The 137160-nt window shown below is 34.5% G+C and overlaps 1 protein-coding gene across 1 annotated transcript; it reads left to right on the top strand.

The window, feature by feature from the left end:
• Window positions 1-15523: 15523 nt before the first annotated feature.
• LOC142354045 (E3 ubiquitin-protein ligase TRIP12-like) lies at window positions 15524-120160 on the top strand. Its single transcript, XM_075406315.1, has 21 exons — window positions 15524-15646; window positions 15715-16376; window positions 23091-23440; window positions 23862-24083; window positions 37455-37633; window positions 41472-42816; window positions 43073-43225; window positions 43911-44122; window positions 52063-52946; window positions 56552-57029; window positions 57617-57956; window positions 71024-71701; window positions 72036-72345; window positions 72918-73138; window positions 90440-90608; window positions 93512-93842; window positions 94052-94452; window positions 96230-96452; window positions 110910-111066; window positions 118249-118352; window positions 118487-120160. Exons 1-21 carry the CDS (start codon window positions 15601-15603, stop codon window positions 118774-118776), a joined length of 7755 nt encoding a protein of 2584 aa, XP_075262430.1. The 5' UTR covers window positions 15524-15600; the 3' UTR covers window positions 118777-120160.
• Window positions 120161-137160: the final 17000 nt, after the last annotated feature.

Below are 137160 nucleotides of genomic sequence, written 5' to 3'. Positions count from 1 at the left end.
ATATATATATATATATATATATTTATATATTTATATATATATATATATATATATATAATATATATATATATATATATTTATATATATATATATATATATATATATATATATAAATATAATATAATATATATATATATATATAAAATATATATATATATATATATATATATTTATATATATATATATATATATATTTATATATTTATATATATATATATATATATATATATATATATATAAATATATATATATATATATATATATATATATATATAAATATATAAATATATATATATATATATATATAAATATATATATATATATATATATATTTATATATTTATATATATATATATATATATATATATATATATATTTATATATATATATATATATATATATATATATATCTAAATATAAATATACACGTGGCACATATGTGGCGTTGACAATGGAAAATATGTGGAACAAGGAGATCTGCGACTGTTGTCCACCGAGCTTCACTCTTGCCCAGATACAGGATCAACAGTAAATAGGTTTAAAAATTTTGTTTTGTAATTTTTCCTATGTTTCGTGTAGCTAATATGTTTTCATGGTTTTTAGCTGTTCTAGTGTTTGGTCCTTATTCAGTGTCTTCCTTCTTCCACAATATGTCTGCTTTCCGTTTAGAAATTTGTGAAAGATGGGATCGGGGACAAATGATCAGTGACCTTCGCTTCAGTGATTCGGTTCTGAAACAAACGACTCCAAGATCGAATCCACTGATGTTCTTGGAAGGAAACTTATCACTAGAGAGCGCTTAAACTGTACGCAAACGAAATGATTTTAGTTAATCGAATTGTTTGTTTAAATCCATTTTAATCCAATTAAATGTATTTAAATATTCCGTTTTCATAAACACATAATCGATTTAAACAGATTATAGCTAATTTCGTTGTCTAAAAGTGCAAAATTAATCGATTTTATTTTAAAAAAATTCGTGAATATAATCCATTTAAATCGAACAGTTTTACCACGTTGTCAATACGGGAGGTTTAAAGATTGCTTCCTCGATTTCAAGAAAATTTGCTCTAACTCATCCAAATTCACCCAGCAATTCTCCAAAAATATCACCAAAAACTTACGCAACTGGTACCAAATTTTGAACTATTTCAAGCTATAGCCTACAATTTTTACACAATTTTTCCAGACAAAAACAGAATTGTAGCCCAATTCTATTCCAATGTTACCAAAATTAGGACATTTCTATCGCAAATCAAAATGTGCTACCCCATCTCAGACAAATTAATCCATTCTTGTTTTTAGTTTTTCGCACATCTTTGACAAAGATTCTTTAGATAAGACAAATATTGTCCTTATTTTATAAAAAATAAAAAAGTTTTATCAACAAAAAAATAAAAAGTTCCAAGTTTTCACCAATTTTCCAATTTTAATCAAAGAAAGTAGCCCAATTTTTCTCAAATTAACACAAAGTTTTTGGGACATTGTACGCAGCCCAATTGCTGAACAATTAAACAAAAATTCCTAACAATTAAGATTAGGTACAGGCTACTGAAAAAAGTGCCGGAACAGTAGATCTCTCGAATTACAGAAAGCAAGAACAATAGAGCTCTCAAACTAAATTAACTGCTTGAGCGAAACCATTCCATTTGCATTAACAGAAGTTTTACTCATCATGCTATGATATGAAACCCACTACTTTAAAAAATGTGTTTTTATTTTTTTAAAAAGTAATTTCTTCAATTTCTTTTGGAACTCTGTTTCTGTTGATTTTTTGAAAACCATTTTTTTCTCAATTAGTGTTTGGATGAAATTTTTTTTTTGCGTTGTTTTATATATAAAACAAAACATTTACAATTTTCAATTTAGTTTTCTTGCAGTTTGTTCATCCGAGAGTGGTTGAAAACAACCAACTCATTTATCTACTTCTACTCTATTTTCGTTTAGTAAAACTTTTTTTATAGAAAATACAATTTTCGAATAATTTTTCTTTCGAAGTGTCAATTTTACATATGTTTTGCAACAGAAAAAATTATTTTGATTTTTAAACTTTTACATTTTTATAACAGTTCTCAAATTCTTTTGTTTTCTGTAGCCGAATGTCGGTTTGATTAGTTTTGTTGGACAGAATTTGTTGTATTTTACGTAATCTTTAGTTGAAAGATGTAGTACTTTTTAATGACACAAAACCAAACAATGTATGAAGTCTGATTTGAAATGAGTTGAAACTGCGAAAGTTTTGTGTTTCTCTGTTGCTTTTGTGTTTTGTTTCAGTTGAACATACGTGAACTCGAAAAAGGCAAAATCTCGAATTCTTTCACCATTTGATCCAAATTTTGATTATTTTTTGAACAGTGATACATTGACAAATAAAATAAAAATAAAACAATAAAAAAATAAAATGTGCTGTTAGGTGGATTCCATTAGATTAACCAATATTCAAGTCATCGTAAGATTTTGAAAACCAACTGTTTTACCCACTGATAGACAAAGACTACTTAAATCACGTTTTTTATCTCACCCATATCAGTGCGGTGTTGTCGGGTGGACGGCATAATTTCTAAACAAGCTGAAGCAGTAACCAAAGAGCTGCGAATTTTCACAATTTTACAGTTTGTTCATCTGAGAGTGTTTTAAAACAATCAGCTCATTTGTTTGTCTACTTCTTCTCTAGTTTCGTTTATTAAAATGTTTTGAGAGAAAAAATAATTTCGAATTACTTTTCATTCAAAGTGTCAAGTTTACATATTTCTTCCATCAAAAAACTTATTTTGATTTTTAAACTTTTACCTTTTTGCTTAAAAATAGTTTTCAAATTCTGTAGTTTTCTGAGAGCAAAATATCGGTTTGATTATTTGTTTGGACCAATAGTGTTGTATTTTACTTAACATTTATGTGAAAGGTGTAGTATTTTTTATATCATACAACCAAATAATGTTTGAGGTCTGATTTTGAGATGTATCAGAAGTACGAAAGTTTCTCTGCTGATTTTGTGTTTGGTTTCAGTTGGAAATACGTTGTGTCCAAAAAAGCAAAGTCTCGAACTCTTTCAACATTTGATCAAAATTTGGATTATTTCTTGAACAGTGATGAAATGACAGAAAAACTGAAAATGAAACAATAAAAGCAAAGAAATGTGCTGTTAGGTGGATTGCATGAGACTAACCTATATTCAAGTCATCGTAGGAATTATCAAACCAACGGTTTTGCCAACTGATAGACAAAAACTACTATAATCACGTTTTTTTTTCGCTCATATCAGTGCGGTGATGTCGAGTGGACGTTGTAATTTCTAAACAAGCTGAAGCATTGTCCTAAAACTCAGTAACCAGTGAGCTGTCAAATTTCCACCACCTTATTCTTCCTCCGATCCGGGAAAATTCAGAAGACACTGATTGCAGCCAATTTAATTAAAAATTTATCCGTTTTTTGAAATTTATCCAATTTTTGTTCTCCAATTAAACTCTGAGACTAACACAGTAAATTGACTGACTCACGTGACTCTACTTATCGTAGAAAACAGAGCCTTGATTGGTTTGTTCGCAATTTTTAACTTTTTGACAGAAAAAAGACATCTGAACAAAACGTCTGTTTGGTTATATATAGTTTTAAAAAATAGTTTCATACATCAACTGATTTTTTTATGAAAAAAAACATCTTTGCTTTTCGTGCTTCAAAAGTTTGCTGCGTTCCTTTCAAGTTAAAAAATATTTTTTGAACTGTCAAATTTTGATTGAAGACTTTAACAAACAGCCAATTGTTGTATTATTGAATTTCAGACACATCAGACAAATTTTTTTAGATCAAAATTCTCTCCATTCAGTTAGTATTTTGTTTCAGTTGCACCTAAGTTGTCTCATTAAATACAAAATACTGAAAATATTTTTTAAAATACGTCAACATGTTTTTTTTCATTATTTCCTCATTTAGCGTATTCTCCGAAGAAGGGAAAAGCAAATACTCCAATTCTTTGCTTACTTCTTCCAAAAACTTCTTTTTACAGAAGTTTTGATTATAAAACGTTGTAACCATTACCAACGTTGAATTGTTCTGAGAAGTGGAGTGTACAAGATTATCAAAAAAAACATCTCTAGGCTTGTCAATTTCACAGGAGTTCTGAAAATCTTTGGATGCAGACAGACATCGAAAAGAAATAAATTTTGAAAAATCTACTTGACAAAGCTTTCTCTTACGATTTTTTTTCAAGCCTTAGGGAGAGTTTGAAAAGAACAGCAGTTTTCACTGAGAAACAAGAAAATTTTTATTTTCACATACTCTTCAAATTGAATCATTGCGTTCTTTGGTGGCAGAAGAAATGTTCTCCAAAGATGCTTCTGTATTGCCTGAAAACCTTTGACCAGCCCAATTTCTGACACTTTATTCTTGCGATCTGGGATTATTCAAATGACATTGACGGAAGCCAATCAAGTTAACACAAATCTCCTTCCCGAACAACGTATAATCTCCAATATCAGTCCTAAGAGCCAAATTGGTTTATTCTTTGTTCATTACTTTTGCATCACATGACTTTACTTGTCATAAAAAATGCAGCTCTTTTTAGTTTTTGTCACAATTTGTTATCTTTTGTCACAAAATGATATTTATGGAAATTGTGTTAAAACAAGTTTTCTACATGCAAGTTTTTGCAAAAAAATGTTTCCCTCGATACATTTCAAGTAATGTTTTAGTTTGATTAAATATATAAAAACTGAAAATTTCTAAGTTTTTTAACTGATTTTTTTGTGCTTCAAAATTTTGCCTCCTGCAATTTCAGGTCATAAAAACTCTTTTGAATTGCCAAAAATTTGTTGAATATCTTAGCAAAGAGCGCAATTGTTATATTATTCCAATGTCAAACAATCAGACAAATTTGTGATCTAACCTCGGAACAAATAAGCAATGAAATATTTTCTCTTTTTGTTTGATCTTTTGTTTCAGTTGCACTTAAGAGGTCTCATTAAGTGCAAAAAAACTGCAACTATTCTATCAAATATTTCAACGTGTTTTTTTTCAATATGTCTTCCAGATTTAGAGTATGGTCCTAATAAAAGAAAAAAATCAACACTGAAAACAATATAAATAGACAAAAATATCAAAATGTCCTTTGGCATGGTTTGCACTTGTGTCTTTGTGTAAAAACACAAAACAACAAACTACTGGCTTGTCACCTCTCTAGGAATTTAGACATCAAAATTTCTACTCGCGAAAAAATCAACCTTGCAAGGTTTTATCACCAGACTTATTTTCAAGCAATCGGACGAATTTGAAAACAACCGGGGTCTCACCCACTGAAAAACAATAAAAATTTTACGATTACGTACATAATTAAATCAATCTGTTGTATATTAGGTGAAGGACATTTTTTCGAAGATATCGTGTTCCGCATGAACTTTTCAAACAAGAAATGTGTATGTTGAAATTTAGTTTTGTTTTGTTTTTTTTTTTTGATGGTGCTTGACAATAAATGAGATTATGTGAATGTTTTTTTCCATTTTGTTGAATTAAGAATATTAATCAAGTCTGATAACGTTTCATGACTCAAAAGTGTCGATTTTACATTTTTTGCTTTCCAATTTTGAATGATATTTGAAGTGCACAATTTTTCAATTTCAGGTGTGTAACAATTTCAGTGTCTTAAAAGCAGCTTGTTGGCTTGCCTATTAATTTTTTGGATATAAAAGCGTCGTATGTTACATAATCTTTTTGTCAAAATTTTTTTTTAGTTTCATGTTTTGCTTTTTTGCAATTTCTTGTTATGGAAAAGAAAGAAGTTTTTGTTGTACCATTCTTCAAAAAACTAAAAGGTTTTCTTTTACGCACAAACAGTTAATTTTTTAAATTTAGTCTTGCAATGATTTAGGACTATAAAAATTCCAGCGTTATTTTTCTGTCTGTTAAGAAAAGCAAGTACGACAATTCTTCCCTTACTTTTCTTTAAGCTTTATTTTTACGGATATAGATTGTGCTCCTAATATTGCTGTTTGGATATATAAAACAAACTTAACCAAGACCAACAAGCAATTCCAAAAGTTTGCTGGAAACGGTTCTTTTTAAATCTGCCCCTTTTGCGAATTTTGAACAGAGAGAGAGAAGTTCTGAAGTGGCTAATGCTGGCAGTTCTTTTCCAGGTAGAGTTTGTAGCTTTAATGGGTAGTTGTTTTTACTTATATTGCTATCATGACAAAGCGACAGCTTTATAAATTTCGGAATCAATCTTTATTGAATTATTTTCGTGCAATTTGTTTTTCGTAGAAAACGACTATAGATAAGAACCATTTATCTCCAATGGATCCACTGATTACTTGAATACAGGTCTCCGCATTGTTTCAAGGTCAGCAATACCATCTTTGGCTCTCCTCAGCTCGATTTCTGTAGTCCAAGCTATAATTATTTAAGAGCCTGTTCAAATAAAAAACATCCTTTTGAACAAAATTTTCAGCAAATCGAGAGTTGAGTCATTACTAACACAATTTTCTAGGAATTAATTTCTTGAGTTACAATTCTCACGGTTTTATAAATTTTGTACATTTTTCAAAATTAGTTTTGATTGGTCATTACTCCCATTGATAATGTGCTAGAGCCACCTGTTTGGTGTTGGCAGGACTACGTTCATATGTCACAAGTTTGTTTCCCGCGCAAAACTCTTCTGTCTCACTCTACCTTGGATCTTAATCGATTTCGGTTATATTCTTCCTTTGTTGAGCAGACTTTTCAATCTGTCTTTTTGTCACCAAAGTGTGTGTGTATGTGTGCGTGTGTGTGTGTGTGTGTGTGTGTGTGTGTGTGTGTGTGTGTGTGTGTGTGTGTGTGCAGTTTTCGATCTGCTTCCGATTAAATTCGTGGCACTGCTTTTAGGAAAAACGCAGATTTCTACTTCCCCCTATAGCTTATTTGCTTTGTCACCTGGAGGATCAATATGACTGAAGAGAGGAGAATTTTAAATATTTGGAATGTGTTTTCCCTCTGGCAGTACATAGCCGATTGAAACCAAAAACTATTTGCTGTCAATAACTCACAGAGGTTGTTATCGCTTCAGGATTTCAATCCCTATCTTTGTTTTTTTAGGGAGTTGTTGATTAAGTCGTGATAGAGTAAAAGTTCTCCTTTCCTGTATATTGAAATGCATGACTACACCAAATGTCGGAAATTTTTGATCAATTTAAAGCAAAAGGGTTTAAATTTATTCCTGATATTTTTAAAGTAGTGGGTAGCAGAATCAAGTTATTGCCGTAATTGAAGAAATCAAATGCATGGAAAAAGAAACTGGCCGCCATTTTTGTTGTGTTCAAAATATGACATATATTCAAAGAAACCCTTGATTTCTGCTTCTCTTGGGCTTCTAATATTTAGAAGCCCATGAGAATCAACAATTTGTTTTGACTGCACTAATTAGTTTTGAAAGAGCAAAACTAGTGAAAACGTATTTTTCATTTTGCTATATCTGTTTTTATAAGGTTTAGTGCAATTTAAGGTTCTTCTTTTTATAATTGAAACGATTTCATTTACAAGACAAAACTCATTAAAAAGAAATTGTTTGGAATATTAGTCAACGCCAGACATTAAGGTCAGCGACATAGACAAAACTGAATTTAATTTAAATGTTAGATTTGATTTCAAGAAAAAACGTTTTCGGATTTTTTGTTCATCGTCAGGCTGAAACTTTTTCACAAATTGTTAGGAGATAAAAAAATGAATTAAAACTTGTCTGAGACCACAATCTAAACAATTCTAGGAAATATCGAATAAATTTGAAAGTAATTAACAAACACAATCACATTGGCCTATTTACAATTTCATATTTAAACTTGTTATCAATTTGTTTAAAATTTCGCTCTCATTTTTTTCAATATTTGCCATTTTTAATTTCTAGGGGAATTCGGATTTTTGCCCAAAAACCGAAGCATACATATTTTGTGTTTTTTCAAATATTGTTTTACCGAGCATGAAATTTTTTTCACGCTGTAATTTTGTTAAAATCATGATTTGAATTATTATTGTTGCGCATAATTTGGGCCACGGAATTCTTCGCCATTGTCTAGCCCTGGCTTCAATTTGCTGATGTATGTAGCTTTGATGCTCTTGAATCCTAGTGATATCCTAGTGTTAACATGCCTGCCTGTCATCCCAACATAGATAGATTTGCAACAACTATAAATTATTTTTTACACCCCCTGAGTTTTCAGGTTTTTATCGGACGATGATTTTGGGGCTGGAAGCTATGAGAATATTTTTAAAATCTAAAAAGGTGATCCTACATTTTTGCGTTTTCCCCGTTATTCGGCATTTTGCATGATACCTGGTTTTTCATTTTTCACTTTCAAGTTACTTTCAACTTCTTTGCCTAGAAAGGTAACCCTCAAGTTGCAGTCTTTGCTATTCCCGTTTGGTTATAAGTAAAGAGATATCTTCATTGGGCTTTGGTTTTTGCGGTGCTTCCCCTAAGAATATCATCCACAAGTTTGCTAGTAATACAGGCTAGGATGCTCCCATATTTAGATCATCTCATTGTTCTAAGATTTAAGATTTCGTTATTACTAGTATGAACACCTTTAGCTGTTTTTTGTAGCCGCTAACTGTAAACTTTTTTTGTTTCAGATTTTGGGACCTTTGGAGTCCTATTTGCTCAAAATCAAATAAACTGACTCCACAGCTTTTCTAGCATCAATTGTTTATTTTTCAAAATTTGAGCCCAATTATTGGTGGAAATAATTGTGCCAAGAATCTGTCCACTGATAGTTTGTGATAATACCGTTCCCTGTTTTGTAAATTGTTAGGCTGTTTTTAGCTGTTTTCCAATTTCTATCGCATTTTCATCTGCTGCTGAGTTGATTTTTTGGGATTGATCAGAGTTTAGTACATCATCACATTTTGCTCTATACGTTGACTTCTTCATCACGCAGAATTTCAGCTTTTGTTGAAATGCACTGCAATCAAATTTCACAAATTTTCTCTATTCCTTGATGTTTATACATAATTCACGTAAGAGTTTGCAACGATTGCAAGGAAGAACAATTCATTGGATTTCCCTCACGGAAAGTTTAGACTCCACTTTCCCTAATAATTGTTCCTTGCTTGAATATGGGAGACCATCTGCTGCCTAGTGAACCACGCTGGTAGCTAAAATATGCACAATTTCGAAAAATCTAAATAGTTCGTTCCTGATAAAGCGCTAAAACAGTATTTCAAGATATCTTGCAGTTATACTTTTCACAGTTTGTATTTTTAATCAATCGGCAAAATAATTGATGTACGAGAAACTGATATGCCGAATAAAAACATTTCTTGATTTTGCAAAACAAAGGTTCGGAACTTTATTTTCATCGTCAGTTTTAAACTTTTTCACAAATTGTTATTGGATGTAGTGAAGACGTTTTTACACTTGTCTGAAGCTGCAACTTAAACAACTCTATAAAATATCTCAAGAAATATTCAAATTTTTTTGTCATTAACAAACAATTAGCCCACTTGAAAACTCATATATATGTATTTATATAAATATATATATATATATATATATCTCAGCTATCTCTTTTTTCGTTGAATCTAATATCAGTTGACAGTAGACGTGCTGCTTTATTTTGAAAAAAAATTTTAGCGTATTAAAGTATTAAAATTATAACAAAATGTTCAAAATGTTACCGAAAAGATAAAGTCGCAGAAAAAGTTTTAAAAGCTAAAGAACAATGTCATGAACAAAAAATTACATACAGTTTGAAGAGAAGGTTTTGGATGGCACGGGATGACACGCGATGAATTAAGATCACACGCGATGAACATAGGGGTGGGAACTCACGCTTAAATATTTGTCCAAATCATGAATTGGACTTCAGAAAAAAAAGTAGGGCAAAAATATTTGTGCGTGACAAAAGAAAATTTTTAAAACCCCACAAAATTTTTTCGGACAAATTCCTATGAGGGTTGCTAAGAGAATAGTGAAGAGTCTCGCCCCTGCCTATGACTTGAGAAACGTCAATATATGAGAGCCTTCCGTAATTCTATTGATTAGTAGATCATCAACAAAACAATGCTTCCATTAAAACCATTGCTCTTGGGTTGGCTACACCGGAAGATCAGAAGGTCAAAACTTCATGATTGATGTTGAGTAAAATTGTCGTTTTGTCCAAAAATTGTCGTGATGTTGAGTAAAAGTGTCGTGTGGAACACTGCTTTATGAAAATTTTATTCAACATCTGAAATACAAACACATATATTAAAATCATTATCTGGCAGATGTTTTTACGTTACAATGTAAGGTACTCAATTATCAATACCCGGGAACAAAATATTTTTTGCATTACAAAACGAAATGTTCAAAACCCCCACAGGAAAGATATTTAGGGTTGGGGCAAATTTGGATTTACATAAAAATACAAAAACATAGCCAAAAATCTGGACTATGAGTGTTTTTAGAGAAACTGATTACAGATGTAAATATGATTTGTAAATAGGCTCAAAATCGCATATATGGAAAATTTTCGTTTAATTTTTTAAGAGTTTTACTAGAATTTTTTCAATTGTGGTGTCAGACAAATGTAAGTAAACATTAATTTTATCATTTAACAATTTTTGAAACAGTTTTGAACTGACGAGAAGCGTACAGTGGAAAAACGTTTGCTATGAATATGAGAATAAGTTTTGATGAGATAAATTTTTTTCTACAGTAACAAGTAAATTTCCGAACATTGGTATATTCAAAAGTCACCTAGAAATTGAACAGAAGAAAAAAATTTTTTTCATAAAAACTGAGAACGAAAACGAGTAGCAAATCTTTGATCCTGAAAAACGTTCAAAACGGAAAATTTGCTCTCTTCAATAAAAATTTCAACTATAAAACTTGTTTTACAAATGTTTAAACCCAATTTTCGCTAGATTAGCACAGTAAAATACCGGCTAGCTGAGAATAAGGAGCATTGAAATCCTTATTTAGCAAAGCTCAAACAGCCTTAATTTTTTATGAAAACAAAACTTATAATGTGATTACTTTTAATTGGACCTCGGAAAGAAAAATAGTGCGTAAAATATTTTGTGCATGACAAAAGAAAATTTTCAAAACCCGACAAAACATTTTAGGACAAATTCTTAAGAGTTGATCCTGAGAGAACAGTGAAGAGTCCCGCCCTGCCTATGATTTGAGAAATGTCAATTTATGAGAGTCTTCCGTAATTCTATTGATGGTTAGATCATCAACAAATTATTGCTTCCACTAAGACCATTGCTCTTGGGTTGTCTCCGCCGCAAGATCAGAAGGTCAAAACTTCATGGTAGATGTTGATTAAATTTTTGTATTTGAACTAGTACTTCAATGTCAATTCCCTCCCCCGATAATCATCGCGCGTATTTAATTGCGGTTTCAGCTCTTTGATGTAGATCGCTTCTATCGTCATTAGTTTTTGAACCCCGCGACTTGCATCAAGAATCTCCCCCATTTTACGTTATGCATTGTACCACAAAATTCAACAAGGTGTTGTCCAACAGGGGAATGCTTCTTTTGATGCTCTGAAATTCTAGTGGTAACATGTCGGCTGGTTTGGCCAACATAGATCGAACTGCATCCATTACATGTAAATTTATATACCACATGGGATTTTAGATTCTTATCAAAAGGTGATTTTAGGGTGGGCAAGCAAGTTCTTAGCTTTCTTGTTGTGAAAATGATTTGAATATCACACAATTTTTTCTGTCTACTTGCAAAATTTTGCGTGATATTTCCCTTGTATTGAACAAAAAACCTAGGTTTAGGCTCCCTATTGTTAAGACTCTTAACTTTTTTAAGATGGTGCTCATTTTGGGGTGGTTTTGCTGTGACGTTTTCCTTCGTGACTATTTTATCCAACGTCTCATTAACAATACTGGAGGACCACTCCGTTGGGTATTGATTTTCAGTCCAGATCTCTTGATTTTTCTTAAGAGCTACATCAAAGGATTAATAGTCACTGGTCGCATTAAAAATCCTATGCACAGTCCTTTGAATCACAATTCTCTTATGGTGTAACGGTGCACAGCTACGAAAATTTAGGATTTTGCCGGTATCAGTTGATTTTTGATACCAATGAGAGCTGATTTGGTATCAGCTGTCATTGGTATAAAAAAAATGGTTGTCATTGGACGAAAATTCGAACGCTAAAAGCGTTAAATTTTTTCCTTCAGTTTTATTATTTGTGTTCAATAGAATAACCGCTCTTATTAAGCGAATACTGAAATTCTAGCTTAAAAATAACCACGTATTTCAAGATGTGCTCAGCAGAGTAATTGAAATGATTTGCTTCCAACATTAATCTTTTCAGTCGATATGATTAAACAATTTGCTGTAGCTATGTAACTGATTAGAAGCTGTGTCCGTATGATGAAAGCCAGTCTCATTATTCCTAAAATCTCATCAAGCCATTGAAGTACTAGTTAAATTGAAGTACTAATTCAAATACAAAAATTTGACTTATGAAATTCAAAAAATATTCTGTTACATGTTAATTCGAAATTTTTTCAACCCCAATAAGTAAAAAAATGAAAACAGATAGGAATGAAAGTAAAAACCCCTTTTCAGGAATAGATAGCATTATACACGGAATTTTCATAAAATCCGGAAAATAAAATGAATTGATTTTAGTGTAATAAGTGTAATTAAAATGTTGTAAATGTGATTTTAACTGTAAATAATCTCAAAATTTCGATGTAATTTTAGCTCACTTCTTAGAATTATAGTCAAAGACAAATTTATATACTTTGTAAATGATTTCATTTAATTTTTAAACCTGGCGATGAACGCAATGTTCAAAAACGTTCGTTTTGGTTAATCAATTTAAGTTTTAATTGACAATTACTTCTCTGCATGTTGATTAAAATTGTCGTGTTGTCCATGGGGAACACTGCTTAATGAATGTTTTTATTCAACATCTGAAATGCAAACACATACATGTAAAACATTATTTGGCAGAAGTTTTTACGATACAATTTTAAGGTACTGAATTATCATTACAAGGGCAAAAAATTTTTGTGCATGACAAAACGAAGTTTTATAAACCCCGACAGGAAAGCTACTTTGGGTTAGGGCAAATTTGGAATTACCCTAAAAATACAAAAAACATAGCCAAAGTACATAAATTTGGTTTAGGAGTGTTTTTAAAGAAACTGATGACAGATGTAAATATGATTTTCAATTGGGCTCAAAATCGTATGTGTGGAAAATTTTTGGTTTAATTTTTTAAGAATTTTTCTAGAATTGTTTTAATTGTGGTCTCAGACAAATATTAATAAATATTAATTTTATCCTTTAACAATTTTTGAAACAGTTTTAACCTGACGAGAAGCGTACAGCTCAAAAATGTTTGTTATGAATATGAGAATTAGTTTTAATGGGGCAAATTTTTTTTTCTACAGTAACAAGTAAATTTCCGAACATCGGTATATTCAATAGTCACCTAAAAATTGAACAGAATAGGAAAATTTTTTCATATTAACTGAGAACGAAAACGAGTAACAAATTTTTGGTCCTGAAAAGCTTTCAAAACGGAAAAGATGCATTCTTCAAAAAAACTTTTCAACTATAAAGTTTGTTTTACAAATGTTTAAACCCAATTTTCGCTAGGTTAGCACGATAAAATACCCACTAGCTGAGAAATAGAAGCCTTGAAATCCTTATTTAGCAATGAGCTCTAACAGCCGTTTTTTTTCGAAAACAATACTTATACTGTGATTATTTTTACTGTTTGGTATTGTGGTGCAATGTTTTGCGGCACAAATGGAAGAAAATTCGAACAGCCAAAGTGTTAAATTTTTTAATTAAATTTTTTTTGTGTTCAATAGAATAACCGCTCCTTTAACGAATGATGAAATTCTAGCGTAAAAATAAATAACCACGTATATCAAGATGTGCTCAGCAGAGTAATTTTTTGAAATGATTTGCTTCCAACATTAATCTTTTCAGTCAAAATGATTCAACAATTTGCTGTAGCTATGTAACTCATTGGAAGCTGTGTCCGTATGATGAAAGCCAGTCTCATTATACCTAAAATCTCATCAAGCCATTGAAGTACTAGTTAAATTGAAGTACGAATTCAAATACAAAAATTTGACTTTTGAAATTCAAAAAATATTCTGTTACATGTTAATTCGAAATTTTTTCAACCCCAAAAAGTACAAAAGTGAAAACAGATAGGAATGAAAGTAAAAACCCCTTTTCAGGAATAGATAGCATTATACACGGAATTTTCATAAAATCCGGAAAATAAAATGAATTGATTTTAGTGTAATAAGTGTAATTAAAATGTTGTAAATGTGATTTTAACTGTAAATAATCTCAAAAATTCGATGTAATTTTAGCTCACTTCTTAGAATTATAGTCAAAGACAAACTTATATACTTTGTAAATGATTTCATTTAATTTTTAAACCTGGCGATGAACGCAATGTTCAAAAACGTTCGTTTTGGTTAATCAATTTAAGTTTTAATTGACAATTACTTCTCTGCATGTTGATTAAAATTGTCGTGTTGTCCATGGGGAACACTGCTTATTGAATGTTTTTATTCAACATCTGAAATGCAAACACATACATGTAAAACATTATTTGGCAGAAGTTTTTACGATACAATTTTAAGGTACTGAATTATCATTACAAGGGCAAAAAAATTTTGTGCATGACAAAAAGAAGTTTTATAAACCCCCACAGGAAAGCTACTTTGGGTTAGGGCAAATTTGGAATTACCCTAAAAATACAAAAACATAGCCAAAGTACATAAATCTGGTTTAGTGTTTTTAAAGAAACTGATGACAGATGTAAATATGATTTTCAATTGGGCTCAAAATCGTATGTTTGGAAAATTTTTGGTTTAATTTTTTAAGAATTTTTCTAGAATTGTTTTAATTGTGGTCTCAGACAAATATAAATAAATATTAATTTTATTCTTTAACAATTTTTGAAACAGTGTTAACCTGACGAGAAGCGTACAGCTCAAAAAGGTTTGTTATGAATATGAGAATTAGTTTTAATGGGGCAAATTTTTTTTCTACAGTAACAAGTAAATTTCCGAACATTGGTATATTCAATAGTCACCTAAAAGTTGAACAGAATAGGAAAATTTTTTTCATAATAAAAAACCAAAACGAGTAACAAATTTTTGGTCCTGAAAAGCGTTCAAAACGGAAAATATGCATTCTTCAATAAAACTTTTCAACTATAAAACTTGTTTTACAAATGTTTAAACCCAATTTTCGCTAGATTAGCACGATAAAATACCCGCTAGCTGAGAAATAGAAGCCTTGAAATCCTTATTTAGCAATGAGCTCTAACAGCCGTTTTTTTTGAAAACAATACTTATACTGTGATTACTTTTACTGTTTGGTATTGTGGTGCAATGTTTTGCGACACAAATGGAAGAAAATTCGAACGGCCAAAGTGTTAAATTTTTTAATTCAGTTTTTTTTGTGTTCAATAGAATAACCGCTCTTATTAAGCGAATGATGAAATTCTAGCGTAAAAATAACCACGTATTTCAAGATGTGCTCAGCAGAGTAATTGAAATGATTTGCTTCCAACATTAATCTTTTCAGTCAATATGATTCAACAATTTGCTGTAGCTATGTAACTCATTAGAAGCTGTGTCCGTATGATGAAAGCCAGTCTCATTATACCTAAAATCTCATCAAGCCAAAGTAAGTCTTTTCACAGTTAGTTTGTGTTTTAATGATCCAATTAAATGCAATAACCGATAATGTTTCAGTGACGAAAGCTCAACAACTTCTTGAAGGCCTGCAATCGGCGGATGAAAGTGTTCAGCTACAGGCTGCTATTGAAATGTGTCAATTTTTGGTTATGGGAAATGAGGATACACTGACGGGCTTTCCCAGCAAACAAGCTGTTGTTGCGCTGATCGTTCTCCTCCGCAATGAAAGCAATTACGAGTTAATGAATCTGGCATGCCGGGCGTTGACATATATGATGGAGGTGATACCTCGATCTACTTCGATAGTAGTAGAGGCCGTTCCTGTTTTACTGGAGAAAGTCGAAAAGATTGAATGTATGGATGTCGCAGAACAGAGTTTAACTGCTCTTGAAATGCTTTCAAGAAGACACCACAGAGCTCTATTACAAGCTGGAGCTGTTCAAGCATCTCTACTTTACCTCGACTTCTTTTCAATGCAAGCTCAGCGGAGTGCTCTAGCTGTAATATCAAACTGCTGCCTCAGTGTGAACAATTCAAATCTCGATATTGTTGCTGGAAGTTTGCCCGATCTGAGCAACCGCCTGATTGGAATCAGTGACCAGAAGTGTATACAGAGCATAGTTGTATCGTTTTCAAGGCTGATTGAGAATTATCTGACTGATGAATCTCGACTGTCACAAATTGTGTCCAATGGATTGATCGAAAATCTTCAGCAATTGGTGCGCATATTTTGCTATATAATGTTGTGCGATTTTCTGTACGATAAACATGTTAATTGCTCTCAACCGAACTTTGTAGCAATTATAATAGTCCTACGGCCTTTTTCGACTCGAAAAGGAACATCAGCATTAAATAGGTTTTTACAAATCGAAGAGGAGTAGGTTTTTCTTTTTTACCGGAAGTTCTATTTCAAACGGCGTTTCGACATAAAAATGAATAAAATTCTCATGCGAGCTAATGGTTTTTTAAGCGAGAGGTGTTTAAACATGCGCTGCGTTCAATGAATGAGTTTTGCAAAGTTTTCTAGTGTTTCAAATCCTATTTTGATTTTTTTCATTCCTTCTGTTTTTTTATTTTATTTTTTTTTTTGCAATTTGTCTGTACTCTATTTCTACCGGGTATCATTCTAGCATTCTCCCAAGACCTATAAGCTTAATGGTTCTGATTTTTTTAGTCGATAAAAAGAAATTCAATTAGTTCTAGCGTTCGCCTAAGACCTATAAACTTAATGGTTCTGATTTTTTTACTTGATGAAAAATTTACTTAGTTTAGATTTTTCCATTTTTTGTTGGTTTGCAAAGTTTTCTAGTGTTTCGAATCCTATTTTGATTTTTTTCATTCGTTCTGGTTTTTTATTTTATTTTTTTTTGCAATTTGTCTGTACTCTATTTCTACCAGGTATCATTCTAGCATTCTCCCAAGACCTATAAGCTTAATGGTTCTGATTTTTTTAGTCGATAAAAAGAAGTTCAATTAGTTCTAGCGTTCGCCTAAGACCTATAAACTTAATGGTTCTGATTTTTTTACTTGATGAAAAATTTAATTAGTTTAGATTTTCCCATTTTTTGTTGGTTTGCAATTGATTTCGTTTAATAATGTAGCGCTCAGATTTTGCTGAAATGGTTTTAAAAGATTTTGAAACTCGAATGAGAAGCAATTATTGAAAACATGTGTCTTTTTTATGCAAATTTTTTGCTTGACCGTTTTGCGCGTTAGATTTATCTTTGACTTCCTAAGTGACTTTTTCACGCACTTCTTGATATTTGAGTGATTTCAATCGCTCTCACTCTGAAATAAAGTTTTTTGTTCCAACAAAATCAATTGTAAGAGAATCGACGACAAGTCATTGATAGCCGAGTGGTAAATACCTTCGTGGAGGTGAAGTGATCAGACTCAGGAGGTCGGGGTTCGAATCCTACCGTCGCCTGACGTTTTCGCACCCATCAAAAAAAATTTATCGAGACTATAGCTCCATAATTGAATATCGCCGCCTGTCATTCGAGAGCAATTTTCCGACGTTCGTCGGTTTGTGTTTTTTGATTATTTTTGGGGCTAGGTTTTGGTGGTAAACGTTTTTTTTTTCGATTTTAAGTATTATTGTTTCCTGCCTTCTTCATTAATTTAAGGTTTTCGTTAGTTAGAGTTCGTTTCTCTGTTAAATATCAGACAAGAGAGAATTGTATCTCATTTTTGTTCGACTGCTGTGGCGTCAAAACGAAAAACTTGGTGTTTTTTGAGTCCTTATTTTTGTTTGCTTGAATAATTCAGTGTTTATATTAATATTATCTGCCTTATGCTTTCCCAATGTCTTTTTGGCCGCAGACTTAAATTTTTCAGACACTTAGCATCAATGATTTATCGACAAGTTTTAGCCCGTTCATTTTTCTCACCCCTAATCAGTCCGTCCTCTGAATTTCGGCCCTTTTTCAACATATACAGATATGTTTCTAATAAGACTCAATTTTGCGTTATCATGATTTTAGATTTTTGGCTGCTGTTGGGTTGTCTGTAAAATTCTGACCTTCAATCGCTTCAGGATTTAATCCGGCTTGTAATCCGCCTAGTTTTTTAAATTAAAGTAAGATCGTTCTTGACGTCAACTGCGAACAGTTACCTCTTGAACGTTTCTATGTTTTCGAATCTTGGAGTTAAAGTAGTTTAGTTTGCAATATAACGTAATTAGGAACTGCGGACACTATTCAAGGCGAATTTTTGATCGTACGAATGTCCCCTCTACCTACCTACCAACCCCCCTCCGTTCTCTTAATACCTACCTCCCCCAACTACCTCCAAAACAAAAATAACCTCTACCCCAACAACACTTCCACGCCTATCGGACGCCCAGCACATTATCCCCTGCCTAACCCTTGTGAACCCAACTACCCCTTGCATACACCCCCACTACGTACGCCACCACACATCTAACCAGATTACTAATTAAAAATTGGTTGTTTTTACATATATATTGCTTTGTTTTTTTTAAAAAAGGTAGGGCTAGTTAAGAGTTGTTAATGCTTTTCTCTTCAAGTCTCGTCCGTTGTTCTACCGGCTATGTTTTAATGCGACTTTTCTGTTGGCTGATTCTGGGTCTGACTCTTCTAACTGTTCGTCCTCGAAAACCGGAAAATCAGGAAAAGCCCGGAGGGCATCAAGTGGCTGAGCAGCTTGCTGATATTCTGTTCTTACTACTCTCTGGGTATGCGGTTCCTCGAATTCGTTTCGAGGAAATAATTTCATACTATTGACGGCGGATGGTGCTCAGTCACTCACCCCAACTAACACTCCATCCCTCGTTCACATTCCTGCACTTGGCGATTTGAATCACTCTCATCTAGCCCTCAACCTTTTCCCCATACCATCAACCCCCTACCCCCTCGATTGATCCTGCCCACCTCCACTCAACCCCTCTAATGTTAGCATCCCTAAGCCCCAGCTGGCTACTGCCGAAACCAACCGCTCGCCATTGTTTTGAGAGCAATTCGTCCGACGTTAGTCTGTTTAATAGCCGCACAGCGATAGCTGGGGCTATCATTGGCCTTCTCTTGGTTTTTTTACGACTCGAAGAGGAGTATTGGTTTTCTCTCGGTTTTTTTACAGGAAGTAGATTTGTTCACGCTGCATTTTGACCTAAAATCGAAAGTGAGAAAAGCTGTCTTGGTGAACAAATTTTCGCTAAGCGAGAGAAGTTTCTGATCATGCGCTGCGATTAGTGAATGACGTTTTGATTTTGAAAAGTAGTTTTTGACTGAATTGCACATATAGATAACCGTTTTTAGCCGTTTTTTCGTCTAAGTGAGTGGTACAGTGTTTTTGCTTGTAGTTTGGTTTTTGTTAAAATGATGTTTAGACGATGCTATATTGAAATGTAAATCTCGAAAACTGATTCCACAGTGTTTTGCTGAGCTTGAAAATGCATTTCAAGTTTCAATTGGCACATAATTCTTGATTTTTTAGTTACTTTTTGGCTTTTTTTTAATTAATTTTTTCATTTTTAGATCTTTCAGCCCTCTTTTTGTCAAAAATCAGTCAATATGGCAACTTCTCTTTGATAATTCATATACTCAACGCCTCTTTCTACCTCGATGTATTTTTTTTATAAGTTTGTACATATGCTAATCCGATTTTGGTAGTTTTTTCCCATTTTTTTTTCCGATTTTCGTCAGTTTTTCGTTTGTATTTTGGTTGTAATTGCTAGAAATAATTTTCTGTGCAACATGATGGATTTTAATTTTGTTTCAATAAAAATTTTTTTGGCATTAAGTTTTGAAAAAACAGTTTAACAGAAAAAACTTTCATAAATGCAGTCTCAACTTGAAAGTTCTTTGACCTTTTTTTTGCAAAATGTTTCAATGTTTCGTATTTATGAATTCTGCTTCTTCCTATTTTTGTCCTCTTCAGGAGGATAGATCTTTGTATCGAATGACTAATTGTCTTTTCTATGTCTTGAATGCTGAACAATGAAATGTGTTCGTTTTTCTTGAATTTTTTAAATTGATTTTTAACTTTCAAAAATCAAATTGATTTTTAACTTTCGAAAATCAAGAATGTCTTTTTGATACGGTGTTCCTTACATTTTGCCCATATTTACATTCTAGTTAGTATCATTCTAGTTTTTGTGCTGGCACCTACATTTATTTTCGGTATATTGATTTTTCAGTTGTAAAAAGTGAATGATTTCTGCTTTTTCTTAGATTTTCGTCATTTCTTTGGTTTGCAATTGATTTATTTCAACATAGGGTAGTACTGAGGGTTTGATAGCAAGCTTGTTCCAACATTTCATTTATGACTATTTACTACAGCTTTCTTCCGGCCTTGGTATTAATTTAAACGATTTTTTGCCTTTGAATATTCTGCTGCTTATGTCTTTTTTTTGATCAATTTTGTTTTTGATTTGGTATAAAATCATTTTGTCTAGCTAATGTAAAACGAGGAACAGGTCTGTGTTGTTTTTGTCTTAATCGCAGTGATTTGAAGTCTAATTATAGGTGTTTTCTGATTCCTAACTTTGAGTTTTCTTTTTGAAAAGATTTAACTTAGTTTCTAAGATTATTATCTGCCGTTTGCTTTCGCGATCTTTTTCATATTAGAATCATGAATTATTTGAAGGCTATTGACAAACTTGTCAGCTTTTTCAGACTATCAGGTTTTTGAGCACTTTTAATATTTAGGATTTTTTAAAGTTAACAAGGGTTTTCAATAATATAAAATTTTGCTGCATTTTGTTTCTCTTGTTGACAGTGGTTTAAGTTTCACCAATTTTTAGAGCAGACCTGGAGAGGTAGTGAGTTAATCGTTTATTACAAAAAGTAGTGGCTCCCGTTGCAGTTACGGTTTTGTTAGTGAAGTTCTGACGCTTCGAGTCGCTTCCGGAATTCTTCCGGCTATGTTTTTTATTTCGTCGTCATGATTTTTGGTACGACCGTATGACGTCACAGCCACTTCTTCTTCATTCGTTCATGCAATTTCAACTGAATTGCATGTGTGACGTCATTTTTCGCTCTTAGTGGAGCGAGTTTTTTTGTTCATGCGCGTGATTAATTTTTTGGTCACACTTGACTTACCTCACTCTCAAAAATGACTTCCTCACTTTGAAATTGACTTTAATTTACTTTAATTCAAAGAGATAAGGTCAACTGGGTGTGTGTCACTCTAAATGAGGGTTATTTGAGATCACCTAATAGAGGCAGCAATAACTTTAATTTTTAATCCAGATTTTTAATCCAAATATAACAGATCAGCCTTCAATGAAGACGATTTTTTTTGGTCTGTCTTTTTTACTGTTTTTTTTAGACTGCCGATCTACGAATCTATTGCGGCTTTTTTCTGGCAGTCTGCCAGCTATGCTTTTGTCTATTTGTTGCTCGATCAAGCTTTAGGGGTTTTGTTGCTGAAACGGGTTGAAGAGTACACACATTGACAAAATTAATCGCACAAAAGCAATTATACATGGTAAACTGCTTGTTCTTGAAATCAAAATTTAATTATCAAAATTTATCCCGTTTCTTTTGATTTGTATATCAAAAGAATTATAATAATCCGAAGTTATGTTTGTCTAATTGAAGAAAAACTGACAGTTCTACTTAAAGAGATTATCCAGATATCACTTGGCCATTTTCCCAATTTAAAGAAAATGAATCTTGCGTCTTCAGTGAGAGCCCATGCAAAGTCATATAGCTTGCTTTTGAGATTTTTACTTGGTCAGTAAGTGTAAAACAAAATTTGAAACCAGGAAAAATGAAATTTATTTTTTTCAAATTCTCCCTATGTGCAGTTGACCCTGACACATTTGGTTTATTTGCTCTTTTGTTCGTGGTTCTGTTGACATACCTTCTTCAACATTTTCAGACTGAGTTCAAATAATGATTTTAGCATTTTTTAAGCTCCTGCTGCTTTTTTAAAACAATGTCTTGCTGGATTGTTTTTTTTCGTTTTGACGGTTTGTCCTCCTAAATAAGACCAATTGGTCACGCCTTCGGCCTGTAAGTTGCTCTGCAGTTCTCAGAGGTTTAATATGGTCTCTTGCACCGAAGCTGCTCAGTAGGCATCAATTCATGTGGCTTTGGGAAATTTTTTGGTTCTGGAGCCCCTCATTTTAAAGACTTGTTCATCAGACTGACTGTACTTCTGTTCATGCTAAGTTGTGCAACCTTGTGCCCTCGTACAGTAGATTTTCTGATGCAGCTTTAAACTTGAGGGTGTTTTCGTGGTGATTTGATATATTCGACTTTTTTCTGTTTTAACCATTTTCTAACGTTTATTTTGAATTTCCCTCTTTTCATGGACCAAAATTCTGATCATTTATGGATCGTATCTTAAATATAAAGATAATGAATGATGTTTTTTCTATAAGAGCCGCTTCTAATACAATTTTTGAGTGACTTGTTTTAAGGTATGTTTTTCAGTGTCTTCTATATATTAAGTTAAATTCGTTTTGTTCTCTATCCGTTGCTATCGTCTTACTGTTAAGGTAATGGATGCGGCATCCTGGAGGCATTGCGTTTAGACTTTTCAGAGTTTACATATTTTTGAAGAGATTGTGAGTCACCAGATCTGAGTTTTTTTATTTCTCGAAGCTTTTGTTTTCCAGATCCTCGTTTCGTTTTGGTTATTTATTGTGTATGAGTCCATGGTTCGGACATGGGAGAATGCGTGGGAATGATAGCATGATGAAGCATCGGAACTTTTAGTCAATATTTTAATAATTGTTTGAATTGAAAACGAGTACAACAATAGATATGTACAGATATCTACAATTTATAGGCAGCTTTATTAACATTCGTTAACACTTCAAGGGTACAGGTAAACCTAAATGTGTTGCCTGCCGGAGAGCCTGCCGGAAGAGATATGGAGAAGTTTATTGATTTTTGGGTCATAACTTGATCGACATTTTATATACTCGTCAAAGGGAACCTTTTTAAAATTTGATCTTTCAGTTGACTGCAACTCCTCCGGTGCTACCATCTCAAAGTGTGCGAGTGGTTGTAAGGATGCTTTCTTCTATTGCCGGTCGAAGTCCCTCCATGGCAGCCCAATTGCTGCGCAACCACATGCACACCACCATTTTGCACCTAATCTTAGGCCCCTCTGCAGCTATGTCTTTGATCGACTCTGTTTCATCACAGGCCAATTCGAATACTATTAATGATAACAGGAAAAGTGACGTTTTTGCCTCCAATACGGATGTTTCGGCGATCAGTAGTCATTCTTCGTCCAATCAATCGGAGGAATTGAAGATTCTACCAAAGAACACCCAAGAGCTGCTAGAAATTGCCTGCCTGATTCAGTAAGTTTTTGTTCCCACTCTCATAGTCGTGTTTATTAATTCGTGCTGCTAAAGATGAGCCTAAGGAAATAAGCCTAGAAAGAATTCTACATTTTCCATCATTTCTACCGCTGAACCTGTATCATTTTAACTCGCTATGTATTGATTGGCCATGAGTTCAGTCATCGTTTAAATACATCTTTCTATAATTGAAACAAAGTTTTCGGTGGTACTACCTTAAATCTATTTGTTAAATAAAAGTAACTTTGTATGCGCCAACTTAATAAGTAAGTTAAAATTAAATATGCAAAATTGATATTCGATCATGCATCTTACTTCGGTTCTCTATTTTCAACATTTTCACAATTTCTTTAACAAAAGTTACCTTGAATCAACAACATATCTCATTGCCTATGATAAATCGTTGTAACCTTGCTTCCAGCAATTTAATGCCCCCGGCTAGCGAGGTAGCAACTGGAGCCGGAATCCAAGAAATGGCGGGTGTGGAAGGAGGGGATGAAGTGTCTCCTCATATGTTAGACCGTGGAAGTCCAATGAGTGTGGATGGAAAAGACCTAGACGGAGATAGTCACGTGGATGACAGGGCTGGAAGCAAGTGGCTGTGGATGGATAAAAGTACAAACGCGTGGAAAAAATACAACAGGTCAGGCAAATTTCATCTCTGCTGCAAAATTATTGTTCCGACCCCACTTTTGGGGGAAGGAACTATATACTCAAATGGGTTTTTTTGCTCAGTCAATTTTGGCCGATCTATATATTCATCGTAGAGAAATGTGAGTGGTATCATTTAAAAGCTCGTCCAGCCTAGAATTTGAAATTAAAAAGATTTATGTGAACTTCGTATTTTTCCTGGAGTTACCGAGGATTGAATTTTTGTGTGAACACGTGATATTTGGTATGATTTCGTTGACTTTTAGTGTTTTTTTTTCAAATTATGATCCTTTCTTTAAAAATTTTTCATTCAAAATTACATTTCAGGTCACAAAATGAATCAACTTCGTATTCCTAATACACGAAAGGTGATAAAGACTAGTTCTGGTCTTATAGGGAAGTTTACTATAAAAAGAATTCAAATTCTATTTGAGAGCTGTTTTTTTTTTTTAGAAAACTTCATTTTTTTAGATCACCTAGAGGCTGGTCACTTTTCATATCGATGTTTGGTTAATGATAAACTTGATTTACAGTAAAATGACGCCTAATGAACAAAAAACACGTTTTCAAGGAATCACACATGTTTTTTATGGCTTCGACTCTGAGCTTTTGTAATTTTCAATGAAAATTTGATTTTCTTTTTGAGGTTTTACTGAATTTTTGGAGCCCTATGGCATAGAATCAATGACTAAAAGTGCAAGGGGTTTCCTAATGAGCATTAGAGAAGCTATTCAGTGCGTTGATTACACAGCTAATGGCTGTTAAGACTTTATACATAATTTTTCGAAATTTTTAATTATTAACCGATCATAAACTTATTTTTGTAAACAGTAAGTCAGCCTCAGTACTGACAGGATTCGCTTCCTTTCAACAGCACAAAACTAATCTGTAGAGCGGTTTTATCTTCTAACTATTGGTTTTATGACTTCGATGCCACAAGATTTCAAAAAACAGTTTTAAAATTTTTGGATATTGTCGAATTTTTGAATCCTTTTGAAATTATGTCACATTATCCTAATTGAGATAGCTCCCGTTGGTTTTGGGAAGACGTTCAATGGATCATAGATAAAATTTTCAGAGAAAAGCTTATGGTTTAAATGGCTTCGACACTTTCTCACACTTTTCTACTGATTTTTTGGTTTTTGCCTGTATTTGTTGGTGTTTTCATAAAGACTTATTGTGATATCTTATTGATTACCCATGCATGGCAAACATCTTTGTCTTTCTATCGAATCGTAATTTTTCGTGAACATTAACCAATCGTAAACTTCGTGAACTGTAAGAACGTCTCAGTAATTACCGGAACTCCTTCTTTCCTACTTCAACAAAAAATAATCTAATTTGCGGCTTTATCTTGTAACTATTGGTTTGATAAAATCGATGCGCAAGTTTTCATAAATTTTTTGGACATTTGGAAAGTTTTTGGATTTTTTTGGTTCTTCTGAAATCTTATCACATTATCCTATTAGTGTTAGTTCCAATTGGCTTAGAAAGGATGTTCAATGGATCAGAGATAGAGTTCTCAAAGAAAAGCGTATGATTTATATGGCTTAGACACTTTTTTCTCGCACGTTGCCAATGAGTTTTTGGTTTTTGCCTGTATTTGGTGTTTTTTTCGTAGTCAATGACTTATTTTAATGTCTTATCGTATCAATGACTTGTCAATGACAAACATCCTTGTCTTCCCATAGAAGCATAACCCTTATGATACCATCGAGCGCTTTTATTGCCTTTCGTTTTAAGCAATTGAGTTTAATGGCGTTGATAGCACCGGTTTTCTCAGAAATTTCTTGGTTTTAATGTTTTTTTTCTTCATATTTATTGATATTTTGAAGTCATATTGAAAAAAAGAATCCCATGCTGTTAAAAAATTAATGAATGATAGAAAATCCATTACCAAAAACTTGTTTTTTAATGGCTTAGACACTTTTCTCACTCAGTTTATTTTTTGAATTAGCGGTTTTTGCCTATTTTGTTAATCTTTAGGTAGGCGTAAAATGCTGACCGGTCTCAAAAACTTGTAATTGAGTATTCAAGGATTGATGTTGCTCGAGGCAGTCATTTTATAGCGAATAGTCTCAAATTTTTTATTATACTTTTTCAATGAGTTTTTAAACTTCTTAGTTTTTGTTGTTCTTTTCGTCAACTTGTAGCTTATTCTCATCATTGAGAGGTCTCATTCAATTTCTTGTATTCGAAAATTTTAAATGTCCGGTGATATCATGTCTTAACTGATGTTTTGTTTGTGGACAATATGCGTTAAAATAAAAGTTTTAGTGGTGTACTTGTGTTTCTTTTTCTCTGCTTTTAGCACATTCGAAATGTGACCCAAATGCATTTATTTTATCTTCCAGTTTATTTTAGTTGCATTGGTATGAATGAAAATGGAAGGAAGAATACATAGTATTCAGATAATAGCTATTGATTTTAATGGCTTCAATAATTTGTGTTTTCGCAAATTTTTTATTTTTTTGAGTTTTTCTGCTTCTGTAGTCGGTTCCTATGGCTTAGTCTAACCAACGACAGGTCCTGTTGGTTTTATATTGAATGTTTAGTAAATTTATTCTGAGTTATTTCGTTAAAAGCTAATGATTTTAAGACTTTAGAAATTATTTGTTTAAAAAATGTTGATTGATTTTTCAATTTCGCCTTATTATTTCCTTTTGTCGACTTTGTTACCTAGTCTCATTAAGGAAATTTGCCATCTGCTGTATAGCATGAACAAAGTAAATTTTTGCAGTTGAGGTTTTATACAATTGCATTTTGGCGTTGTTACTAGGTGCGTTCAAGTTTAGAAATTTTTTGCCGTGAAATTTTTGTTTTTGCTTCTTTTGTTGTTTGTTTTTTTTTCTCGTAGTTTTTTCAATGAAAGATATCGTCAGCGCTGTAATGAGGCATGGCATTATGTAATTCAATAAGTAGTTAGGTTTTTAAATGTTTTTTTTAGAACTCAAACATCTATTTTTATTATCTCTTCATTGGATTGACAATAAGTCAAAAGTGTAGATGAGCTCGGGTCGGAACATCATGTGCGAACGCACATTAACGAGCATCCTTGTATAATTATAATATTATTTGGTTCTTATTGGTCTTCGTTTGTTTGTGAACAAAACAGAAACGGGACAAATCTGTATATGAAAGAAATCTGAAGACAATCAGTTGAAGCACAATTTTAAATAGATCAATAACTATTCGTGTGTTTCTATTTTTTATGCAGAACTTTCACTGGACCGTTTTTGTTCTTGACAACTTTTATTTTAACTCAATTCTTTCGATTGACTTTTATAACTCCATTGGCAGCAGTTTACTAAAAACGTCAAAAAGTGCGCCGCAATTGGTTCCGTTTTTCCACTTAATTGTGGCCTGTAATGGGACTAGGACAGTTGATGGAAAGCCTAAAATTGGGCCAGTAAGTCGAAAGCGATATTTAATTATGGGTTGAAGTGGGTAATTATATTAAAGAATGCGCGATTGTTGTAGATTATCAAGACCCACGGGCCGCTGAGGCATGGGCATGGTCCGCGAATCATGGCCGAATTAGCCAATCTTATGTTTAGTAATTAGTGAATAACGATTGAACAATTGTTAATTGTAATATATTATCAGGTTTTTATTCACTTTTTCTGCTGTCCCAATTCTTGCAAAATTTATTATTTCCTGTGGCATCTAACTCTGGTGCTAGGATACCATAAGCAGGCCAATGGTGGATTCAGTGCCATTTTGATGCAAAAATTAGCTGAGTTTTCCCTAGTGCGTGGTTCGAGGCAAAACGTTCTGATTTCGCTGTTTTCTAAATTATTTGTAAGTCCTTTATGAACCAACTGGATAGTGGAATGGAAGTATTAACAACTGAATGTGTGAAATTTTACTGCATGATGCTGGAAGCTTGATACTTTCGACCTTGTGGTCTATCAATTTACTGTGCGGTCCTTGCCTGCAATAACCTCTAATTACGTCATTAGAGAGTAGAATTGCCAGAGTGTAATTTTTTTGTATAATAATTTTTATTTGATGCTGTATTAATAAGTAACCCTCTGAAATGCTACCACAGTGTTTTTGAAATTCCAATAAAGCGTTCCAAATTCAGCATATTTCTTAATTTTTCGTTGATGTTTGGGTTTTTATCTTTATCTTTATCTTTGAGTGAAATTATTTTCAAAAAAAGCAGTACATAAGCAGGTTCTCTTTGATAATTCATCATTGAATACATGCTAATCCGATTTGGGCAGTTTTTGCCCAATATTTCAGTTTTTGTTTGTAGTTGGGTATCAATTAATAAAAAAAATCTTTGCACCGTCATTGTTTCGATTAGTTTAATTAGTTAATGTTTTGCAATAATTTGAACTCATTTTGTCTATGATATCTCCAACAAGAAAGAAGTGTATCTTATTTTTGATCCAAAATAACAAGATTTCACTGATTTTTTTGTCAAAATTAGGTCTGTTTTAGATTTCTTCCGTTTTTTGTACTGTTACTGAATGATGCTGTGATTGTTTCTATTTTAACGTACACTTTTGGTTTCAATGCTTAAATCCTTTTCGTGGTCAGAGTCGTGCAAATTTGCACATCTTTGGTAAGCAAAACTGGCGAGGAATTAATGTTTTTTTTGACAAAAGATTTCAGCTGCTATTACGTTTTTTCTTTGTGAAGTTTCGACACTTTGAGCCGCATCCAGAAAATTTCACTTTTCATGTGACTCGACATTTGACTTCTTGCATTTTGCGTGAACTAATTTGCTTCTATTCAAAAGTTAAGTCAGTTGCTAAAACAAGCGATTGTACGTTAAGCAGTCACAAGGACCTGATAGCCGAGGGGTTAATGCTGCATTCTAGAACTCCTGAGGTCGCTGGGTCATTTTCCTGACTTCATTGATGGACATAATGGAATTCAATTATTTTTAACTGCAGTGGAACAAAGTTTGAAGCAATTATTGTTGTCGTGTCTGTCTTTCATTGCAAAGTTTTACCTGAAGCATTTTCACATTTCATTCATTTTTGGTCTTGACTTTCTGGGTGATACATGATCTAGGTTTTAGTTTAAGTCACTCCCATTTGCAAGAAGCTCCACTGCTTGCGGTTTTTCGCTTCGTAAAGTCAACTAAGAAGTGCGCTGCATTTGGTTCTTTTAGCTCATTTCAATACTATTACTGGTCTGGTCTATAATTATCCATGAACCCCGTTTGAAGCCTCACTCTGAAATCCCCGCGCCCGCATGACTATCATACTGCTACAATAAATAAATCAGTAGCAACTAGTCCGTTGTTTTGCAGCTATGTTTTTTAGTACTTGACCAATGCCCTTCTTCAGCATGACTTTTTACTGCCCTAAAAGATGCTTGATATTGCGTTTATTTACACAGATTAAAGCCATTTGGCAATTCAGATATTTAATTTGCCCTTTTCCTGTATTCAATGATTGAAAGAATTTGAGGCGTAACTTGTAAATTTTGATAATCATTAATGGTTAATCAATAATTTTGAGCTGTTTTTGACTATTAAAAACGGAGCGAGCTGAGAGCGAGAAATGTGCGGAGAAAGCTAAGCGAACAAAATTTTCGTTCAGGTGCGGTTTATCAAGCACTTTTATTCCGTTCTAGCCAAATTTTTTTAGCTGAAAAATTTTCAATAGACGAAAATGATAATATTGAGGCCTTTTTTGATTTCTTTTAAAATAATTATGGTTTGTAATTTTCTGTTGATTAGGCTATTTAGCGATCTATAGCCAATTTTATTATGTTTGCATTTGCATAGGGAATTGAATAGACTCCTAGGGGCCCTATGGTTTTTAAAATACCACTTGATTGTATACTTTTTGTAATAATGCAGTCTTTTAACTGAAAAAAATGTTAACAAAAAATTTAACTAATTTTCATCAATTATTGTTGTTTTGTCTTTCCCTCAAAACGGGAAAAGTCTTAGAGACTGCTAAGTATTGCAGTGTTTTCTGTGCAATTTAATGTACGCAATTGCATTAGAGTAAGAGCATCGGTATCGTTTGTATTTGGTTTGTACTGATTAATCAACTTGTTTTTCTATTTTTATTTCGAATTATTTTATTTTTTCATTAATGGCAAAATATCGCTTTTATTGTTGTCTTCAGTTAAGATTTTCCAAGTCTTGATAAGACTTTTTCGAAAAAAGCAGTACATACGCAGCTTCTCTTAGATAATTCATCATTGAATACATGCTAATCCGATTTGGGCAGTTTTTGTCCAATATTTCAGTTTTTTTTGTAGTTGGGTATCAATTAATAGAAAAAATCTTTGCACCGTCATGGTTTCGATTAGTTTAATTAGTTAAATTATGTGACTCGACGCTTGACTTCTTGCTTTTTGCGTGAACTTATTTGCTTCTATTCAAAAGTTAAGTCAGTTGCTAAAACAAGCGATTGTACGTTAAGCAGTCACAAGGACCTGATAGCCGAGGGGTTAATGCTGCATTCTAGAACTCCTGAGGTCGCTGGGTCATTTTCCTGACTTCATTGATGGACATAATGGAATTCAATTATTTTTAACTGCAGTGGAACAAAGTTTGAAGCAATTATTGTTGTGTCTGTCTTTTATTGCAAAGTTTTACCTGAAGCATTTTCACATTTCATTCATTTTTGGTCTTGACTTTCTGGGTGATACATGATCTAGGTTTTAGTTTGTCACTCCCATTTGCAAGAAGCTCCACTGCTTGCGGTTTTTCGCTTCGTAAAGTCAACTAAGAAGTGCGCTGCATTTGGTTCTTTTAGCTCATTTCAATACTATTACTGGTCTGGTCTATAATTATCCATGAACCCCGTTTGAAGCCTCACTCTGAAATCCCCGCGCCCGCATGACTATCATACTGCTACAATAAATAAATCAGTAGCAACTAGTCCGTTGTTTTGCAGCTATGTTTTTTAGTACTTGACCAATGCCCTTCTTCAGCATGACTTTTTACTGCCCTAAATGATGCTTGATATTGCGTTTATTTACACAGAATAAAGCTATTTGGCAATTCAGATACTTATTTTGCCCTTTTCCGGTATTCAATGATTGAAAGAATTTGAGGCGTTACTTGTAAATTTTGATAATCATTAATGGTTAATCAATAATTTTGAGCTGTTATTGACTATTAAAAACGGAGCGAGCTGAGAGCGAGAAATGTGCGGAGAAATCTAAGCGAACGAAATTTTAGTTCAGGTGCGGTTTATCAAGCAGTTTTATTCCGTTCTAGCAAAAGTTTTTAGTTGAAAAATTTTCAATAGACGAAAATGATAATATTGAGGCCTTTTTGATTTCTTTTAAAATAATTATGGTTTGTAATTTTCTGTTGATTAGGCTATTTAGCGATCTATAGCCAATTTTATTATGTTTGCATTTGCATAGGGAATTGAATAGACTCCTAGGGGCCCTATGGTTTTTAAAATACCACTTGATTGTATACTTTTTATAATAATGCAGTCTTTTAACTGAAAAAAATGTTAACAAAAAATTTAACTAATTTTCATCAATTATTGTTGTTTTGTCTTTCCCTCAAAACGGGAAAAGTCTTAGAGACTGCTAAGTATTGCAGTGTTTTCTGTGCAATTTAATGTACGCAATTGCATTAGAGTAAGAGCATCGGTATCGTTTGTATTTGGTTTGTACTAATTAATCAACTTGTTTTTCTATTTTTATTTCGAATTATTTTATTTTTTCATTAATGGCAAAATATCGCTTTTATTGTTGTCTTCAGTTAAGATTTTCCAAGTCTTGATAAGACTTTTTTCCGAAAAAAGCAGTACATACGCAGCTTCTCTTAGATAATTCATCATTGAATACATGCTAATCCGATTTGGGCAGTTTTTGTCCAATATTTCAGTTTTTTTTGTAGTTGGGTATCAATTAATAGAAAAAATCTTTGCACCGTCATGGTTTCGATTAGTTTAATTAGTTAAATTATGTGACTCGACGCTTGACTTCTTGCTTTTTGCGTGAACTAATTTGCTTCTATTCAAAAGTTAAGTCAGTTGCTAAAACAAGCGATTGTACGTTAAGCAGTCACAAGGACCTGATAGCCGAGGGGTTGATGCTGCATTCTAGAACTCCTGAGGTCGCTGGGTCATTTTCCTGACTTCATTGATGGACATAATGGAATTCAATTGTTTTTAATTGCAGTGGAACAAAGTTTGAAGCAATTATTGTAGTCGTGTCTGTCTTTTATTGCAAAGTTTTACCTGACGCATTTTCACATTTCATTCATTTTTGGTCTTGACTTTCTGGGTGATACATGATCTAGGTTTTCGTTTAAGTCACTCCCATTTGCAAGAAGCTCCACTGCTGGCTTTTTTTAGCTTCGTAAAGTCAACTAAGAAGTGCGCTGCATTTGGTTCTTTTAGCTCATTTCAATCCTATTACTGGTCTGGTCTATAATTATCCGTGAACCCCGTTTGAAATCTCCCTCTGAAATCCCCGCTTCCGCATGACTATCATACTGCTACAATAAATGAATCAATAACAACTAGTACGTTGTTTTGCAGCTATGTTTTTTGGTACTTGACCAATGCCCTTCTTCAGCATGACCTTTTACTGCCCTAAATGATGCTTGATATTGCGTTTATTTACACAGATTAAAGCCATTTGGCAATTCAGATATTTATTATGCCCTTTTCCTCTATTCAATGATTGAAAGCATTTGAGGCGGTACTTGTAAATTTTGATAATCATTAATGGTTAATCAATAATTTTGAGCGGTTATTGACTATTAAAAACGGAGCGAGCTGAGAGCGAGAAATGCGCGGAGAAATCTAAGCGAACGAAATTTTCGTTCAGGTGCGGTTTATCAAGCAGTTTTATTCCGTTCTAGCAAAAGTTTTTAGCTGAAAAATTTTCAATAGACGAAATTGATAATATTGAGGCCTTTTTGATTTCTTTTAAAATAATTATGGTTTGTAATTTTCTGTTGATTAGGCTATTTAGCGATCTATAGCCCATTTATTTTGTTTGCATTTGCATGGGGAATTGAATAGACTCCTAGGGGGGCCTATGGTTTTTTAAAATACCACTTGATTGTATACCTTTTGTAATAATGCAGTCTTTTAACTGAAAAAAGTGTTAACAGAAAATTTAACTAATTTTCATCAATTATTGTTGTTTTGTCTTTCCCTCAAAACGGGAAAAGTCTTGGAGACTGCTAAGTATGGCAGTGTTTTCTGTGCAATTTAATGTACGCAATTGCGTTAGAGTAAGAGCATCGGTATCGTTTGTATTTGGTTTGTACTAATCAACTTGTTTTTCTATTTTTATTTCGAATTATTTTATTTATTTTTTCATTAATGGCAAAAGATCGCTTTTATTGTTGTCTTCAGTTAAGATTTCCCAAGTCTTGAAAAGCAGTACATACGCAGCTTCTCTTTGATAATTCATCATTAAATACATGCCAATTCGATTTGGGCAGTTTTTTTCCAATATTTCAGTTTTTGTTTGTAGTTGGGTATCAATTAATAAAAAAAATCTTTGCACCGTCATGGTTCCGATTAGTTTAATTAGTTAATGTTTTGCAATAATTTGAACTCATTTTGTCTATGATATCTCCAACAAGAAAGAAGTGTATCTTATTTTTGATCCAAAATAACAAGACTTCACTGATTTTTTGTCAAAATTATGTCTGTTTTAAATTTCTTCGGTTTTTGAATTGTTACTAATGATGCTGTGATTGTTTCTATTTTAACGTACACTTTTGATATCAATGCTCAAATCCTTTTCGTGGTCAGAGCCGTGCAAATTTGCACATCTTTGGTAAGCAAAACTGGCGAGGAATTAATGTTTTTTTTTACAAAAGATTTCAGCTGCTATTACGTTCTTTCTTTGTGAAGTTTCGACACTTTGAGCCACATCCAGAAAATTTCACTTTTCATGTGACTCGACGCCTGACTTCTTGCTTTTTGCGTGAACTAATTTGCTTCTATTCAAAAGTTAAGTCAGTTGCTAAAACAAGCGATTGTACGTTAAGCAGTCACAAGGACCTGATAGCCGAGGGGTTAAAGCTGCATTCTAGAACTCCTGAGGTCGCTTGGTCATTTTCCTGACTTCATTGATGGACATAATGGAATTCAATTGTTTTTAATTGCAGTGGAACAAAGTTTGAAGCAATTAGTGTAGTCGTGTCTGTCTGGCGGATGTTCGCTTTGTAAAGTCAACTAAGAAGTGCAATTGGTTCTCTTATGCTAATTTCAATCCTATTACTGGCCTGGTCTATAATTATCCAGGAACCCCATTTGAAGCCTCCCTCTGAGCTCCCCGCGCTCGCATAACTATCGTACTGCTACATTAAATGAATCAGTAGCAACTAGTCCGTTGTTTTGCAGCTATATTTTTTAGTACATGACCAATGACCTTCTTCTGCATGACTTTTTACTGCCCTAAATGAGGCTTGATATTGCGTTTATTTACACACAGATTAAAGCCATTTGGCTATTCAGATATTTATTATGCCCTTTTTCTCTATTCAATGGTTGAAAGCATTTGAGGCGTTACTTTTTACAGAATTTTGATAATCATTAATGGTTAATCAATAATTTTGAGCTGTTATTGACTATTAAAAACGGAGCGGGCTGAGAGCGAGAAATGTGCGGAGAAATCTAAGCGAACGAAATTTTCGTTCAGGTGCGGTTTTTCAAGCAGTTTCGTTCCGTTTTAGCAAAAGTTTTTAGCTGAAAAATTTTCAATAGGCGAAAGTGATAATATTGAGGCTTTTTTGATTTCTTTTAAAATAATTATGGTTTGTAATTTTCTGTTGATTAGGCTATTTAGCGATCTATAGCCCATTTTATTATTTTTGCATTTGCATAGGGAATTGAATAGACTCCTAGGGGCCCTATGGTTTTTTAAAATACCACTTGATTCTATACCTTTTGTAATAATGCAGTCTTTTAACTGAAAAAAATGTTAACAAAAAATTTGACTAATTTTCATCAATTATTGTTGTTTTGTCTTTCCCTCAAAATGGGAAAAGTCTTGGAGACTGCTAAGCATGCAGTGTTTTCTGTGCAATTTAATGTACGCAATTGCATAAGAGTAAAAGCATCGGTATCGTTTGTATTTGGTTTGTACTAATCAACTTATTTTTCTTTTTTTATTTCGATTTATTTTATTTATTTTTTCATTAATGGCAAAAGATCGCTTTTATTGTTGTCTTCAGTTAAGATTTTCCAAGTCTTGAAAAGACTTTTTTTTCGAAAAAAGCAGTACATGCGCAGCTTCTTTTTGATAATTCATCATTGAATACATGCTAATCCGATTTGGGCAGTTTTTGTCCAATATTTCAGTTTTTGTTTGTAGTTGGGTATCAATTTATAGAAAAATCTTTGCACCGTCATGGTTTCGATTAGTTTAATTAGTTAAATTAGTTAATGTTTTGCAATAATTTGAACTCATTTTGTCTATGATATCTCCAACAAGAAAGAAGTGTATCTTATTTTTGATCCAAAATAACAAGATTTCACTGATTTTTTTGTCAGAATTAGGTCTGTTTTAGATTTCTTCCGTTTTTTGTACTGTTACTGAATGATGCTGTGATTGTTTCTATTTTAACGTACACTTTTGGTTTCAATGCTTAAATCCTTTTCGTGGTCAGAGTCGTGCAAATTTGCACATCTTTGGTAAGCAAAACTGGCGAGAAATTAATGTTTTTTTTTTTACAAAAGACAGCGGTTTCAGCTACTATTACGTTTTTTTCTTCGTGACGTTTCAACACTTTGAGCCACTTCCAGAAAATTTCATTTTTCATGTGACTCGACGCTTGACTTCTTGCTTTTGCGTGCGTGAACTAATTTGCCTCTATTCAAAAAAGTAAGTCAGTTGCTAAAACAATCGATTGTACGTTAAGCAATCACAAGGACCTGATAGCCGAGGGGTTAATGCTTCATTCTAGAACTCCTGGGGTCGGTTGGTCATTTTCCTGACTTCATTGATGGAAATAATGGAATTCAATTGTTTTTAATTGCAGTGGAACAAAGTTTGAAGCAATTATTGTAGTCGTGTCTGTCAGGCGGATGTTCGCTTCGTAAAGTCAACTAAGAAGTGCAATTGGTTCTCTTATGCTCATTTCAATCCTATTACTGGTCTGGTCTATAATTTTCCAGGAACCCCGTTTGAAGCCTCCCTCTGAACTCCCCGCGCTCGCTTAACTATCATACTGCTACAATAAATGAATCAATAACAACTAGTCCGTTGTTTTGCAGCTATGTTTTTTGGTATTTGACCAATGCCCTTCTTCAGCATGACTTTTTACTACCTTAAATGATGCTTGATATTTACGCACAGAAGAATGAAGCCATTTGGCAGTTAAGTCGTCATTTTCTTGTAGTCAGTTTGGTATCTTTTATGCAATTTCATGTCTGAGATTGTCTTTTCATTAAACGTAATAAACCCAATAAAAGCGTGAATAAAAATTATCTATGCCGCATTTTCTTATAATTTAATCGGTATATGAACTTTCGTTAAAAACCAATTGCTATGGAAAAATAATTTTGATTTATCGCTGCTCGTGGAGGCTATTCTCTAACTGTTAGCAGATGGCTCTTATGAATTTTTGCTTGAATGATTTGGAATATTATTTTATTGCAAGTATACTTAACCGCATGGTTATAATTTAATTGTTGCAAAAAAAAATGGAAACCCAGAGTCCTGTGTTTCAGTAGTGTATATTTCATCCGATGTTAGACTAGTCTCAAACAAAGTCTGAAGTAACTAGTTTAATCTCATCTGTTTTTATGCCAAATTTTTAATTTCTGGTTTTGTTATAATGTTTTTTTGTTCGCAGGAGTTTCAAACATCAGTTAATGAATACTACTGGAACCCAAATTACCTGCCAAGGCCGTTTTAGCCTTCCGTGTGCTTGGTTGTTACTCATTTAGTTCACCAACTATCACTTTTGTCGAAAGAAACAGGATAAACGGGTGAACCCCGAGAGAATTAGGTTGATCAACTGTTCTCATGGATACTTTGCAGGGGGTAATTGTATTGTTCTTATTGAGCTGCTGAGGAGTGTTTGAGCCAGAAATTCAAGGTGTTAGTTGCTTTGGCGACCCATTCCACATCTTTCACCCTCGCCCATGGTCAAATTCTCCAATCTTTTGTTAGCTATAACCACAGTCAAAGCCGCCTGAAGTATGAGTGAAATTGGTGCGACAGTAGTCGGTTATGTCACTTTATTGTTACAGCCAAAGTAATTCGTGGTTCTAAAAGTTGACCTTTTGTGGTGCAGCGCGAATTATTCATTTTAGTCTACGCAGAAGGGGCAGTGAATGCAAGATGTCCATGCTAGGATAAAAGTCTATCAAAAAGTTTGCCCATGGGATTAATTGCATTGTCAATGAACAATTGGGTATCTGTGACCGCTGTAGTTCTTTATCAGGGCTGAAAGTGACATGCTGGAGCTGGCTTTCCAGAGAGGCGAAGACCAAATGTTGATGGCAGGAGGAAGTGATTCAGATGACGATGAGGTCTCCCGCACAGCTCCAATGGTGGTAGTCAATTTTGCATCTATGGTTCGAACCAACCAGATGACAGGAGAAGTCACTACGATAACTAGAGGTAATATGGCGAAGGGGATATATAAAGGTAGTTTTACTTAGGTCCTCAAAAGAACTGGGCTTTACTGCTACCGTTATTTAAAACGCCAAGTGTTTGTTAATAGCCTCACAGCGATAGCTGGGGCTATTATTGGCCTTCTCTTGGTTTTTTTACAATTCAAAGAATTTGAAATGTATTGGGGCGCTGTCTTTTTTTCAAGATCTGTTCACACATTTTCATGATTTTTGAAGTCAAATTGGAGTAGTGATTTTGGTCACGCCGAAACAGGAAGTGGAGCGAAAAAGCGAGTGGTTCTGCGGCGTGAAACTTTTTCGCTCTAAATTAAGAGTAGAGTGAGAAAACGGTATTTGAATTAAAATTCGCTTTCTCGCTACTGGTTTTGTTCACATGCGGCATTTTGACATTGATTTTTAGTTTTTTTTAAAAAAATTTTTGATCTGATTTTTTGGAACTGGTTTTTCCAATTCACTCATAGTCCGTTATAAGTCTAGTTGTTGTTTAGTCAAGAAAATTCTTTGAATTGTACGTCAAGACTTGTCCTGCTATGTTTTTTTTATTTCGTCGTCGCGATTTTTGTTACGACCCAATGACGTCACAACCACTTCAAATCTGCTTTTTGTTCACTCGTTCATACAGTTTTAACTTATCTTGAGTGCGTGTGTGACGTCATTTTTTGCTCTTAATTGGGCGAGTTTTTTGTTCATTTGCGTGAATAAATTTTTGGTCACAATTGACTTATAAAAATGACTTCCTCACTTTGAAATTGACTTTTATTTACTTTAATTCAAAGACATATGGTCAAATGGGTATGTGTCACTCTAAATGAAGGTTTTTAGAGAACAGCTAATAGAGGCAGCAAAAAATATAACATATCAGCCTTCAATGAAAATACGAATTTTTTTGGTCTGTCTTTTTACTTCTTTTTTGAGACTGCAGATCTACAAAGCTATTGCGGCTTTTTTCTGGCAATCTGCCAGGTATGTTTAAAAATACGTTTTTGCGTGGATCGTTTTTTCGCTGAAAAGCAAGACAAATTTTTTTGAAAACAACAGCTCATAAGAGTTTTTATAGTCTTCCGTTAATCGAGAAAAAATAGATTGTTTTTCAGAAAAGCAAGTGTTAACACCAAAGTCCACATTGCATGTTTTGTCTGACTAAATTAATTGCCTAAAATTATTTAACTAAGTCTTCAGTTTGCAACCAAGGCCGCTATTTAGGACAAACTTCGAACTGACAGTTTCACTTCTAAATCTAAGTTTCATTTACTTTTATCCGTCATAAAATAACTGACTGGTTAATAGCCGCGTCCTCAATTCTAGGTGGCTGTTATAGCGCTCCTAATTTTTTTATTTCGTCTAACAGATTTTTGTTTCGTCTTACCGTGACTTCTTGGAATTGACTTTTTCAATGACTTAACTCTCTCAAAAAACTGACTTCTGAGCTCACTAATGAAACTTTAAATTTTTCGAACATTTGCTTATTAAAGGTCAATAGTGTGATCTAAGTAATGCCAAACATATGCCCTATTTCTTGAATATTAGAGTCTTGAATTTTTGATTTCGAATATTAATATTGGGATCTTTTCCGTTTGTGCCCCCCCCCCCCCCCAAATATTGCACGTGCATCTGGGGGGTGCAAATAATATGCGCCCTTTAAGCTGAGAGGGCACAAACGGAAAAGATCCTAATTTGAAAAGCCCTATTAGGGCTTTCTCTTTATAGAGCTTATGTGTCTCATAAAAATGACAGTCCAAAGCTAACCCAAAAAGTCTTGTGGTCTATCTGTCTATTTTATTTCTATAGTTGTTTCAGTTCATTTAGCGCCACAAGTGTGTATCGCGGCTATTTTCTGGTAATCTGCCGGCTATGTTTGTTCTTACTTATAAATTTTACTACTGCTTTCTGATGAACAGTTCTAGTAATTGATATACTGTTTATAAAATTTCTTAAAGTCTCTGAACGAACTTCTTGAAAAACGTCTTAAAGAAGTTTCTTTTTGAACTATTACAAAGCACTTTTAGACACAACTTGAGCCTAATAAAGTCGCGGTAGCTTCGTCTCGTGTTTACGTATAAGACGAATATTCAGGAATGGTGCTATATTTTTTAGATATTCAGTAATAAGAATGAAGGAACGAATAAGTTTCTTTTGTTCGTTTGATACATAAGTAATAAAAAAATCAAGAACATTATTAAATGAACCAGAAGAAGGCAGATGTATGGGTTGTGTGGCCCTCACGAGCATCTGCACTGGCAAAACCTTGACTTACCAAAGTTCACAGAATACGAAAATTGATCAATTATTTAAACCAAATTTTAATTAAACCAACTCACCCCAAAAATGCGCTTCAAATTTCTAAGTTGACTTTCTACATTTAAACTATTAGGTATTCTGACAGCCTGAGGTTTTCGGGTAAATGATAGACCAAAGATTTTTTCAGAGTCTTACTGGTGATCAAACGCCGAAAAGTGGATTGAAATATCAACACGGTCCATCAAGGCCCTTCGTACTAAATTTCCGGGTTGATATTTCATTCACTCTTCTAATTTGATCGCCAGGTGAAGTACTGAGAACTATTTTGATACACTATTCAAATATCTTTTTTACTAGCTCCATGCTATTTAGAATGAACGTTTCTCTCAAAGAATGGTTTGTTTTTTTGATAAACAATAAATCCGTATTTTCTATGTCCTAATATTCCCCCTAACCTCAGCAAGTTGTATTATTTGGCTCCACGATATCGTATTGAGTTTTTATGAAACTTACTATTCGGCTTAATATGAAATAGCAAATTGATATAGTTCCTATGAGTGTTTGACATATTTTGGAAGACATGCATCTCATTTAATTATTTTTCAGAGTGCAAATTGTTTATCGATAGAATAAACTTCAGAAGCTCGTAAATATGAATTTCAAATACATTGAGCAGTCCATTTCTAGTAAAAAGCTTTTCACTCTTTTATCCAAATTTCCAAAATTGCATCAGTTTTGGAATTTTTTCTTAACAAATACTGGTGATAAGGTCGCAGGATGTCGTACTGGATAATTGAATTCACATTGCTTTTATATTAATGAACTAGTTGGTTTCTTGGAACAAAATGCCGTTACTTCGCCAATATTCCACACTGCTTTGCAAGACTAGATTTCATCCTTTCAACGTGTGACTTGAATGACAACTTATTATCGATTACTATTCCCAGGTACCTAAATTCTGGTTCATTTTTAATAGCCGCCCTCATTTTCTCAGCCGGCTATTATAGCGCTCCTATTTTTTTACTTCGTCGAACAAAAAAATGTTTCGCTTTACCTCATTTTGCCGCTTTTTCAACATCTTGCGTGATATCTTTTTGACTTCTCTAGGCTAGTTTCTCTCTTCTCTCATTCTGCTAAAAATGATTTTGAACATCAGATGCTCAGCAAAGCAATTCAAAATGAACAAAATCAGTATAAAAATTAAAGTCAGAAATAGAAACGGGATGAACCCATAAAGCCCAATTTTAGATGCCCGCTATTTGAACGTCGTTCCTATAAGTCTTAGTTACCACCTCTAATGCTTATTGGTATTGATAGTAGCCCCTGTGGCCTCTCTCTAAGAAACAGAAGTATGTTCAACTACGAAGAAATGCCATCAAAATAAATCGGACTTAAAAATGTTTTTGAACAAAAATCTTTTTTTTTCAATATCTTCTATTCTTTCAATCCCAATCATGCTTATTGGAATCAACGGCGGCTATTTTCCGGCAATCTGCCGGGTATGTTTGAAATTGAGTAATGTTTGTAAAATTTTGATTGTCAAGCTTGACTCATTAAAATAAAATATTCATGTTTCTCCTGTACAGATTCGACGCTCAAGCTGGAACAGGATGACAATTCTGGCCTCTCTATCATTCCTATGGATGCATCAGGTGCCAGTAGCAATAGAAGTTCCATCAACGCAGGCGATGGTGACCGATTCCCGGAACATAAACTGATTGTACCATTCACAGCAGCTGGTGAAGATCGTAAGAAAGGAAGTGTAGCTGTAGGAAAAAGTGAAAAAGACGAACGAGGGATAGTGTTTTCTTCAGATTCAGATCTCTGCCACGTTTTTGTAAAGTGTCTCTTTCCGTGTTTGTACCAAATGTTCAACTGCTCTTCAGCTGGTGGGGGATCTCAACTGAGGCACAAATTGCTTATTGCAATTCAGAGAATGTTGCACTTGTCCGATTCCCAATTGTTGAAGGAAGTTTTAGCTCAGCATGCCTTGTCAAGTAACATTGCACAACTCCTGGCCGGAGCTACTGAAGATTCACGAGTTGCGTCTTGTGCCATACAAATGTGCTTCGTGTTAATGAAGAAGTTGCCCTCAATTTTCTCTGTTTGTTTCACGAGGGAGGGAGTTATGCACGAAATGCAGAACATTGCCAATCTGCCTATCAATATGGAATTGGTCAACAAAGACACGGGAAGTATGTTGAAGCTGGGGATGACTGCACCAAACTCAGGAAGTGGTCAATCACGTCAAAGCGGAATGATGCCTAGTCTTCCCCCAGGGTTGCTGGAGTTAGCCCAGCCGCAAACGTCCTATACTTTACAAACGCCATTGAGTAGCACAATTGACCCTGCTTTGGATCCATTTGAAGACGCCGCCATGGTCAATCCATTCTACAGGGCGTACAAATCGCTGCAGTTAAACCCTCTTGATGCTGCGCAACATTCGATGAGTTTAAGTGGAGACCATCCGGGCAGTGATTCTTTTCTTATAAATTCGCTGCTACAGGGTGACTATACAGCCCCAATGCTTGGTCAGCTACCCCCGCCTCCACCGGACTACAGGTTGAGTCATGCTGGTTTGGCAAGCCTGCTGCCGATGGCGTCTATACCAGGAACTGCATTGGGTAACCGGGTTCCTCCAGGATCGATTGCATCATCAAGTGGCAGTGCCTCTGAAAACAACTCACCCGCAGAAAATACCAGAATTGCCAGTCTATATAACACTCTGGTATCGTCTGGAAAGAAAGATTCCAGCGGTGGGCTATCGTCCAGCAGTAGCAAGAAAAAGAAACCGGCCCCGATGCCGACAACAGCTGCGCCACCCACTTCCAGCAAAAGGTCCAGGCGAACCAAGTCTGAGAGCAATCCCCCCATTCCTGAACATCAAGTGACGCCTCAGGGCAATTATCTCACCGCGGGCATTCCTGGAAGGTATAGTTTACAATTAAATAATTTTACAATTTGTTTATACCCCACCCATGCTTAGTGCTATTTAACACCCAAGTTGAGTTTAAAATTTTTGCCAAATCAGTAATATAGGAGTGGCGATTGCATTCTCCGCTTGTATGAAGTGAGAAATTATCCGAATTGATATTAAGGGGCAGATGGATTTTGCTCTAGCTATTCCTAAGGAGAATCTTAGCGTCCTTTCTTTCTGTTAACTATGTCTTGATTGTTTCTTTTTCAGACCGGATCCGTTTTTGGCTACTGGCCCTGGCGGTGGACAAGTGTTGGTGCAACAGACCTCGTCGCCAGCATCTGTTGCTGCTGCTCACCAACAACAGCAACCCCCTTCTGCTGCATCAATTGCATCTCCCAATCTCCACTCACTCTTGTCCAGGTAATATAGACCCCAAAAGACCTCATTTTACTACTCTGTTTTCCTTTCGCCACCGATAAATTGTTTGCATTAGGGTACGGGAAGCAACTACAATGTATGTTGCACTGATAATGGTTTGTGTGGCCTAATAAATTTGGACGCATTAAAATAGATTTAAATGAAGGTCTAGAATCGTTAATTATACTTTGTTCGTTTTTACGAATAGGGTTGTTCTCACCATAAAGCTTTAGAGGTGGCGTGATGGACGGCTACTCTACCAAGGCCATCAATCCAGCTGTTGAGTTCTTATAAATAAAAAGCACTTCGAGATTTAAGATTATTGGCATATACAACAAAACATGTCAATGCATCTATGGACTTCATCACACTAAAGTTTTAATTCCTTGGAAGCTAAATATTAATTAATAGCTCGGACTGTACTCCAAGTCTTAATCAATACTGAATTGGTCAAATTGAGCGTTAGCAATCAGTACTGTATCAGAGCTCTGATCATCCCACTTTTTAGACTGGGCACGTCTTGAATAAAGTCTTAAATCCCGGTAAAACCTTACATGACAAAACAACAAATATGGTCGGAAAAACGCCAAAAAAGTTCCGGAAAGCTGTCTAAATTTAATTTATCACAGTTCTTTCATTCTTAATGTGAAAATTCTCTGGTGAAAATATATTTTTGACCTCTGTGCAGGAGCTTCTTTGCGGCAGCCAACCCATTCCATTCAAGAAACAGCAATTCATCATCACAGTCTAACAGTGTAAACAATAACTCGAGCAATCCAGACGTTCTGTCTGCAGCTGGATCTCCTTTTGGTGCTGGATCCTCCTTGTCCGTTGTTAATCATGGAGGAGTTGTACCAGTACCGGCACCAGAAAAACACGTTACATCATCATCTAAATCAGGTTAATATTTCGGGGGTTGTGATTTTATAACAGTTGGCAGTTTCGTGTACTGATTATTAGCAAGTTCACTTGTTAATAGGCAGATGTTAATAGCTGATGCGGACCAATGTCGACTATGATCCCACATTTTGCGACCTGCACGCGGTTATGTGATCTTATGTTTTTAAATCGGCAAGCTCTTCGGGCGTCACTGCAGATGTAACTCAGTTATTTGTTGAGCATATTTTACTTCTAAAAAGAAGGACTTTTTGTCTCTTGCTTTTTGTAAGAGAATTGGAAGCGGAAAGTTTTTCTCAAGATTGTCAATATATTGGTAACTCGTGCTCTCGCTGAACCCGTCCCCTGTATTGTAATAACGAGTTTAAGGCCGTTTTGAGTACGCTCAATTTTTACGGCATGTCATTATTCATAAATTTGGGCGTAAGATTCTATTGCAATGAATAGTCCGGTCAGGTAAAAAGGATAATAAGGAAAGGATTCTATGATCATTCAGTCTTCATCAAATTAAGGTTTGACGTCGATTACGTCGTTACTATCGAGCTCCATTTCACGAAAAATTTACGGGGCTCTGAGCAAGAGCGCTGTGGCTGTAACTGCAATGGTAATAATTGATACGTATTGATTAGGTCTGTTGATTGTAATAGAAAGTCCTTGAGCCATGTATCAGCTTTCGACTAGAATTGTGACTACTCTGGGTGTTGTTATAGCCGCGAAGCTGTAAGCTCAGTGTGCTTGTCTATGGTTGTCTTGGATATTATTTTGAAAAAGAAAAAAGTTATAAATAGTTTTTGTAGATTGTTAATAGCCGAGTCAGCAATTCCAGGCGGCTATTATTGCGCTCCTAATTTTTTTTTTACAATTCAAAGAATTTGAATTTTATTAGGGCGCTGTCTTTTAAGATCTGTTCACACATTTTTAATAGCCGCCCTCATCTTCTCAGCCGGCTATTATAGCGTTCCTATTTTTACGACCCGAAGAGGAGTATTGGAGAAGTCCTTTTTTTTAATTAATTTTATTGGAGTGATTTTTGAAGCGGGAAATGAAACGCGTGAAAAAATTTGGAGTGATTTTGGTGCTGAACAAAAGTGAAGAGTGTGGCGAAAAGAGAGTGGTTTTTGTTCATACCGCTGTTTTTGAGAGAGCGAAAAATTGATGTGTGAAAAAATTTTCTCTAAGCGGGCGAAATTTTTTTGTTCTCGTGCGGCATTTTGAAGCAGTTTTTTTTTATTTATTTTGGTTAAGAGGTTTGGTTATGATTTTGTTTTAATTTTCGGCTGGTTTCGGTAGTGGTTTGAAGGTTTCTGGAAATTCATATGAATTTTATGATAATTCGGAAGATTTTAATGTATTTTGCTGATTTTCGGGCTAATTTTTGCGTTTTTTGACGATTATTTTGTTTTACTGGCTCAAATGAGTATTGAAGAAACCCCTTCTACTTGAGAAATTTTTTGATTACAATTGGTTGCAGTTTTGTGGGTAAGAATCATTTTTTCGTAGAGAATCATTTTTCTTAATTTTTTTTGCAGTTTTTCTGTTTTTAGCTAAGTTTCTTTGCCTATTATGACTTTCTTATTGTTTTGCGAGCATTTGGATAACCTTTTGGCTGAAGGGAATTTTTCTTTGGATTTATATGTTTTTGAAATATTAAAAAAGTTAGTAACTTTTTCCGGTTTTTCAGTGAAAGTTGTTTTTAAGAGCTATGTGAAAGTCTAAAATTCACATAAGTAGTTTATGTAAGTACTAGTTGTTTTGATGAAGTTATTTTCGCAGAGATAGTTTTTTCTGGATCTCAATTTATAACAAAATTTGATCAGATTTTTTATCATATTTTAACAGATTTGATTTTATTGTTTTTACTTTTTTTTGTTTCATGACTTTGTTTCAAGATAATCATAAATCAGTGAAGGCACGTTTTGTTTGATGAGTAGTTTGATGGCGTTTAAATGGATTTTCACTTCGAGTAGTTTCCGGAATTCTTCCGGCTATTTTTTTTAAGATCTTCGCACACATTTTCATGATTTTTGAAGTCAAATTGGAGCGGTGATTTTGGTCACGCCGAAACAGGAAGTGGAGCGAAAAAGCGAGTGGTTTGGCGGCGTGAAATTTTGTCACTCTAATTTTAAAGTAGAGTGAGAAAACGGCGTATGAACAAAAATTCGCTTTCTCGCTAGTGGTTTTTTGTTCACATGCGGCAATTTCACTTTGGTTTTTACTGTTTTTTCGATTTTTTGGATCGGATTTTTTTCTAAATGGTTTTCCCAATCCATTCATAGTCCGTTCTAGGTCTGGTTTTCTGTTTAGTCAATGAAAATTCTTTGAATTGTTCGTCAGGACTTGTCCTGCTATGTTTTTATGCTTTGCAAGGACCTGATAGACGAATGGTTAAAGCTTTTGTTTAGTTAACCCGAGATTGGAGGTTGCAACATGCCCATTGTCAAATTTTTCTGAAGCAAAAATATCAACAGTACTAACCCTTCCAATCAACGTAGTTTGATTTGGAGACGGTCGCGATAAATATTTTTCGAATAATTTCTCTATCTGTTTCTGTCTGTAATTAACGACTCGCAATTCTTTCGGCAAATTGCTAGCTCTGTTAGTGAAGATAGTGAGGGAAGTAGATATGAAAGATGTAGTGCTCTGAGGTCACTAAACTGTGGCTAGCTGTTGACGAAGGCAACCGCTCGCCGGTCGTTTGAGAGCAATTCGCTCGACGTTAGCCGGTTATGTTTTAAAGTGTTAGTTTTTGGTTATATTTGAAGGTTTTTCAACTATTTCACCGATTTTTATGCTATTTTTGCTGTTTTTGGCGCATTCCTTTACGAATTCAGCTTTTCAGGTACAATTATGAACCGAAAACCTAAACCGAAATTGAGGAATTAAATAAAGTTTCAGAAAGGTGTGTTGGCAAACAACTTGTAATAATGTAGAAAATGTTTTGGTTTTTTTTGTTCATACCATTTGAAACAGAGCGAAAATTTAAGTTTTTGATGGATGAGCTAATTGTTTTATTCACGTGTTGCTTTTTAATGGCCGCCCTCATCTTCTCAGCAGGCTATTATAGCGCTCCTATTTTTTACTTCGTCGAATAAAAAAATGTTTCGCTTTACCTCATTTTGCCGCCTTTTCAACATTTTGCGTGAAATCTTTTTGACTTCTCTAGGCTAGTTTCTCTCTTCTCTCATTCTGCTAAAAGTGAATTTGAACATCAGCTGCTCAGCAAAGCAATTCAAAATGAACAAAGTCAGTATAAAAATTAAAGTCAGAAATAGAAACGGGATAAAGCCATAAAGCCCAATTTCAGATGCCCGCTATTTGAACGTCGTTCCTATAGGTATTAGTTACCTCTCTCTAATGCTTATTGGTATTGATAGTAGCCCCTGTATCCTCTCTCTAAGAAACAGAAGTATGTTCAACTACGAAATTCCATCAAAATAAATCGGACTTAGAAAATATTTTTGTACAAAAATCTTTTTTTTTTTTCAATATCTTCTATTCTTTCAATCCCAATCATGCTTATTGGAATCAACGGCGGCTATTTTCCGGCAATCTGCCGGGTATGTTCATGATTTTTGAATTCAAATTGGGGTAGTGATTTTGGTCACGGCGAAACAGGAAATGGAGCGAAAAAGCGAGTGGTTTTGCGGCGTGAAAATTTTTCGCTCTAATTTTAAAGTAGAGTGAGAAAAGGGTGTTCGAACAAAAATTCGCTTTCTCGCTATTGGATTTTTGTTCACATGCGGCAATTTCACTTTAATGTTTACGTTTTTTTTCTTCGATTTTTTTGGATCGGATTTTTTCTAAATGGTTTTCCCAATCCATTCATAGATCATTCTAGGCCTGGTTTTTTTGTTTGAACCAAATTTCCATTTCTGGCTAGTGGTTTTTTTGTTCACATGCATTTTGACATTGATTTTTTTTTGTTTTATCTAATTTTTTTTAAATATTGTTTTCCCAATTCACTCATAGTCCGTTCTAGGTCTATTTTTTTGTTTAGTCAGTGAAAATTCTTTGAATTGTATGTCAGAACTTGTCCTGCTATGTTTTTTATTTAGTCTAACATTTTTGTTTCGTCTTACCCTGCGTTCCGCATTTTTGTTTTTTTTTGGTCAATTACCTGACTTACCACACTCAATAAAATGACTTCTGAACTCAATAGTGTGCATCTATGTAGTGCGAAACATATATGCCCCAATTCTTGTTCTGGATTATTAGAGTCTTGAGTTTTTGATTTTGAATATTAATTTTCCAAAGCCTTATTAGGGCTTTCTCCTTATAGAGCTTATGTGTCTCATAAAAATATCAGTCCGAATCTAACCCAGAAGTCTAGTGGTCTATTAAAGGACTGGTGGTCATAGCCACAAGCCTCTGTCGCGGCTATTTTCTGGTTATGTTTTCGTCAACCTCATCAATTTAGTTTTGTGTCTTGCTATCTATAATCGACGGCAGGATGATTTTTATGCGTTTTTCATAAAATCCAAGGTTTATAAATTCTGTTTTTTTTTTTTCACAACAAATTGTGCATCAATAAGGAAGGCTATATTGGACTGATGTTTTTGATTTTGCAAATCTCGAGAGAGATTGGCTCCCAAAAGGCTACACAATGTTGACAATTTCCTGAACATTAAGAAATAACATAGTAGAGTGCTTTAAGTTGCTAGTTAATAGCCGTAAAGTGATAGCTGGGGATATTTTTGGCCTTCTCTTGTTTTTTTTTTCAAAAATCCCAAGGTTTGGAGCGTATTGGTGTGCTGTCTTTTTTGGAAGATCTGTTCTCATTTTTTTGACTTCTTGATGTCAATCGAAGTCAAATTAGAGCGGTGAACTTAGTGACGCTGGAGTAGTAAATGGAGCGAAAAATGATTAGGTTTGAGGCGTGGTTTTTCAAACTACTTTTCGAGTGGAGTGAGAAATTGGTGTTTGAACTGACTTTGGGAGCCATTTTTTCACGTGCGGCAATTTGACTTCTGTTTGCTGTGTTTTGTCTTGAGAATTTTTTTTCAAAAGAGATTTGGTTTTTAAATCCAAAAAATGATCGCATCACTATGGTACTATGAAGTTGCGGGCTCATAATGATTTTAAAAAAGTCAGAAACATCAAATATAACAGTATTTTGAGTTTAAATCAGTTTTTGTAGTAACGCGTCTGTCTTTTTCAACGTCCATCAGACGGTTTGTATAGTTCTTATGCGAGCTTCTGACGACATCCTAGTCCATTTGGTTCCAAATTTCAGAAAAAAATCCAATAAGTTTTCTGTTTCAAAATTGACCATAAATGTTCAATGGATTCAGTTCTGGACTACATGCTGGCCCCTTTTAGTACTTTGTACTATAATTCTTGAAAGCATTTGACGATCATCTTTGATTTTTTGATTTAAACTAAGGAGGATTATATTGCTGGGAAACGAGTTCTTGAAATTTTTTAAAATCCTGGTTTGTATTTCAGAAGTTCCAATGCCTAAACGTTCAGCTTTTTGGACAGCTAACAATGAATGGCCTTTTGCACTCCAAAATATAAGTAATCACTTGTCTGAACTCAATTTTTTTGTTTTTTTCCCCAAGAAATCGTCCTCCATTTCGGCGCACAATTCCGTCTCTGGATATGCCCCGAACCTGTTACTTTTTCGGAAACGTGTCTATGCGCATCTTAATGCTAGATGCACGTCTTATTGCATTTCTATGAACATCTGAACCTGATCTTGATAATTGCTTTTGTATTTAATTGCTCTAGAACGAAGTTTGAACCAATTATTAATAGCCACATAGCAATAGCTGGGGCTATTATTGGCCTCTTGGTTTGTTATTTCGTCGTCAAGATTTTTGTTACGACCATATGAGGTCACAATCACTTCAGATCAGCTTTTTGTTCATTCGTTCATGCAATTTCAACTGAATTTTGTTCGTAACGTCAATTTTCACCCTTGATGGAGCAAGCGTTTGTTCATTTGCGTGATTGTTTTTGGTCACGGGTGACTTACCTCACTCTCAAAAATGACTTCCTAACTCTGAAGCTGACTTTTCACTTTAATTCAAAGAGATAAGGTCAGGTGAGTGCTTGTCAGTCTAAATGAATGTTATTGGAAAGCAGCTAATAGAAGCAGCAATAATTTATACGGTTTCGTAATCAAAATATTTTATCTCAGAATTTAATAAAAAGAAATTTTTCTTTGGTCTGTTTCTGCTACTGTCTTTTTAAGACTGCAGATCTACGAAGCTATTGTGGCTTTTTTCTGGCAATCTGCCAGCTATTTTTGTAAAGTTGTATCTTTTTTCATGCATATTTTTCGCTTGGACGGTTTTTTCTAGAACATTATTAATAGCTGCCGTCAGCCTCTCAACTACTATTATTAAGGCGCTCTCCTTTTTACAATTCAAAGAATTTGAATTGTATTGGGGCGCTGCTTTTTTTAAGATCTGTTCACACATTTCATGATTTTTTAAGTCAAATTGGAGTAGTGATTTTGGTCAAAACGAAACAGGAATTGGAGCGAAAAAGCGAGTGGTTTTGCGGCGTAAAATTTTGTCGTTCTAATTTCAAAGTAGAGTGAGAACACGGTGTTTCAACAAAATTTTGCCCTCTCGCTAGTGGTTTTCTGTTCACATGCGGCAATTTCACTTTAATTTTTACTGTTTTTTCGATTTTGGGATCGGTTTTTTTCTAAATGGTTTTCCCAATCCATTCATGGTTCTTTCATAGCTTAGTTTTTTGTTTGAACGAAATTTCCTTTTCTCGTTAGTGGTTTTTTGTTCACATTGCGGCATTTTGATATTGATTTTCTGTTTTTTTATTCCGATTTTTTTGGAAATGGTTTTTCCAATTCACTCATTCCGTTCTGGGTCTAGTTTAGCCAATGAAAATTCTTCGAATTGTATTTCAAGACGTCCTGCTGTTTTTTAATTCGCTTTACCTTTTGATCACGTTTTTCGTTTTACTTAAGTCACAATTTTCATGCTTGAGTTCTGACTTACTTCACCCACTGTTTCAACTGAATGGATTTTAATTTCTTTCACGTATTGATTTACGCAATGAATACGGTTATAATCAAAAGAGCAATATCAAATGAAGCGGTATAAACATGTAAAGCCCGGCCATGAAGTCATAGTGCATTAGGTTATCAAAGTTCTTTAAAGCGATTGCTAGCTAGCATTAGTATTATGCTCAAGAGCCTTCAGTTTAGAAGCTGAATTAATTTTAATTTTGGAATCCAACGGAATATGGAGAATCTACACACCAAATGAGAACACTTGGACTCTTAGAAAAATTCTGTCAGTTTCTATCTCTCAAATTTCTTCATTTTCAATCCCAATGTGCGTCAAGCGGGTCAACGGTGGCTATTTTCCGGCAATTTGCTGGCTATGTTTTCGATTTCAATACTTGAGTGATTTTTTAGCGCTTGACTTCTTGATTTTTTTCTTGACCTGAATTGCTCTTATTGAGAAATTAATTTTGCGTTGCTAAAACAAAAGCGATTGTAAGCAAGGTGATACTGTGTAATTGCCGCAGTCTAGGACGCATGAGGTGGGCTCGAATCCTTCCCTTGTCGGATGTTTGTGCAGTTTATTTTGTCAATGAAAATTGGACATTTCGTATTGTAACAGCTGGAAAAACAAAAGAGCAAAGTGGTTGTTTTTTTCTGATCTAGCAGAGAAAATTAGAAATAACTCGCTTTTAAAACTTGGAAACTTTTCGATTTTTGGCCTTTGCGCTGATCAAAATTACTGAGCACAAATCACGCTTAAAGAGCAGCGCTATATAGCTCTTCGATACCAAAGTGTATGCTGTAGAGTAAGCGATATGTGCCATTATTTCTGTTATCGTTTTGCATTAAATTTTAATTTCATAAATTTTCGATTTTTTTCAACAATGTTTGGAATCAGGACTCATTAGGGGCTGGTCCACAATCGTTGAATCTGCGGTTTATCTATATTATGCTTTGATTATAGGCGGAGGATTCTTTTCACACCTTCGACCAATGAGATGGCACAGCGGAAGCAGCAGCTCAAAGTCCAGAAGTAATCAGCAAATTGATAAAACTGCATCTAGCAATATCTCATCAGCACCTGGTCAGCAATCGGCGCCAAACATTAGTTCGAGTAGCAAAAAATCAGGAAGTCGTGCACCGCCGCCTGTACCAGGTGGAAGCAATGTTCCTTCAGGTGGAACCAGTGGATTGGTTGTTGGAAGCAGCGGGCCAGAATTGATGTCGAGCATTTCTGTACCCGGTCCGTCGGTTCTGGCGCAATTGGAAGCTGTAAATGAGGAAAGGACGAAATTGTGGATGAAGGAAAAAGCAACACAATTCCTCAAAATGTATTCCACGCCTACTTTCCCCGTGCCTGTGGAAGTAAAGGCGGTAGACAGTGCTCTTGATCTTATGGAAACGTCATGCGATGGGTTCGAGATTTCTATTGGCATGAGAAGTGATAACACGCCTAGAAGCAGTTACGGCAGTAATACACTTGCGCAGCTAACATCCACTGCTAATAATATCAAGCGATTCGTCAGTTATATTAGCAATCCGAGAATAGCAAATGATAGTGCATTGATGGCCGACCATTCCTCTAATAAACAACCTGTAATTGAGCTTATTGGTACATTGAACAAAGTGTGTGAGCTATTAGGTAGTGGACAAGGTCAAGGTGACGCTTCGCCATTTGAAATCATGCAAAGTGGATTAGTGTCTGCTTTGTATCAGCTTCTGACTTTCAGTTGCCTCAATACGAAAGCAATTGCCGAACAAGGAGACCATGCCAGATCTGTAGCAGAATCTGGAATTGATCGCAGTGAACGATTGAAGGCTTTCTGTCACGTTTTCCTCAACTGCCCAGTAAGTTAATTGCTCTCAAACAAAGTTTGTAGCAATTATATTAATCATGTGGTCTTTTTTTAATGCGGTTTTTCGCGCTTGACCAATTTTTCGTCTGACCCATTTGACTTTTCGTCCTCAAAAAGGGGATAAACAGGTAGCGCCGAGCATTAGAGCCTTACTAGTCTCTAAGTATGTGATTCGCCGAAACTTTTGAGGATTTCACCGCCCTTCACAATTTCAGGGTGTGAAGGGCTGCTCTAAATCTCAAAAGTTTGAACCCCCCTCACTCTGACCCCTCAGCGACACCCCAAGCCCCTGTCCATCCTCCTCCAACGATTTGGACCCCCCTCTCGTCGAACTTGCAGCTTTCCACGACCCTACCAACCCCCCCCCCCCCCCCCCCCCCGAGCAATTCGCCTGACGTTAGTTGGTTATGTTTAATAGCTACGATAGCGAGCTATTATTGGCCCTATCTTGTTTTTTTTTACAATTCAAAGAATTTTAATTATATTGGGGCGCTATTGTTTTACGACCCGAAGAGGAGTCATGTTTAATAGCCGCAATGTGATAGCTGGGACTCTTTTCGGCCTTCGTTTTTTTAAATTTTATCAACATTTTTGTTACGATCATATGACGTCACCATCACTTCAGATCTACTTTTTGTTTATTCGTTCATGCAATTTCAACTGAATTGCGTGCGTGACGTCATTTTTGATTCTTGGTGGAGCTAATTTTTTGTTCTTTCTCGTGATAAAGTTTTTGGTCACACTTGATTTACATCACTCTGAAAAATGACTCCCTTTATCTGAAATTGACTTTACTTTAAATCAAAGAGATAAGGTGTAATCAGTGTGTGTCACCCTAATTGAATGTTATTTGAGTGCAGCTAATAGAAGCAGAGATAAGTTGTAGATTTTTAATCAAGATCTTACATCTCAGCATTTAAGAAAAAGAATTTTGTTTTGGTCTGTTTCTTACTTTTTTTTGAGAATGCAGATCTACGAAGCTATTGCGGCTATTTTCTGGCAATCTACCAGTTATGTTTTTAATAGCCGCCCTCATCTTCTCAGCCGGCTATTATAGCGCTCCTATTTTTTTTTTACTTCGTCGAATAAAAAAATGTTTCGCTTTACCTCATTTTGCCGCCTTTTCAACATTTTGCGTGAAATCTTTTTGACTTCTCTAGGCTAGTTTCTCTCTTCTCTCATTCTGCTAAAAGTGAACTTGAACATCAGCTGCTCAGCAAAGCAATTCAAAATGAACAGAGTCAGTATAAAAATTGAAGTCAGAAATAGAAACGGGATAAACCCATAAAGCCCAATTTTAGATGCCCGCTATTTGAACGTCGTTCCTATAAGTCTTATTCACCATCTCTAATGCTTATTGTTATTGATAGTAGCCCCTGTAGCCTCTCTCTAAGAAACAGAAGTATGTTCAACTACGAAATGCCATCAAATTAAATCGGACTTAAAAAATGTTTTTGTACAAAATTGTTTTTTTTTTTCAATATCTTCTGTTATTTCAATCCCAATCATGCTTATTGGAATCAGCGGCGGCTATTTTCCGGCAATCTGCCGGGTATGTTCTTAATTTCGCGCAACCTTTTTATCAATTTTTCGTTTACATTCGTCACAATTTTCACGTTTGACTCGTGAATTACCTCACTCACTGTTTCAACTGAGTGGATCCCGTGAGACCCGTGGTCTTTTTATGCGATTTTTTTGCTTGACTCATTTTATTGTCTGGCCCCTTTTGATTTTTCGTCCTCAAAAACGGGATATGCAGGTAACACCTGGAGGGCATTAAGTTCTCTAGGGCCTACGGTTTTCTAGTTTACAAGTTAACGAGTAACCGCAACTGTTTTGGAGACATTTATAGCATGAAATGAGATTGTTTACCCCCGCCCCCTCCCACATCGGCTTTTTCAAATCAGTTTTTTTTTGTTTTTGACTGATTTTTTCCGCGGCCTAAAGTGGATTTTATTTTCTCTATTATATTACCCAGGTTTTTTTTGTAGAATCATTTCTGCCCATTTGAAGTAAACCTTGAATTTTCATATGCAATAATCAGCTATTTTTAACGTTTTTCTGTTCTGAAAGCTCTTTGTGTTTGTGTATCCGTATCCAAATATTAATGGTATTGGGGTAAATTTGGAACTGACATTGGTTTTTCTAGAAGTCTTCTGCCTGTTTCTTCTGTTTGTGCTTTTTTGATTGGTCTTCCTTGTGTAATCGGTAATAAAGCGAGACTTGAAAAGAGACAGTTTTCAATGCTATGCTCAAAACACATGGTGGGACTGTCCAAAATCTAGAGAATATTTTATTTAAAAACTTACTGGATTGTCTCATTCTTTCCTTGGTTTTCAATGGTTACATGGTTTCTCCTTCCCTCGATCATGTGATAGTGGTTTGCTAATAAACTAAGTGTATCTAAAGATCTCTTGTGAGCAATCGTTTACGTGTCGCAACTTGTAAAGAAGTATATTAGTTTTGGCTTTATTCGTTTTCGTGTTTTTCTTCGTTATGTGTTCTCTAGGAGAGTAGTTGGCTGTTGGTCTAAGTAAAAGTTCACAATGATTCATTTCAGGAGTCCTCTGGCCATGTTTTGGTGACATCTGTTCACACATGGTTTTAAAAGTTATTTTGGAGTGATCATTTTGGTAACGCCGTTTCAAGAAGTGGAGCGATAAGGCGGCTGGTTTGCGGCGTTAAGTTTTTCTACTCCAGTTTTAAAGATGAGTGAGGAAATGGTGTTTCAACAAAAGTTCGCTTTCTCGATTGTGATTTTTGTTTATATGGTTTATGTGCAGTGGTTCTACATGTCTTTTTTACTTTTGCAAATTTCTTTTGGTTTTTTTCTGATCGACTTTTTTCCAAATCGGTTAGCATTCTAGCTTTTTGTTTAGTCAATGAAGAGTCTTTTAATTGTTGTTCAGGACTTGTCCTGCTTTTTTATTTCGTTGTCAAAAATGTTTTACGACCATATGACGTTACGATCACCTCAAATTTGCATTTTTTACATTCATGTAATTTCGACTGAATTGAATTCGGGACGTCATTTTTTGTGCTTGTTAGGGTTTTTGATCACACGTGACTTTTCTCAAAAACAATTTTTCGCACTTTCAAAATGAGTTCACTACTTTAGTTCAAGAAGATAAGAGCAACTGAATGTGTCACGCTAATTCAAGGTTATTTGAGATCAGCTGATAGAGGCAATTTTTCGCTTGATCATTTTTTGCCCTCTGGTTTTAAAATTTCGTCCTCAAAAACCGGCTAAAGAGGTAAAGCACGGAGGGCATTAAGTATCTGAGCAGCTGTCTTTGAGCTTTACTAGTCTCTATGTGTACAATTCATCGAAGCTGCTGAGAAGATATAAAATAATTGTGATAAGGGCAAATTTATCCGGTTCGGAGTCGCCTCCTCACTGCTTTAGCTATCGTTAAAACCTGGAATATTTGAAATTCGGATGTAGTTTAGCAGACGGATTTGCATTAACTTATAAAAACTATCTTAGCTGAGATTAAAGCGATTTTTTAATGTTCGATTCTTCTATCTGCACAGTATAGATGCGAAATTCTATTTATTGTACAGACACGTGGTAGCTACTGTTTAAATTGTTTATAGGAACCAGATAATGACTTCATGCCCGTTCAATTTGACGTTGGAACACCCCTGATTAAAGCTTCATCCCAGAAGAGCAACAATTACTCGCCACCAAGCTCAGTTGCGGCTCTTGCAGCTGACAACAACAACGACGGTGTCTGTGCTCTTAAAACTCTGGTCACTAAGTTGGTATCATGTGTGCAACAATTGGAACAGTTTGCAGTTAAATTGACGGACTTGCAGTCGATCATGGGACCAGATTTGTTCCCGTTTTCATCCCATCTTTCTCTCTCGCTTGCCCACGCGTCGCACCCGGCTGCAGCTTTAATGTATGGATCAGGTTCTAATTCCTCTCTGACGTCAATTGGGAGTGTGGGGGGAAGTAACGGGAATAGCAACTCGGCTTCTGCTGCAATTAAGTTCTTCAACACTCATCAGCTGAAGTGTATGTTGGAACGACACCCTCTGTGCTCAAAGAATGGTGCTAAACAATGGAAAGGTTAGTTGCAATAAGAATCTTTAGTTTTCAAGCACCATTGCCAAGTGTTTTGCCAAGAGATTGGGATTCTTAGTTATATTGTAACGACGCTTGTGATGCGCGTTTGAGAATGTTTAGTGGTCGAATTTCGGACTTGTCCATAATACTGAATCACATTTTTTTTTAGTTTGGAGGTCAATGTTGCACGATGAAAGCAACTTTATGATTGCAACTTCTGCTAAACGTCGTTGGTTAAAGCGGCGAGTTTGGTAAAGAACTATAAAAAGTAACAAAGGCTCTCAGCTTAAGATGTAACGCAGATTGAGATGGAGTTCTTTTTATGTACCCCCACGCACAATTTGCGGACAGGTTGAAAAGAGCTTACCTAGCGTACCGTCTAAGGTTGCTGAAATAATTTGTTCTAATTACTGCTAGAGAACAGAAAATTCCTTCACGTAGAGTTCGGTTCAGGACAAATTGATTTGAGACATTTCGACTCTTTGAATCTAATTATAACCTGGTAGTCCACTTCCCGAAATAATTGAATCTTCAGTTTCTCAATGATGCGGTACTATAAAATGGATTTTCTTCTAAGTATTTATTTTCAGGAGGTGCGGTGAAGATAGATCCTCTTGCCCAGATGCACTCGGTTGAGAAGTTCCTTATAGCCAAAGGTCTCCTGGGTGGTTCAAGCAGTAGCAGTCGCGACCGAGATCGAGGATCCAGCAATCGCCACTCGGCCTTGTCCTTCGATTCCTCGTCCGGAATCGGAGGAGGGGGTGATCAGGAGATGTTCGATTCCGAAGACGACGAAGAAGAGGAAGCTAATGATCTCTTGTTGGCAATGTTGACTGGTGGGAGTACTGCTGGTGGAAGTAGTAGAAGAGATACAGGTGGCGGCAGCCGATACGCTGGATCTTCCTCGCATATTTCTGGCGGCCAACACAGGTACTGAACCAAATATATAAGCTATCCCTTTCATATGTAGCTAGATTATCAATAGCCGCAATGCGATAGCGAGGCTATTAATGATCTCATCGTAAGTTTTTTTTACAACTCAAAAGAATTTTTAATTGCTCTCAAACGAAGTTTGTAGCAATTACATTAGTCCTGTCGTTCTTTTTTATGCGATTTTTCGCTTGAACGATTTTTCGTCGGACGCTTTTGACTTTTCGTCCTCAAAAACGGGATAAACAGGTAGCGCCCAGCGGGCATTAAGTGCTCTTAGAGCCTTTCAGCTCTATTTCAGCTCAAACTGTTTTGGAGACTTATACTTATGGTGTGAAGGGCGGTTCTTAGACATTGAGGCACCTCCCCCCTGTTGACCCCCACCCCCACTATTGCCTCCACCCCCCCGCGCTGTTGCCCCCCAACGCAGTGTTGGCCCCCCTCAGCCCTCGGTGCACCCCCCCCCCCCCCCCCCGTGGCTAGCTACTAACAAAGGCAACCGCTCGCCGGTCGTTTGAAAGCAATTCGCCCGACGTTTTGATTGGGTACTAAAACTTTTTATAGCTGCGAAGCTGTAAGCTGAGCGTAGCTATATTGCGGTGCTCTTGGTTTTTTTTGTTTCGTCGTCTGACGCTTTATTTTCGTTTTACATTTGTTCTAGAACATTCTGTCTCGTCACTGCTTAAATGGCTTTTTCGCGCTTGATTTCACGCTTTCTGCGTGACCTAAATTGCGGTTATTCAGAAACAGAATCTGTTCCTAAAACAAAGTTGATTGTAAGAAAACAGATTGTATGGGCCGACAGCCGAGTGGTTAAGGCGACTGGCTGTTAATCCGGAGATCGCCCGTTCGAGACGCGACAGGGAAAGTTTTTTTGCACCCAAAAACAACCTCCTTTAAAATAAACTTGTAAGTTTTATAGGCGGCGGCGATAACTTATCAACTCACTTCTGTATCTTTTTCCATCTGTATTTTACGGCACGCAAGTCTATTTCGCAGCTATTCCGGCAATCTGCCGGCTATGTTAAACTTGTTGATTCTTAAAGGGAGTTTTACGCTAGCTTGAAGAGTTTTCAACTATTTAGCTGGGTTTTTAGACTAATCTAGCAATATTTTGGGTATTTCATCTTTTCTTTGCATTTAGTGTAAACTGAACTGATGGCTAATGTTCCCAGATGGTTATATTACGAAATCAAATAGTTTCCTTTGGTATCAAGCATTTTTCTTTGAAGTTTGACGTTGAAGTTTGTTTTGTTTTTCTCCATATCTTTCAAAATTGCTAGATTATTATTAACTGCTTATTTTTGTGCGGTTCATTTAATGGTCTTGATTTCATGGAACTAAATTTTTTTTGTATACGTGCTTTTCTTATATGGAAAATAAATAAATTCTTCTAATTTTGTTGGCTAAACTAATGTTTTACTAATTTTTGTTTAGTTCATCATTTCTGTCTTTGCTTTTATACGTTCTGCCGGTAGTTAATTTTTATTTGATCTGCTAGTTGTTTTTGACGAAAATTATTCGAGTAGTTCATGGAATTATTCTCGTTTTTTCTAGTGAAAGAGCAAAGAACGGAATTTCAGTGAATGAGTAAAGTTTGAAAAAATTGTTGGTGGATAAACTCGAAGAGCTGAGAAAAGGGAGTTGGTTTCTTGTTCATATCTTTTCAAGCCGTGCGAGAAATGTCGTGAAACAATTTGCGCTAATCAAGATAATTTTTTTTAACGTGTGGAATTTTAAGCTCACTTTGGTTATATTTGAAGGATTTTAAACTGTTTTGCTGTTTTTTGTTATTTTGCGGTTTTGGGGCCCATTGTTGTTTGGTTGCTTTTATTGTTAATTGATCTGAAGTCGAACGCTGCTTTCATTTTCTTTTACGAATTGCGCTGTTTTTGGTACAAAACGTACAAATATGAACCGAAAAGTCTTAAATCGAAATTGAGTGAAGAATGTTTCAAAAAGTTGTTCTGGCGAACGAATTGGAACTGTAGAAAAGGGATTGGTTTTTGTTATTCATACCTTTCGAAACATAGCGAAAAATTGTTTTTTTTTTGTTTAGCGAGCTGTTTTCACGTGCTGCTTTTTAGTGTTTTTGTTGTTGTATTTTTGTCTGAAAAGTTTTTGTAGACTAAATTTGCAATTTTCAGGCTATTTTGATAGCGTTTAAAGTTTGTTTTTCGTGGGGAATTTTGCGCTAGTTTGAGGGTTTTTGATTATTTTACGGGTTTTTAATACATTTTAGCAATATATGAGACACTTAATTTTTCTTATTGCGTTTATTGTAAACTTAACTGAAGGCTTATGTACCCAGATGGTTTTATTGATAAATCGTCTAATTTCCTTTGGTATATAGCATTTCTTTTCTATGAAGGTAGAGAAAATTGAAATTGGTATGTTTTTCTCCATTTCTGTTAAAGTTGTGAGCCTGTTATCAATTACTTAATTCTGTGCTGTTCATTTAATAGTCGTGATTGTATGGAACCAAGTTTTTTTGTATTTTTATTTGTATATGAACGGTAATTGAATTTTTCAAGTTCGTTGGCTAAATTAGTTACAATATTTTTGCTGAGGATTTTTATTTTCTTTGCTTTGATGTGTTCCACCGTTAGATACTGGTTAATTGCTCTCAAACGAAGTTTGTAGCAATTATATTAGTCCTGTCGGTCTTTTTTTATGCGATTTTTCGCTTGACCGATTTTTCGTCTGACGCTTTTGACTTTTCGTCCTCAAAAACGAAATAAACAGGTAGCGCCCAGCGGGCATTAAGTGCTCTTAGAGCCTTCCAGCTCTGTTTCAGCTCACACTGTTTTGGAGTCTTATACTTATACTTATGGTGTGAAGGGCGGTTCTTAGAGGTTGAAGACACCCCCACTGTTGACCCCCCTATTGCCCCACCCCCACCGCGCTGTTGCCCCCCCTGCTCCCCCCATCCGTGGCTAGCTACTGAGGAACAACCGCTTGCTAAAAATGCAAATTTATACTTTTGCAATTTTTTTCAAGCTTTTTGAAAATTTTTGACATTTTTTGATTTTTATCAGCCCTAGTTGTCAAAGAACCTCCTCTGGGATTTGATAATAGGTTACTGCATGGTTTCTAGTGGTAATGGAATGGTTTCAACATTTTAGCATCACTGCATGGTTACTGCATGGTTTTGTAGTGGTAATGGAATGGTTTCAACATTTTAGCATCACGAATTTTAAGCAATGTTTTGACAAAACGTGCAATTTCAAATTTTTTGACAGTTTTTTTCCCTTAGTCAGGTCTTTCCAGACCCAGGGGCCAAAAACATTCCAAGGGGGTTGATAATAAGTTACTGACAAATTTTTAATGACCATGGAATATCTTTTCAACTTCTTAATGTCACAAATTTTAGCAATTTTTTTTGATAAATTTGCTTTTTTCAAGCTTTTGAATTTTTTTTCTAGTTTAGATTTTTTTCGGCCTCAAGAGCCAAGGAACCGCATTTTGACATTTATACTCATTATTCAGATTTTTTGAACCTTAAAGGTCAGAATGCCTCCGTTAGGGTTTGGTAATAAGGTACTGGAATATTTTTGTTGTCATGGATTAATTTTTATTTTAATATCACAAGTTATAGCAATTTTTTTAACAAAACTTTCAATTTTAGATTTTTTCGCAAATTTTTTATTCATTTCTTAAGTTTCTCTAGCCTCAACGGCCACGGAACTTCGTCTAAGCTTTGATAAAATATTACTGCATAGTTTAGAGATCTAATGAAATGTTCTTCAAGATTTTAAAATCACGAATTTAAGCAATTTTTTAAAATAATTGCAATTTTTCATGTTTGATTTTTTTCCGGCAACAAAGGTCCTCGAACCTCCTCCAAGGTTTGATAATAAGCTGCTGCATAGTTTCCAGAGTTATTGGGAAGTTGATAAACCTTTTTTATGACTCCAGTTTTAGTAATTTTTGGATAAAATTTAAACTTTTCAAATTTTTGGAAAAATTGTATGTTCCAAGTGTATGGATCTTTATGAGCCTGTGAATCTCTTTCTGGCTTGAAACAAGGATACCAGATAGTCTCTTGAGACATTGAATTGGTTCTTAAGATATTAATGTCTTGCGTAATGTCATCATCTTCTTTGCGTAATGACATCATCTCTGATCCTCATTATCAACGAGTTATAGTTGAAATGTTTTTTATCATAACCGATCAACAGGCAGTTTTTAGGAAACCATTGTTAATTGCTCTCAAAAGCAATTTGTTGCAAATTTATTGACCCTGTTTGCCTTTTATGCAATTTTTCGCTTGGCCGATTTTTCGTCTGACCCATTTGACTTTCGTCTTCAGAAACGGGATAAAGATGTAGTGCCCTGAGGTCACTAAACCCTGGCTAGCTGTTGACGAAGCCAACCGCTCGCCGGTCGTTTGAGAGCATTTCGCTCGATGTTAGTCAGTTATGTTTTGAAGTGTTAGTTTTTGGTCATATTTGCAGGTTTTTCAACTATTTCACCGATTTTTATGCTATTTTTGCGGTTTTTGGCGCATTTATTACGAATTCAGCCTTTTAGGTAAAATTATGAACCGAAATTATAAACCGAAATTGAGGGAGTAAATAAAGTTTCAGAAAGGTGTGTTGGCAAACAACTTGGAATATTTTAGAAAAGGTTTTGGTTTTTGTTGTTCATACCATTTGAAACAGAGCGAGAAATTAAGTTTTTGATGAATGAGCTAATTTTTTAATTCACGTGTTGCTTTTTAATATTTTTTGTTTGGTTTTGTCTTAATAGTTTTTGTAGACTAAATTTGCAATGTTCAGGCTGTTTTGATTGAGTTTTAAAGTTTTTTTGATCTTTTAGTTCTTTTTGATCCTTTTTTTTTCAACTATATTTACGGGTTTTTGATGCCTTTTTGTAATATTTGATCCATTTCCTTTTTCTTTTCGCATTTATTGTCAACTGAACTGAAGGCTAATGGTCCCTGGTGGTTTTATTGCAAAATCAACTAATTTCCTTTGGTATAAAGCATTTTTCTACGAAGTTTGGCAAAAATGAAAATTGTTGTTCTACATTTCTTGTGAGCTTATTATTAATTGCTGCATATTGTGCAATTCATTTGTTGGTCTTTATTGCATGTAACGAAGGTTTTTCGTATATGTACTTCTAAATGAAAAGTGAATTAATTTTTCTAAATGTGCTGTCTAAATTAATTTTTCAACCAATTTTTTCTTTGTTTTGATTCGTTCTATCGGTAGTTACTGGTTATTTCAAATGCTAGTTTTTTTTGCCAAAAATAGGTTCGAGTCGTTTCTGCAGTTCTTCCGGCTATTTTTTTGAGCAAGCAAAAAGACAATGAGGGAGTTAATAAAGTTTAAAAAAAATTGTGTTGGCGGATAATTTAAAAGCTGAGAAAAAGGTTTTGGTTTTTCTGTGCATACCTTTCTAAGCCGATTGAGAAATGTTTCACTAATCGAGCTATTTTTTATTATTAACATGGGGATTTTTCAAGCTCATTTTAAATGTTAAAAAACTAGCAGGTAATTGTAGAGTAAAATGATAGTATTCAGGTTGCTTTGATGGTGTTTTGATACTTTTGGTAATTGAATGGAGTTTTACGCTAATTTGAAGGTTTTTCAACTGTTTTGCGGATTCTTAATGCTGTTTTATCAATGTTTGGCCCACTGTTGCTTTGTTGTTTTTATGTCGGCGAACAGTTCCGAAGATTGCAGAAAAGGGTCTAGTTTGTTCGGACGTTTTGAAACAGAGTGAGAAATGAAATGGTAACTTGTTGATGAATGAGCTAATGTTTTTCTATTCACGTGCGGCTTTTTCATGCTTTTCTTTTAGGTTTTTAGGTTTTAGCGCGTTTCTTGGACTAGAGTAATAATATTTAGGTTGCTTTAATAGCGTCTTAATTCGGTTGGTAATTAAAGGCAGTTTTGCGCTAATCTGAAGACTTTTCAACTATTTTGCAATTTTTTTTGCTTTTTAATGTAATTAAACTGAAGTATAACGCTAGCATTCATTTGCTTTCAAAAATTGAGCAACTTTTTTTTGGTACAAAGCAGTTTTTTCTAAGTTTTGACAAAAAAAATTGAATGGTTTTCTTTATCAAAAGTTTTTCCATCTTGTTTCTGTTTTTTTTTGTAAGAACTTTGTCTGAGCTTTTGGTTTAAATTTTTTTCGATTAAGAGGTTTGAATAGGATATAGTAATAATTTTAGGCTCGTTTTTAATTGCTCTTGAACGTAGTTCATAGCAATTATTGTAAACGTGTGTCTTTTATGACAAATTTTCGCTTGACAATTTTGACTTTTCGAGTGACTTTTACACCCTTGACTTTTTGCATTTTGCGTGATCTAAAATTCTCTCTCAATCACAATTTCAAGCAGCTGAACTCAATTGGCGGCAATTTAATACTAAAAGTCAAATGAAAAGTGCGCCGAAACTGGTGTCATTTTTTACTTTAAATCTTAATAGTGGTATATGTTAACCTCTAATGTGGTTATTTGAAGCCCACTATAGAACTTCTTAGTCCCATTTAGGCTCCTCCTCCCCCCACCGACTGAAGCAGGCTGCAATTGAATAGAGCTCCCACTAGTCGTTCAAGAGTAGTTCTTCCGATGTTTAGTCGGTTATGTTTAATAGCCGCACAGCGATAGCTGGGGCTATTATTGGCCTTCTCTTGGTTTTATTTCGTCATGATGTTTGTTACGACCATATGACGTCACAGCCACTTTTTTTTCATTCGTTCATGCAATTTCAAATGAATTGCATGTGTGACGTCATTTTTCGCTCTTAGTGGAGCGTGTTTTTTTGTTCATGCGCGTGATTAAATTTTTGGTCACACTTGATTTACCTCACTCTCAAAAATGACTTCCTCAATTTGAAATTGACTTTTATTTACTTTAATTCAAAGAGATAAGGTCAAATTGGTGTGTGTCACTCTAAATGAAGGTTATTTGAGGTCAGCTAATAGAGGCAGCAATAACTTATACAGATTTTTAATCAAAATATAACAGATCAGCCTTCAATGAAAAGACGAATTTTTTGTGGTCTGTCTTTTTTACTGTTTTTTTAGACTGCCGATCTACGAATCTATTGCGGCTATCTTCTGGCAATCTGCCAGCTATGTTTATAGAATGTTGATTTTAAGCTATTCGGATCATGTTTTGGCCATGGTTTTGTAATCGCATTCAGTCGAGAAAGTGTTGATTCAGTTGAAAAATTTTGTAAGCGATCTGATTTTCTTGCTCAGAAATGGATGTTTCGAACAGTTATTTTGGTTTGATTTTTTTTCGGTTAAGAGGTTTGAATAAGATCTAGTAATAATTGTAGGCTCGTTTTTATAGAATTTTGAAGTTTATTGGGTAGTGAATGATTTCTGTTGTTATTAAGTTTTTCTACTGCTATGCGGTTTCTTAGCAATTTTTGCTCATTTTGTTCTACTTTTGACGGGAGTTCAATTAAGCCTTTGGCCTGAAGGAATTTTTTGTTACCGATTCATCGAAGTTCTGTTGAAATAAAAAAACAATCGAGAAATGTTCCTATCATTTTTGCCAATTTCCAGTTTTTTCCAAAATAGAGGAGTTTGTGAGCTTATGATCGCTTGCTGTTGTGTTTTTGATCACTTCAATTATTAATATTGCATAGAAGTGGTTCTTCTTTTTAGGTGCTCTTTTATATTTTATAAAGAAGTAATTGAACTTTTCTAGTTTTTTTTACTTCAGTTTGTATGGCTTTTCATTAGTTGACTTTATTTGTTATTTTACTTATTTGAATAGTTCTTATAGGTTCCATTGAAAGGTTAGTTTGGTGTCAGAGATGACTTTCGTTTCGGAATTCTTTCGGCTATTTTTTGGGCTAATTTTTTTGGGCAACTGAGATAGTAAAGAAACCGGAAGTTTTTCAAGTGCACAGGATGCAAAGGTTACTGGTTGCGCGTATTTTCAAGGTGAAAAGCTTTTTCCTTGAAATTGTTTTTAGCACAAAATTATGCAGTTTTTCACGTATTTCTTTGTTTTTGAAGTTTTGTTTAATGGATCTCCAATCCTTCCGTCAAAGTTCATGAAAGCTTTGTGCAAGATAGAATTTCTGTTAATTTCTGTTTTTGGAAGTATCTGTTTTGGTAATGCCAACAAAACAAAAATTATTGAATATTGCATAGGTTTTGATGCATGATAGTATCAATATATTTTAAGGACATTAGCTACAAGAACTTATGATGCAATCATTTTGCTTGTAGGTTGCATGTTGGCTGCTTTCTGGATGTTTGATAGACGAAATTTGTTTTTGAGGCCACAAGTATTGGGAAATTAAAGATTTCAAGTGCCTGTTGTCATTTATTTCAAGTTTTCGATTTTTTTGTCTTTTTCATACCTTCTGAGCTGAAGTTGTCAATCGACTTTGTTTGAACTAGAGGCTGCATTCGTGCGTTTAATTTAGCGAATCTTCAGTTTTTCAAATATCTCTTTTAATAGTATCAAACATTTATTTTACCTGTCTGATGCTCTTTTATAGGTCCAGCACGATTTGTCGTATTTGGCAGGTTTTCTAATTTTGTAATTAATAGCCGTCGTCAGCCTCTCAACGGCAATTATTTAGGCGCTCTCCTTCTTTTTAATTCGGTTTACCTTTTTATCACGTTTTTCGTTTTACATAAGTCACGACTTTCACGTTTAACTTCTGACTTCCCTCACTCACTGTTTCAACCGAATGGTTTTTAAACCCATTAACTCAATGAATTGCGCCAGATAGTTAGTACAGTCAAGGTCAAGAGTAAAATTAATCGAGATGGGTCATTAAGTCATTAGGAATTAGGTTATCAAAGTTCCTTAGAGTTTTTGCTAGCTGAAATTGGTATTAACTAAATAGCTTTCAGTTTAGAAGCTGAATTAAGTATAGTTTCAGAATCCAACTGAAACTGCACGCCGAGTTAGTACACTTTTTGACACTGAAAAAAAACGAAAAAAATTCGGTTAATTTATCTCCTTTTTTATGTTTCAATCCTGATGTGCATCAAGCGCCAACGGCGGTTATTTTCCGGCAATCTGCCGGCTATGTTCTTACATTTTATTAATATTTTTAAAAAGACTGGCAATATCCCAAATATACCTACAATTTTGAATGCTATTTTTAGATAAGTATAACGAAGTGTTTTCTGTCTGTTTGAATTGTCAGCATGTGGTCTGCTGGTCAGGTCAGAGTTTTTTTCTTTATTCAGTTTTTATATGTCCTGCTATGTTTTAAGATCTCTTCATCTTTTTTTCTACTTTTTTTATGAACGTGATATCAAATTTTAGTTGTGATTTTAGTTACATTAGAGTAGTAACAGGGGCGAAAGAGTGAGTGTTTTTATGGGCTCAATCTGGTTCAAAGAACCTTTAAAGTGGAGAGAGAATTTGGTGCTTGAAGAGATTTTTGTTTTTTTTTACAACGATTGGTTTCGACTTCTTGATTCGTTCTTTTTCTCTAAAATTTCTGCATGAACGATTTTAGGGGATACATGTCTTCTAATAATGCAAAGCTGCAGTTATTTATACGCCTCGAAAGGGAAATTGTAGTTTTAAAGTCATCTGTTGCAGGGAAATTCATTTTGTTTTGTAGGTTTTCACCATCACATAGTATTGCTAATGAGAAATCTCATTTGCTCCTTTATGAGTGTTTTTGTAAGCTTTTCATTTGTTTCTATTCTTATCTAACTGCTTTCAAATTTTGATGCGATTTGTTCCCAAAAAGGATTCTGATTTCTTGGGTTTTGCTGTTTTGTCAAATAGTGTCATCAATGACAGGTTTCATTGACTCTCTAATTAGTATTTTTGGAATCGATTTAGGTTGTTTTGTGATCTCACTTTTTAAAGTTAATTGATTGATTTGTTGGCTTGTTCTCATATTTGTAGTTCTTGTTTATCAGCCGTTAAGTCTAATTAATAGCTGATCTGATTTGTTTTCTAATGTTTCTTACTTTCTATTTATTGGTTTCAGTTGATTGTTGCAGCTTTTTGTTGGCCGTGTTACCATTATTTTTTAAAACAGTTTTGGGAATTTTGATCGTTGCGTGCTTTTGTTGTTACTTTTGGCAGGCGTCACCTCATATGATCTCTTCTATAAAATTTGATTTCTGAGAGGCTGGATTTATCCATTAATTGAAACATAAATATTAATGTAAGTATTTTGTTGACAAATAGAACAACATTTTAAACTTCTGTGATATTTGCTCTTCGTATGTATTTTTATATGATTGGTTTCAATCAAAAGGTCTTCTTTTAAGAAGAGCGATAATCTGACCTTCAGCTTGTTCAATTCTTTGAATTATAATTAAGTACTTGTATTGCTATGTTTTTTAAATTCGTAGTGTCCGTCAATTTTTCTTCCGACCATATGACGTATTCATTTTCAGTGAATTTTATTTGCAGGATGAAATTTTAGCGAGGGGCTTTTTACATGACCAATTTGACTAGACGTGCCTTTTTTAAATGTTCAGAATCTAAATTTGATTCGTTTTAAACTAACTATTCTTTTTATAGCTGTGAGGCTGTAAGCTGAGCGGAGCTATATTGGGATGCTCTTGGTTTTTACAATTCAAAGAATTTGAATTGTATTGGGGCGCTGTCTTTTTTTAAAGATCTGTACACATATTTTATGATTTTTGAAGTCAAATTGGAGTAGTGATTTTGGTCACGCCGAAACATGGAGCGGAGCGAAAAAGCAAGTGCGGCTTGAATTTTTTTTGCTCTAATTTTAAAGTAGAATGAGAAAACGGTGTTTGAACAAAAATTCGCTTTCTCGCTAGTGGTTTTTTGTTCACATGCGGCAATTTCACTTCGATATCTACAATTTTTTTTGAATTTTTTTTCGCTCGATTTTTCAAATGGCTTTCCCACTCAATTCACCGCTCCTTCTCGGCGTAGTTTTTTGTTTGAAGCAAATTTCTCGCTAGTGGTTTTTTTGTTGACATGCGGCTTTTTGACATTGATTTTGTTTTTTTTCTGATTTCTTTTATCTGATTTTTTAAAATGGTTTTCTCAATTCACTCATAGTCCATTATACGTCTAGTTTTTCTGTTTAGTCAATGAAAATTCCTTGCTTTGTACGTCAGGACTTGTCCTGCTATGTTTTTTTGTTTCATCGTCTGACGCTCTTTTTCGTTTTACATTTGTTCACACGGCAGAGCTGAAAAAGTCAAATTTTCTGAATTACTTCTCACTAACGGCGTTTGCGCGCGTCACATCATTTCTCATTCTCTCTCTAGCAAAGGTTTTGAGATCATTTGCGTGATTTGATTTTAATCATACGTTACTTACCTCACTCAATAAAATGACTTCTGCACTTAAGTTTAATTTGAATTAGTTTAAGGTCAAAGGAATTTAATATGCAGTAAAGGTCCCTAATAAAAGGCTTCTGCGGAATGAATGTTAACAAGCTTTATTAATTTGTCGCTGAATGTTTTTTAGTCTAGTTTTTTGAGCGGCGTCGATTTTGTTTTCAGTTTAGATCTGTATCTTTTTCTATCTCTATTATATGGCACGCAGGTCTATTCTTTCGCAGCTATTCCGGCAATCTGCCGGCAATGTTAATGCGGTTTTTCGCGCTCGACCAATTTTTCGTCTGACCCATTTGACTTTTGGTTCTCAAAAAGGGGACAAACAGGTAGCGCCGAGCATTAGAGCCTTACGCCTTACTAGTCTTTAAGTATGTGATTCACCGAATCTTTTGAGGATTTCACCGCCCTTCACAATTTCACGTCATATTTCATTCTCACTTGAGCGAGTTTTTTTATTCGTTCGCGTAAATTTTGGGCCAAACTTGACCTATCTCACTCTCAAAAACGACTTTTCTTTAATTCAAGGAGATTAGGTAAACTGAATGCGTGTCACTCTGAATCGAGGTTATTTGGGAGCAACAAAGAGAAGCATCGATGAGTTATACAGATTCCTGGTCAAAATTTAACATCTCAGCAATTAATAAAAGATATGATTTTTTTTGTTTTTATTATAGCTGCGAAGCTGTAAGCTGAGCGAAGCTATATTGCGGTGCTCTTGGTTTTTTACAATTCAAAGAATTTGAATTGTATTGGGGCGCTGTCTTTTTTTTTTAAGATCTTCACACATTTTCATGATTTTTGAAGTCAAATTGGAGTAGTGATTTTGGTCACGCCGAAACAGGAAATGGAGCGAAAAAGCGAGTGGTTTTGCGGCGTGAATGTTTTTCGCTCTAATTTTAAAGTAGAGTGAGAAAACGGTGTTTGAACAAAAATTCGCTTTCTCGCTAATGGTTTTTTGTTCACATGCGGCAATTTCACTTTGATTTTTACTGTTTTTTCGATTTTTTGGTTCGGATTTTTTTCTAAATGGTTTTTCCAATCCATTCATAGTCCGTTTTAAGTCTAGTTTTTTTAGTCAATGAAAATTCTTTGAATTGTACGTCAGGACCTGTCCTGCTATGTTTTTTGTTTCGTCGTCTGACGCTCTTCGTTTTACATTTGTTCACACAGCAAAGCTGAAAAAGTCAAATTTTCTGAATGAATTCTTCCTCTCACTAACGGCATTTGCGCGCGTGAAGTCATTTGTCACTCGCTTTTGCAAAAGTTTTTAGGTTATTTGCGTGATTAGATTTTGATCATACGTGACTTACCTCACTCAATAAAATGACTTTTGCACTTTAAAACTTAAGTTTAATTTGAATTTGTTTAAGGTCAAAGGAACTTATTTGTGCAGTAAAGGTCCCTAATAAGAGGCTTCTGTGGAATGAATTTTAACTAGCTTTTATAATTTATCGCTGAATGTTTTTTACCTCGTTTTTTTTGAGAGGCGTCGATTTTTTTTCAATTTAGATCTGTATCTGTTTCTATCTCTATTATACGACCAGTCTGTTCTTTCGCAGCTATTCCGGCAGTATGCCGGCTATGGTTTAATATCTTTTCTACTGATCGATAAGCGGCTGTGTCGATGTTAGCGTCTATGTTAGCGGCTGTTAGTCAGTTGAAATTCGGCATTGAAATATAGGAAAGTTACTTTGAGATCTATCCGAACTAGCTTGTTTGATTGGCCATGTATTCAGTTTCTTGTCACTTTGCATCTCATTAATGAATCATAGCTGTTGCTACAGATTAAAGCTGTTCATTGGAGACTTCGAGGTGCCATATGACTGGACAGTGTACCAGGCCATACATCAACTGCAATCAATCACAACACGAACAACAGCTAGTCCAATGAACTCAGCTTCCTCATCATCCAACACAGCCATTGCAATGGACTCATATCCTAAGCAACCTGTCCACAACCCACCTGCAACTGGTGATGCTTCTTCTGGGATTAAAGATCTATTTGGAATGGACGAAAAGGTTTCGAGACGCTCAGCTGAATCATTGACTGGCTCAAGTCATAATTCCTCAAATGTAAACAGACGTCGAAGCGATAACATGTGGCTGAAAACACACACAATCTATTACGCGCCTATTGACGATTGCAAAGAAATCATGGCTCAATCACAGTCTCAAATCTCAGGAGCTACCGGATCGTCGCTCTATTCAACGTCAGCGCCTCCGTTGCTCTTGGGATCCCAGTTCACCCGGCATATTCCTGGAACGAATCCAGATAATTCGACTCGACCAAATTCACACTCATCGGTAGATCTGGTATCGTCATGGTTTTTGGACACGATGGGAGGCAATTCAGGATCAAGTAGCAATAGCAAGTCTAGCAGTGGTCGCAAAAAGACTTCGAGTAAAGGGGGCAGCGCTGCCTCAAATATTTCATCCTCTTCAAAACATTCTAGTGGAAGCAGGTCAGTGCAATAATAATCCAGAAATCACGAGTTTAGAGCTGTTAATATAGATCATGTTTAAAACAGGCCGCATAAAAAAGTAAATATGTTTGATTCGGAATAGGTCAAAATTTAATTTTTTGCTGGCCGTCAGATTATCACGTATAATGAAAATAGAAGAATACAAAATTAAAAATAAAATGGTAAAATTTTTCTAGCGGATGAGTAGCGGATGAGTTTTATTCGTAATTAAACATATTTATTTTCATAGTTGAGTTGAGAAACTATGAGAATGAGCAATCTGTATGAATCGGAATTTTTCTGTCCTTTTTGTAGTGTATTGATGATGTTTCAGGTCAAGTCGCAATTCGAACGACGCGCTTTGGAATGAGGGTACTGTACCTAAACAGAGAAACCCTGTTCTTGACGACATTGATTACTGCTTGTTACTAAGTGGTGCTAATAGTAATAATAGAAACAACAGTAGTGGTATCGTCAATAGTGACAGCACAGTAACTATAACGACGACGTCTTCGAATGCAGTCACAACAGTCGCGAACAGTTCCTCGACATCGGGCAACAGTTCTTCGGATGGTTGCGCAGAAGTGTTGATGCTTCTCAGAGTGCTACATTCCCTAAACAGCTACTGGTTCACATTTTATCAGGTAGATTTAAGCTTGTACGTTTTATCTTCTTCTTTGTTAATTCTATGCAAGTGTAAAAATGATACGAGAATAACTGAATTGTATAAATATAGTACAAGTCCAATAAGATGGGTCTAACATTGTTAACCATATTTGCATTGTGGTTTGAGTTCCTTCGATTGTGCTATTAGTCCCCGCGTTTTTTAACGGGACGCCCGATTAAGTCAGTGAAATTGTTATAAAAGTATGAACTGATGGTGTGGGTTTTTGATTTGTGCGGGTCGATATGCAAAGCTGAAAATTATCTAATAGTTAGGAAACATTGAAATATCACCTCATTATCATTATCGTCAATCACTCATATCATTATTTAGCAGTCAAAAATGTCGCTTGGATCTACTCTTGCAACTCTTCAATGATCAATAGCCATTATGCTCAAATATAATTTTCTTTCGAGAATTTTAGCCCACATTATTCTAAATCTAATTAACAGAATACAAATTATTCCATACCTTTAAAAATCACCAAGGAAAACTGCGATGGTTAAGAGGGCTCGTCAGATATGACACGGTTTAACGTTAAAGAAATTTCAGCAAGCGCATCCCAGACCGGCCGTGTCTGGAGGATGCTTCCGTAGTGGAAAGATCCAGTCGAAAGTGTGGCGACAGCTGCAGGATCCACTGGGTGTCTTGACTGGAGACTTGCCTCGGTGGTTGCTTCGCTTGCCTCTGCTCTGTCCTTTCCTTGTGGACTTCGAAACTCGCTGTCTCCTGTTCCATGTCACCTCATTTGACAGAGATCGAGCTCTTCTCAGGTTTGATTATATAGATATCAAGTGCCATTTATTTGAAACTGAATATATAGTTCCCTATTTTGACAACCAGCAGTGAAGATACTATATTACTTTTATTCTGTATTTTGAAATTTCTTTAGAAAGCAGTGAGACTTAGTTATTGGTTGCTCTCAAATGAAGTTTGTAGCAATCAAATTAGTCCTGCTGGCCTTTTCTATGCAGTTTTAGGGACGAATAGTTGAATGCTCAGACGAAATCGCGAAACTGGTTGTACTTTTTGTGTGATCGTTTTCTTCGTCTGATCATTTGACTTTCGTACTAAAAACGGGATAAACTCGTGAAGCCCTTGAGTGTATTAAAGTTTCTTAGAGCCGTACGGCAGTAATTGTAAAATGTGGAACCCAGCGCAATTCGCATTCGCTCAATTTTTCGCTGTGTTACCACATTTTACAATTACTCTATACCTTTAAAAATCGATCGAATAGTTCAATTTTGAGTAATTTATATTTTTTGCTTTTTTCGCTTGTATGGCCCCATTTTCAAATTAATTTATATGGTTTAAAATTTGATAAAAATAGCGCATTTTTATTTCGAGTATTTTATGCTTTTCATTTCACTCTTTTCACTTTTTTATTTTTTTATTTTGCAATTATCTCTATTTTTATTTATTTACTATATTTTAAAAATAGATTGAATAGTTAATTTTTTGAGAAATTTATATTTTTACTTTTTTCAGTGGTGTATCCACATTTTAAAAATGATTTATGTGGTTTTTTATTTTTATAATTGCTAATTTTTTTATTTTGAGTATTCTTGCTCGTTATTTTCACTTTTTCACTTTTATTTTTATTTTCGCAATTATCTCTATTTTTTTTATTCATTCACTATATTTTTAAAATTGATCAAATAGTTCAATTTTGAGAAATTTATTTTTTTTTGGTATTTTGCATATACGACCTCATTTTTAAATTGGATTATATGGTTTTCCATTTTTTATAGTTGCTCATTTTTATTTCGAGTATTTCATGCTCACATTTTTTTTTACTTTTCACTTTTTTATTTTTATTTTGCATTTATCTTTATTTTTTTTATTTATTCATTACATTTTAAAATTCGAAAAATTTAAAAATTTTTTTTTGAGGAGTTTTAAAATATCGCAAAATATTGAATTTTAACTAACTTTAAAATATCGGCCAAAAATATAGGATTTTTAATTAATTTAAAAATATTTCTCAAATTGGGGAACCAACCTTTATTTTATTTTATAAGATGAAAAAATTATTTTTTTAAAATTTTCCCAATAAAAATGACGGATATATTTTGTGAAACTTGTAACAGAGAGTTTAAAACTAATAAATCACTTCAAAAACATTACTCAACTAAAATGCATAAAGATAAAGTGGAAAAACATCAAAATCAAGATATGGTGAATAAATTAGATGAATATATCAAGACACTACCCAATGATATTACTACTTGTTTTAATAATTCAGTTATACAAATAAAATCAATTCTTAATAAAGGTGATGGATATAAAGATAACTTTGAAGATATTCTTAATAACATAACTTCTATTATTCACAATCCAATAAAAATATATTTATCCGAAGAAATAAAATTTAAAAAAGGAGAAACAAAATTTATTATAGGACTTACTACTATTCCACAAGTTTATACAGCAGGTATTTATATAACACATTTGAATGAAATAGAAAAATTATTAAAAGAGGCAGAATTAAGAGAATCTGGTTGGATGATTCAAAGAAGAATATCTTGATCATTACATATTTCGTATTATAATTCTAACTGGTGGATCATATATTGAATTACCTTTTAAATCACCATATATTATTAATGTTAAGAATACTGATGATGATATGTGTATAATTTGGTCTATATTAGCATATAAGTTTCCAGTAGCAAAGGATAAACAAAGAATATCTAAATATGTAGATCATCTCAATTCAATTATTATTCCATCCTTTGATTTTCCATATAACTATAATAATATAAAAAAATTACATAAATTGAATAATGTAGATTTTGATATATTTGAAATAGATGAAGATAAAAGAATTAAAGAAATAATATTTAAGTCTCATAATAATTATAAGGGGTGCAATCGTTTATTATATAAAAATCACTATCTATTATGTACTAAAATATCCACCATTATTAGAAATTCAAATAGAATGTCATATCCATGTTTAAATTGTCTAACAAGCTACTCATCAGAACAAATATTAGAAAATCATAAATTAATGTGTGAAGAACATAAAGCAACAAAAATTGTTCCCTTTACAATTTATTGTGGTATTGAAAGTTTTAACACTGAATCAAGCACTCAAAAACCATTTTGTTATAATAATGTAATTAAATTAAGTTATCCCGATCTAATGGAAGAACATGAAGTTACCTATATGGGTAAAGATTGTGGTGAATATTTAGCTAACACAATAATATAATATGAAGACAAATTTAAAAAACTACTGAAAGAAAACATTATAATGGATGAAGAATCAGTTACTGGAGAACCTACTAATTGTTTCTATTGTAATAAAAAATTAGGTGAAGACATAGTAAGAGATCATGACCACTTTAATGGCAAATTTAGAGGATTTGCTCATAATATATGTAATTTAAATTCTAAGAAACTTAATTTTGTTCCGCTATACTTTTATAATGGATCTAAATATGACATACATCTTTTCTTTAAAGAATTAGCTATAACAAAGTTGAAGATGAAAGCGTTAGCTAAAACAGAAGAAGAGTTCTTTTCTTTAGATATAGGATGCATTAGAATATTAGATGCATTTAGATTTTTTACACCACACCACTAAGTTTAAATGTAGTAGCAAAAACATTAGGTGGAAACCAAAGAAAAGGAGTTTACCCTTATGATTGGGTTGATGAAAAATGGGAAGATAAAATGAAAACAACTGAGTTTCCTCCACAAGAAACATTCTATTCCAAACTAAAACAAGAGGGAATATCAGATGAAGATTATATTAAAGCAAAAGAAGTATTTGACAATAATTGTAAAACTTTTGCAGATTATACGATTATGTATCTAAAACAAGATGTAAAATTACTGTCAGATGTATTTGAAAAATTTGGAGATAAATGTATAAATGAATATAAAATAGATCCATGCTATAGATATTCATCACCAGGTTTATCATGGATATGTGGTTCAAAGTTTACAGAACAAAGATTAAAACATTACCAAAAAGATACATATGATATATTACTCATGATTGAAAAAGGAATAAGAGGAGGTATTGCTACAATACTTGGTGATAGATATGTTAAACCATGGAATATATATACACAACCAGAACATCACGAAATAAATAAATTATGTACATTATTACACAACTCAGTCTATAGCTCATTAACTAAAGAAAATGAAGCATATCAAGCACAAGATTATCTATTATATTATGATTTTAACTCATTATATCCATCATGTATGGTTGAAGATCTACCTATAGGTGAATTTATTAAATGTAATGACCTACTTTACGAAATAACTAAAGATGAGGACTTTGGTATAATATATGAAATAAATATTAAATATAACAATGACCTAAAACAGAAAACAGAAGTCTTCCCTTGTTTTCGAGAAAATTCAATACCATATACTGAAGAATTTACTAATTATCAAGAAGTAAACAAACCCAATAAATACAAACCATTAGAGAAATTAATGCTTACATTACACAATAAAAATAACTATGTTATAGAAGGAAGAATGCTTGATTGGTATTTAAACAATGGTGTTAATTTAGAAGATATAACAATTCTCAATAAAATCAAATATGAGAAAAGTAAATGGTTAAACCATATATAGAGTATAATGTAAAGAAAAGAGAAGAAGCTAAAGCAAATAATGATAAATTTGGTGAAATGTTTTATAAATTAATGAGTAACTCATTCTATGGTAAAACTATAGAAAATGTAAGAAATAGACTAGATGTAGAAATTGTAAATAAATTAGATAGATACAAACAACTAGCAGGTAAACCAACATATAAATCAACATCAATATTTAGTAATAATCTCGCAGCAGTACACAATTATAGAAGTGTTGTTAAACAAGATAATTTTAATTATATAGGATTTGTAATATTAGAGCTTAGTAAACTTAAGATTCATGAATTTGTGTATAATGTATTGGAACCAATATATAATAATAATTTCAGCTTATGTTACATGGACAAAGATAGCTTACATATACATCTAAAAGATGACCCAAACAAAATGAAAGAATACATTGGAAGTAAATTAGGACAAATGAAAGATGAGTTAAAAAACAAATACATAACAGAAGCTATATTTTTAGCACCAAAAGTATACTATTTTGAAACAACAAAAGAACAAACTCTTAAAGTAAAAGGTGTAACTAAATCTTCTCAAAAACATCAACTAAACAGAGATGATTATTATAATGCATTGTTTAACAATGAAAGCAAATATGTTGAACAATTTAGACTACGATCAATTAAACATTATATAAATATTGTAAATGAGAAAAAGCTTGCATTATCACCATTTGACGATAAAAGAATTGTTGATGGTGTAAAAACTAAACCATATGGTTTAAAAACCTAATACTATAATAATTTATAAATCTTTGTAAAACTATATGTAGAACTATATGTAAAACTATATGCAAATATAATATAAATATAAATAAACATAAACATAAATATAAACACAATTTAAAACTAATTAAAGAAGAGTGAAACTATTACTACTTTTTATAGGTAAATATTTAAAATATAAAATGATTGGTACAATGTGACTAGTAAATTATCTTCTAGTACTACTACAACCATTCTAGATCTAGAGTATGAAAGAGCAAAATCTAATCATTAACAAATTCTAGATCCATCCCTTAATGAAGATAGAAAGTTAATTCCTTCTACAATTACATTATATAATTGATCTGTGATTGAACTGAGTCCTTTTCACTCTTTTATTATAGTTCATGTAAAACATGTAATTTCGTGTAATACATCCGCTGGTTTATTAGTTAATATTTTATATATCATCATCTCAGCCATTCTTTTTTACCATGGGGTCAGGGCTATCGTTTAAACCCAAAGCATCTTCTAACATTCCAGCTTTAGCTAATATATTTTTTATTGTATTCTATAAAGTCTATTACTTTCTTAGGTTTATCCACATACTTGGAATAGGATGAAATAATTAATTTATTATGATTTGGGTTTTTTACATGATTATTGAATTCACCCATACTATAACATTGTTTTCTACAAGGTAAACATCTTTTTAATCCATTTGGAAATTCCATTTTATTTATTTTATAATATACCTTTTCAATACTATAAAAATGATTAGTACCAAATGCGATAAATGTAAAAATAAAGCTTGGTGTTGGAGTTGTGATGAATGTCAAAGTAAACCTTTATCATGTTTTGTATGTGATGAAATTATAACATATAGAGAAAGACATAATCATATGAGTAAAAATTATAATGATCCAGATCAATATCTAACATGTCATAAGTGTAAAGTAAATGAATTGAAGAACATGCAAAGAAATATAATATCCATGAAGCTGGTTCCCAGATCCACAAAGTGGTTTCACCAATCCATGAAGCTGGTTTCCAAATCAAAGTTTAGTCCATTTAAAATGTTACTTGCGTTCCCGTTATTATTGTGATACTTATTATTATAATTGTTTATTGGAATTATGATAAATATTCTGATTTAAGGAAGAGATTCAAAGGATATAGGAATATTGTACCAGAACCATTTGAAATTAAAAAACATAACTTCATTATTTATGGTCCATCTAATTCTGGTAAAACAACTTTTATAAAAGATTATTGTGGTTTGTATGACACAGTTAAATTATTCTGTATTGATGGTAGTGAGTGGAAAGGATATAATGTATATGGTGTTGATGATTTAAAATTATTAGATAATTTAGATAGTTTTGCTAATAGTCTTATTATATTTGATATGGCAGAAAACATTAGATTACCAGCTATAGACTCATTGTATTCTAAAGGTAGACATCACAATATTAATATAATATGTGTAGGTCATACTGTAACAGATTTAAATACAAAAGCAAGAGATAATACCCCAGCTATATATTACTTTAAATAGTTCACAACAATTCTTTGAAAGAGTACAAGAGAAGTTTAAAATTGATTCTAATCTATATAGATTTTAACATTATAACTATGGTGTGATAAATTATAATACTATTAGCGACTATTATTTTGTATTAGATAAAGATAAAAATGTTGTATATGATTCTAGAATAGGTGATCTTGATACTGAGAAGTATGTTGATTATACAGAGTTTAAGGAAAAGGAATATAATATACTAAGTAGTTATTTAACAGATAGAATGATAGAACCAACACATATTAAACCAAAAGAGTTAATGTTCTATTTTGAAGAATATTTAGAGTTTAAGGGAATACATAAATCAATTATTTTATTTAAAATATTTGCAAATATAAAAAATGTACTCAGTGAGATACATAGTGGCTATTATGCTATTGCTGGCATGGTTACTATGTTAGGATTTGGTTATTCTTACTTTCAAAAACATGGTAATAATAATGATAATAATTTTAATGGTATAGATATAATGAATATAGATAAAGCAAAAATTAAATTAAAAAATGGTAAGAATATAACAATAGGTTATTGTTTGATTGATAAAAGCAATTATAATCTCAATCATCCATTCAATATAGTATGTGTGTTAGCTAGTTGCCTTGTAAGTATTTATGCAACTCATAATCATATTAATTCTATATCTAAAAGTGAGAGTAATATGTAGAGAATGTAATAATGAAATTGATACTAGTAGTGGTTATCCAGAACATGAACTAATGAATCATTATAATATTTTTCATAAAAATTTAATGGTAAGATGCACGAAATGTATGCAAAGAATATATAGTGGTTATCACTTTAACGATAGATGTATAGATAATCGTACAGGCCTTATATCATCAGTACATAGTTATTATAATCATCAGTACACATCATTATAATATTTTTCATAAAAATTTAATGGTAAGATGCACGAAATGTATGCAAAGAATATATAGTGGTTATCACTTTAAGGATAGATGTATAGATAATCGTACAGGCCTTATATAATCAGTACATAGTTATATTGACTATATCAATATTTATGATAATGATAGTAATGATAATATTGATATCAATAAAGATGATAAAGATGATAAAAATTATGATCTAAATAATGTTTTAAATGAACTGAAAGATAATATTAAAGAAGATTTAAAAAAATATATTAGGACCAATTTAAAACAAGAGATCATTAATGAATTAAAACTAGAGATTAAAAATGAAATAAAAAAAGAAGTTAAAAATGAAATAGAAGGAGGTGCTATAAATAATTTAAAGAATGATGTTAATATTAAGAATCCATCTAAAGAAATTAAATCAACTAGGACTTGTTGTTTTTGCAAAATTGAAAAGAATAAAGATTGTTTTTATAAGACTGGAGCTTTATGTAAAGAGTGTTCCTCTGAAAAGGTTCAATGTCAATTGCGTAACATTTTTCTAAATAGGTCTTCCCTTAGAAAACATATGAAGAGACCACATATAAATTAGAAAGATAATTTTTAATGAAAAATTAATTATAAGCCATATATTTATGAGATAATTCTCTCAATTATACCTTTTAGTTTGTTAATTACAAAATTACACAGAATAACAAGGATAACTAGAATTATGGATTAAATTAGAATGTTAGTAATTCTGCACTCGTGCAGAATTACTAAGATTCTAATTTAATCCATAATTCTAGTTATCCTTGTTATTCGGTGTTATTCTGTGTAATTTTGTAATTAACAAACAAAGGTATAATTGAGAGAATTATCTCATAAATATATGGCTTATAATTAATTTTTCATTAAAAATTATCTTTCTAATTTATATGTGGTCTCTTCATATGTTTTCTAAGACCTATTTAAAAAAATGTTACACAATTGACATTGAATGTTTTCAGAGGAACACTCTTCACATAAACCTCCAGTCTTATAAAAACAATCTTTATTCTTTTCAATTTTGCAAGAACAACAAGTCCTAGTTGATTTAATTTCTCTAGATGGATTCTTAATATTAACATCAGTCTTTAAATTATTTATAGCACCTCCTTCTATTTCATTTTTAACTTCTTTTTTTATTTCATTTTTAATCTCTAGTTTTAATTCATTAATGGTCTCTTGTTTTAAATTGGTCCTAATATATTCTTTTAAATCTTCTTTAATATTATCTTTCAGTTCATTTAAAACATTATTTAAATCATAATTTTTATCATCTTTATCATCTTTATTGATATCAATATTATCATTACTATCATTAACATAAATATTGATATGGTCAATATAACTATGTACTGATGATATAAGGCCTGTACGATTATCTATACATCTATCCTTAAAGTGATAACCACTATATATTCTTTGCATACATTTCGTGCATCTTACCATTAAATTTTTATGAAATATATAATGATCCATTAGTTCATGTTCTGGATAACCACTACTAGTATCAATTTCATTATTACATTCTCTACATATTACTCTCATTTTTAGATATAGAATTAATATGATTATGAGTTGCATAAATACTTACAAGGCAACTAGCTAACACACATACTATATTGAATGGATGATTGAGATTATAATTGCTTTTATCAATCAAACCATAACCTATTGGCATATTCTTACCATTTTTTAATTTAATTTTTGCTTTATCTATATTCATTATATCTATACCATTAAAATTATTATCATTATTATTACCATGTTTTTGAAAGTAAGAATAACCAAATCCTACCATAGTAACCATGCCAGCAATAGCATAATAGCCACTGTAGCTCACTAAGTACCTTTTTTATATTTGCATATATTTTATATAAATTAATTGATTTATGTATTCCCTTAAACTCTAAATATTCTTCAAAATAGAACATTAACTCTTTTGGTTTAATACGTGTTGGTTCTATCATTCTATCTGTTAAATAACTACTTAGTATATTATATTCCTTTTCCTCAAATAATCAACATACTTCTCAATATCAAGATCACCTATTCTAGAATCATATACAACATTTTTATCTTTATCTAATACAAAATAATAGTCGCTAATAGTATTATAATTTATCACACCATAGTTATAATGTTAAAATCTATATAGATTAGAATCAATTTTAAACTTCTCTTGTACTCTTTCAAAGAATTGTTGTGAACTATTTAAAGTAATATATATAGCTGGGGTATTATCTCTTGCTTTTGTATTTAAATCTGTTACAGTATGACCTACACATATTATATTAATATTGTGATGTCTACCTTTAGAATACAATGAGTCTATAGCTGGTAATCTAATGTTTTCTCCCATATCATCAAATATAATAAGACTATTAGCAAAAACTATCTAAATTATCTAATAATTTTAAATCATCAACACCTTATACATTATATCCTTTCCACTCACTACCATCAATACAGAATAATTTAACTGTGTCATACAAACCACAATAATCTTTTATAAAAGTTGTTTTACCAGAATTAGATGGACCATAAATAATAAAGTTGTTTTTTAATTTCAAATGGTTCTGGTACAATATTCCTATATCCTTTGAATCTCTTCCTTAAATCAGAATATTTATCATAATTCCAATAAACAATTATAATAATAAGTATCAACATAATAAATAACGGGAACGCAAGTAACATTTTAAATGGACTAAACTTTGATTTGGGAACCAGCTTCATGGATTGGTGAAACCACTTTGTGGGTCTGGGAACCAGCTTCTTGGATATTATATTTCTTTGCATGTTCTTCAAATCTTTCTTTAGTGTGACCAAATCTATCTATTGAGATATAAGCATATCCTACAAGTGTAATGTTTGAATCTATAGTGAGAGATATGTTTATTTACTTTACACTTATGACATGTTAGATATTGATCTGGGTGGTCGCCCTTTGCATCATAAATACGGTAGGGTGGGGTCGGGGCCCCGGCCGGTCTAAAAACAAATACCTATATACCCTGAAAAAAATAAAAGTGGGTTTCTCAAAATTGTTTCAATAAAATTCTCCAAATTTTTGCATGCGACCCCGAATAGCCGAGAAAATGAAAAGTCCCTTAGTGAAGTTTTTGATTGAACTTCTCCTTCATGGGTTTTTGGGCAAATTTTGGGTTCAATTTTGCCCAAATTTTGGGTTTTTTTGCTCTAGTTTCTTTTGTGTTAATTTTTACGTCTTTTTTCATAAGGGTGAATTATGATCAATTTTAGTTGCAGTCTGGTCGACGTAAACAGTTTTCTGCTAACTTTCTCCAGTTTTTCAGAAAATTTACATTTTTGACCCATTTTTATGCGTTTTATAAAAATTTTGCAGTTTTCTCCCAAAATATTGATTTTTTCACTTTTTTCATTAAAGGGAACTTTGTCTGCCGTGAAAAATCATGTCGGTTGTCATAAAGGTGTTTTGGTGAAAAAATTTACAGATTTTGAAAAAAATTGAAAAAACAAAATTTTTCCAAAATTTTTTTTCATTTTTTCGACCGTTTTTCTAAAGCTGTACCTTTGAAACCATAACCTTTAGCAATATTCCGTCAAGGTCAATCTGAAGTCCTATGACCTATAGTTGGGCCTGCATTTAAACAAAAACGAGAGCTATCGGACTTTTGGAAAATTTTAATTTAAAAACTTCAGTTTTTGACTGAAAAGAGTAATTTTTTTTTGAAATTTTTCTAAGTGCAAAAAATTTTAAAAACTTGGAAATTTTTCTTTGATCAAGAAATATGTTGTCACGTGTTCCCTAGACCTAAGTACCTCGCTTTCAGTGCTTTTTGGCCTTATGAAAATGCAAAATTTTAGAAAAATGTTAAAATTTTCAAATTATGGCATTTTGATCAACATTTTTGTATACTTTCGCTAGAAAATTACACTGGGCATGCATGTGGGGCTTGCACCACATCATGCCCCTATTGAAGGTCAGAAACAAATTTCAAGCCTGATTTTCTGCCAACATTGAGAAAATGAGTCACTAAGATTTTTGCGTAGTTCAATGCGTACTTTTGTCCAAAGTGCAACAGCTTGTTAGCGCCCGAAGGGCGCTACCATCTTCTTTGCCAACCACTCACAACAAGATAATGAAAACGGCTAAAACGCTTGCGAGGACAATCAAACTAATGACTCTCAACTGACCGCCTGGGGCAAACACCTGATTCTAGATCATTATAATGCTGACTCATATGATTATGTCTTTCTCTATATGTTATAATTTCATCACATACAAAACATGATAAAGGTTTACTTTGGCATTCATCACAACTCCAACACCAAGCTTTATTTTTACATTTATCGCATTTGGTACTAATCATTTTTATAGTATTGAAAAGGTATATTATAAAATAAATAAAATGGAATTTCCAAATGGATTAAAAAGATGTTTAGCTTGTAGAAAACAATGTTATAGTATGGGTGAATTCATTAATCATGTAAAAAACCCAAATCATAATAAATTAATTTTTTCATCCTATTCCAAGTATGTGGATAAACCTAAGAAAGTAATAGACTTTATAGAATACAATAAAAATATATTAGCTAAAGCTGGAACGTTAGAAGAAGCTGCTTTGGGTTTAAACAATAGCCCTGACCCCATGTTAAAAATAATGGCTGAGATGATGATATATAATATATTAACTACTGAACCAGCGGATGTATAACATGAAATTACATGTATTACATGAACTATAATAAAAGAGTGAAAAGGACTCAGTCCATTCACAGATCAATTATATAATGTAATTGTAGAAGGAATTAACTTTCTATCTTCATTAAGGGATGGATCTAGAATTTGTTAATGATTAGATTTTGCTCTTTCATACTCTAGATCTAGAATGGTTGTAGTAGTACTAGATAATTTACTAGTCACATTGTACCAATCATTTTATATTTTTAATATTTACCTATAAAAAGTAGTAATAGTTTCACTCTTATTTAATTAGTTTTAAATTTTGTTTATATTTATGTTTATGTTTATATTTATTTATATTTGTATTATATTTGCATATAGTTTTACATATAGTTTTACATATAGATTTATAAATTATTATAGTATTAGGTATTTAAACCATATGTTTTAGTTTTTACACCATCAACAATTCTTTTATCATCAAATGGTGATAATGCAAGCTTTTTCTCATTTACAATATTTATATCATGTTTAATTGATCTTAGTCTAAATTGTTCAACATATTTGCTTTCATTGTTAAACAATGCTTTATAATAATCATCTCTGTTTAGTTGATGTTTTTGAGAAGATTTAGTTACACCTTTTTCTTTAAGAGTTTGTTCTTTTGTTGTTTCAAAATAGTATTCTTTTGGTGCTAAAAATATAGCTTCTGTTATGTATTTGTTTTTTAACTCATCTTTCATTTGTCCTAATTTACTTCCAATGTATTCTTTCATTTTGTTTGGGTCATCTTTTAGATGTATATGTAAGCTATCTGTGTCCATGTAACATAAGCTGAAATTATTATTATATATTGGTTTCAATACATTATACACAAATTCATAAATCTTAAGTTTACTAAGCTCTAATATTACAAATCCTATATAATTAAGTTTATCTTGTTTAACAACACTTCTATAATTGTGTACTGCTGCGAGATTATTACAAAATATTGATGTTGATTTATATGTTGGTTTACCTGCTAGTTGTTTGTATCTATCTAATTTATTTACAATTTCTACATCTTGTCTTTCTTACATTTTCTAACGTTTTACCATAGAATGAGTTACTCATTAATTTATAAAACATTTCACCAAATTTATCATTATTTGCTTTAGCTTCTTCTCTTTTCTTTACATTATACTCTATATATGGTTTTAACCATTTACTTTTCTCATATTTGATTTTATTGAGAATTGTTATATCTTCTAACTTAACACCATTGTTTAAATACCAATCAAGCATTCTTCCTTCTATAACATAGTTATTTTTATTATGTAATGTAAGCATTAATTTCTCTAATGGTTTGTATTTATTGGGTTTGTTTACTTCTTGATAATTAGTAAATTCTTCAGTATATGGTATTGAATTTTCTGGAAAATAAGGGAAGACTTCTGTTTTCTGTTTTAGGTCATTGTTATATTTAATATTTATTTCATATATTATACCAAAGTCCTCATCTTTAGTTATTTCGTAAAGTAGGTCATTACATTTAATAAATTCACCTATAGGTAGATCTTCAACCATACATGATGGATATAATGAGTTAAAATCATAATATAATAGATAATCTTCTTGTGTTTGATATGCTTCATTTTCTTTAGTTAATGAGCTATAGACTGAGTTGTGTAATAATGTGCATAATTTATTCATTTCGTGATTTTCTGGTTGTGTATATCTATTCCATGGTTTAACATATCTATCACCAAGTATTGTAGCAATACCTCCTCTTATTCTTTTTTCAATCATGAGTAATATATCATATGTGTCTTTTTGGTAATGTTTTAATCTTTGTTCTGTAAACTTTGAACCACTTATCCATGATAAACCTGGTGATGAATATCTATGGCATGGATCTATTTTATATTCATTTATACATTTATCTCTAAATTTTTCAAATACATCTGACAGTAATTTTACATCTTGTTTTAGATACATAATCGTATAATCTGCAAAAGTTTTACAATTATTGTCAAATACTTCTTTTGCTTTAATATAATCTTCATCTGATATTCCCTCTTGTTTTAGTTTGGAATAGAATGTTTCTTGTGGAGGAATTTCAGTTGTTTTCATTTTATCTTCCCATTTTTCATCAACCCAATCATAAGGGTAAACTCCTTTTCTTTGGTTTCCACCTAATGTTTTTGCTACTACATTTAAACTTAGTGGTGTGGTGTAAAAAATCTAAATGCATCTAATATTCTAATACATCCTATATCTAAAGAAAAGAACTCTTCTTCTGTTTTAGCTAACGCTTTCATCTTCAACTTTGTTATAGCTAATTCTTTAATGAAAAGATGTATGTCATATTTAGATCCATTATAAAAGTATAGTGGAACAAAATTAGGTTTCTTAGAATTTAAATTACATATATTATGAGCATATCCTCTAAATTTGCCATTAAAGTGGTCATGATCTCTTACTATGTCTTCACCTAATTTTTTATTACAATAGAAACAATTAGTAGGTTCTCCAGTAACTGATTCTTCATCCATTATAATGTTTTCTTTCAGTAGTTTTTTAAATTTATCTTCATATTTTATTATTGTGTTAGCTAAATTTTCACCACAATCTTTACCCATATAAGTAACTTCATGTTCTTCCCTTAGATCGGGATAACCTGATTTAATTACAAGATTATAACAAAATGGTTACTGAGTGTTGGATTCAGTGTTAAAACTTTCAATATCACAATAAATTGTAAAGGGAACTCTGTTTTTGAAACACCATTTATCGAATTTATGGTAATCATTATGCGAATAGATAATTTTTGTTGCTTTATGTTCTTCACACATTAATTTATGATTTTCTAATATTTGTTCTGATGAGTAGCTTGTTAGACAATTTAAACATGGATATGACATTCTAATTGAATTTATAATAATGGTGGATATTTTAGTACATAATACTTAGTGATTTTTATATAATAAAAGATTGCACCCCTTATAATTATTATGAGATTTAAATATTATTCCTTTAATTCTTTTATCTTCATCTATTTCAAATATATTAAAATCTACATTATTCAATTTATGTAATTTTTTTATATTATTATAGTTATATGGAAAATCAAAGGATGGAATAATAATTGAATTGAGATGATCTACATATTTAGATATTCTTTGTTTATCCTTTGTTACTGGAAACTTATATGCTAATATACACCAAATTATACACATATCATCATCAGTATTCTTAACATTAATAATATATGGTGATTTAAAAGGTAATTCAATATATGATCCACCAGTTGAATTATAATACGAAATATGTAATGATCGAGATATTCTTCTTTGAATTATCCAACCAGATTCTCTTAATTCTGCCTCTTTTAATAATTTTTCTATTTCATTCAAATGTGTTATATAAATACCTGCTGTATAAACTTGTGGAATAGTAGTAAGTCCTATAATAAATTTTGTTTCTCCTTTTTTTATATTCTATTTCTTCGGATAAATATATTTTTATTGGATTGTGAATAATAGAAGTTATAAAGATAACTGAAGATATTCTTAATAACATAACTTCTATTATTCACAATCCAATAAAAATATATTTATCCGAAGAAATAGAATATAAAAAAAGGAGAAACAAAATTTATTATAGGACTTACTACTATTCCACAAGTTTATACAGCAGGTATTTATATAACACATTTGAATGAAATAGAAAAATTATTAAAAGAGGCAGAATTAAGAGAATCTGGTTGGATAATTCAAAGAAGAATATCTCGATCATTACATATTTCGTATTATAATTCAACTGGTGGATCATATATTGAATTACCTTTTAAATCACCATATATTATTAATGTTAAGAATACTGATGATGATATGTGTATAATTTGGTGTATATTAGCATATAAGTTTCCAGTAACAAAGGATAAACAAAGAATATCTAAATATGTAGATCATCTCAATTCAATTATTATTCCATCCTTTGATTTTCCATATAACTATAATAATATGTTATTAAGAATATCTTCAGTTATCTTTATATCCATCATCTTTATTAAGAATTGATTTTATTTGTATAACTGAATTATTAAAACAAGTAGTAATATCATTGGGTAGTGTCTTGATATATTCATCTAATTTATTCACCATACCTTGATTTTGATGTTTTTCCACTTTATCTTTATGCATTTTAGTTGAGTAATGTTTTTGAAGTGATTTTTTAGTTTTAAACTCTGTTACAAGTTTCAGAAATTATATCCGTCATTTTTATTGGGAAAATTTTAAATAATTTTTTCATTTTAAAAAATAAAATAAATGTTGGTTCCCCAATTTGAGAAATATTTTTAAATTAATTAAAAATCCTATATTTTTGGCCGATATTTTAAAATTAGATAAAATTCAATATTTTGCGGTATTTTAAAATTCCTCATAAAAAATTTTAAATTTTTCGAATTTTAAAATACAATAAATAAAAAATAAAGATAAATGCCAAATAAAAATAAAATAGTGAAAAGTAAAAAAAATGAGAGCATGAAATACTCGAAATAAAAATGAGCAATTATAAAAATTGGAAAACCATATAATCCAATTTAAAAATGAGGTCGTATATGCAAAATACCAAAAAAATATAAATTTCTCAAAATTGAACTATTTGATCAATTTTAAAAATATAGTGAATAAAAAAATAGAGATAATTGCGAAAATAAAAATAAAAGTGAAAAAGTGAAAATAACGAGCAAGAATACTCAAAATAAAAAAATTAGCAATTATAAAAATAAAAAACCACATAAATCATTTTTAAAATGTGGATACACCAGTGAAAAAAGTAAAAATATAAATTTCTCAAAAAATTAACTATTCAATCTATTTTTAAAATATAGTAAATAAATAAAAATAGAGATAATTGCAAAATAAAAAAAAATAAAAAAGTGAAAAGAGTGAAATGAAAAGCATAAAATACTCGAAATAAAAAATGCGCTATTTTTATCAAATTTTAAACCATATAAATTAATTTGAAAATGGGGCCATACAAGCGAAAAAAGCAAAAAATATAAATTACTCAAAATTGAACTCTTCGATCGATTTTTAAAGGTATAGAGTAATTGTAAAATGTGGTAACACAGCGAAAAATTGAGCGAATGCGAATTGCGCTGGGTTCCACATTTTACAATTACTTACGGCTCACTAGTCGTTAAATATGCGATTCACCGAAACTGTTTTAGAGATATAAATTCCTTTTTGAATACCCTGCCATTTCACCCGCGTCCACCTCATTCTACCCGTTAGTCGGTTATGTTCAATAAAAATTAAGCACAGGAATTTGACTTAACTTGATAGCTTGGAATTTTCGCAGTTCATTACTTCACGAAGAGGATGTACGCTAATTTTGAAATTCTGATGTCAATCGTTACCGGACGATGGTATACGTCACGATGCAAAGCTCTGATGTCGTTGATTTTTGGGAAGCATCAAAGCAAATAATTAAGAATTTCAAAAATTGGAAAATTTGATGTCTATTTGAGAAGCCTCGATATTAAATTGCATGCATAAAGCCTTTTTTCCTTAAATGGCTGTGATACCCGTTTAGACTGCAAGAGATGTCAACCTTGGATGGATCTGAGAGACAATCAGACGCCCAGGGAGCACATGGATCCTCTACAGCAGGTGGTAATGGTGCAGGTGGTGGCGGTGGAACGTCTTCTTCAAGACATGAACACACATCTGACAGAATCACTCCGAGGCTTGATAGGAAAAAAGTTGGTGATATCAACTCTTACTCAGTTTCCAGAAAACGAAAAAATGGTGCAGTTTCGTCGGTTTTTGCCAACTTAGCTGAGCGTAGCTATAATGCTATATTCCTGGTTTTTTTTACAGTTCAAAAAATTTATATTCAAAGTTGTATTGGGGCGCTTTCTTTTTACAATTCTAAGAGAAGTATTGGTGGATCGTCTTTTTTATCGGTAATTTCGTTGGAGTGTACTTGAAACAGGAAGTGAAATGCGTGAAAATAGTCTTTAGGTCAAATCGCTGACGAGCTGAGAGGAGAGAGGAGTTTTCCCCTCTCTCGATTATTCATATCGCTTATGAATTTTGACTACGCGAGTGGAATTTTTTTGATCAAGTGCAGCTTTTCGAAACAGTTCTGACTCAAAGGTGTTTTGGTCAATTTTCTAAACTGGTATTTGTGCGTTTGGAAGCTTTTTTGACCATCTGAAGCGAATTTTTATGTCAATTTTCAGCTATTTTTACCATTTTGCCTTGTCTCAAGCTTACCAGCAATTTTTGTTTTCTTCCTTTTTTAATAGCGTTTGGGGAGTTTTGTGGTTAAATTCAGTTGTTCCAGCACTTTTGGTTGTTTCTTAATTTGATTATTTCAACTTTGAGTTGTCACGAGTGGAGAAGTAATGGTTACATGACTCTGCTTGAAGTTACTGAGAACTTCTGGCGTTTATATAATGTCAGAATTTCGAAGTGACTTCTGCAGAGTCACGTAACCATTTTAAGACAGGCACTGTGCAAGTTCAGTTGAAGCTTTGCGGAAGTGATTTTAACCGATTAAACAATCAAAATAGGAGTTTTCTTCCGATTGATGAAAAGGAGAATCACTTTCGCAGACGAATGGCTCTTTTTTTCCAAAGCACTATTGGAGCAAAACAATTTCGATGTTCTTTGATTTTTCTGTTTGATATAAAAAAAAGAGCAAATTGTCCCTGAAAAAGAGTGACCGATGATGCTTCCGTTCTTGGAAAAACAACATGTGACAAGATTCGATGGTGGGAGCATCTGTGGAAACGATGGATTCAAGTTAAAAAAAAGGGAAGACCCTGAATTTTTTGGACATCTATGGATATGATTTTCGCGAGGAGTCTTGGCCAAATACCTTTGTCATTTCATATAAGGGATTTTTTCCGTTTTTCCATCCCCCGAGAATTTTTTCCGTTTTTGCAAGCGATTAGTGGATGACTTAAATATTAAGCTTTTTAGCTTTCAGTATAGCAGCTGAGTTAAGTTGCTATGTTTTGCTGCATTGTCAATTAGTGACATCCGGATAGGTCTCATTGGCTCTCTAATTAGTCATATTTGAGTTCATTTGATAATTTCAATTCAAATCTAACAGTTTTACCGACTCTGACATTATTTTTTTTCCAAAAAGATCTTGCCAGCAAACTGGTTGTCTACCGCGTTTCTACTTCTTTTAATGGATCTACCACTTTGTCTTTTTAATGTGATGTGTTTTGGTTCTATAATTAGCTATATTTGACTCAGATAGGAATGAGAGCAATTACACAGAATCAAATATAACTAATTATAGAACCAAGACACCTCACATTAAAAAGACAGCGTGGCAGATCCATTAAAAGATGTACAAACGCGGCAAACAAGCAGTTTGCTGGCAAGATCAGTATTTTTTGAAAAAATTAGTCAGAGTTGGTAAAACTGTTAGATTTGAATTGAAATCGTCAAATGAACTCAAATATGACTAATTAGAGAGCCAATGAGACCTATCCAAATGTCACTAATTGACAAAGCAGCAAAACATAGCAACTTAATTCAGCTGCTAAACTGAAAGCTATAAAGCTTAATATTTAAGTCAGCCACTAATCACTCTAATGAAATTTGATAACCTAATGCACTGTAATCTAATGAACAGGTTCTATCAGCTGATCCTGTTTCTTTGATTTTAATCTTTTGAGCTTGACCGTATTCACTATATTACTTACACTATATTCCTATATAACAGTTTTCACGATTATTACTACGTCTTTGAAAAATATTGTTGACTTTCAGGATTTTGCCAGCTTTTCTAGTTTTGTTTTTTTTCTGTCACTTATAATGTGAACCTGTTGACAGTTCTCTGTGGGTGAATGTGTCGTATAGGTCCCTATGTGGTCACTTCTATTCATATCTAATTTTTTCATTATTTCATTAAACACTATTTGTTTTTAGTTATTTAGTTTTTTTAGTTTTTTTTTATTAAATTAGTTTATTTGGATTTCGTCTCTTTTTGTAATTCTTTTTGCGTGTGCGTGACGTCATTTTGCATTCTCACTGGAGCGAGTTTTTTTATTCGCGTAAGTTTTGGCCCGAACTTGACCTACCTCACTCTCAAAAACTACTTTTCTTTAATTCAATGAGATTAGGTAAACTGAGTGCGTGTCACTCAGAATCCAGGCTATTTGAGAGCAACTAAGAGAAGCATCAATGAGTTATACAGATTCTTGGCCAAAATTTAACTGCTCAGCAATTAATAAAAGAATTGATTTTTTTTATCTTTTTAGGACTGCAGATCTACGAAGCTATAGCGGCTGCTTTCTGGAAATCTGCCAGCTATGTTGCGTTTTTTCACAATTCAAATCACACAATTCCGTCATACTTAGGTCATATTTTAATCAATATTCAACTGAATAAATTTTACCATTAGATCAATAAATTGATGCGATAAGTTAATATGGCTAAGGTCTAAAGCGAAATAGAAGGAATTACGATAAACCAATCATTCATAGGGCGTTGAGTTCAATTTTTCAGTGAAAAATTTATTTACAATTTAATTGTGCTAATTTCGCACTGGGGCCGATATTTGCCTAACATGGTTGAAATGCAATATAGAAAGATTTTGCTCGCAGTGACGATTCAGAGCTAATTTGTCCTCCTGTTATAGCGCATAGTCACAAGGCAATATGAGGAATTGGCATCAGGTGATAGTTCTACCTTAACATCAATGGCCAGTTCAACAGTGAGTGTCAGCTCTGGATCATCAGGCGGATCCAGCTCAGCTGGTCCAACGACCCCGGGAAGCACCGGGGTAATGCTCAAGGAAGCAGAGAGTGTACTGGACGAGCTGGGATGCTCTAGAGCTCTATTGGAAATCCAGTTTCGGGAAGAGGTGGGAAGTGGATTGGGTCCGACATTGGAGTGGTACACCTTGATATCTCACCAGTTGATGAGGCGGGATCTGGACATGTGGAGACATCATGAATCCTCACAACATGGTAATTACAACAGACCTTTTTGTAGGGCATTTTAACCATTAACTTGTCAATTGAACGTTTTTTAGAGTTGTTAGATATTGGTCAAATTTCAAAAAGAAACGATTACTGAAGACCTTTGATGTTTGATGACCGGGACCACCAACACCCCGTCCCTCATTTTTCTTGTTTGCTCAATGAATGCTTAAACTAGGGGCGTGCCATTTTTGTAGATCCAACAACTGGAGGGCTTCAATTGTGCAACAGCTTAAATGGACTCTTTCCGAGGCCGTATGGACGTTGTGTGAAAAGTGCGGTTATGAACAGAGTCAAAAGCAGATTCCGACTTCTGGGCAAATTCTTGGCCAGAGCTTTAATGGATAACCGACCTGTAGATATTTGGCTTAGTGTGCCCTTCTTTAAATGGCTAATTGCGCCCACTCACCCCTCATCGGGTGCGGGTTCTACTACCTCAGCGAGTGGATCTTCCTCCTCAGGGTCAACTCAATTCATCTCGCCCCCAGATGTGACCTCGGCTGACCTTGAGGCTGTGGACCCTGACCTCTATAAGATTTACTGCAGATTGCGACAGTTAGTCGTAAGGAAGAAACAATTGGAGGCTGACGCATCACTGGTAAAAAAAATCTTTTTTAGTTTTCTTACTAGTTTGCTCAATGTGCGCTACGTGGTGTCAAATATTAATATTAATTTATAAGTATTCGTAATAAATGTTTAATTGCTCTTGAACGAAGTTCATAGCAATTATTGTAAACGTGTGTATCTTTTTTCCGCAAAATTTTTGCTTGACAATTTTGACTTTTCGAGTGACTTTTACGCCCTTGCCTTTTTGCGTTTCGCGTGATTTAAAATTCTCTCTCAATCACAATTTCAAGCGGCTGCACTCAGTTGGCGGTAATTTAATACTAAAAGTCAAATGAAAAGTGCGCCTAAACTGGTGCCATTTTTCACTTTAAATTTTTATAGTGGTATATGTTAACCTCTAATGTGGTTATTTGAATCCCACTTGAACTTCTTAGTCCCCTTTAAGCTCCCCATCCCCCCGACTGAAGCAAGCTGCAATTGATTAGAGCTCCCACTAGTAGTTCGAGAGCAATTCTTCCGAAGTTTAGTCGGTTATGTTTGTTCCCGTGTGACATTACCAGTCGCAAAGAGCTTTTAAGATATTTTTAAGGCTATTTATATGTAATCAGCGATCGTTTTGTGTGCAATTTTAAATGTTTAGAATGTTTAAAACTTTTGATTATAGCTGCGAAGCTGTAAACTGAGCGGAGCTATATTGCGGTGCTCTTGGTTTTTTTTTACAATTCAAAGAATTTGAATCGTATTGGAGCGCTGTCTTTTTTAAAGATCTGTTCACACATTTTCCTGATTTTTGAAGTCAAATTGGAGTAGTGATTTTGGTCACGCCGAAACAGGAAATGGGGCGAAAAAGCTAGTGGTTTTCCGGCGTGAAATTTTTTGCTCTAATTTTAAAGTAGAGTGAGAAAAGGGTGTTTGAACAAAAGTTCGCTTTCTCGCCTGTGGTTTTTTTTGTGTTCAATTGCGGCAATTTCACTTTGATTTATTCTGGTTTTTTTTCGATTTTTTGGATCGGATTTTTTTCTAAATGGTTTTCCCAATCCGTTTATAGTCCATTCTAGGCCTAGTTTTTTGTTTGAATTAAATTTCCCGTTCTCGATAGAGGTTTTTTTGTTCACATGCGGCATTTTGACATTGATTTTGTTTTTAATTTTTTGATCTTATTTTTTAGAAATAGTTTTCTCAATTTACTCATCGTTCGTTCTAGGTATAGTTTTTTGTATAGTCATTGAAAATTCTTTGAATTGTACGTCAGGACTTGTCCTGCTATGTTTTGTTTTGTTTCGTCGTCTGACGCTCTTTTTCGTTTTACATTTGTTCACACAGCAAAGCTGAAAAAATTTTCTGAAGAACTTCTTCCTCTCACTAACGGCGTTTGCGCACGTGACGTCATTTCTCACTCGCTTTAGCAAAAGTTTTTTGCGTGATTAGGTTTTTGATCACAAGTGACTTACCTCACTCATTAAAATGACTTTTGCTCTTTAAAACTTAAGTTTAATTTGAATTTGTTTAAGGTCAAAGGAACCCATATGTGCAGTAAAGGTCCCTAATAAGAGGCTTCTGCGGGATGAATTTTAACAAGCTTTATTAATTCATCGCTGAATGTTTTTTACCTAGCTTTTTGAGCGGCGTCGTTTTTTTAAATTTAGATCTGTCTCTGTTTCTATCTCTATTATACGGCACGCAGGTCTATTCTTTCGCAGCTATTCCGGCAATCTGCCGGCTATGTTATGATTTTAAAATTGAGCTGTTAATATCATTTATTAATCCCAAAAGCTAGTTTTGGGTTCAAAATGTTGGTAATTTTGTAGAATGCATCAAGTTTACAATTGGCACTCGAGAGTTTGACATTAGACAACTCATCAATCGAGAGTCTGGATCTGACATTCGAGGTGCCTGGATACAATATCGAGATGTGCAAGGGAGGCAAAGACACAGTGGTCACTATTCACAATCTAGAAAACTATTTGGATCTGTTGATTCACTGGACGTTGAGGGAAGGTGTCCACAGACAATTCCAGGCGCTCAAAGAAGGCAAGCAGCTTTTTGGTTTTTGACTATTTCCCCGTAGCTGAAAACTAAAATTTTTTGCAATTTCTGCCCCCATGGATTCGTTAGATTCAATTTTTGGAAGTGTGACAGCTAACCATAGTAGCAACTAATTCGAAATGTTAGAAAATTTCGAAAAACTTCTGCTGAAACAAGCCTAAACCTCAAGGGTTGGGGGACTAAATTTGTTCTCCCGATTAAAGAAATGATTCGAAAAGTACTCTTAGATGCTGTCACAGAATACCAAAGCGATTTGAAATAAGACAAGGGTATTAGTATCCACTGTGCTAGGACGTGGAAGTGTTCCAACCTTTCAAATAATCATTTTTTTCATAGGGGGAATATGCGACTTTTTAATCGCCGCAAAGCTCACTGCTTTTTTCACAGTTCACAGAATTTGAATTATATTGTGGTGCTGTCTTTTTTTAAAGATCTGTTCATACATTTTAATGATTTCTGTTAATTTCTCTTAATTGGAGTAGTGATTTTTTTTACTTTTCGTCGAACAGATTTTTGTTTTGTCTTACCCTGACTTCTTGGAATTGACTTTTTCGATGACTTACCTCACTAAAAAAGACTTTTGAATTCACTTATGGAACTTTTATGAGCATTTACTTATTAAAGGTCAACAGTGTGCATCTAAGTAGTGCCAAACATATATGCCCTAATTCTTGATTATTAGAGTCTTGAGTTTTTGATTTCGAATATTAATTTTGGGATCTTCTCCGTTTGTGCCCCTAGTACGTTATGCGCCCCCAGTTACAGAGCACGTGCCATTACATAGTAAGTAATTATGTAAAAAATACTGCACGTGCATCTGAGGGGTGCAAATAATATGCGCCCACTAAGCTGAGGGGGCACAAACGGAAAAGATTCTAATTTTGAAAAGACCTATTATGGCCTTCTCCTTATAGAGCTTATGTGTCTCATAAAAATGACAGTCCAAAGCTAACCCAAAAAGTCTAGTGATCTATTACAGGACTGGTGGTCGATCTGTCTATCTAATCTCTTTAGTTGTTTCAATTCATGGAAGGTCGCAAGCGTCTATCTTGGCTATTTTCCGGCAATCTGCCGGCTATGTTTTTGGTCGCACATGACTCACTTCACTCAAAATTGATTTTCCTCGCTATCAAAATGATTTTCATAATTCAAGGAGATCAAGTCAACAGTATGTGTTACCATAGTTGAAGGTTTGAGACCAGTTAGCAGCAATAAGTTAAAGGTTCCTAATAAATTTACACCTCATTAATAAAAATATGAATTCCTTTTTTTTCGGTTTGTGTGTTACGCAGATACAAAGACTCAGATACAAAGCTACCGCTGCTTTTGCTTTGCAATCTGAAAGCTATTTTGAATTTTCAAATTGTACAAACAAAGTGATTTTTTGTGAGATCAGAAACAGCAAACAGTGTTTTAATATGACAGATGGTTCTTTTCATACCTATGACAACGGCTTCCAAGATACCTGCGTTGATATTGACAATCAATTACTTCAATCATGAAAAGCAACATTGCAATTGCAGTAAATAGCTGATTGATTCACATGACACGGATTGTGAGTAGATGAAGCCAGAAAAAAGAAAATGGATTCAAAATTTAGTTTTTTAATAGCCGCACAGCGATAGCTGGGGGTTTTATTGGCCTTCTCTTGGTTTTTTACAATTCAAAGAATTTGAATTGTATTGGGGCGCGTTCTTTCAACATCTGTTCACACGTTTTTATGATTTTTGAAGTCAAATTGGAGTAGTGATTTTGGTCACGCCGAAACAGGAAGTTAAATGAAAAAGCGAGTGGTTTTGCGGCGAGAAACTTTTGCGCTCTAATTTCAAAGTAGAGCGAGGGAACAGTTTTTGAACAAAAATTCGCTGCGGCAATTTCATTTTCATTTATACTGTTTTTTTTTTTCGATTTTTCTTATCGGATTTTTTCTAAATGATTTTCCTAATCAAAAATTTCATTCTAGGCCTGGTTTGTTTGAACCAAAATTCCTTTTCTCGCTAGTGGCTTTTTTGTTCACATGTGGCATTTGTTCATCGATTTTCTGTTTTTTTTTTATTTTTTATCTGATTTTAAAAAAAAATATTCTCAGTTCACTCATAGTCCTTTCTAGGCCTAGTTTTTTGTTTACTCAATGAAAATTCTTTTAATTGTACGTCAGTTATTGTCCTGCTATGTTTTTCTATTTCGTCAAGATTTTTGTTACGACCATATGACGTCACAACCACTTTTTGTTCGTTCGTTCATGCAATTTCAACTGAAACGCGTGCGTGACGTCAGTTTTCGCTCTTAGTCGAGTTTTTTCTTCATTTGCGTGATTAAATGTTTGGTCACACGTGAATTACCTCACTCTCAAAAATGACTTCCTCACTTTGAAATTGAATTTTATTTTCTTCAATTCGAAGAGATAAGGTCAAGTGAATGTGTCACTCTAAATGTAGGTTATTTAAGAGCAGCTGATGGAAGCAACAATAACTTATACAGATTATTAATCAAAATATAACATCTCAGCCTTCAATGGAAAGACAATTAATTTTTTGGTCTGCCTTTTACTGTTTTTTTTGAGACTGCAGATCTACGAAGCTATTTTCGCTTAGTCGAGTTTTTTGTTCATTTGCGTGATTAAATTTTTGGTCACACGTGAATTACCTCACTCTCAAAAATGACTTCCTCACTTTGAAATTGACTTTCATTTTCTTCAATTCGAAGAGATAAGGTCAAGTGAATGTGTCACTCTAAGTGTAAGTTATTTAAGAGCAGCTGATAGAAGCAGCAATAACTTATACAGATTATTAATCAAAATATAACATCTCAGCCTTCAATCAAAAGACAATTAAATTTTCTTGGTCTGCCTTTTACTGTTTTTTCGAGACTGCAGATCTACAAAGCCATTTTCGCTTTTTTGTGGCAATCTGCCAGCTATGTTGTTAAAATTTTCTCAAAGGAAAGTGACTTGTTTATCTGGTTTATTGCTCTCGAAGAAAGCTTGTAATAACTATTTTAGTCCTCTTGGCTTTTTTTATGCGATTTTTCGCTTGACCAATTTTTTATCTGACCCATTTGACTTCTCGTCCCTCAAAACGGGATAAACAGGTAGCGCCCAGTCGTCATTAAGTTTCATTCGAAGGTTTTACCCCTGTTTAGTAGGCCTTCAAGTGCTTAGTTTGATGACGTTCCCGGGATGGTCATAGTTTAAGTTTGAAAGGTCATTTTGAGCCCAAACTTGCCATTTTTTCTTCATTTTTTTGTTATTTGAATTTCTTTTTGAACGAGTCTACAATTATGGCTGATTAAAGCTGATAGAGGTCTCAAGACATAAGTACTTTTTATCACCATTTCATAATAAGTTGCTGAAAAGTTTTATGAGCCAGTGAAACTATTTCGGGCTTGGAATAAGGATACTGGTTAGTCTCCTGTGACAATGAAATGGTTCCGAAGATATTAATACCACGAATTTTAGCAAGATTTTTATTGTTTTTAAAATTTCTGAATTTTTTGTCCTTTTCTGAATTTAACTGTTATTACTGGCCAACAAAACTTTTTAATTCTTGCTGATGGGTTACATGACAAAACTCCAGAGACAAAAAATATTTTTGAACGTTTTCAATGGGAAATCTGGAAGCTTTGCACTTAATTTTTGCATTATTTTAAATTTTTTTTCAAAATATGAGCTTTTTTATTTGATTTATTTACTAACAATGCTAGAAAATTAAAAGTTGCAGAATCGAATCAAGCTCAAGTTCCTCAGTAAACTGTGGCTAGCTACTGACAGCGCCAACCACTCGCCGGTCCTTTGAGGGCGATTCGCCCGACGTTAGTCGGTTGTTATAAATAATTGCTCTGAAGCTTTTTTGAAAATGTTAATTATTCTTTAGGTTTCTCCAGCCTCTAGGGTTTGATAATTGGTTACTGCATAGTTTCTAGTTGTAATGGAATGTATTTTTTATTCCAACATCAAGAATTTTAGCATTTTTTTGACAAAAATTGCAATTTTTTTCATTTTGTCATTTTTCAAGTTTTTAAGACCCAAGGGCCATAAAGCCTCCTTAGGGGTTTGATTATAAGTTGTGAAAAATTTTTGTTAGCCATAGAATGTTTTTCAACTTTTTAGTATCACAATTTTTTAGCAATTTTTTGATGAAACTTTTTTGAAATTTATGTCATTTTTTTAGATTTCGCCCGCCTCAAGAACCAAGAATGCGCCTCTATGGTTTGATAATGGGTTACTGCATAGTTTTTAGATGTAATTGAATTTTTTTCAATATTCTAATATCTCGAATTTAAGCAATTTTTAAACAAAAATTTAGCAATTTTCAAGTTTTTTGAAATTGTTTATTTATAGGTTTCTCGAACCTCAAGAGCCAAGGTAGCTCCTCTAGGGTTTCATAATAGGTTACCGCATAGTCTCTAGATGTAATAGAATGCTTTTCATTTTTTGACCTTGCAATTTTTTTCGTTTTTTTGACATTTATGGTCATTCAAGATTTTTTTCAGACCCAAAGGCCAGAAAACCTCCTCACATGGGTTTGATAATAAGTTATTAAAAAATTCTGATGGCCATGGAATATTTTTAAACGTTTTAATATCACAAGTTTTTGCATTTTTGATAAAACTTGCTTTTTTTCAAGTTTTTTTCAGTATTTTCGAATTTTGTTTTTTGGCACCAGGAGCCCAGGTACCTCATTCGAGACTTGGTAATAGGCTGCTGCATGGTTTCCGGACTCAATGGAATAGTTGGTAATTTTTGAATGACTCGAGTTCTATCAAATTTTTGATAAAATTTTATATTTTTCAATATTTTAAACTTGTTATGTTCCAGGTTTATGATCTTTGAGCCAGTGAAACTTTTTCAGGCTTGGAATAAGGTTACTGGTTAGTCTCCTGTGACATTGAAAGGTTCCGAAGATGTTAATATTCTGAATTTCAGCAAGATTTTTGTTAATCGTTTTTAAAATTTCTGAATATTTCTGACCTTTTCTCAGTTTAACGATCATTACTGGCCAACGGAACTTTTTAAGTCTTGCTGATGGGTTACATGACAGAACTCTAGAGGCAAAAATAATTGAACAATTTTACGGCCAAATGTGCAATTTTTTCTTTTGAATTTTGTACTTTCTAAAATGGGCTATGCAGGTTTGTAGCATTTAATTTTTGCTCTTTTTTTCAATATTGAATCTTGTCATTTCAGGCAAAACATCAGGCGAAGCAAAACAAATTTTTTGGCGATCCATGATAAAAATGAAAGAAGGAATACTATTCATCTGCGAAGGTCGTGCAACTTTTTAATTGCTCTTGAACGAATTTCATAGCAATTATTGTAAACGTGTTGGTCTTTTTAAGCAAATTTTTTGCTGGACAGTTTTGCGTTTTTCTGTTAGAACATTCTTTGACTTCTCAAGTGACTTTTTCACGCTTTCGCCCTTCATTTTTGAGTGATCTCTATTGCGCTTACTCCGAAATAAAGCTTGTTGCTAATATAAAACCGGTTGCCGCATAGCAACAAAAGGGCCTGATACCCGAGTGAGTAGTGCTCCTGGTTAGAGATCGAGAGATCGATTTTTCGAGTCTCGGCTTGGTCAAATGATATTCCACCCGCCTGTCGTTCGAGAGCAATTCTTCTGACATTAGTCAGTTTGTTTTTGAACGAAACGAACCGAATAAAATCCTATGATTGAATTTTATGGCTATTATGTATGATGAAATTGGACTCTGTGCTCATGCCCAAAATGAGGGGCCAGGTACCTCATTCGAGATTTGGTAATAAGCTGGTGCATAGTTTCTAGACTTAATGGAATGGTTGTTAATTTTAATGACTCGAGTTTTTATCAAATTTTTGATAAATTTCAATTTTCAAATTTTTGAAAACTTATTTTGTTCCAGTTTATGGATGTTTATGAACCAGTGAAACTATTTCAGGCTTGGAATAAGGATTCTGGTTAGTCTCCTGTGACAGTGAAATGGTTCCGAAGATATTAATACCACGAATATTAATACCACGAAGATATTAATACCACGATTTCTAAATGTAGGTTATTTAAGAGCAGCTGATGGAAGCAGCAATAACTTATACAGGTTATTAATCAAAATATAACATCTCAGCCTTCAATGAAAAGACAATTAAATTTTTTTGGTCTGCCTTTTACTGTTTTTTTGAGGCTGCAGATCTACGAAGCTATTTTCGCTTAGTCGAGTTTTTTGTTCATTTGCGTGATTAAATTTTTGGTCACACATGAATTACCTCACTCTCAAAAATGACTTCCCCACTTTGAAATTGACTTTTATTTTCTTCAATTCGAAGAGATGAGGTCAAGTGAATGTGTCGCTCTAAATGTAGGTTTTTTAAGAGCCGCTGATAGAAGCAGCAATAACTTATACAGATTATTAATCAAAATATAACATCTCAGCCTTCAATGAAAAGACAATTAAATTTTCTTGGTCGGCCTTTTACTTTTTTTTTGAGACTGCAGATCTACGAAGCTATTTTCGCTTTTTCTGGAAATCTGCCAGCTATGTTGTTAAAATTTTCTCAAAGGAAAGTGACTTGTTTATCTGGTTTATTGCTCTCGAAGAAAGCTTGTAATAACTATTTCAGTCCTCTCGGCCTTTTTTATGCGATTTTTCACTTGACCAATTTTTTATCTGACCCATTTGACTTCTCGTGCCTCAAAACGGGATGAACAGGTAGCGCCCAGTCGTCTGTAAGTTTCATTCGAAGGTTTTACCCCTGTTTAGTAGGCCTTCAAGTGCTTAGTTTGATGACGTTCCCGGGATGGTCATAGTTTAAGGTTTAAAGGTCATTTTGAGCCCAAACTTGCCATTTCTCCGTCGTTTTTTGTTATTTGAATTTCTTTTTGAACGAGTCTACAATTATGGCTGGTTAAAGCTGATAGAGGTCTTTTGCAAGACATAAGTACTTTTTATCACCATTTCATAATAAGTTGCTGAAAAGTTTTATGAGCCAGTGAAACTATTTCGGGCTTGGAATAAGGATACTGGTTAGTCTCCTGTGACAATGAAATGGTTCCGAAGATATTAATACCACGAATTTTAGCAAGATTTTTATTGTTTTTAAAATTTCTGAATTTTTTGTCCTTTTCTGAATTTAACTGTTATTACTGGCCAACAAAACTTTTTAATTCTTGCTGATGGGTTACATGACAAAACTCCAGAGACAAAAAATAGTTTTGAACGTTTTCAATGGGAAATCTGGAAGCTTTGCACTTAATTTTTGCATTATTTTAAATTTTTTTTTCAAAATATGAGCTTTTTTATTTGATTTATTTACTAACAATGCTAGAAAACTAAAAGTTGCAGAATCGAATCAAGCTCAAGTTCCTCAGTAAACTGTGGCTAGCTACTGACAGCGCCAACCACTCGCCGGTCCTTTGAGGGCGATTCGCCCGACGTTAGTCGGTTGTTATAAATAATTGCTCTGAAGCTTTTTTGAAAATGTTAATTATTCTTTAGGTTTCTCCAGCCTCTAGGGTTTGATAATTGGTTACTGCATAGTTTCTAGTTGTAATGGAATGTATTTTTTTATTTTAACATCAAGAATTTTAGCATTTTTTTTGACAAAATTGCAATTTTTTCATTTTTTTTGTCATTTTTCAAGTTTTTAAGACCCAAGGGCCATAAAGCCTCCTTAGGGGTTTGATTATAAGTTGTGAAAAATTTTTGTTAGCCATAGAATGTTTTTCAACTTTTTAGTATCACAATTTTTTAGCAATTTTTTGATGAAACTTTTTTGGAATTTATGTCATTTTTTTTTAGATTTTGCCAGCCTCAAGAACCAAGAATGCGCCTCTATGATTTGATAATAGGTTATTGCATAGTTTTTAGATGTAATTGAATGTTTTTCAATATTTTATTATCTCGAATTTAAGCAATTTTTAAACAAAAATTTAGCAATTTTCAAGTTTTTTGAAATTGTTTATTTTTAGGTTTCTCGAACCTCAAGAGCCAAGGTAGCTCATCTAGGGTTTCATAATAGGTTACCGCATAGTCTCTAGATGTAATAGAATGCTTTTCAAATTTTGACCTTGCAATTTTTTTCGTTTTTTCTTTACATTTATGGTCATTCAAGATTTTTTCAGACCCAAAGGCCAGAAAACCTCCTCACATGGGTTTGATAATAAGTTATTAAAAAATTCTGATGGCCATGGAATATTTTTAAACGTTTTAATATCACAAATTTCTGCATTTTTGATAAAACTTGCTTTTTTCAAGTTTTTTTCAATATTTTTGAATTTTGTTTTTTGGCACCAGGGGCCCAGGTACCTCATTCGAGACTTGGTAATAGGCTGCTGCATGGTTTCTGGACTCAATGGAATGGTTGGTAATATTTGAATGACTCGAGTTTTATCAAATTTTTGATAAAATTTTATTTTTTTCAATATTTTGAAAACTTGTTATGTTCCAGGTTTATGATCTTTATGAGCCAGTGAATCTTTTTCAGGCTTGGAATAAGGTTACTGGTTAGTCTCCTGTGACATTGAAAGGTTCCGAAGATGTTAATATCCTGAATTTTAGCAAGATTTTTGTTAATCGTTTTTAAATTTTCTGAATATTCCTGTCCTTTTCTCAGTTTAACGATCATTACTGGCCAACGAAACTTTTTAAATCTTGCTGATGGGTTACATGACAGAACTCCAGAGGCAAAAATAATTTTGAACAATTTTACAGCCAAATGTGCAATTTTTTTGAATTTTGTACCTTCTAAAATGGGCTATGCAGGTTTATAGCATTTAATTTTTGCTTTTTTTTTCAATATTGAATCGTTTCATTTCAGGTTAATTTCTGAGCAGGCCCGATTTTTGTTTTAGTAGTTGTTTAGAGCAATAAAATTAGCCTCGAAAAGCCGTAGAATTTACTCAAACTGTTATAAAAGCGGTTAAAATAGGCGAAGCAAAAACTAATTTTTTGGCGATCCATGATAAAAATGAAAGAAGGAATACTATTCATCTGCGAAGGTCGTGCAACTTTTTAATTGCTCTTGAACGAATTTCATAGCAATTATTGTAAACGTGTTGGTCTTTTTTAAGCAAATTTTTTGCTTGACAGTTTTGCGTTTTTCTGTTAGAACATTCTTTGACTTCTCAAGTGACTTTTTCACGCTTTCGCCCTTCATTTTTGAGTGATCTCTATTGCGCTTACTCCGAAATAAAGCTTGTTGCTAATATAAAACCGGTTGCCGCATATCAACAATAAGGGCTTGATACCCGAGTGAGTAGTGCTCCTGGTTAGAGATCGGGAGATCGATTTTTCGAGTCTCGGCGTGGTCAAATGATTTTCCACCCGCCTGTCGTTCGAGAGCAATTCTTCTGACATTAGTCAGTTTGTTTGTGAACGAAACGAACCGAATAAAATCCTATGATTGAATTTTATGGCTATTATGCATGATGAAATTGGACTCTGTGCTCTTGCCCAAAAAACTGCAATTGGTGATCTGTTTGTTGTTTCGGTTAACTCAACTAGGAATACCATAAACCCTTGAAGTGGTATTAGAACCAGTTTAATTCAAAAGTACGTTTGGAATAATTTTTTGTGCAGTTCAAAGAACGGGAGTAATTCCTAAAATTGTTTGATATATCGGATGGATCCTCGGTTTCGGAAGGAATGTTCATTGGATTTCAAACAGTCTAACCTGTTTTCAACCGGAACAACTTTTTTTGCAATATTTTCAACCCAAAATTTTTTTGCGTTTCTTGATTTCGCCTTGATAATTAAGTATTTTCCATTAGCAGTTTCACTTCCATTAGAGCCAATTAAGTGACTTCCATTAGAAGTTTTGTAAAAGGTTGAAAAAGTCTTCAACAATCGATCAGTTTTTCAAGTGCTTTTTAATGGTTACACATTTATATCTCCACAAAAAATATATTTCGGCCAAATTTGACTGAAAAAATGAGGATAGCACCCATTGCATGGAATATTGGAACAAAAATTCATTTCTTTCAGAGACAGTTATTTTCCCAGATGATTACTTTAGAGTTGTTTTCCGAATATGGCTGAGTAATTATAATATATAGTAATCTACGTGCTCTCTGTTCAAAAACTGTTTCTAAATCTACGTGGTAAAACAATGAGAAATTACTATTTTTGTCTAAAGTATTGGTTTTTCTCTTATATGTCCGATCAAATTCGATGCTTTTTTTATCTCTTCTAAATAGCTTTAGTTTTATGTTCACTGCAAAAATTAGTTGTCACAATTTCTGAGGGGAAGAATTAAAATTTGATAATTTTCATTTTAATTTTTTTTATTAGCCGCAAATCGATAGCTCTCTTGGTTTTTACAATTCAAATAATTTGAATTCTATTGAGGCGCTCTCTTTTTTTACAGATCTGTTCACATTTTTATGATTCTGGAACTCAAATTGGAGAAGTGATTTTGGTCACGCCGAAACATGAAAGAGAGTGAAGAGCGAGTGGTTTTGTGGCGCTAATTTTTCACTCCAACTTCTAAGTTGAAACAGAAAATGGTGTTTGAATAATAATTCTCTTTCTCAAATGTGATTTTTTTTTGTTCACATGCTTCAATTTGACTTCGTTTTTGCTAATTTTCTCAATTTTTGTTTGGATTTTTCTAAGTGGTATTTCCTTTCCATTTATTCTAAATTCTAGGTCTGGTCTTTTGTTTAGTGAATGAAAATTCTTTGAATTGTATCAGGACTTTTTCTGCTATGTTTTTTTTCGTCGGCGATTTTTGCTACGATCATATGACGTCACAATTTATTCAAATCTGCTTTTTGATTGTTCCTTGCAATTTCAACTGAATTGCGTCAACGTGACTTTATATTCAACCCTTAGTTGAGCGAATTTTTTGTTCATTCGTGGGATTAAGTTTTTGGAGACACGTGGCTTACCTCACTCAATAATGATTTCCTCATTTTCAGAATGACTTCAATTCTCTTCAATTTAAGGAGATTAGGTGATATAACTGGGTGTGTTTTACTCCTAATTTAAGGTTAATTGAGAGCAGCCATTAGAAGCAGCAATAAGTTAAACATACTCTTATAATGTAACATCTCATCATTTAATAAATTTTTCTTTGGTCGGTTTTTTATACTATCTTTTCGAGACAGCAGATCTACAAAGCTATTGCGGCCATTTTCTTGCAATCTGGCAGCTATGTTTTAATTTTCTTACATATCACTCTAGAAATTAATGATAACCTGGATTTTTCACTCAAACCTAGCGGTCATGTTTAATTGCGCTCAGACGAAGTTTGTAGCAATCATAGTCCTGTCGGTCTTTTTATGCGATTTTTCGCTTGTCCGATTTTTCGTCTGACGTTTTTGACTTTTCGTCCTCAATAATAAAGGTGCAAAACACTCTTTCGAACGTAAATTGAATCAAAATACATATGCATCAACCTGTAAGCATTAAGGTGTACAAAGCAACAAGTAAAACTTAGACGGCAAGATTTTTTTGTTGTTCATTTAACAGGTTTTTTTGTCTGATGTCATTGACGTCAAATCGGTTCGTATTCAGTCGACACTTGTCTAGAAAACCTAAAAATATTAAACCGAAAACCAGCTTAATCGATACATATAGTGGTTATATTTACTTAAAATTAGGTTAAATGAACTTTTTCGGAACTTTCTACGTATATTAAATCATATTTAATTCCTATTTTAAAGTTTAGAAATACTCGATTCTGATTGGCTGAAATTCGTTCATTTACTACGTAACACTCGAAAACGGGATAAACAGGTAGCGCCCAGTGGGCATTAAATGCTGTTAGTCCCTTTCAGCTCTGTTTCAGCTCAAACAGTTTTGGAGACTTATACTTATAGTGTGAAGGGCGGTTCTTAGAGGTTGAAGACCCCTCCTCTGTTGACCCCCCTCCACTATTGCCCCCACCCTACGCGCTGTTAACCTCCCCCCCCCCCCCAACCCACTGTTGCATCACCCTCCCCCTACCCCTCCTTCCCCCCCCCCCCCCCCCCCCCTCCCATCTGCCCTCGGTGCACCCCGCCCTCCCTCCCCCGTTACTAACGAACAACCGCTCGCTAAGAAAACGCAAATTTATACTATTTTGCACAATTCTTTTCAAGTTTTTGAAAAAAATGTTGACATTTCTTGATTTTATTAGCCCTAGGTGTTAAGGAACCTTCTCTAGGTTTTAATATTAGGTAATGGAATGGTTTCAACATTTAAACATCACAAATTTTAGCATTTTTTTTACGAAACGTGGATTTTTTCAAATTTTTTGACTATTTTTTTCCTTATTCAGGTTTTTCCAGACCCAGGGGCCAGAAAACTTCCTAAGAGGTTTGATAATAAGTTACTGAAAAATTTTTTATTGCCCATGGAATAATTTTCAACTTTTCAATGTCACAAATTGTATCAATTTTTTGAGAGAACTTGCTTTTTTAAGTTTTTTAATTTTGGTCATTTTTTACATTTTTCTAGCCACAAGAGCCAAGGAACCTCCTCTAGGGTTTGATAATATGTTACTGCATAGTTTCCAGATGTATTGGAATGTTTTTCAAGATTTTAATATCACGAATTAAAGTAATTTTTTAAACTTCTTGCAATTTAAGTTTTTTGAAGTTTTTTTTTTAGAATTTTTGAAGTTTCTCTAGGCTCAAGGGCCACGGAGCGTCCTCTGGGGTTCGATAATATGTTACTGCATATTTTATAGATGTAGTTGAATGTTTTTCAATGTTTTTATAACGAATTCAGCAATTTTTCAAATTGTTTGCAATTATATCACCTTTTTGAATTTTTTCCGACAAAAGGGGCCGTGGGTCCTCCTCAAAGGATTGATAATAAGCTTTTGCAAAGTCTTTAGAGTTAATGGAATGGTGATTAATATTTTTTCTGATCCAGTTCTGGTAATTTTTGGATAAAATTTAAAATTTTTCCATTTTTCGGAAAATTTTTGTGTTCCAAGTGTATGGATTTGAGCCAGTGAAACTATTTCAGGCTTGAAACAGGGATACTAGGTAGTCTTGAGACAATGAAGTGGTTCTTTAAATATTCATATCTTGATTTTTGGCAAGATTTTGTTAAACTTAGCAAAAGTTTCCAAAATTTTTCAATACTTTTTGTCTTTCTGAGTTTAACGATTATTACTGACAAACGAAACATTTTAAGTCTTGGAGATGGGTTACGTGAAAGAACTTTCGAGACAAAAAGTGGTTTTGAACTTTTTTTACTGCGAAGTTGAAGACTTTTGTATTTAATTTTGCCTTTTTCAATTTTTCTATATGTTTTGTTTACTAAGAAGGCTAGATAAATAGAAGTTGCGAAGACGGCTCCCATCATGGAAATTATTCCCATTTCTCTTTCTGTCGTTTAGTGTTTTTCCATTTTCTGTTTTGTTCATACTTTATATCTCTCTCTCTCTCTCTCTCTCTCTCTTGTTGATGCCGCACTTCTGCTGCTGTAATGTGGCGTAATGCCAACATCTCTGATCCTCATTAACAATGAGTTATAGCAGATGTTTTTATCATAAATGATTTAACAGGCACTTTTAAAGAAATCATTATTAATTGCTCTCAAAAACAATTTGTAGCAAATATATTAGTCCTGTTTGTCTCTTTTATGCAATTTTTCGATTGACCGAGTTTTCGTCTGACGCATTTGACTTTCGTCTTCAGAAACGAGATAAAGAGGTAGCTCCCAGTTTGCATAAAGTTCTCTTAGAGCCGTTCAGCCCACTAGTCTTCAAGTATTCGATTAACAAAAAATGTTCTGGAGACTTATACTTATGGTGTGAAGGGCGGTTCTTAGAAATTGATTCCACACCCCACCCATGCACCTCCCCCCACATCAGTCCCCCGAATCCACTTTTGCATCCCGGCTGCGATCACCCTAAGCCCCTTCAATTAATTTACGGCTAGCTTCACTAAACCGTGGCTAGCTACTGACGAAGCCAACCGCTCACCGGTCGGTTGAGAGCAATTCGCCCGACCTTGGTCGGTTATGTTCAAGAATAAAATTTTAAGCATACACTACCTAGTACTAGGGCAGATACTCACGAGGTGCGAATTTTAAACATGTAAGAATTTTGCTGTTGTCTTTTCTTCTCCAACCAATTATGTTTTTTTTAATCCTGTTCTACCTGTGGGTATTTTCGAGCTCACTGTTTAACAATTGGTTAATCACCGTTTGCGAGGTGTTTCCGAGCCAAAAATTTTAAAACAAACAATTTTTGATGAAAGTTCTTTTTCCGAAAAGTTGTTAACCGACCCTTCTGATTCTTAAGAGATATGAAACCTAAGCAGTTATCAAATTATTTAGTTCGCAGTGCTTTTTAGGATTAAAATGCAAACCTAACCTCTGACAAACGTTTCAGCGACCTGTTCTGGTTTGGGCCCAAAGTACGATACGATGTAGCAATAGCTTATAGTCTCAGTTGTGAAAACTTTGATCGCTGAGTTTGGTCGAGAATTTGAACTGAAAAATGATTTTTTAAAATGATTGCCTGGTATGATTTAGGTTTCGAAACAGTATTCAAGCTAGAGCAACTGAGGTGCTTCTTGGCCCATGAGATGGAGCAGCTCTTCTGTGGAGGAGGGGGTCCAGGAGGCTCTACTTGGAGTCCCAAGGAGATCGCAGACTGTTGCAAATTTGATCATGGATATACTCGTGAGAGGTGAGAGGAAGGTTTTCCGATAATAGCACATTTTTGTGAGCTATATCACTCTCCCCGGCTGTTTGTAGCTGCGAAGCTGTAAGCTGAGAATTTGTATTGAAGATATATTGCGGTCATCTTGGTTTTTGTTTTGTGGTCGTTTGACTTTTTTTTTGTTTTATAATTTTTGCGCGCAGCAAATTTCAAAACATCTTGGTTTGTTGATCTTTTTGAGCTGAACTATGTGATAAGTTTTTTTAATCATGACTGACTTTCCTCACTCTAATGACTTCTGATTTTATTAAGGTCACCTGGGAGCACTCTAGTCCCTTTAGAGGTCAATATAGGACTCCTATATAATGATCAATATTATTAATAAGCATGACGACCAAAATCTAATGACAACCCGGTTTGAAGTTTCTTTGACTTCATACGAGGATCATACATGATTTCATGTTGTCCATACTTGATTTCTTAGTGCGGTCCTTGTATAAAACCAAAGAAATCATATATGATCCTTTTATGATTAACAAGAAATCATACATGATCTTAGTATGACTACCAAGAATTATACATCTATTTTTCATGAAAATCTTATACAATTTGTTTTTTTTTATCATTTTTCTGTAAGGCATCTTCTATGTGACTACCAGGCATCACTTTGTGATCCGCCAAAAGACCCTAACTTACAATATCATTTGCAAAGTTGGGCACTAAATAAAAGAGTAAGTCCGATTACATAACGAAAGTTTTGATATTATCTGAAGCCAGTTTATAACTATAAATGCCCATTTATGTGAAATAATTAAAAACTTTTTATAGCATTTAACCTCAAATTCGTTTTTTGAATATGTTTAATTTGCAAAGTTAATCTTTTAGCGCACGCAAAGAATCAAATGTGGATTGCAAATGCGATAATTTATTATGTCGTCTGACTATATTATACGTGAATTTGTGGCACCAGTCAATGTTTTATATGTCATATATGACCTTGTATGATTTCCAAGAAATGTTTTATGTGTCATATTTGATCCTTGTATGACTACCAAGAATTAATAAAAATCATATTTGACCTAGTATGAATACTAAGAATCATATATGACTTAGTATGAATTCAAAAGAAAGTTGTATGATCGGTGACCTGGGAAATTTGAATTTTTTTGAAACGGTTGATAACGTTTGTCTTTTATAAAAAGTTGGCAACTCAATTTTGTATCTGTTGCTATCTTTATGCTACGTCATCAACGTCTCTTTCGAAGCTATTTCGGCAATCTGTCGGCTATGTTTTTCATGTAATGTATCTTTTGCGTGATTGAGTGACTTTTTGGTCTCCTCTTGATCTTTTTAACAGCCGCACAGCGATAGCTGGAGTTATTATTGGCCTTATCTTGGTTTTTCGTCTTCCCGATTTTTGTTACGACCATATGACGTCACAACCACTTCAAATCTGCTTTTTGTTCATTCGTTCATGCAATTTCATCTGAAGTGCGTGCGTGACGTCATTTTTTGCTCTTAGTGGAGCGAGTTTTTTTTTGTTCATTCGCGTGATTAAATTTTTGGTCACACTTGACTTACCTCTCTCAAAAATGACTTCCTCTCTTTGAAATTGACTTTTATTTACTTTAATTCAAAGAGATAAGGTCAAATGGGTGTGTGTCACTCTAAATGAAGGCAGCTAATAGAGCAGCTAATAGAGGCAGCAAAAACTTATACAGATTTTTTTAAAAAAATAGAACATATCAGCCTTCAATTAGAAGACGAATTTTTTTGGTCTGTCTTTTTAATAGCCGCCCTCATCTTCTCAGCCGGCTATTATAGCGCTCCTATTTTTTTTTACTTCGTCGAACTTTTTTTCGCTTTACCATTTTGCCCTCTTTTCAGCATTTTGCGTGAAATCCCTTTGACTTCTCTAGGCTAGTTTCTCTCTTCTCTCGTTCTGCTAAAAGTGAATTTGAACATCAGTTGCTCAGCAAATCAATTCAAAATAGTTAGAGTCAGAATAAATAAAAAAATGGAGTCAGAAATAGAAACGGGATAAACCCATAAAGCCCAATTTTAGATGCCCGCTATTTGAACGTCGTTCCTATAAGTCTTAGTTACCATCTCTTATGCTTATTGGTTTTGATAGTAGCCCCTGTAGCCTCTCTTTAAGAAACAGAAGTATGTTCAACTACGAAATGCCATCAAAATAAATCGGACTTAAAAAATGTTTTTGTACAAAAATCTTTTTTTTTTCAATATCTTCTATTTCAATCCCAATCATGCTTATTGGAATCAACGGTGGCTATTTTCCGGCAATCTGCCGGGTATGTTTTACTGTTTTTTTGAGACTGCAGATCTATGAAGCTATTGCGGCTATTTTCTGGCAATCTGCCATCTATGTTTTGAAATTGAATGAATTGGAATTTTTGTTGGGGCGCTATTGTGATTGTTTTGGGGGTGCTGTGTTCAGAAATTTTTTTGATCGGGATTGTTCGAAACAGGAAATGCCGCACGTCAACTAAGTATTTAGATCAAATTCCTGAGAAAAATTGGAGCGATGAGTAATGCTGGGTTCATACTGCATTTCAGTAATGCTGGGTTGATTTCAGTTTATTTTGAGTGAAAATTTAAATGCACATCAGATTTTTAGGGTTCGCATTTTTAAGGTTTCTTTTTCTTTTTGTTTCATCACCTCGTTAGATGAATTTATGATCGAATCAGAGTTATTCACTTTAAGATTAGGCAGATTTCTGGGTCTCTTGCTGGTAAAAACTTTGCAGAATTCTTTGCCTGTTTGGCTCGTAATGTTCAACTAGAATGCAAGGGTCTGGAAATTCAATTGGTATGCTGGCATGTTATGTCAAAGAATTTCTTTTTGTTCCTCGATTTTTAATTACGCTCAAACGAAAATTGTAGCAATTATATTAATCCTGGTGGTCTTTTTAAGCGATTTTTCGCTTGACCGATTGTTCTTCTAACCCATTTGACTTTTCGTCCTCAACAACCGGATAAGTAGGTAGCGCCCAGCGGTCGTTGAGTTCTCTTAGAGCCTTTCAGCTCACTGTATGCGATTCACAGAAACTGTTCTGGAGACTTAGCTGCTGCTGACGAAGCCAACCGCTCACCGGTCGTTTGAGAGCAATTCGCCTGACGTTAGTCGGTTATGTTGATATTAATCGCTCTCGAACGAAGTTCGAAGCACTTATTGTATACGTTTTTATGCCGAATTTTGCTTGATTATTTTGTTCTAAAACGTTTTTTCTTTTTCACTTTTCCAGCATCACTTCTCTTCCATTTATCGAGACTTTTTCAACGCTTGACTTAATTATTTTTGGGTAACCAAAATTGCTCGTATTGAGAATTAAATAAAATTGATTGTAATAGATGCTGTTATAAGGCCCTAATAGCCGGGCGGTTAATGATGAAGCAAATACTCTGAGGTCGGGGTACGAACCCATGTAATGTTGGGATTTAGCTATTCTGGTAGTTTGAATGCAAAGAAATTAGCGTTCTCGCTAGTGGTTTGTTTTCGGTTTTTTGATCGGTTTTGTTGCTGGCTTTCCCAATCCAGTCATAGTTCTATGTCTAGTTTTTTCTTAGTAAATTAAATATCTCTCTGAACTGTAGGTCTTGTGCACAGTAGGACGTGTCGTGTGAACAGTCACGCTCCCGTAAACTATGTAGTCCAACCCTCCTCATTTGATCAAACCAATCTATGCTAAAGCACCTAATCCTACTGTCTTTTACATCTATTTCCCCAACAGCACAGACTCCTTCTACGTTTCCTATAAAATTTTTTCTGCTCTCAAACAAATTTTTTAGGAATTGTTTCGGGTATTTTGGTTTTTTTTTCTCATGCAACTCTAACAATTTTTCTCTGATCAACAAATTTTTGTGACTTTTGAAATTTTGTGAAATTTTTGCTTGATCATTTTGTTCTAGATAGTTCTCTCACTTCTCGATGACTTTTTCAACACTTGACTCGATTACTTTTGGGTGACCTAAGTTGCTCTTATTCAGAAATTGAGTCTGTAGCTAAAACAAAATTGATTGTAAGAGATGCTAATATAAGGCCCTGATAGCCGAGTGGTCGGGGTTCAAGACCCTGCGAGGTCCGAATCTTTTTGCACCCAAAAAATTGTGCTTGGTAAACCGAATTTGTGCCACTCCAATACCCGCCCACGAGAAAGCCCAGTCAGTCGTTCCGAGAGCATTTCGTCCGACATAAGCCTGTTATATTTTTTAGGCGCTCTCCTTTTTTTTAAAATTCGCTTTGTCTTTTGATCACGTTTTTCGTTTTACATAAGTCACGATTTTCACGTTTGACTTCTGACTGACTTCACTCACTGTCTCAACTAAATGGGTTTTAATTCCTTCGCGTATTGATTTACGCAATGTAGTGAATACGATCAAAGTCAAAAGAGCAAATCAAAAGCAACGGGATAAACCGATAAAGCTTGGTCATTAATAAGTCTTTGAGAATTAGGTTATCAAAATTCATTGGAGTGTTTGCTAGTTGACCATGGTATTAAGTTTATTAGCTTTAAGTTTTGAAGCTGAAGTATAGTTTTTGAATTTAACGCCAAATGCGAACACTTTCTAACACTGAGAAAAAATATTTAGCAATTCGATAAATTTAAGCTTTTTTTCCTTTTCTGTTTCAATCCCGATGTGCATCAAGCGCGCCAACGGCGGCTATTTTCGGGCAATCTGCCGGCTATGTTTCTTAAAACAAATTAACTCGCATGTTTCGTAGAAAGCTGCGACCGTTACAGTTGATCAGAGCTATGAATTAGGCTCTTGCTTTTTCAATCGTCAAAATTTATGCACGTGGGTTCTTTTTCAGTTTTGTGATTTGCCAACTGACTCATGTTTTCTCAACTTTTTAAATAGCCGTCATCAGCCCTTCCAGGGCCGTTTTTTGCGCTCTTTTTTACATTCAAACAATTCGAATTGTATTGAGGCGTCAATTTAATTGCTCTCGAACAAAGTTAGTAGCAGTTATTTTAGTCCTCTAGTCTTTTCTGGTCTCTGCGATTTACCAAATTTATTCTACCACTTTAAACAAATTTTAGAGACAATTTCATTACCCTCAACCCCAACTAAATACTTAGCCCCAAACTCTCGCGCTCATCTCCCCTAATGCTCGCCGGTCGTTCGAGAGCAATTCCCCCGATTTAAGCCTGTTATGTTTTAAGATTTTCTCACACCTATTCATATATTTTAAATCAAGCTAGTATAGGGGTTTTGGTCACATCAAAACAGGAAATGGAGCGAATGGTTTTGCGTCGTGAACTCAGAGGGAGAAAACTTTGAAAATTATTTTCCTCGATTGTAAAATTTTTGTTTATGTGCGCCAATTTGACTCCGTTGTAAATGTTTAACAACCTCTCAAACTGCTATTGATTAGGCGCTCTTCTTTTTTAAAATTCGCTTTACCTTATCACGTTTTTCGTTTTCCATAAGTCACGATTTTCACGTTTGACTTCTGACTTACCTCACTCGCTGTTTCAACTGAATGGTTTTAAAATCCATTCACTTAATGAATTACGCAAGTGAATACAGTCAAGGTCAAAAAAGTAAAATCAAAAGAGGCGGGATACACTGATTAAGCCCGAACATTAAGTCATTGAGAATTAAGTAATCAAAGTTCATTAGAGTGTTTGCTAGCTGACATTGGTATTAAGCTTATTAGCTTTTTGTTTAGAAGCTAATTAATTATAGTTTTAAAATCCAAACGAAGCTGCACGCCGAATTAGACCACTTTTTGACACTGAAAAGAAATAGAAAAAAAATTGGTCAATTTATCTCCTTTTTTGTTTCAAAAGAAGAGATAGTAAGCAAATACTTAAAAGCGAAATCCAGAGAAACGGGATAAAGCAATAAAGCCTGGGCGCTAATTAGTAATACACTAAGCCTCAGTGAATTACGTGATATAATTTTTTAGAGGATACTGCTAATAGGTATGTTAACCTTATGGTCCTCTAATATAGAGGCTGAGTTTACCTTTATCAAATCTAATGGAACTGCAGACCCAATGAGAACTTTTGACACTGGACTGGACTGTTGTCAATTTTTCTCTTTATTTTTTGCTTACAGTCTCATTCGCAATGTGGGTTAGTGAGGTCAATGGCGGCTATTTTCTGGCAATCCTACCCACACCCAATTCGTTTTGATCTTTCAGCCATTTTTTGTAATTTTTTGTAATTTTTTGTTCCTTTGCAGCCGTGCTATGTGGAATGATTGTTGATTTCAGAGGTCCTTAAGGAACAGAGTCAAGTAACCAAAGCGTTTGAGTTATGCTAAGGCCTGAATTTTAAGCGAGATTTTCTCGTTTTTCCCCTAAACAGAAAATACGGTGAAGTTTTTTTCAATTCGAAATGTGATTTTGTTGTCCAAAGAACAGAAGCAGCTCTGCTTAAAATTAAGATATAGTACACAGCATGCATAAAAACTACTGATAAAGTAACAGGCTGAAGGCTTCTCCAGCAAAGAAATTGTTCTTCGAATGAGGCAGAATTTCTTGACCAAAAACAAACAATTGTTCACACAACCGATCACTTTTTTTGAGGGACAATACAATGAGATGGACATAAACTGTTTGTTAGACATTAAAACAAGCTGAAGTTTGTTTACTCGGAAAATTTGAGAAATTGAATTTTCAAAACCTGTCAACAAGATAATGCTCCTTTGATAAAGATTGTCAGCAATTTTGCAAAGAATAGGAGCGGCAGGTACTGGAATATTCAGCAAATAGTCCCGATCTGAATCCAGAGGAAAGTGTATGGACAATTTCGAAGCAAAAATTATGAAAACAGTTCTTTGGAAATTTTGGAATGAGAAGTGTCGGAAATTTGACTCAGGTGTCGCTAGAAACTTTTTTTTAAAAAAATGGAGACAGTCTACTTGATGTTTAAAATGCTAGAGGCACAATGACTCGTTATTAGAGAACGTATTTGAACTCCAAATGTATTATTTGATGTTTGTGGTGCTTTTTAATAATTATCCAGGTGTAGCTAGCTTTTTGATACCACAGTGTATGTTTCGTTACGCCATAAGCAATTCAGAGCCAAGATCTATTACGATAGGAGTGGAGTGATAATGTTACAGATTAAGATGACCACCAAGTTGGTGGCTACATTTCTTTTCGTTTAATTCAGTCTGGACAATAAGTCCTTGTTAGCTGAAGATAGCTATATTGGTTCTTTTGTTCTTTTATAGTCGCGCCGTGGACTGGTTCCTGGATATCATCTGTGGCTTTTCGCGAGAGGAGCAGAGGCTGTTCCTACAGTTCGTCACTGGAAGTCCTCGACTGCCTGTTGGAGGTGAGTTGCACAAGTTCACTCAAATCAAGCGTAGGGACGGGGGTGGCAGAATCGATCCTCCGTCAATTTATTCGGATTTCTTTGCTTTTCACCAGCCGAGGAACTTTTTTCAGTAACCTCTTCATTTTCTGTAGGTTTCCGCTCTTTGTCACCGCCTCTGACGATTGTTAGGAAGACAGTGTCACACGGAACTACGTCATCGACCAGTGTAGGTGCAGCCACCATGAGTCTCTACAGCTCCAGTCCAACCACAAGCACTGCATTGGTCGACAGCGGGGCTCTTCTTCTGGTGGACGAGTACTTGCCCTCTGTCATGACTTGTGTCAACTACCTAAAGTTGCCAGACTATTCGTCCAGAGAGGTCATGGCAGACCGACTCCAAAGGGCCATAAGAGAGGGCCAGCAATCATTCGACCTCTCGTAATTCAACCAGGATTATAAATACCAAACAGGAGCGAAAGAACAGTTGAGGGATCATTGAAAATGAACAGCAAGAAGCAAGCAGAAGAATATAATATAATAGAATCAGATGAAGAAATATGGATGCAATTTTGAAGAGAAGCTATTAATTTCTGCGCTTCTGAGAAAGGATAGGACAATAGACGCGACTAATAACAGCTGATTGTTAAATTTCTAATAATAACGTGTCAAAGTGCGTGGACAAGGATATGATAGAACGTATGAAAGTTGAAAGCCCGCTAATGAACCGGGAAAAAGCAGCAATTAGTGAGAGTCGAGCGAAATGGGAAAAATCCTTCCTGCCCCCGCTCGTAGTTAGTCAAAAGTGGAAATTATGGTGATGACTTTGAACAAGCGCAATCATCAAAGAATGACCACCGAAATATGAAAAGTCACTAGTTATCGTATTATTATAGGATGCAAATTGAGAAGCAATTATAGAAATCAATCAATTCCTTTCGGCAACATCATCGACTTCAAAAACGAAACAGGGCGGTTTGTTACAATTCAACGAATACATCACAATACTTTATATTTTTGGCTCGAAGCAGTTTGTCAGAAACAAGGGCTCAAGTACATTCAACATGAAACAGCAAGTTGTTCGAATACTAGACTTAATTGGTCCGCCATTTAAACTTAATCAATAGACGTTTACTAATAAAAAAAACTGACGAATGCAAACATTTTTGGTGCTTACTTTCTTTCTCTCTCTCCTTATTAAATTCTAACCTCTTGTTAAGGAGGTTGGTTGCTCAGATAGATGTTTTTTTAGATAGTATTGATAGGTAGTAGAAACAATACGTGCAAATTTTGCTCTCGTAGACACACCCTTCCAAAGTTGCCCTTAATTTTCGCAATATTTCAGTTATGGTAAATTTTTAGTTTTAGCAATTGGTTATAATTTGAAATGTTTTGGTTGTGGGTTTAAATATAGACGGAAGGGTTCTGAAATAGCTTCACACTTTTGTGCTAAACTGAGTTTCATTGTAGTAAAGTCCTCTCATTATTCAGGTGTGCTTTTCTTTCTTTTTGCCACCTACTTGCTACCAATTTACCGCACAGTATAGCGGACCATTTTCATAATTATGCTCAATATGAATTTGATAAGTTTGAACATAATGACAGTCAAGCACGCGCGGAATCCAAACATTGGGTTAATTTATTGACTGTGTACTTTAGACTACAATGGTATGTTTGGAGTCCGAAATTGTGGTTTGACTCACTTGATGATAACTGAGGCCTGGTTTGTTTCACCTGAATTGATGTTTTATATGTTCCTTCATATTCTACGTTGCGTGCTCATCAGATTAAAAGTTAGAGGCATTTAGAATTCAAACTATTACTTTGCATTGTTTTTAAAATTAACATGCCGTGTCAAAAATAGAATGCCGAAAACGTAACCACAAGACTTCATCATTCTGAACGACTTTGGGAAGATTCCGTACATGGCTCAGAACCTTCTTGAACTAGTATTGGAAAGCATGCAATGCAACCAATAAAAATAATGCAAGAAAATTAGATGCAATAATTTTTGGTCAGGTAGAGCCTGCATTCTGTAAGAAGCTTCAATCATTATTGTTTGGCCTCACTGACTTTTAAGTTGACTTTTGCGCCACTGATTATAGCTGCGAAGCTGTAAGCTGAGCGTAGCTATATTGCGGTGATCTTGGTTTTTTTTTGTTTCGTCGTCTGACGCTCTTTTTTCGTTTTACATTTGTTCACACAGCAAAGCTGAAAAAGTCAAATTTTCTGAATGACTTCTTCCTCTCACTAACGGCATTTGCGCGCGTGACGTCATTTCTCACTCGCTCTAGCAAAAGTTTTTAGGTTATTTGCGTGATTAGATTTTGATTTGAATTTGTTTAAGGTCAAATGAACTCATATGTGCAGTAAAGGTCCCTAATATGAGGCTTCTGCGGAATGAATTTTAACAAGCTTTATTAATTTTTCGCTGAATGTTTTTTACAAAGTCTTTTGAGCGGCGTCGATTCTTTTCAATTTGGATCTCTATCTGTTTCTGTCTCTATTATATGGCACGCAGGTCTATTCTTTCGCAGCTATTCCGGCAATCTGCCGGCTATGTTTATTTAGTTTTTGTTCGATCTGATTGTTCTCTCATTAATAGCTAGCCATCCCTATCTTCTTAGCCGGCTATTATTCCAGCCTCGAAACTTAACGACTCGAAAGAGAGTAATGGTGATCTGCTGTTAATTGCTCTCGAAGGAAATTTGAAGCAATTATTGTAGACGTGTGTCTTTTTACGACTCATAGAGGAGTATTGGTATTCTACAGGTTATTTACGACTCGAAGAGTGTCCGTATTTTAAAGGTTTTTACGACTCGAAAAGGAGTATTGGAGAAGGTTTTTCAAATCAATTTTTTTGGAGTGCATTGAAGCACGCAATGAAACGCGTGAACAAATTCAGAGCAAAATTGAACAAAGTGCAAGCGAGCTACTAAATTTGTTTAACCTGTGACTTTTGATTTGAGGCATTGTTATATTTTTAGGCTGAGTTTAGTGTAATTTTAGAATCTAACCGAATAGCAGAATTTGCACACCAATTAAGAACACTTTGACGCATAGAAATATTCTGACAATTTCTATCGCTTTTTTTCTGTTTCAATCTCTGTGCGTCAAGCGGGTCGAAGGTTGGCTATTTCCGTTGATTTGCAGGATGTGTAAAATTTTAAAGGTTATCGATCATGAGTATGGGTTTACTAATTTGGAGAGTTTATTCTATCTTCTGATTTTTTTTGCTTCTTATTGTGCCTGACTGCGTTAGGTTTTTAAAGAAGCTTGTTAATTGCTCTTAAACAAAATTTGTAGCAATTATATTAGTCCTGTCTATGTTAATCCTGTCTTTTTATGCGATTTTTCGCTTGACCATTTTTTCATCTGATCCATTTGACTTTTCGTCCTCAAAACCGGGATAAACAGGCAAGTAGTACATGCTAGAGTCATGCACCTAATACAGGGGGGGGGGACATTTTGAAATTTCAAACTCAGAAATACTGCCCCCTCATAATTAAAGCTAAAAGGTCCTTTGCGCGCGATGAGTACATGAAAGGGACATCATGCAATTGAGAAAATCAATCGTATTTGAGTTACAATGGGGAAGCGAGCTCTGAAAATTTGATCATTTTCCTGTTTTACACGTTAACAAACAGTAGCCCAGAATTGATTCAAAAAACCAGAATGACAAACCGCGTTGTAAGAGATGAAATTGATGGGGGTATTACAAACTTAGTTTTCGATGATGGAAACCGAGAGAGACCTCCATGGCGCTGCTGTTCCAATACTGTGGTCCCTCGATCAGAGATCATATTTTTTGTTCAAGTGAGTATTATAGTGCTCATGATTAGTCTTTGTTTCGCCATGCTTTTCTTGATATCGGAAAGTTGTGAGAAGTCAATTTGGATCGCGCTGCTTTCAAGTCTAGTTGGTTATATTTTGCCAAACCCTAAACTATGAACAAAGTCATTCTTACAAACGATAGAATCTTCATGGCAGTTGTAGGCCCGAGTGGTTCTGGGAAAACCGACCTAATATTCAGTATGTTGCAAAGTTCGTCGTTTTACCCAAAATTTCCCAAAATTTATTACTTCTACAAAGAGTTCCAGGATACATTTACAGCTATGCAACGTAAAATACAACAAATTGAGTTCATCAAGTATTCTGGATTGGATATAACAAAGAAACTTTCAGATTGTCTGCTCGTTTATGATGACTCATGCGAGGAAATTTTTAACGACAAAGAGTTCGTAAAAATTGCAACGTCAGGAAGACACAGAAAACTTCATGTGATCTACGTCAAACACAACTTATTCCAACAGAGTAAATGGTCGCGGACAATTGATCTAAACACAACTCATATAGTTTTATTCAAATCATTGCGTGACATTCAACAAATAGAATACCTCGGAAAACAGTTAAACTGTCTCCAATTACTCAAGGACGCATACAAATTAGCAACAGCTCAACCCTATGGACATTTAATCATTGACCTGGATCCTAAAACAAGTCAAGGCTTACGATTTTCTTCTCAACTCATTGGTCCCGAACCATCAATATTCTCTATTCCTTCGGAGGAATCTGTTATTACACCAATTACGAATGAAAAAGAGACATTTGCTTATGCTGAAGCGTTGGTGCGTTAACAGCAACCCCGAATCGAAAAGCAAGAGAATTTTTCTAGCCCAAGATATTGAATTCATTTGGTTCCTAAGCGGTTGCGTAATGAACGTGCTCTCTGGTGTTGTCCCAATCAACAACAAAGAACTACAACAATTTGAACCTCAACTACGACAACTTTCTGAAAAATATTTTAGTGCTCTAGAAAGAAGTAAATTATTCCAGACAACGAGAGGGCATTCTCTGATTCAACTAATTGCCAGACCTTGTCTAGAATATCTACAGAAAAATGCCAACTGAGGAATTTGTGCTCATTCCTCGCAACATGTTTACAACTGAACAACCCCAAGTTTCGCAAATATTAAACAATCCATTAACAAAAAACAAGTCGAAACAACTATCGCTTCTACAGAGAACTTCAAAACAAGAGCCACCAGAAGCGGTCATACAGCAGAACACAGAGCAACAGACAGATGACGTCATGGTTTCGGATGAAGAAGAAAAGCAACAAAGTATCCCAGACAACACTAAACGGAAAGAGTTTGATGAAATCACTCAGAGTGTGATCGATGATATAGACTTTCTCGATAAAGACAAATTTGGAAAAGCAAAGATAATTTTGAAGAAAATCAACGGATCACGCATTATTCCACTGGACTTTGAAGGTAAAGTCCTGATTAATGGAAGGAACACCGACATTCCAGCATCAACTTTCCTCTACGCATTACAACAAACATCATCAAAACTTTTGCCTGACGATTATCAAGTATTGAATTATTTGAACCTTGCGCCACATCTCACTTGTAATACTTACGCAAAGAAGTTCCTAAAAATTCCGAAAGAGAAAAAACTACGTCAGTTTCCAGATGGAGCAGCCAGTGAACAGAAACCTGCTATCGAGAGAGCAGAAAAAACAGACTGCTAGCTTTGATGAGGAAGGCTTCGCAGACGCGGAAGAAGAAATTAAAACGCCAACAGGCTGGAAAACTCCATTCAGCGGAAATCAAAAAACTAAATAAAGTTTACACGAAAGGAAAAGCAGCATTTGGAAGTGTTGCTAACATAAAAGAGGAAAACGGCTTTTCCCACAAAAAAATTGAAAAATTCCTTCATTCGAAGAACTGATAAACTAAATATCGTCAATTCCGGAAAAGTTTTCCACGATTGAAGGTAGCTGCTTACAGAATAAACGAAATCTGGTCCATGGATGTAGCCTATTTGGACAAAATAGCCAAGCACAACAATGGGGTCAAATACCTATTGATTGCAGTTGACGTTTTATCACGCTATTTACGTGTTCAACCTCTCAGAACGGTGTATTCAAAGGATTGCGTTGAAGCCTTTAAACAAATGATAAAGACGAAACAACCAGAGAAAGCGTGGACAGACAAAGGCACCGAATTCAAGGGCGAGTTCAAAACATTCTGTGAAAACAAAAAGATTCATTTGTATACAACCGAAAACGAAACCAAATCTGCGTTTGCGGAAAGAAATATTCGATCACTTAAGAACATTATATACAGATACTTGGAAGAAAAATGGACTTGGAACTATATAAAGAAGCTTCCCAATTTCGTAAATATCATTAACAGTCGTGTTAACCGCGTTACAAAGTTGGCCCCAAATAAAGTATTCAAAAAACATGAACCATTTTTAATTTCGATTGCTTTGGACAACAATAAATATAAACCACGATTCGAAGAGAGGGACCTGGTACGAATAGCAAAACCAGACGATACCTTCAGAAAAGGTTATACTCAGAATTATGCAGACGAAGTTTTCACAGTACTACGATTGGCTACAACAAGTCCACCTACCTACAATCTGATTGACGCAAACAACGTTAAAATCCTAGGCAAGTTTTACGAACCGGAATTAGTACAAGTTGATGTGGTAAACAGTGAAGAGGAGCAATGATTTCCAACAGCAATGAGTTTACAATTGACTTGTTATCAAATGCATCAATGGACGTTTTTAATGGAAATACTATGGCATCATTTCGGAACCAATTATCACAACCGATACACTTACAGGGAGAACGGCAAGTAGCATTGACATCTCTATCTTTTCCATCAAACATCAACAACGTAAACTCTGGAGACATAGTTGTTTACAAGAATTCAATGACCAATCCAAATGAGTCGATTAATCGACCAGGACAACTCAGAAAAATTCGGACTGGTATTTACAACAGCTGGGAAGATCTAGTTTCGGAGATTGTTCGCATTGCAAAACTAAAACAGTTCGATCGAAAGTTTGACATGATAACGCAAAAGCTCGTGTTAACATTTGGGGAAAATGAAGGATTGTCGTTTCAAGACGATGAAATTCCCAGCATCCTTGGTTTCAAGGGGACCCCGGACCCTGCACACAGTGGTTTTGTTCACATTGGTTACAAGACAAACTTCGAAAATGAGGCTCCGAACACTCCTAACAGACATTTTGGTATTTTCCCTGTTGATATAACATGTGGGTCGCAGCTTATTTTTGTGTACCTTGTTATTATTGAGTATCAACATGTGGGTGACTCACGTGCACCCATTCTCAAAATCATTGAATCGGAGAGACGTCTGAGAAACGGTAGCCTCAACACAGTAGCACCTATTCACCATAAAACCTATACAAACTTGGACTACAAGCGTTTACTTTCAAACAGTATCCAGAGCATCAAAGTTGAGCTGAGAAGTGAAACTGGGAAATTGATCCCTTTCACTGGAATTGGTAAAGTTGTTATAAGTCTCAAATTCCAGAGAACACGCTAACTGATGGAAGCCTATTATAATAATCAAGCATCCAATTCAATGCCCCATTTCTCAGGACATTATAGACAAAGAGGAAGTGGATTCGGCGCATTAGCTGCTGGCATTGGTCGTGTTGCATTACTCCTAGCCCGACGACTTATTTGGCCAGCAGCAAAAACAATTGGAAGAGAATTGCTAGTGCAAGGTGCACCAGAGATATTAGAATTTGCAACAAAAAAGAAATCAGCGAAGCAAGCTCTGAAAAGTACAGTTGCAAAAACAGCGAGAAAACAAATCGGAGGAGCACTTCAACGAGGACGAAAAGCAATCTATCGAAGGAGGTCGAAGAACAAAGCATACAAAAAGCAGTCTCCATCAAAGAAAAAGATCATTTCGCGAAAAACGAAGCCACAAAGAAGTCGATCAGATTTCTTATCAAAAGTAAAGATGCGTACTAACATTGTTATTCCCACAGAGGCAACACATAACTCATTGGACTTGTTCGAGAAACCTCCCCTTCTTGTAACATTTGATCAATCGTTCGAGCAAAAAACAGGACCTTTGTACTCGCCCACTGGATCTTCGTTAGAGTTTGAAATAGTCGGTGACAGAAATAACTTCATCGACCTACAGAAAATTTATCTGGAAATCAAATTTCGAGTTGTTCGAAATAATGGAAACGATTTACGCTTCACCACGGGAGATGCCAACAACAGTGACACGCCACATCTGGTCAATAACGCCTTACATTCGCTTTTCGCCGATTGCACAGTGTCAGCAAACGGCATCAAAGTTTCTTCTGCGAATGGTCACTACGCACACAAAAGTTTCATTGAAACAGAATTTTCTCATGAATCGGACACAAAAAAAACTTGGTTGAAATGTCAGGGATATGAATATGAAGCAGACCCAACAGGCGTCCCAGCCGCTACAATCACAGCTCGACAAGAAACTGTGAGAAGATCAGCTCAACTCACAATGTACGGAAAAATTGCTACCGACTTCTTTTCATGCGAGAAGCATCTAACGAGTGGAGTAACGCTGCGAATTTCTTTCAGACAATCACAGGATGACTTTACGATTGTGAGCGAAGACGGAGCTAAACACTATAAAATCAAAATCGATCAAGCAAATTTGTTCGTGCGAAAAATGACAGTCTCAGATAACGTTCTGGGTTCAATCGAGAAAACACTACTCAAGACACCTGCAATGTACCGCTATAATGAAGTGATTTCAAAAGCTTTCCTAGCAACAGCTGGGCAACAGAGCTGGAAGCAAGAGGACATTTTCACGAAAGAACCCATTCGTAGACTGATAGTTGCAATGTGTCGCGGCGATGCGTTCATCGGTACCAATACGCTCAATCCGTTTTCATACAGGAAGTTTGACTTGAATGAGATAATAATTTACCGTAATGGTTTCGCCACAGCTGGTACACCAATGTCAACAACCGATAAAAAACGACTATACTACAATTCAATGGCTGCACTAGCTTATGTAGAAAATGGTCACGGAATACCTCTATCCGACTTCCCCCATCACTATATTATGGTGTTTGATCTCACCAGTACTCAAGAAGCCACTCATGATTTTATTCATCCCGAGTTAACAAACTCTTCATTATCTGTGGAACTCAAGTTCGGTGCAGCGTTGCCGCGCAATATTGAAATTTTTTTTCTCGGGGAGAAATGTTCAACAGTTTATATCGATTCTTCGAGAAACGTTTCCAAAAACGCTCTTCCTATAATCTAATGGATGAGGATAAAATATTCAAATTGACCCAACAAAGCGGGCACTTGATGTTCAAATTCAACGGTGTTTATGCAGCTGACAATTTCCCCTTGAACATGCCAACCAATTCATTTGCCATCGTAAATGCTTCGCCAGCATCTTCACCTGGATCTCATTGGGTTGTGCTGGGAAAGAGATATGGCTACCCAATAACCTGCTTTGCCGACCCACTGGCATTACCCATTTATTCATATAAACACATAACTAACCGATTTCGACAAAGCACTACTGATAGCATAATAGTAGACCTTATGGAAGACCGACGTGACAAAAACAAACCCTTGCAAAGCGAAAACTCTCAAATGTGTGGAATTTACTGTATTTATATAGCTCATTATTTTCTCAATGATGGTTTCCCATTCATTCCCGATATAAATGAAGTTCAGCTTATATCATTCATTAAACATAAGTGAATATTCTAGAATTTCCGTTTTACTTCAAGAATGTTTGATGACTCATTAGATCTTGAACCTTGGATTAGAAGAGGAAACATTTATAGCTTGTAAACAAATTCAAATTTTTGTCTAGACTTTGGAATGTTAGTTGGACAAATAACTAAGATTACCGCATCATGACATCAACTCGACTAGATATGAGTAAATAAACAACTTTTTCGCATCTGATTGGTTGAGCAAGCCTCACTAAATCTGGTCCCGGGGACGTGAAACTTATTCATTGCTTTCTGCCTTTCCTCTTACAATCAGTTGATAAACATTTTTCTTATTATTGAACAAAAACACTCAGATCGCTTACTTCTAACATCAGATTCGCAACGGTTTTCATTGAAATGCCTCAAGTCAAGTGTGATATTTGTCAAAAACATTTGGCTGACAAAAGAAGCCTTCGACGTCATCGAAAGAGCATTCATAAAATCTATCCGCAAAGTAATTCTTTCGAATGCAACGACTGTGGTTTTTCTACAAAGAGTCTCTACGAACTAACTGGTCATTTGACAGTTCAGCATGATGCTCCGAACCCCCGCTACTGCTTGTACTGTAACATATGCTTCCCATTCGACCCTGATTACCTGGATCACATGAATACAGTTCATGGTTTGCCAGCTTGGAACATTGACGTGGAAAATCTACCACATTCGGAAATTTTGCCGACAGAACGCGCTTTTGGCGACACTCTGAGAACCTTCGAGATTAACGTTGACGCACATGACTTCGACCTCTTCCATATTATACAAGTCAAGAGACAAGAAATTGAAAACATCCTTCATATGAGCGTTCAACAGCATCCGCAAAAAGTACAATTCAGTTCGACAATACAATTGACAAAACCAGCTAAAGATGATGATGAAGAACCATCCAGCCAGCCAGGTAAAATCTTAGTACATGTACAGTCGAAAATGGAGCGGGTTGATTTTGGGGGCCTTGCTGATAAAACTTTCCACGCAATGGTAGAGAAGATGCTTCTATCTTTGAATAACTTAGCTTCGCACGGTAGCGGTTGGACGTTAGATCAGATTGTCAACATAGAAGTCCGACTAGCAAACGCTAAGCCAATAACCGCATCTTCATATTTGGCACTTCCCGCTAAGCTAGCAAACACTATGGCCTTGCTAAACATACGAAACAGGGAAGATGAAATTTGCTTCCTCTACTGCTTCACAGCTGCATACCATTTCAAATATGGTCCCCGACTTGTCCCTGCCGGTGCATCTTCACGCAGAATAACCAGTCCGGCAACATATGGACCAACTAACCCAATCGCAAAACAAGCAAATGGAGTGTTCAGCATGCCAATGGGCTTCCATCACATGACAAAATTTGAGGACCTCAACGATGTTCGCGTCAACGTGTTTCGGTAAGAAAAACTTGAAATTGCTAACCCAATAGAAGTAAAAGCTGATAAAGATCATGAGAGAAAAACAAACTGTTTGAACAAAAAAGCTTTAACACAAACAAGACTCATTAGATCAAAACTGTTTCAGCTATGCTGATAGTGGATTAACACCATTCCGGGTATCGAAAAAACTCAACTGCGACTTCAACTTGGATTTGCTTCTACTAAGTGACGTTCTAATGCATCATTACGTTTTGATACGCAATTTGCGGAGTCTGGTGCACAGAGTGCGAGAGCGGGTATTGAGGACTGATAACCATCTATGTCGAAATTGCTTCCACGTTTGCTCCTCTAAAGAGCGGTTTGACAAACACATTGGTTTCTGTCAACAAAACAGGCCAGCAGTTGTCAGAATGCCTCAGGAATGTACCTTCAAATATAAGAAAATCCAATCAAGGTGGTTCGCGCCAATAGTTGGGTTTTTCGATTTGGAATCGATCATTGAATCAGTCTCTGGGTGTGGTAACAATCCGAAACAAGCAGAAACAAGGATAATAGAAATTCACAAGCCTTGCAGCTACGCATTATTATTTGTTGCTCAAGATGAGGTAGAGCCTTTTCATTTCGAATGTTTGAGCGGTCTAAATGTAATGTCACAGTTCGTGGCATCTCTTGAACAATTAGCTAGGAAGATATACAGCGTAGAGCAACGAAACAGATACTTCTCTGCTGAAGCCCCCATTGCCCGAGAAGATGTGACAGAGTGTTGGATATGTGAGGAAACGCTGGAAAACACTGTGGAAAATCCCACAGTGCTCGACCACTGTCATTTCACCGGTCAGTTTCTCGGATGGGCACACAACAATTGCAACATCAATCGGAAATTTCTCAATTACACGCCTCTGTTTGCTCACAATCTTTCCAACTATGATCTTCATCATGTCATTCTTGCTCTTCAAGGAAGCAACATGCGGAACACTATTTCAATCATTCCAAGCACTGATGAGAAATTCATAGACTTGGAAATTGGAGTCCTGATTAAAATGCGTCCTAATAAGAACGGAGTTGACAAACCAGTGTATGAGCATATAAGACTGCTCGACTCCTTCCGATTTATGCCCTCATCGTTAGACGCTCTCGCCAAAAATCTTCCAGCAAACGAGTTCACCTATCTCGAAAACTAATTCAGCGACTGGCCAAAATCTTCTGTAGACATGTTAAAGCAGAAAGGGCACTTCCCTTACAACTACATCGAAAGTTTTTCAAAGCTAGGAGAGGCTCGATTACCACCAAGAGAAAAGTGGACAAACAGTCTTCAACAGTACGACGTGAGCCTAACAGAGGATGAATACAAGCACGCGCTAACCGTTTTTGAAACCTTCAAATGTAAAACAATTGGCGAGTATTATAACCTGTACCTGAAAACGGACGTCTTTCTCTTGGCTTCAGTCGTACTATGCTTCCGCAAGGTATGCTACCAGACTTACGGACTTGACTGTTGTCAGTATTATACAGCCTCAAATCTATCAGGTGATGCTATGCTGAAAATATGCAAAGCACCCCCTTGAGCTTCTAACAGAGAGAGAGCAATTGGATATGGTTGAGGGGCTCATTCGGGGTGGAGTTAGCTCCATTTATAATAAGAGACTCGCAGTTGCCAACAACAAATATCTTCCGAACTTTGATCCGAAGCAGCCTTCAACATTCATAGTTATGATTGACGCAAACAACCTGTATGGGGGAATAATGGAAAAATTTCCTTTGCCTCTCAACGACTTTGAATTCACAGACCAAAAATGGGAGCCTGAAATTGAGCCCCAATTTATCCAGAAAGTGCTTGACACTTCAGATGAAAGCAACGTTGGGTACATAGTAGAAGTCGACTTGTCTTATCCAGATGAGCTTCATGATCTACACTCAGATTTCCCCTAGCGCAAATGAAACAAAAAGTTGAATCATGCTGGCTAGGCGATTATCAAGAAGAACTCCTATGTGATATGAAAATGAACGCGCCCACCTCAACCAAAAAACTGATTCAGACGCTATTTCCAAAAAAAATACATATTACATTATCAAACGCTGAAGCTATATGTACAGTTAGGAATGAAAGTAAAAAAGCTACATCGAGCGCTAGCTTTTAATCAGTCTAAGTGGTTGGCTCCTTATGTGAAACTCAACACACAGAAACGGAGGGAAGCAAAAAACAAATTCGAAGAGAATTTTTACAAACTAATGGTGAACAGCTCGTTCGGTAAAACTTGTGAAGGGAAAAGAAACCGCATTAAATTGAAACTGGTCCGCAGTGAGGAAGAAGCTCTCAAGTGGACTAGCGTTCCAGAGCTCAAGTCGTTCAAAATCATTGGAGAAGATCTTGCAACTGTAAGCTTGAATCAAACAGAAATTGTGTGGGACAAACCAACAATTGTTGGTGCATGCATTCTGGATCTAGCCAAGAAATTCATGTTCGACTTTCACTACAATACCATGAAAAAAGCACTTCATTTGTAACTTGTTGTATTCGGACACCGACTCCTTTGTCTATGAAATCAGGTCGAACGATTTCTATGCCGACTTGCAGAAAAAACCAGCTATCAAGGACCTCTTCGATTTCTCCAACCTTCCCGCGGAACATGAGCTATACGACGGCAGCAATGCACGAGTAACTTTAAAGTTTAAAGATGAAATGGGAGGCAAACTCATCTCGGAATTTGTGGGGCTCAAACCAAAACTTTACTCCATCAAACTCTCAGATGGTAAGTATGACCAGTAATAAATTGTTTTCGCATTGAAAATCAGGAAACAAGGTAAAAAGTGTTGAAAAACAAGACTCATTAAACAAAAAGCTAAAACAAAACTTTTTCAGGATTCTCGAAGCAATCAGCAAAGGGTGTCACCAGTGATGCTAGGAGGAATATGACCCATGAGCTGTACAAACAAGTGCTTACTGGTGGCGAGACGGTCCGACTTGTCAACACCAGAATTGCTTCTAGCAAACATCAGTTGATGACAGTTGTTTGCAACAAGAAATCGTTGTCCGGATATGATGACAAACGTTACATTATGCATGATAAAGTCACTACTCTACCATATGGCCATCAAGCGTTGCGAGAGGAAATGTTTATGCGTAATATGATCTGTGATCCTGATTGGGGTTCGAGCGATGAAGAAGAGACCAATGTACACTTTGCAGAATCGAATATGGAGCAGAGTCCACCAGTGACTCCGCACACACAGCTACAGGAATCTTGGTCACCTCCTGATCCAGGTTTCAACAAGCGTCTGTACAGCGACGATGAGATTGAAGCGGACATTGCAGATTTTGCAAATCTGACTGAACAAGTGATTGAGGACGAAATTGAAAGATGTTCCTTTATAGACGATCAGGCTGCTGAATCAGGTTCGTCGGGCTAGGGGTAATGCAACACGACCAATGCCAGCAGCTAATGTGCCGAATCCACTTCCTCTTTGTCTATAATGTCCTGAGAAATGGGGCATTGAATTGGATGCTTGATTATTATAATAGGCTTCCATCAGTTAGCGTGTTCTCTGGAATTTGAGACTTATAACAACTTTACCAATTCCAGTGAAAGGGATCAATTTCCCAGTTTCACTTCTCAGCTCAACTTTGATGCTCTGGATATTGTTTGAAAGTAAACGCTTGTAGTCCAAGTTTGTATAGGTTTTATGGTGAATAGGTGCTACTGTGTTGAGGCTACCGTTTCTCAGACGTCTCTCCGATTCAATGATTTTTGGAATGGGTGCACGTGAGTCACCCACATGTTGATACTCAATAATATCAAGGTACACAAAAATAAGCTGCGACCCACATGTTATATCAACAGGGAAAATACCAAAATGTCTGTTAGGAGTGTTCGGAGCCTCATTTTCGAAGTTTGTCTTGTAACCAATGTGAACAAAACCACTGTGTGCAGGGTCCGGGGTCCCCTTGAAACCAAGAATTCTGGGAATTTCATCGTCTTGAAACGACAATCCTTCATTTTCCCCAAATGTTAACACGAGCTTTTGCGTTATCATGTCAAACTTTCGATCGAACTGTTTTAGTTTTGCAATGCGAACAATCTCCGAAACTAGATCTTCCCAGCTGTTGTAAATACCAGTCCGAATTTTTCTGAGTTGTCCCGATCGATTAATCGACTCATTTGGATTGGTCATTGAATTCTTGTAAACAACTATGTCTCCAGAGTTTACGTTGTTGATGTTTGATTGAAAAGATAGAGATGTCAATGCTACTTGCCGTTCTCCCTGTAAGTGTATCGGTTGTGATAATTGGTTCCGAAATGATGCCATAGTATTTCCATTAAAAACGTCCATTGATGCATTTGATAACAAGTCAATTGTAAACTCATTGCTGTTGGAAATCATTGCTCCTCTTCACTGTTTACCACATCAACTTGTACTAATTCCGGTTCGTAAAACTTGCCTAGGATTTTAACGTTGTTTGCGTCAATCAGATTGTAGGTAGGTGGACTTGTTGTAGCCAATCGTAGTACTGTGAAAACTTCGTCTGTATAATTCTGAGTATAACCTTTTCTGAAGGTATCGTCTGGTTTTGCTATTCGTACCAGGTCCCCCTCTTCGAATCGTGGTTTATATTTATTGTTGTCCAAAGCAATCGAAATTAAAAATGGTTCATGTTTTTTGAATACTTTATTTGGGGCCAACTTTGTAACGCGGTTAACACGACTGTTAATGATATTTACGGAATTGGGAAGCTCCTTTATATAGTTCCAAGTCCATTTTTCTTCCAAGTATCTGTATATAATGTTTTTAAGTGATCAAATATTTCTTTCCGCCAACGCAGATTTGGTTTCGTTTTCGGTTGTATACAAATGAATCTTTTTGTTTTCACAGAATGTTTTGAACTCGCCCTTGAATTCGGTGCCTTTGTCTGTCCACACTTTCTCTGGTTGTTTCGTTTTTATCATTTGTTTGAAGGCTTCAACGCAATCCTTTGAATATATCGTTCTGAGAAGTTGAACACGTAAATAGCGTGATAAAACGTCAACTGCAATCAATAGGTATTTGACCCCATTGTTGTGCTTGGCTATTTTGTCCATATAGGCTACATCCATGGACCAGATTTCGTTTATTCTGTAAGCAACTACCTTCAATCGTGGAAAACTTTTCCGGAATTGACGATATTTAGTGTATGAGTTCTTCGATTGAAGGAATTTTTCAATTTTTTTGTGGGAAAAGCCGCTTTCCTCTTTTATGTTAGCAACACTTCCAAATGCTGCTTTTCTTTTCGTTGTAAACTTTATTTAGTTTTTTGATTTCCGCTGAATGGAGTTTTCCAGCCTGTTGGCGTTTTAATTTCTTCTTCCGCGTCTGCGAAGCCTTCCTCATCAAAGCTAGCAGTCTCTGTTTTTTCTGCTCTCTCGATAGCAGGTTTCTGTTCACTGGCTGCTCCATCTGGAAACTGACGTAGTTTTTTCTCTTTCGAAATTTTTATGAACTTCTTTGCGTAAGTATTACAAGTGAGATGTGGCGCAAGGTTCAAATAATTCAATACTTGATAATCGTCTGGCAAAAGTTTTGATGATGTTTGTTGTAATGCGTAGAGAGAAGTTGATGCTGGAATGTCGGTGTTCCTTCCATTAATCAGGATTTTACCTTCAAAGTCCAGTGAAATAATGCGTGATCCGTTGATTTTCTTCAAAATTATTTTTGCTTTTCCAAATTTGTCTTTATCGAGAAAGTCTATATCATCGATCACACTCTGACTGATTTCATCAAACTCTTTCCGTTTAGTGTTGTCTGGGATACTTTGTTGCTTTTCTTCTTCATCCGAAACCATGACGTCATCTGTCTGTTGCTCTGTGTTCTGCTGTATGACCGCTTCTGGTGGCTCTTGTTTTGAAGTTCTCTGTAGAAGCGATAGTTGTTTGGACTTGTTTTTTGTTAATGGATTGTTTAATATTTGCGAAACTTGGGGTTGTTCAGTTGTAAACATGTTGCGAGGAATGAGCACAAATTCCTCAGTTGGCATTTTTCTGTAGATATTCTAGACAAGGTCTGGCAATTAGTTGAATCAGAGAATGCCCTCTCGTTGTCTGGAATAATTTACTTCTTTCTAGAGCACTAAAATATTTTTCAGAAAGTTGTCGTAGTTGAGGTTCAAATTGTTGTAGTTCTTTGTTGTTGATTGGGACAACACCAGAGAGCACGTTCATTGCGCAATCGCTTAGGAACCAAATGAATTCAATATCTTGGGCTAGAAAAATTCTCTTGCTTTTCGATTTGGGGTTGCTGTTAACGCACCAACGCTTCAGCATAAGCAAATGTCTCTTTTTCATTCGTAATTGGTGTAATAACAGCTTCCTCCGAAGGAATATAGAATATTGATGGTTCGGGACCAATGAGTTGAGAAGAAAATCGTAAGCCTTGACTTGTTTTAGGATCCAGGTCAATGATTAAATGTCCATAGGGTAGAGCTGTTGCTAATTTGTATGCGTCCTTGAGTAATTGGAGACAGTTTAACTGTTTTCCGAGGTATTCTATTTGTTGAATGTCACGCAATGATTTGAATAAAACTATATGAGTTGTGTTTAGATCAATTGTCCGCGACCATTTACTCTGTTGGAATAAGTTGTGTTTGATGTTGTAGATCACATGAAGTTTTCTGTGTCTTCCTGACGTTGCAATTTTTACGAACTTTTTGTCGTTAAAAATTTCCTCGCATGAGTCATCATAAACGAGCAGACAATCTGAAAGTTTCTTTGTTATATCCAATCCAGAATACTTGATGAACTCAATTTGTTGTATTTTACGTTGCATAGTTGTAAATGTATCCTGGAACTCTTTGTAGAAGTAATAAATTTTGGGAAATTTTGGGTAAAACGACGAACTTTGCAACATACTGAATATTAGGTCGGTTTTCCCAGAACCACTCGGGCCTACAACTGCCATGAAGATTCTATCGTTTGTAAGAATGACTTTGTTCATAGTTTAGGGTTTGGCAAAATATAACCAACTAGACTTGAAAGCAGCGCGATCCAAATTGACTTCTCCTCACAACTTTCCGATATCAAGAAAAGCATGGCGAAACAAAGACTAATCATGAGCACTATAATACTCACTTGAACAAAAAATATGATCTCTGATTGAGGGACCACAGTATTGGAACAGCAGCGCCATGGAGGTCTCTCTCGGTTTCCATCATCGAAAACTAAGTTTGTAATACCCCCATTAATTTCATCTCTTACAACGCGGTTTGTCATTCTGGTTTTTTGAATCAATTCTGGGCTACTGTTTGTTAACGTGTAAAACAGGAAAATGATCAAATTTTCAGAGCTCGCTTCCCCATTGTAACTCAAATACGATTGATTTTCTCAATTGCATGATGTCCCTTTCATGTACTCATCGCGCGCAAAGGACCTTTTAGCTTTAATTATGAGGGGGCAGTATTTCTGAGTTTGAAATTTCAAAATGTCCCCCCCCCCTGTATTAGGTGCATGACTCTAGCATGCACTACTCAGGCAGCGCCCAGCGAGCTTTTAGTGCTCTTTGCGCCTTTCAGCTTACTAGTCTCGAATTGTGCGATTCAAAGAAACTAGTTTGGAGACTTATACTTATTGTGTGAAAAACGGTTCATGGAGGCCGACCCTAACCCCCCCCCCCCCACACACACACACAACACCCCCACCCCACATCAGCCCCCTCCCACTTCACCCCCAATCACCACACCTGCAAATAGTTCAGGCCGTAAGGGCCACGTGAAGCGTTGTCCCCACTTGCGCTATCAGCCCCGGTGCACCACCGGTAGCGGTCCCCTCACGTCCCTTCAATTAGGCTAAAGCTAGCCTCACTAAACCGTGGCTAGCTGCTGACGACGCCAACCGCTCGATAATTGTTTGAGAGGAATTAGGCCGACG

Source organism: Convolutriloba macropyga, chromosome 15 (assembly GCF_964194025.1).
Source record: "Convolutriloba macropyga chromosome 15, txConMacr16.3, whole genome shotgun sequence".
NCBI classification, from domain to species: Eukaryota; Metazoa; Xenacoelomorpha; order Acoela; family Convolutidae; genus Convolutriloba; species Convolutriloba macropyga.
This window is presented reverse-complemented; position numbering and strand designations above follow the sequence as displayed.

Bases quoted from the DNA above. Each gene is read 5' to 3' on its own strand.
- LOC142354045 (XM_075406315.1), top strand. From the start codon at position 15,601: ATGATGAAAGCCAGTCTCATTATACCTAAAATCTCATCAAGCCAAA. The intron at 23,441-23,861 runs GTAAGTTTTTGT...CCTTGCTTCCAG, and splicing joins GAAATTGCCTGCCTGATTCA to CAATTTAATGCCCCCGGCTA. The intron at 96,453-110,909 runs GCAAGCAGCTTT...GGTATGATTTAG, and splicing joins ATTCCAGGCGCTCAAAGAAG to GTTTCGAAACAGTATTCAAG.